The following is a 126,903-nucleotide window of genomic DNA, read 5'->3' on the forward strand; positions in this document are numbered from 1 at the left end:
TCAATTCTGCCTTCGACTCCTCTCATGGTTCTGCTCTGTTACCTACATAGGCACCAGCAGCAGACAATTTTCTACACTCGGGGTCCTAGTGGTGCCCCCCCACAGTCTGGCACCTGAGGCGGCCGCCTCAGTTTGCCTCATGGTAAGGCCAGCCCTGGAGTGAACCCGAGGAGTACTGTGGCACCTCAGAGACTAGCAGAGTTATTAGGGCACAAGCTTTCATGGGTAAAACCCACTTCATCAGATGAATGGGAGTTACAGAAACAGGGGTATATAAATATCTATACCCCACTGTCTGTCCAAGATATGTTCTCAAAAACATGGCTGGAGAGCGAAACGACAGAAAGCCGGGAATTTTTCCCCCTGACTTCCGTTTGCCCCAATTGGTCTCTTTTTTTTGTTTTGCGCGCATGACGTAAGCGTGGGGAACGGGAGGACTTATAACGCCAACCGTTCCTAGGGCAGAACCGACGTATACCAAGGCGACAGAAAGCGGGGACGCCCTGGATGGCGTTAATGAGGCTAATCAAGCTAGGCTGCAAGTGGCTCATTCCCAGCATTTGGAGAGGAGATGTGACTATCAAGCCAGGGGAAATTGCCTGCGTAGTGTTGTTATTCAGTCCTAAGCAGATGGTATTGAATTTGCAAACACCCTCCATTCGATGCGGTATCCATGTGCCCTAAGAGGAGGTGCAGGAGTCAGCTAATCATTTACGCCTGGAGTATATTGAGAAGCGCAAGAGGGAAGGCTATGCACAGAGTCCCACTAGCCTGTCTGTGCAAACCCTGGAGCGGCTTGTTGCTACTTAGAGTCCGGCTCCTTCAGCAAATGCTATTTTTGCATTTCAAAGAAAAAAATGTTTTAAAACAAGCAAGCTTCAGTCTGCTAAGAAACACCCTGCCCAGGGGAAGGGAAAGTAGCAGGGAAAAGAAAAAAGGGAAACACTGCGGTGGAAGTAGGTGAGGCTGACCAGGACGGATATTCTCTTGTCCTCCCTCCCCTCTCTGTAACAACAGCATGATGTAATGCATGATGCAAAGGCATTTCCCTCTGCTGGCAAAGGCCAAACATGCATTACTGGAAGCTGGGGGGGCGTGGTGGTGACATCATAAAGATGACCCAGTGACATCATGGCTTGTGACAATGCACGTGCCCACTTGGACTCTGAGAAATAAGGTCTTTAGTTTGGATCACGTCACACACTGGCTGATATCAGTGATGCCTGGTTCCTCTAACAGAGCTTTGAAAACAGCATTTTTAAAAAGTAAATAATCAGTAGAATCAGACTGGCTTGTCTAGTCCAATCCCTGGTACGTAGGACCATCTGTCAGCCGGTCTCCTGTCTCATTCCTCCTGTACCCTTGTAAAGAGTTCCCTGGGATCTTGAACACTGATGAATGGCTGTGACCAATGTTTCCTCTAATCTTTACCATCCAGGTGTGAATTTTTCCATATGTGCAGAATAAATTTTGTTATGTGCACCAATGCAGATGTGAATGTGCACCACAACTAGAAACAAAACCTAGCTGTGGGCACTCTACTAATCAGCAGGCAGTACTGAAATCTCTCCTGAGTGGCCGTACAAAGCCCAGCTAACAGGGAACATTGGTTGTGACACAGCTGGTGGTGGGGTGGTTGGAGATTTCATTAACTTGCATGCATCAGACAAATTATACTTAACCAAAGGTGATCTCACCAAGAAAGTAGGCTTGCATGTAGTGTACCATTCCTCAGCCTTCCTGTACCTGGCTTGGCACCACATCTCTCTTCCTCTCCTGTGCCCCCCAAAACACTATCTAGTGACACCTGAAACTTTTCTAGCTCCAAATGTTTCTAATTTTGAAACAAACAAACAAACAAACAAACAAACAAAACCCCCACAAGTTTTGGGAGAGAGTTTGCAGTATTTTCCCAGGTTTTTGATCCACTATAAAGCCACTTCCAAACTTTCACAGTTCAACATCCCAATGAAATGTCTACTTTTCAAACTTAAAGGGAAACATCTTTAGCCTCCCCCCGCAAATGTCACGCACCCCTCTCCCCCCACATGCTCCCTTTTCTTATCAGAATGCAGAATTGAGACCCATACGCTTTGGAGTAGTTCAGGATGAAATCGACTCCCTTCTCACTGTCAAACTGGATGTCCCGAGGCAAGTCATGGTGACAATTTGCATCGATGCTTAGCGGAAAGCCGGGGTGCCATTCCTTCCACCTGGGACAGAGGAGGGAAGACAGAAAAACCACGTCAACAGCACAGTATCTTTAATATTATTAGGAATGATTTCAATTACCATTAGGATAACCACGGTCCATCTCTCCCAGTATCCTATTTCTGTCCTGGCCAGCACTGTAGAAGAATTACCCAGAACATGGCGATCAGGGAGTTAATTATCCATGGAGCGCTCTTCTTTCAGCTTCTGGTATTCAGGGATGTACGGACAATGGGAGCATGGGGTTAGCTAATAGCATTGGATCGACTTATCCTCCATGGGCTGATCCAGGTCTTTTTGGAAGCCACCTACACGTCTCATGGCATCAGGCTGCACAGGTGTCTGCTGGGAAAACGTCCTTGTTTGCATGAAACCTGCTCATTGTGCTCAGATGGCTCCTGGGTTTTCCACTGTGGGAAAGAGCAAATCACACGTCCCTGCTCACGTTTTTACACCGGTTGCGATTTTAGAGCCTGCTATTATGTTCCGCCGAGTTGTCTATTTTCTTAGCAGACTGGCCCTAGTCTTTTCAGACGTTCTTCCTACGGGAACTGCCCTCATGGCAGGACCCAGCACTGTCTAGACCATCCCTGATAGACATTTATCTAACCTGCTCTTCAATATCTCCAGAGATGGAGATTCTACAACCTCCCTGGGCAATTTATTCCAGTGTTTGTCTACCCTGACAGTTAGGAACTTTTTCCTAATGTCCAACCTAAACCTCCCTTGCTGCAGTTTAAGCCCATTGCTTCTTGTTCTATCCTCAGAGGCCAAGATGAACAAATTTTCTCCCTCCTCCTTATGACACCCTTTTAGATACCATGTTCAGAGTTGGAACGATCCATTTCTAGGGTGCATTGCTTTGTATCCATCACCACTGAATTTCATCTGCTGTTCTGTGACCCACTCATCCCGTGAGGAGAGAGTCACAAGAGGGATCCCACAGGGTCGGATTTCCTATTGCCAGGTTCGGCATTTACGCCTGTGCAAAGTGGTCTAAACACACTCTTCTGTTCAGCGCATCCCATGCCCACTGCACACTGAGCTCAACAATTACCCAGGGGGGCAAAGCTGTGAAAAATCGGGCCCACAGCATGCAGGCAGCCAGACCCCAAGAGGCGCAGAAATGCCCAAAAAGTGCTTTTGCGGAAAAGCGTCCGTGCCAATCTAGACGCTCTTTTCCGCAAATGCTTTTAAGGGAAAACTTTTCCGTTAAAAGCATTTGTGGAAAATCATGCCAGTCTAGACGTAGCCTCTGAGTTTGATTTAACGAGTCTTAACTAGACTCGCTAAATCAAACACCGGAAGATCGATCACAGCAGCGATGATCTTCTGTGTAGTGAAGATAAGCCGCAAAGAAGGGACAATGCCAGGGGAACAGTCCACTCTATGAATGTCCTTACACGGTACCCATTCAGTTGGCATAGGAGCGGGTAATTTGTCTTTCAGAACAAAGCAAGGTTGTTTGCAAAGAAGGAAGAACGCGCGAAAGCCTGTCAGATTGCCAGCCAGATGTGGACTGAGTTGTTAATCTTCCATCTCGATAGAGCTGCCATTTCTACCTCTGAACTGTAAACAGCCCTTTCCCTCCAATTCCAAAAGACGTTGCCTTTTGCGTGTGTCAAGTGGGACTTAGCGAGCTCTCTTCCTTGCAGGCTGTCCCGTTAGTGGCTCTTTGTGTTCTGTTTCCCATCATTTTTCAGGCAGTTCCTGTCTTGTTCAACAACATCAAGGCCGCGTGTTCAGAATGCCAAGCCCTCGGGTTTGACAAGCCTCTCTCTTCCGACCTCCTCTGGGGAGGTGAATGCTCACTGCCGTCCGTGGCTGCAGGGTGGTAATTCCGAGGATCCAGACAACCCTTTTTCTGTTCAGACAGGCTCGGTTTCCAGGCAAACTCTCCTCTATAACTGAGCAGAAGAGGGGATGGCAGCTGATCCGCTCTAGCAGGGAGCAGGAGAGCCCAGACGAAGAGAGACACTCGCAGCTGCTACGCCCCGGGACCCCCCGGAGGACCGGACAGTGAAGAGGACAGAAAATCTACCTTTCGTCCTTCCAGGTGAAATTCAGCTCCATGCAAGATGCCCCCACGAGACTGTGAATTCCCCCTTAAACCTTCAAGGTGGGGTTTATCTGGGACTGACGTGGTTTCTAGCCAGTGCTGCCCCTCTGCATGGGGGTGAATTCAGCCTTGGTGAAATGTACCATCTCGGTACCAGCCTGCAGGTTGCTCAGGGTTAACCCCGGCAGGCCGCTGCTGCTAGATTTACCTGCACCTTTGCAGGGATGGGCGATTGCTGCTCCCATTGGTCACGGATCGCCATTCCCAGCCAATGGGAGCAGCAATTGTCCGTATCAGTGGAGGTGCAGGTAAATACAACGGCAGCAGCTCACCGGGGCTAACCCTGGGCAGCCGCTGTTTTCTTGCCCACCCCAATCTAGAGAATCATAGACTCCTAGAACACTAGAACTGGAAGGGGCCTCGAGAGGTCAACAAGGCCAGTTCCCGCAGCCACGGCAGGACCCAGCACCGTCTAGAGCATCCCTGACAGGGGTCTAACCAACTTGTTCTGAAATATCCAGTGATGGAGATTCCACAACCCCCCTGGGCAATTTATTCCAGTGCGTAACCACCGTGACAGGTAGGAAGTTTTTCCTAATGTCCAACCTAAACCTCCCTTGCTGCAGTTTAAGCCCATTGCTGCTTGTCCTGTCCACAGAGGCCAAGAAGAACAAATTTTCTCTCTCTTCCTCTTCCCTTTTAGGTATTTGAAAGCTGCTCTCATGTCCCCTCTCAGTCTTCTCGTTTCTAAACTAAACAAACCCAATTCCTTCAGTCTTCCCTCCTAGCTCATGTTTTCTAGATCTTCACTGCTCTTCTCTGGACTTGCTCCAATTTCTCCGCATCTTTCCTGAAATGCGATGCCCAGAGCTGGACACAGGACTCCAGCTGAGACCTAATCAGTGCAGAGCAGAAGGGAAAAATGACTTCCCATGTCTCGCGTGTCAATAGGGGGTGAGTGCAGGGTTTTGTCTGCTCCTGGAACCGGCACGACATTTGCAGTATCAAGCCAAGCCTGACAGTCCTGTCCGGCCAGCAGGTTTTTAACTCCAAGCTGCAGAGACTCCGTCAGGAGCAAGAGGGACGTTCTGTCTCCATCCAGTGCCCAGCCGCCCCGCGGAAGCTGCCAGCGTGTAACTTCTCCCCAGAGCAGTGGGCAGCAACTAGGACCGGGTTCAACAGCTGGGGATTCCCCTTAACAATGCAGAATGGGTCTGGCTTGAGCCCCCACCCAGTAATCTGGGAACCCAGCACCCGACCCCAGCGCCACTAAGGAGCGACACTTCTCCCCTTGCAAACACGGAGCCCGTGCATTAAAAGGGAAACAATTAAAAGGGGAAGTGGACACTGGGTTAATCTGGGAGAACACCACAATCGCCTTTCAACGCATGTAACCGTAAGCAGACCCCCTCCCCAGTATGCTGGACAGCGCCTTTGCCTCAGTTTCCCACACTGTGGCATGAAAGTCCAGCGCACGAATGTCCCTTTAACAAGCCACGCTCCTTCCTGCCCACTGCTCTGCACTCTCCGCGGATTGTCTTTGGCCTACGATGCCCCAGAGTTCAGAGGTGCCTGCCCATGGGGACCTCCTGCCCCTGGAAGGAGGGGAGCATTGAGCAATAACTCCGCTGCTCCAGCTGTTCTCCGTGGCACCGCCACACCCCGCTGCTGCCACTACCTCTGCTGCCGCAAGCCGCTTGCTGTCCCTGCTGCTGCTCAGCTCCACTTCTGCACAGCCACATGCTGCGGTTCCACCCCTTAGCGGCTTTCCTGCCTGGCGTGGAACCTCAGTACTGCTGCCTTTCCCTTGTCTTTTACTGCCATGCTCTCCCCATGCCAGATCTACAGCTTGGCCCCTACTGGTGCACCTCAGTGATCTCCCTCCTCCGAATCGCAGAGTCCACTCACCCCTGGCTTTAACCCACCCCTGGAAAGTAAAACAATACCAGAATCCCTCACGAGAGGCCAACAACACCTGCCCCCAGCCCTCTGGTGCACATTGGGATTTGGCACCGCTACCCTCTCCGCAAGTCAGGTTTAGGTTAGAGTGACTTCTGAGACAGGGCAGGCTAAGCCCTGCTCTGTGGCCCTGGACTCATACGATAAAGGTATCAACGTTTTGTTACCCCCAAACCAGCCACAAATGATCCCTTTGGCAAAGAAGCGCTGTCTACTGGACACCTGGGCAGAGGGGGCGTGTCTATGCAAATAGCATCTGCTCCTTAAGTCTCCTCCCACCCCATTAACCCTGGCTTATTCAGCCCCTGGTTACAAACAGGCGCCGGTCACCATGGTGGTTGTGTGCCAGGGACACTCATTGGCTAGGAACAGAACCACGCCTCCCTGGGCAGCTGCCTCCACAAAGCCGGAAACTCACCGATACATTTTTTGCCGTTCTTCAAGCTCTTTGCGTCTGTGCTGCTTGAGGATCTGAATCTTGTCATCCCGGGGCAGCTTTGCTGTATAAAAAGGAAGACACGGGGCTGTGAGGTTACCCTTTCCTGTCCAACCTGCCGGGGGGCGCGGGATCGCAGGCTTCGCAGCCCCTCCCCAAGTGAAAAACAACGGGTCTGAAAAGCAAGGTGGCTGCTTTCAGCCTCAGAATCACCGCCCTGCTATGGATAACACCTACAGTGGGACATGCATCCTCTGACTTATGGAGCCAAGCCTCAGGCCCCCTCAAGCCAAAGAGGAGATGGTTGGTTAAGGCTGAGTAGCAGCAAGGAAGAAGTGATTACGTCTAGACAATCGGGTTACGTCTAGACTGGCATGATTTTCCGCAAATGCTTTTAATGGAAAAGTTTTCCGTTAAAAGCATTTGCGGAAAAGAGCGTCCAGATTGGCACGGACGCTTTCCCGCAAAATCTAGATGCGCTTTTGTGCAAGAAAGCCCCGATCGCCATTTTAGCCATCGGGGCTTTTTTGCGCAAAACAGTACCGTGCTGTCTACACTGGCCCTCTTGCGCAAATGATTTGCGCAACAGGGCTTTTGCCGGAACGGGAGCAGCATAGTATTTCCGCAAGAAGCCCTGATTTCTTACTTGAGTTCGTCAGTGTTCTTGCGGAAATTCAAGCGGCCAGTGTAGACAGCTGGCAAGTTTTTCCGCAAAAGCAGCTGATTTTGTGCAAAAACTGGCCAGTCTAGACACAGCCTCGGGGCTTGGCTGGCAGGATGGAGTCAGCTCCTAGCAGGAGCTGGGTAACGTTCCTTTGTCCTTCGCCAGCTGAACGCCACTCACCGCCTTCCTTTCTTGAAAGCCAGGGCTGACATACGGCCCAGGCAAGCGGTGGGGATTCCCTCGCCTGTGCCCCTGAATATCCCACACGCAGGGTGTGGCAGTCCGGGAGGAAGCCAGATGCTCCCAGAGTTGCCACCACAACTATTAAGGGCCCTAAAACCCTGACAAGCAAACTCCGTAGGCAGCTGGTGACCCGAATGCGGCAAGCTTGGTTAAACCCGCCCGCCCCCCACATCTGCGGGTGCCAGGTCAGCCTTTTCCGTGGGGCCCACTAGAGCATAACGCCCAGCCAAGGTGCACGAGGCAGAGCTGCAAGTCCCGTACCCCGCGCAGGAAGCGCCTGTCTTGGGCCAGGGAACTGGATCGGCAGAGGGTAGCCATGACAGTGAAAACGCAGAGCAGCCCCCATGCTTTTCTCAGCTCAGCACCAACCGCTACCGCCAGCACATTGCACCCCATCCGCCTGCTCCTCCTGGCCCCCGCCGGACGAAACAGGCGGCGGAAGTCTACGTCCCAGCAGCCCTCCTGCTCCGAGGGCTGCAATTTCCTTGCAGGCTGGACCCTGGCCTGTTTCGGAGCGCGCCGTAGACAACGGGACGGTTTCCAGGGAGAGAGCACTTGGAAGGCGGCTCGGTTCTCAGGCAGTCAGCGGATGCTCGTCCGAGGACTAGCCAGGGCTTCCCGCGACGGAGAAGTGCATCCGCTGGAAATCGCACCTGGAGGCCAGCCTGCAAGTTAGCCTAGCCCAGTGTGCGAGCCAGCCCCGCTGGCTATTGGGGTCCCCACCTCAAAGGAACCCCACATCTCTCCCTGTGTCAGAGCCAGTAACCAGCTCATAAACCGGCCCGGAGGTCAGAGCAGCCAGGAGCATTGGCCCCACAGTGTCAGGCCGGCAGCTGGGGAGGTCTGGGATTCTAGGATTCTATTCTATGAGGGGCTTGGCTGCCTCTGGGAGGAGAAAGTGTGTGTGTGTGGGTGGGGGACTGCTCATTGCTATCTTAGGGGCATGCACTGGGGGGCTCAAGGGGCATGGATCCCCCATAATCAGTGGGGGGCAGAGGTCAAGCCGCTCCACAAGCAGTGAAATGGAAATTCTGCCGAGGGGCGAGTCGCTCTCTCGGGCTCACCTCTGCCGTCTCGCAGGACAATCTCTTTCTCTCCCGTAATCCAGCGGTAACACGGGAATTCCAGGTAGTCCCCGACGGGCGTCTTCACGGTGATGTACTTGAGGTACCAGTCATCGTGCACCCAGTACTTTCGCTTCTCGATTTTCAGCAGCTGGATCTCTCCCAGGTCTTCTGCCACCGTCACGTCGTAGGAGTCGATCTGCGGAGAAGAAATACGGCTCGTCACCGGCTCGGCCCCCACCCAGCGCCATATGGCCCCTAGCCACGTGCCCTCCTGTCACACAGCTCGGATTACGAGGGGACTTCCTTGCTGGCAAAAGAGGAGCCAACGAAGGGCTATTTTCAGACTCCAAATGCACAGACCGAAGGGCGGGAGGGAATCGAAGAGCACGCCAGGCACAGGCGCCCTAGGAATATGGAAAGGGGGGACATTCCTGGCTGGGGACTGGATATCTCCCTGAGGTATTTGTGATTTCGGAACAAACCTGTGGCCAGTAAAACCGTTTCGGACGACTCCAAGCACATCCCAGCACCGCACATTCCCGGGTAGCATGATGGGAAATAGCCCCTCCCCTTCCCGGCTTTATAAATGTTTCCGTGGATCCGAGAGGCCAGTTAGCACAGCTGGCTGCACCTGGAGGGTGGGCCAGGCCCAGTGAAGGATGGAGAGGAGCTGGGTGGTTACTAGAAAGGCACGGAAGCTTGGAGCAGAGATGGGGGCAGTCACTCTCCGGGATGAGTGAGGGGCGAGCGGAGGAAAAAGCCCAGGGGAAGGGCTGGACCTGAGACGCTCTCCTGGATAGAGGGGTCCAGCATGGACGCTAGGAAACACGCAGAGCAGACACGGGGTAGAGGGAGCAGCTCCAGCGTCAGGAACCCTGACACGAGTGGAGGATGCGGACGTCCTAGAGAGCGTCCATCTGAGGAACGGGGCTGAGGAGTCGCGAGACAGAAGGGTCAAGACGGAGGAGGGCAGAAGCTGGTCGAGGGTGCTGGGGTTTTGTCGGGGGATTCCAGGGCCAGTCCCAGCCCTGAGAGAAGGGCCCCATAAGAGGAAGGCTCTTTCCGGATGAGGAGAAAGGCCAGGAAAAGGCTTGGTTGGTAGGAAGACGCCCAGGGAGGTGCCACCAAGGAGACGCGCGGAGTCATCCGACTGTCTGTCCGGGCGGGGGCCGAGGGCCGAGGGCCGAGGGCAGGCCGTCAGGCGTTGCCAAGGTGGCGGCAAGTCCCTGAGGAGGTGATATGGGCTCCTGGAAGCCCCACATGGCTCACTGGGCCCAGAAACAAGATGGCGGCCCAAACAGAGGGACCGGAGGCTTGTTCTTGTTGGGCTTTCGGCTGCCCAGGGAGCGGCAGGAGTAACTGCTGGGCTGGCAGGCTGAGACACGAGACAAGGCGTCTGCCGCAGCAGCCGTCAGCAAGGGACTCTAGAGAGGAGACTGCGCCCAGCCACGCGGGGCGCCCCAGCCGCGAGTCCACCGTTCTGCACCTCCTCATGCGAACGGAGAGAACGGCTGGTTTGGGCATTAAGGCACCGGACTAGAAATCAGGTTCAGGTTCATTGCCCAGCTCTGTGTAGAGGTCCTTGGAGAAGCCACTTATTGTTCCTGTGCCTCAGGGCTCCATGTGTAAAATGGGGATAACACCGGCGTTCCCTGTAAGTGAAGCGCAGAGACTCAAATGCCACTTACCTGATTAGCAGAGCACCCACGGCCGGCAACTTGTGTTTCTACAGGTGGTGCACATATTTGGTGCACATAACAAAATTTATTCCACACGTGGACCAAAAAAAAAATAGAGGGAGCATTGACTAACGCTACCTCCTTTCTCCCACTCCTTCTCTGCCTCATCTATTATAGAAGGTAAGGTCTTTAGGCTGAGGACTGTCTCTTCTATGAACAGCCAACACATTGGGGTGCTGATCTCTGACTCGCTAAGCTCTGCTGGCATGCCAATAATTAAAAATAGCTCTGTTTGCCTCTAAAGCACAGCTTGGATACACGGTGGCGCTCGTGTGTGTGGCAAGCCAGACCAGCAGAATCTAACGCTCCCTTTGCAGCAGGGGCAGGCTCCGGGGCTAGGAGCGGCTCTGGCTAGGGGCAGCATGTGCCTAGAAGCAGGCACCCGACTTGCCCCCATGACAGCCTTAGGAGGAGCTGGGCTCTCGCGAAGACAGAGCACTGCCAGAAAGGCACGGCGGCGGCAGAAACCGTTTGCCCGTTTTGGAATCGCGCTTAGTTTGGTTTTAAATACCCTGCTTGATGTGGCCAAAAAATGGAACTCCCCTGGTTTGTGGTTTTGAACATTTTTGGCATTCTTAGAAACCAACGCCAACGCTTCCTCCGCCCCCTCCCCTGGGTTTAGTCCTGTCTGCCGTGCTGCTGCACATACGTGACCTCGCATTTTGGCCGCCCCCGTGTTTGTTCTCGTGAGGTATTTTTTTGTTACTCAGCCTTCCTGTCAAGACGAGGTCAATTGACTCAAACCCTCCCGTTATTTCATGGGTGAAGGCTAAATCACAAAAGCCGAGTAGAAATGTGAAGCAAATGTGGGCAAACGCCCATCCGAACGGGAGAGAGGGGAAGGGGCCACATTGAAAACATCGCCAGATGTTCCAAACCAACCCTGTGCGATCCTAGCACCTTGCCACCTTGCTTTGTTCCCCCCCTCTTGAGGTGGTGGGGCTCAGACAGGCTCAGCTTTGGTCCCTCCCCTCCTGGGGTTGTGTAGTAATTTTTTTGGTCAGAAGTGGGCTGCAGAGCAAGGAAGTTTGAGAGCTCGTGGGATATAGAAATTATCCTCTGGCTAGGGCTGTCATTCTCAGCCAGTTTGTACTGGGGACAATTTCAAGAAATGGAAAGGAAGGTGTCTGGTCGAAGGGACAGTAATACCGCAGAATGCCCACAGGGGGCAGCAACTGTCCTGGTCGCCTTCTCCGGCCAGAGACGGGGACCGGGACAGTTCTGCGCTTTCATTCTGAGGCTCTGTAAGGCTCTGTGCTGGATACTTTCTTCGGATCTATAAGACACGGCTGAAAACAGACTTGAAATTAAGCACCTGAAGTATCCGATCCAAGGAGCTAGCTCTCCAGCCGAAGCCGGAATGCGTTGCCAGGTGGTGGGGGGTTGTAATTCTCTGCTCCGCATTAGGGAGAGAAATCTTTCCAGGGCACGAAGAAGGACACAGATAAACCCTCCCCAGCTACACATTTAGGATCGAACCGCTGGGTGTCCTCTCTGGACGCACTGACAAGCGGGTTGGGTTTTTTCAACAGCCACAAACAGACAGACAGATCTGAAATGGGAAATGGGAAGAAAATGGGGAACTGCGAAGCCCTGTGCAACACTCGCGGCGCCAACAGGAACTTACTCAAAACCAGCTTGGTAGCAACCAGTTTCTACATAGCGTGTGCCCAGCAGAACGGCAGAGTCAGGGGTTCATGGTCCACGTCCCTTCCTGCTTTCCATGTCCTTTGACATGCAAAACTCTTCCCCACAACGGGCCCAACCCTTCATCCACTGCACCTAACAATAACCACGATTTGAATGAATTCAGAGGAAGCAAGGATCGGGAAACAGTCCATCTGGCCTGCCTCTGGAAAAGGGGTTGTAAAAGGAGGGAAAACCTCCTGCCTTATCGAACTCTACCGTGGGGAACACAATGGGTTGTCTTTTGCAGGCAGGGGTTCGAGTGAGGATTGTGTTGGGGTGAAAAATGACTTTGGGGAAACCAAGGCGGGGAGGAGGGGGGAGCCACTGGGGCCGGGCTGGTGTCACCAGCTGCAAGGAAAAGCAGAACACCCAGAGAGACCACATGTCACTTCAGCTTTGTTTGTAGCCAAGCAGGCGAACGGCAGATTGGGGTGCGTTAAGAGGAGCGTTGCCAGCAGATCGAGGGAAGTGATTATCCCCCTTGGTGAGGCCACATCTGGAGTACTGTGTCCAGTTCTGGGCCCCCCGTTTCAGAAAGGAGGTGGACGCATTGGAGAGAGTCCAGCGGAAAGCAACACAGATGATGAGGGAGCTGGAGCACATGACCTATGAGGTGAGGCTGAGGGATTTGGGTTTGTTCAGTCTGCAGAAGAGAAGAGCGAGGGGGGATTTGAGAGCAGCTTTCAACTGCCTGAAGGGAGGTTCCCGAGAGGATGGAGAGAGGCTGTTCTCAGTGGGGGCAGATGGCAGAACAAGGAGCAATGGGCTCAAGTTGCAGTGGGGGAGGTCTAGGTTGGATAGTAGGAAAACTCTTTCCCTAGGAGGGTGGGGAAGTGCTGGAATGGGTTCCCTAGGAAGAGGGTGGAATCTCCATCCCTAGAGATGTTTAAGTCTTGGTTTGACCAAGCCCTGGCTGGGTTGATTGAGTTGGGTTGATCTGCTTTGGGCCGGGGGCTGAACGTGACGCCTCCTGAGATCTCTGCCCTCCCTGGGATTCTGTGTTTCTTTTTGTTGGTTTGTTTTTTTAATTTCCTCTGCGAGTGACGGGTCGAATAAGTGGGGCAGCCGCTGTGGCAGAGTGTGTCATGCCTAACAGCATGTGCCGAAACAGCTATACAGCGTTCAGCATGAAAATGCCGATGGTAACCACAAACCACGAGCGCGTTATACGGCAGAGAGCTCACCATTGAGTTGCCTCTAGGTTTTTATTTCCTAGGCTGCACAGTAAACACAGGCTGCAAAAGTGGCGACAGACCGATTGTGTCCCATGAATCCCATAAAGCTGTTTGGGGTAGAGGGTTCGCATGGAAACAACGTTATTTATCTGTATTTCTGTCGTACCACAGAGGCCTGATCAGGGAGCAGCCGTGCTGGATACTAAACAGCCAGGCAGCGAAGAGACAGCCTCTGCCCCCAAAACGTATGACCTACGGAAACGTGTAGGTGGTGTAAAATCTTACTGTATCATTTAGAACTGTGCGTCTGTCTGTCTGTCGGTCCGTCCCTGAGTCCGTTTGCTCAAGAACGCCCTAAACGGTAAGAGCGAGGACCACCAAATTCGGCCGGCAGCTTCCTCTTCTCCCAGCGTAAAGCAATGCCAGCGGTTGTGCCAGGGAAATAGGATGTACCTGGAATCTGACTGTTTCTTAAGAAATGGAAAGGGAGGGGTCTGGTAGGAGGGAGTTATGCTGCAGAATGATCACAAGGGGGCAGCATGGGGCCAAGAGATGGGGACTGGGACAGCTGTAACCCCATGGGGTCAGCAAAGGGCAGGGGTGGAGAAAGGGAGAGCTCTCTCTTATATATTTCAGAGAGTGTGTCTGCTTTTGTGTCTGTTTGTCTGTGTGCGTCTGTCTGTCACACATGCACCCCTCCCCCGGCTGTGCAGCCAGACAGGTGCGTCTCACCTGACCCCAAGCTGCTGAGGTGAGAGAGGGATGAGGTTGTCTTCACTACCTGGGGCAGCCTACGTCCTGTACTCCACCCCAGAACAATGATTTCAATGAAGAAAAACAAAACTTCTCGGAGTTAAAGACCCGAGCACGGCTGGGGTAAATTGTCTCGTACCAGATAAAACTGCAATTTTCTGACCTGCCTCCGTCTCATTTTAAAATTTAGGGGCCCACCCATTTAGGGGCTTAGATCTTGCTGGAAGTCTACAGGACTTAGGCTACTGAGGGCAACGTTGTCCAAAGCATCCAAGCGCCGTTCATCTTCTAGGAGCCTGGGGCTGCTGAAAAGAACGTGCCTTATGCCCCGAAATCACTTGAGGTACAATTTTCAAAAGTGCCCAACGCCAGGTCGATGCTAAAAAGTTCACCGACCCGGCTACATCATGTGGGGGTGTGGCCATTTCTGCCTGTCGGGGAGCCTGCTTTGGCAATAACTGGTGACGTCTGCCTTGTCCAAAGCGTGGATTTCTGGCCTGTCTCAAGTCTGGTGTAATAAAGCACACAGGCAAGGCTGGGGTTAAGAAAGAAAGCTGTGAGAGTCAGGAATTGTTCTGCATAACAATGCAGATTAAACATGGTACCTGAGACCCGTCAAGAACACACAGAACAAGCAGCTTTGTGCTGGTACTTGTTTCTGATAAGCAAAAAGTACCGATGCAGCCATGAAACTGTCAACTGCGCACAGGATGTAACCCAAATAGGAGCATGGGGCATTTGATGTATCTATCCTACACAATACGAAATCAGTTGGAAAATATTAGTAGAACAACCAAGTCTCACTTTGCTATAAATTGGGTTTAGTAAGAACAGTTGCTGGGAGGGAACGGACAGGAATGAGTCGATGTAACTCACTGGTTCCCGAACCTTTTGGCATCAAGCCCCCTTTTTGATTTTTGAAAAACTCTCACGCCACCCCCCCCCCCCCAATAGCAAAACTTGTTGAGCAAAAAAAAAAAAAAAAAAAAAAAAAATTAACTGGGGCAGAAAAACTTGATATGGGGGGGGGGCTGGGTTGCCTCAGCCCCCCCCCCCAGGAATTTCTTCACCCGCCCCCAGTTTGGGAACCCATGATGTAACTAGAAGTGATTAGGCCCTTCACACCGGCTACATCAGTAGTGGCGTTCCTATGGGTGGGAAAAGACGGAGCCACGACCTCCTGCCTGGCACTGTAGGTAGCATATGGGTGAAGTGTAAGTGAACCAGGCTTTATTATTGTCTATAGTAGATCGTTTAGTAATTGCTTTTGCATTGCTTTGCGCTGTGTGAATTGCTTTAGAAGGTAAGGTTTAAAGTATAGGCATTGCTGTTGAGGCTTGTAAACTTAAACAACTGTATTAACTGCTTAAAGCTTGCAATAAATAAGAAAGTGGTTACGTAGCCCTGAAGTGTCCGGCTTTGCCTTGGATCTAAAATACATCGAACCACACGACACTGCCCTGTTCTCCTCGCTCCACGGAAGGGTCCAAACATCTCCCTTGGCACGGTCTGGAGGCTTGAGAGCTATTGACCGTGGCTTGTCTCTCTGAACACCACTCAAGAGAGGTACCCGGCTGTGTCTGCCACTGCCAGCATCATTCCAACAGTAATCAAGGGATTATTTAATTGGCTGCCCAATGCAGATGCTAATTCCATAGCTGTGTGGGGCCAAACCACACATTTATACCTGCTGAGCTGCTCCATTCCCAGCGTAAATAACACGCAGCCAGAGAACGGTTTTTTGGAGAACCATGTAAAATCTGCGCAAGTCACGCTCATGGCCTCGCACCGGGGATGCCTGTTCCAAATGGGAAGGTACGACCGCCACGGAGGCCCTCAAAGCATGTTGCAAATCTTAAGGAGTCGGTCCCCCCCGTATGCCAGTGAGGCATTACGACACCTTTTACAGACTGGGGAAACTGAGGCAGGGCACCTCGCATCAAGTCCTGCCTAGAGCCGAAAGCCGAAGAGGGAATAGGATGTGTGAATGTGCGTCCGGCCAGCCCCGCGTTCCCAGCCAGCCCCAGCTGATGTACAGCAAGACCTTGCCCCCACATGCTGGCACCCCGGATCCCAACCCAGAGACCCCTCTGGCTCGGTCTGAGCCCAGCCTGGCTGCAGACGGGGGTGCTGCTGCCGTCCCTGCTCTAGTGCACAGGGGTGGGAAGAGCGCATGGGAACTGGGGGGATGGGGTGTCAGGCTGGGGCAGGGCTCCCCTTCCCCCACAGTGTCCCAGACCCCTGGCTGCCCAGAGCCCCAGGACAAGGGGAGATGCTGGGCACCGCCTGGTTCTACCAAAGTGGGTAACAATGGGGAAGGATAAAAGGATGGGGGTGCACGTGCCTGAACCCCCTTTCCCCTGGCAGCAGGGGGTGGGAGAGCGAGCCAGGCTGCGGAGGTTCCTGAGCCTGCATTCCGCAGGCCACGCACCCAGGCCACGCACCCAGGCCAGGGCAGTGCCAAGGGGTGGGGGGTGCAGTCCTGGAGCTGGGCTGGGGGAAAGGAAAGGAGGTGCAGGGGGTGTGTGAGGAAGGGGCCCAGGCGCAGGAACGGGGTGCCCCCGTGGGGCAGGGGCTGACTGGGGACAAGGGGGCCGGAGGGGGCAGGGCTGGCTGAGGAAAGTGGGTGCAGGGCAGGCGATGTGCACAGAGGGCACAGTCGCGGGATGTGCGCAGGGCGAGAGGGGGACGCAGAGGGGCAGGGGGCGCAGCACTGGAGCCGGAACCTGGGCTGGCCGGAGAGGGAGCGCAGCGCAGCGCTGGGGACTGGGGGCGCAGCGCAGGGACAGGAGCCTGGAGGGGGCGCAGCGCGGGGGCCGGGGCGGGCAGGGGGCGCAGCGCGGGGGCCGGGGCGGGCAGGGGCCGCAGCGCAGGGACAGGAGCCTGGAGGGGCGCAGCGCGGGGGCCGGGGCGGGCAGGGGGCGCAGCGCGGGGGCCGGGGCGGGCAGGGGGCGCAGCGCAGGGACAGGAGCCTGGAGTGGGCGCAGCGCAGGGGGCGCAGGGGGCGCAGCGCGGGGGGGGGCGGGCAGGGGGCGCAGGGCAGGGACAGGAGCCTGGAGGGGCGCAGCGCAGGGGGCGCAGGGGCCGGGCGCGCACTCACCGCGCCGCGCTCGAAGTCGTTGTAGAAGGGCTTGTCCAGCAGGTGCCTCTCGCTGCAGCCCGCCGTGCCCTCCAGGATCAGGTAGATGTAGTCGTCGGTGCCCGCGAACCACTGGCTGCCGGTGGACACGGTGACGGTGTAGGACGGCATGGCCCGGCCGCGCAGCCACCCCCAGTCTGAGCCGGGACTGAGCGCAGCCCGGCCGCGGCAGCACCGCCCCTGCACAGCCCCTCCCCGCCCGGCCGCGCCCTTCCGTGCACCTCCCCGGCCCCCCCACCCCCCCTGTGCCCCAGCTACAGCTCTCCCCGCAGCTTGCTGCGCTCCTCCTGTTCACAGCCCCCAGGTGTTGCTCCCCGCATTCGGAGCTACACCCTCCCTATGCACAACCCCTCCTTACTGGAGCTACCTCCCTCCCCCTCACAGCCCTTGCCCGCACCCCCGCGACACCCTTCCTCCCTAGGTACCTCTGCTTGTCTCCTGCACTACACCTCTCCCTCCTGCAGCCCTTCCCTCAGCCTCCAGCTACACCCCTCCCAGTGCACAACTGTTCCTTGCACCCCTATCTACACCCCTCCTGGACACAGCCCCTTACTACACCAGCCCACACCCTGAGCTACACTCCTCTGGTTTCACAGCCACTAATTACACCCCCGAGGTGCACCCTTCCTGACGCACAACCCCTCCTTGCACACAAACTCTGTGTTTATTATCCCTTACACAGCCGTGCACCCTACAGCTCTACACATCCCTGCACACACACCTATGCCCACTGTTTCCCTTTGCACACAGCCCCTCACACCCCTGCACAGACAACACCCCTTTATTCACAGCCCTGCACATGCAGTTGTACCCATCACACCCCTTCATAGTCCTACACAAAGCTTTAACACTGTACCCCTTCCCACACAGCCCTCCACACCCCAACCACCCCTACTCCTGTAGTTCTGCACACACTTATACATACACCCGACAGCCCTCCACACCGAAACCAACCACCCCTACTGCTACCCCCATAGTTCTGCGTGCACACAGCCCTATATACACCTTCACCACCACCTCAGCTCTGCATACCCTTAACCACCACCTACCCACATAGCTCTACACAGGCCACAGTGATACACAACCCTGTAGGCTGTCACCACCATCCCCCTCTGCACCCAGCTCTCTGCACTCGTTGTAGTTTTCGACAAAATGTCAGCAGGTGCATCGCAGAGCCCTAAGTTTATGTCATCAGGACTACAACTTTTCTCAGCCAAACCTGTAAACTCAGCAATGAAAGCTATGTTGGAGAAAATCTGTTTTCCTTACATCCATTTTGCTCGGTATTAATTATACTACCCTTCTCATATTCTTTGAATCAACCTCTCCATTATTTTGCACGGATTATCATCAGGCTGGTAAACCTATAATTTCCTAGGTCATGCTGGCAACCCTTTTTGGCACTTTAATTAGCCTTTCTTCACATCATTAGGGACTTCTCCAGTGTTCCAGGTCTCCCCGAGAATCAACAGGAATGCTCCTTCATCTTCTCATTTGGAAAATCCCCGGGAGTAAATTATTCAGATCTGCTTAATAGGCTGCTATTTAACATACTCTCCAGTGACTCTTGGGATGGAAAGTAATTCATTCATTGGCTTTCTCCTCAAAACAGAACAGAAATATTTACTGACCCCTTCTGCCTTTTCTGTATTATGACTGGCAATTTTATCGTTTCCATATAAGAACAGATTTAAGATTTTTAAGATTGTTAAAATTAGATTTCTTTTGTCCCGAATATACTTAATACATTTTTTGATTATTCTCAGCTTGGCTGGCCATAGCTTTCTCCTTGTATCCCTTTGCTTCCCTTATCGATTTTCTACAATTCCTAGCTTCTCATTTATATACCTTACTATTGCTTCTGAGCTTCCAGTGACTTGAAAACAAGTGGGGCTATTTTTGATGCAGAATACCACTCCCCCTCCCATCTGGATTCTTCCTAAATAGATAGACAGGATGCTTGAGACTTTAAAGTACTGGTCACCAACCAACAGATCGGAGTCTACTGGTAGATCTTGGAGCCTCTGACATGTGATTCTGACAGGTTTGGCTGGGAGGCTGTCAAGCGCTGGTGTAACCCACACACCTAGTGTGGTTACTGAGCAATGCAAGTGGTACCTAGACCACAGCAACAGCTAAGATCGAGAGACCTCTACAACAGGGGCTGGGAGGCAGCTGGCTTTTAGCGCAGAGGGGAGAGGCTCCTATACTCTGCTTCAGAGATCCCAGGTTCAAATCCACCCGGTGGTGATTACACTGGCACTTCATTTGCCCCTCTCAGCACTGCCTTGGAGTGGCCCCTCATCCCCAGGAGCCTCTTGCTTGCTGTGCAGGGCACAGGAAGAAGAAGGGGGGTGCTCATGTCACAGTGCCCCTCCCCCCACCCTGTACCCCATCTCCACAGAGTTGGGGGAAAGGATGGAGGGAGTTTGCTGGCTGCTTTTGGGAATGGTGCAGGGCCAGGGGAGGGGTGAGCCTGCATTAGCCCCCTGCACCCCCACTTGTGCCCAGCTGCAGCCCACATTCCAAACTCTGGACCCAGACCCAAACCCCCCTCAAGCCCCTGCCCTATTTCTGAGCCCCCTTGCACCCAAACTCCCTCCCAGAGCCAGCACCCTGAACCCCCCTCCTGCACCTCAACTCCCTGCCCCAGTCTCTGCTGAGAACCCCTCCCACACTTCAAATCCTTTAGCCCAAGATCGGAGTCTGCATCCCCCTCCCCCGCTCTCTGCCCTCAGCGTGATAGAAGTGAGTGAGGATGGAGAAAGGAGGGAGGATGGAGTGAGCGGGGGCGGGGCCTCGGGGAAGGAGGCGGGGCCAGGGTGTTTGGGTTTGAGGTAGATCCTAAATTACACTTAAGTGATCTCGTGCTTAAAAAGGTTGGAGACCCTGGCCTGAAAGGATCACCAGAACTCGGCATCTAGTCCTCTCAGGTGTGGGGAGGGGAGAGAGGTGTGGGGAGGGGAGGAAGGAGTTAACGACCGGCCAGGAGAAGGAAGGGGTGTCACCACAGTGAAACAAACCTTCCTGAAACTGCTGATTCATGTGGAGCCAGCACTGACGGGTCTGACACCTCCCACACCCCACCGCATTAGCCTAGCTGACTGATCTAGCTGTATGTTATCAGCGATCCCTTCCACCTGCCGGCTACAAAATTCAAATGGGGCTCCACCACCCACCTGCTTGGCAAGGCCCTTCCGACAAGGGACATTTGAATGTCTCACACAAGGGATCTGAGCTACAAATCCCACAGGTGTGATAAGGAAGACGACATGTAAATAGGGATCTGCCTCACCTAGGGGGAACACATGTGAAATAGACGAGGCCGATTCTGACATGAGGTGGGGGGGGGGGACTTGCTTTTGTTTCATCTTCCGCGGGTGATTTATCATCTAACCTGGCATCCGAAACACCAAAGGAACTCTCCCGAAATCAACAGGCAACACTCGACACCGCTCAGGAAGGAAGCAAAGAAGAATGCGGCATACAATTGCAAATCCAGGGGAAATTTCAGATAAGCAGAACATCAGTAGCCAAATGAGAATTGCTCCAGAGGGATGGGTTTAACCCCCCCCTTTCCAAGACCCTGCAGTGGACTTAGTAGTCCTTGTCCAAAGGAGACTCTCTTGCTGCAGTACGGTGGCCCTTCCCACCATGCTGGGGTGCTCGCTCCGGGCTCAGAGGAAAAGATTCTGTGTGCGGAATTGCTCCCACCACTTCTGCCAGTTTGATAGAGGTTTGGTGTCCATGTCCCAGCTGCAGACGGGCCCAGCCTGATTTGGCTTAATTGGAGAAATCTTTGAAGTCTTCCACATTTGGAAAATCAAAGCATGTTCGTGATCCCCAAGCTCCCCACCCCTCCACGTGCTACATCCCAACTTTTTCAACCTGGGGGCTTCAAGTGAAACCCCTAACTCTGTGTTTAGGCACCCAAGTAAAAGGGGCCTGATTTTCAGAAGGGCTGAGCACCGGCAAACTCCTGACATCCCTGAGATGCACGTGCTTTGACAAACCAGGCCACTTGTATGTGGGTGCCTACAGGTGAACTTACAAATGTAACTAAGTGTCCAGGTTGGCCTGTTCATATTACTGATAATACTGATAATACCCTGTAAGCGGAGCAGGTGGGCAGCCACTGAGGGTGTCCACAGCTGGCAGTGTGTGTTTCTACTGGTGGTGCACATCTGCACATGCATTGGTATAAAAATTATTCCGCACATGGACGGAAGACATTAGAGGGCACATCGGTACTTTATAAACACAAATTAGGTAGACCACTCAGTTAGACCTGTGCAGTAGCTAAGTCCCATTATGGTGTGGTTAGGTGAGGAGAGGTACAAAGAAATGCTTTCATTTGCTCAAGGCCGTCCGGTCAGTGAGTCTGGAAAAGATTTGGGGATACTGGTGCAGAATCAACTGAACATGAGCTACCAGCAGTTCAACACTGTGGCCAAAACAGCGAGTATGATGCTGGGATGCAGACACAGGGGAGTCTGCGTAGTACAAAAGAGATTATTCTGAGATCATGTCTTCACTGTGAAGAAGATGGAGGCTGCTGCGATCAATCACCCGGAATTCAATTTAGTGGGTTTAGAGAAGACCTGCTAAATCGAGCTCAGAGGGCGCCCCTATTGGCTATCGGCTACTCTTTCTCCTGGTGAGGAGTAAGGGAAGCCAAAGGGCATGTTTGCTCCTGTAGACCTCCTGCTGGGGAGACAGCACGGAAACTCGAATTAAGGTACCTCAACTCCAGCTACTTAATTAACCCTGCTGGAGTTGCGTATCTTAATTTGACCTTCCCGCGCCGTGAAGAACTGGCCTAACTATAAATCTGGCATTGGCGAGACCCACCTTCAGAACCCGGTGTCTGGTCGTGGTGCCCATAATTCGAAGAGGAAGTTGAGCAAGCGGAGCGCCATCAGACAGGAGCTCCAAGAACGATGGAAGGATTAGAAACCTGCCAGGTAGTCTCCAGCTGACCAGAGAGAGGGCTTTCACAATCAGATGGCTGGACGCTGACGCCAGCCACGTTCCGACTAGAAAGAAGATGTCCTTGTTTAACCCAGAGCGCAATTAACCATTAGACCACCTTGCCGAGGACGGGGGTGGATTTTCCATCACGAGCATTTTCCCCCAACGTCTGCTCTCGAATTCCCGTGGGCAGCTCTGCTGGCATCCGACATGGTGATCACAGTGGTTCCTTCTGGTCTTGGACCGAAGCCCATGGTGGACCCGGGGAAACTAACTCTCCTGTCTAGGTTCTGAGCAATAGACCCCTTTACATGCTGGGGCTGGAGTAGCTGTTCAATAATACTAGACCACCGTTGTCTTTATTGCCAGAGGGAAGGAAAGCCTACGTCATCTCAAAGAACTGAAACTCCTGCCTGAATGTGGCTAGGAGTGCATTGTGGGTGCTAAGCTAACCCTCAGCAGGGGTAGGTGGGATGTGGAGGCTGAAAGATTTGTCATTGCCACCTACCTGCTGGTGGGGATCTGACATAGGAGGGCGCTCTCCAATGCTAAGACGAAATGAATTGTTCTGAAAGAAATCGGATGCCGCTGTCGTTTCAGCTCAGTCTGCCTTGGGAAACCCCCGGCAGCAACTGGAGCTGGTGTTCGGAAGGAAGAAATGGCCGAGGACAGCTCTTGTTGTGCGGTGCGGAGATTAGCCCAGATAACTTTGAACGTAACGTAGTGAGTGAGCCTGTCGGGAGAGGGGCTTTCTGCCCACGACAGGTGGGTTCTTCCCTGTCTACTTCGATCCGGGGCTTGGAGTTGCTCTTCGGGTGAGCAAAGAATCCAGTGGCCAAGGCCCATTCAACGCTTGTCCTTTTCGTGTGGCGTCTGCGCCAAGGGATTCTTCTGAATACAGGCTGTGATGGTGTTGATGACGTTGTTGACCACGGGCCACCGGCTGTTCTGTGTGTGCAAGTCTGACTGTTCAGCCCAGGGCAAGGCAAAGAGGGAGCGGAAGGGGGAGCTGTTTGATGATACAATGGACAAACCGGGCCAGACCCCAGCTAATGTAAACAGACATAGTGTGATTGAAGTCAGTGGAGCTGTACTGAATTACACCCACTCCGGCTCTCTCTCTGGTCTCTTCCCTTTACAGACACAGCTGTTCGCTTTGATCTCTTCCTCCCCGGCACCCTTCTAACCAGGGCCGTCCTTACCCATCGCAGCTGCGTAGGGCACCCGAAAATCTGGGGCAGCTTGGGTCTTACTGTCCACCCGCCCGCCTCTCCCTCTCCCTGCTCGGTGGCCCTGCTTCCTCCGGAGAGGATCTAGCTAGCTTAACAGTGACAAGGCCTGAAGAGCTGTTAGCAGGCCACTGAGCTGGGAAAGAGCCGCCCGGGGGGGTCGCAACACCATTTCACAGGCAGGTTTCTAGCGTCAGTTTCTGAGTTTCCTGTGCCAGACAACAGGGCCTGAGTCTAGAACTGGCTGTAAAACCATTTCATTAGCGTGTGGCTGAAGGCTGTAAAATCACGTCTCTAAAAGATCGGTGTGCCCCCTGCACGTGCCATCGGGCACAGGGGCACCAGCTGATGCCTAGGGCCCCTACATCCGAAGGACGGCCCCGCTGCTTATTTGAGCTTCTGCTTTTGGCTTGTGCTTCTTGGAGGCTCTTAGCCGATGGTTCCTCAGACCACTAGAGGGCCCTCTGTACCCGCTGGAAGTACATCTCCCGGCTCCCTGCGGCTAGTTCGCTCTCAGCACATCCCCAGCATGCGCAGACCCCCAGCGATGCTGGGGAGCGGAACTCCTACGATCCCTGTCGCAGCTGCGTGATCAGCACGGCCCGCACCAGGCCCTGCGATGCTTCCGTGCCAGAGGAGATCCTGGTGAGTCCACGTGCTAAGGCAGGACTGGGAAGTGCACGGCGCACGCCTGCCACGAAGGGCCGGCGTCTCCCTACCTGCTCCTCGGCGTGGGCGCTGGTGTAAGATGCACGCTTAGTGTGAAAGGCGGGGAAGTGTGGCGGGGAAAGGGACGGAGCGAGGGATCTGCCCTCCCTGGCCACACTCTTCTCGCTTGCGCTCCCGCCTCGTGCTCTGGGCTCTGCTAGCAGCCAGTGTTGGCGTAGAAGGTGCTGGGCCAGAAGGTCTTACGGGGACACGTGTCCCGCAGACGGTGCTGTAAATCTGCAAGTGGCTCACTGCAGCCAGTGCTGCTCAGCCACGACTAGCCACCCTGGCTTGCTTAAGAACATCAGAACGGCCGGACTGGGTCAGACCAAAGGTCCATCCAACCCCCTTGTCCTGCCTGCCCACAGTGGCCAAAGCCAGGTGTCCCGGAGGGAGTGAACAGAACAGGGAATCCATCCCGTGAACCCCTCCTCCGTCACCCATTCCCAGACCCTGACAAACAGAGGCTAGAGACACCATCTCCACCCATCCTGGCTAACCTCCATGGGTGTGTCTAGACTACAGGGTTTTTTCAAAAAAACTTCCCCTGCGTCTAGACTGCTGCCACGTTCTTTGAAAGTAATTTGAAAGAAAGCGGCATTTTTTTCGACCGCCGAAAACCTCGTTTTACGAGGAAGAATGCCTTTTTTCGAAAGTGCTCTTTTGAAAAAAGGTGCTCTGTAATGCAAACTGTGCTTTTTCGAAAGAGCATCCAGACTGCCTGCGTGCTCTCTTTCAAAAAAGCGGCTCGCTTTTTCGAAAGTACTCGTTGTAGTCTAGATGCTCTTTTTCGAAAGTGGCTTTTTTGAAAGTATCTAGACGTAGCATGTCCCCAGCCAGTCCCTTTCACCTGCTTGGTGATTCTGCCTCTCTTCTGGATGGTTTTCTGGGAAGCAATCAATTCCATTCCAGGCACCTCCCATTGTCCTGGTACAACCCAGCCTGACCTGGCATCCCCTTGCTGTTCCTCTGTGGGCATTATACGGCATAACTGTCCCTGTTTTCCATCCCCTATCTCCGGCTGCCCTTGTGTGGTTGTCATAGAGCAGGGCCCTGCCTTTGCATTGTATGAGAAGCAATCCCATTCCAGGAACATCTCTTTGTTCTGGCCCCATCGAACCCTGACCTTGCTGTACATTATGACAGGAGGAAGCTGTCTACCGAATTTGGTGGTCCTAGCTCTTACTGTTAGGAGTTCTTAAACAGACAAACTCAAATATATAGTAGATCTCTTGCACGCTTTAGCCAGTAGATGGCTCCCGACACCACAAAACACGATCCCGGTAATACGTGCTTTTGCCAGTCGTCCCCCCGGGGGCTGGGAGTGCTGCCCCACAGCAGGGGGCAGCACAGGGACTGGCAGTGATCTTCGGCAGATTCCCTGGTTCAGGACCAGTCAAGTCCCGAGGGTGCCGGACCAGGGAGGTCCAACCTGTAGCTAGAAAGTTTGCCTAACACCTAACTTCAATCTCCTTGCTGTATATTTAGCCCACTACTTCCTGTCCTACCCTCAGCAGATGTAGAAAACAATTGGTGTTGGTCCTCTCCATAACAGCCCTTAACATCTCCAAAGACAGTCGTCAGAGTCTTGACACTTAGTCTTCAAGGCTAAACGTGCGCAGTTTTTGCAACTTGTCCTCACAGGCCAGGTTTTCTAACCCATTTTTAATCGTTTTTCCAGCTCTGTCATGCCTGGAATCCAGTTCTGGGTGCCACATTTTAAGGAGGCTATGTACAAATTAGCGTTTCCGGTCAAGAGCTTCCACAGATCTCAACGGAGTGGCTTGGCTCCCAGACAAGCAGGCCCCCAACCATCTAGGGCTTTGGGGAGCAAAGCCAGCTATTTGTTTGACTTCCCCGTGGAAACTAGATGCATCCCCCTTTGGATGCACATGTGTGGGGTTGGTTGGGAAGGGAGCAAGACTGGAAGAGCAAACACAGAGGCTGTGTCTAGACTGGCCAATTTTTCCTGAAAAATCAGCTGCTTTTCCGGAAAAACTTGCCAGCTCTCTACACTGGCTGCTTGAATTTCCGCAAAAGCACTGACTTCCTACTGTCTGAAATCAGTGCTTCTTGCGGAAATCCTATGCTGCTCCCGTTCGGGCAAAAGTCCCTTTTGCGCAAAAGGGCCAGTGTAGACAGCTCAAATTTGTTTTCCGCAAAAAAGCCCCAATGGCGAAAATGGTGATTGGGGCTTTTTTGCGGAAAAGCGCGTCTAGATTGGTCACAGATGCTGCCTGGGGCTTAGCATTCCCCCTGCTTCTTCCCTTGTTCCCTAATTATTCACAGGGCTGAAACAGCCTTTCACATTGGTTTTGGTTGCCTCTGCAAAATCCCGCTCTGCTTTGCTGTTGGCAGCTCTCGCTTCATCCCTCCAGGGTCTCTCTCCATGGAGGCTTTCTGTTCTCTCTCAATCACCTCTGTCACGGTACTGGATTTTAGGGGAGCAGCCAGGTCACTGCTGCGCTGATGCGGGGGTGTTTGCCCAAAAGTTGGTACAAAGGGGGCCATGTGACGTGTCAAACTAAAGCTTATTGTCTATGGATTCTGTATATGCTCTTCATATACCTGTATAATGTCTGGGTGTGAAGTTAGAAATTTGGACTCTGTGTTGATGCTGAAGGATTCTCTGTCCGAGGCGGAGCAATGGGCCAGGAATGTTTGTCCATGGACATGCTAATGAGAAAGTCTCCAGGGACTGGCCACTGGCCACGGGACTCCCTCCAGCTTGGAAGAAGCCAGGAGGGGATATACATATGACATGTGGCCGACTCCATCTTGGTGCTCAGCTCAGCTCTTCATCCCAGAGGCACAAGTGCAGGGATCGAGGAGCCGGAAAGAACTGTGGACCCATCCTGGCATGGGATGTACACCAAAGCCTTTTAAGCCAGCAGTTATAACATCTCTGCCGAGAGCCTGCATTGAGAACTGGGAGACTCAATGCATGTAATGTATGATCCTTTAACAACCTCACTCTCAGGCTTTTCTTTCTGGTAGTAATAAACCTTTAGATGTTAGATTCTAAAGGATTGGCTCAGCGTGATCTTGTGGGTAAGATCCAGGTGTAAATTGACCAGGGATCTGTGGCTGGTTTCTTGGAACTGGACAGAACTTGTTTGGGGAAGGTGAGATTGTGTTCTATAACCCCTCTCCTGTGTATGAGGCTCGGGGCCATCTGGGGCACGGATATTGCTGGGGTGTTGGAGGGGTTTTGTTCGAGAGGCTTCCGGCTGAGCAGGCAGGCAGCTGAAGCGCTCTGTGGGACTGGTTTGTGGCCTATTTAGGAAGGTCTCCAGTGTGGGGGCTATAGAGAGCCTTGAATTTGAGCAATTTGCCCTGAGCAGACGCCCTCATCTGTGCCCAGACCCGGCCCGGTCGGGCACAGTGGCGTGGTCGGCAGGATCCGAACTGTGACTCTCTCTCCTTCTCTTTTTTCTTTTCTCCCCCTCTCGCCTCTCACTCTGTGTTTCTCTTCTCCTTCTCCTGCTGCGTCTCTCTCCCTCTCTCTCGCTGTCCTCCACCTCCTCCGTTCTCCTCTCTGTCTCCTCCGCGTCCGCGCCACTTTCCTCCTTTTGAATCCGTCGCCCTTTCCTGACGTCAGAGACGCACGCTCGTCCAGGCCCCGACCCCCTCTGGTTGGCGCTGCTGCCTCCCACCAAGGCGCTCGGCTGACGTCCGCGTTCCTCAGCCAGGCCACCGCGCAGGAGCAAGCGGCCATTTGGGCCCCGCACTCTTCGTGCTGCATGGGGAGCACGGACCCCAAATGGCCGCTTGTGCCTCTTGCTCCCACGCTGCGGCCCGGCTGAGCGGCGGCAAAGTCAGCCAAGCGCCATGGCTGGAGACAACAGCGCTGCCTAGAAGGAACAGCCAGTGTTCCAGCATTACAGAGTCACAGACACTGGGCAACTCTATATATGATTTCAGGTTTAATAAGGCCACGGTCTAGGGACCTCTAGTTAAATATACACTTCTTTGCTTTCAGGTTTAATAAGTAAGAGACAGAATCTAGTTTTGTGTCTATGTTACTAAGATGCGAGGAATGTTGACGGCCCGGGCCACAGGGCAGCATGACCCAGGACAGGATGACCCAGGGGTGTTGGGGAATGTTAACATCCAAAGATAACACCAGTTAAGGAGTAACCGGTCACAAACTGACACAGCAAATTCCATAGGGTATGTCTACACTACAATGTCAATTCGAACCAACAGCCATTAGTCCTATGACAACTAAAGCTTAATTCGAATTAAGTAGTTCGAATTAAGGGCTGAGTAGCCACTTAATTCGAACTACTGGGAGACTAGCCCTCCCCAGCTTGCCCTGGTGGCCACTCTGGGCACAGCCAGGGAAATTCTTCTGCCCCCCTCCCGGCCCCAGAGCCCTTAAACGGCCACGGTCTGGCTACGCTGCTTGTGCCAGTTGCAAGCCTGCCAGCACCCAGCCAGCAGACCCTGCACCTGGCACAAGATGAGCCAGCCACCCGCTGCCACCCAGCCCTCCGCCTCTTCCTAGGACCAGGCTGGCGGCTCCCAGGAGCTTGCCCAGGGCTGCAAGAGGTGGGCGCCCGCCGGGTCTAGTGCGGAGATCGTGGACCTCATTGAGGTTTGGGGGGAGGCCTCCAACGTCCATGATCTCCGCACTAGCCACAGGAACACGGCCGTCTACAGCTGCATGGCTGCCAGCCTGGCCACCAGAGGCCACATGCGAACCCAGGAGCAGGTTTGCATGAAAATCAAGTTGGTCCAGTGAGACCCCCGACCTTGAGCCCTGAGCTTACAACATAAGAACATAGGAATGGCCGTACTGGGTCAGACCAAAGGTCCATCTAGCCCAGTAGCCTGTCTGCTGACAGCGGACAAAACCAGGTACCCCGGAGGGGATGGACCGAAGACAATGACCAAGCGATTTGTCTCGTGCCATCCATCTCCAGCCTCTGACAAACAGAGGCCAGGGACACCGTTCCTACCCTCTGGCTAATAGCACTCCATGGACCCAACCTCCATGAATTCATCTAACTTCTCTTTAAACTCTGTTATAGTTATAGCCTTCACATTCTCCCATGGCAAGGAGTTCCACAGGTTGACTATGTGCTGTGTGAAGAAGAACTTTCGCTTATTAGTTCTAAACCTGCTACCCATTAATTTCATTTGGTGTCCTCTAGTCCTTCTATTATGGTAACTAATGAAGAACTTTTCTTTATTCACCCTTTCCATACCACTCATGATTTTATAGACCTCTATCATATCCCCCCTCAGTCTCCTCTTTCCTAAGCTGAAAAGTCCCAGTCTCTTTAGCCTCTCTTCATATGGGACCTGTTCCAAACCCCTCATCATTTTAGTTGCCCTTTTCTGAACCCTTTCCAAGGCCAAAATATCTGTTTTGAGTTGAGACCACATCTGTAGACTGTACTGAAGATATGGCATACCATATCTTTATACTTCCCCTCCTCCTTATTCCCCTGGCTTCTTCCTTCCAGCTCCCTCCTCCCAGGTTTCCCCCTCCCCTCTCCCACCCTCTCTCTTCCCCTCTCCCACCTCCTTTTCCCAGTCTCCCCACAGGTTAATCTCTTCCCCCCCCCCCCAGTTTTGTTAAATAAAGAGAGTTTCTTTATTTGAACACACGTGTCCTTTATTTTATACATCAGTAAGGGGGGCTAGAGAGGGGTAAATGGAAGGGGGTGAGGGAGGAATGGGGCACGAGTCCCTGATGGGGAGGACTGGGGTGGCCCTGCGGGCTCCTTGGAGTGGAAGCTCTCCTGCAGGGCCACAGCGTGGGAGCAGTGGAGAGGGGAGGCCGGGTCCATCCGAGGCCACAGAAATGCTGAGGAAAAGGACGGAAAGGACGTGGGGTGGGGCAGAGCTGGGCCGGGAACAGAGGGGGTGGGGCCGAGCTCTTAGGGGAAGAGGTGGAGTCAGGGCTCGTGTGAGGACGGAATAGGGACGCAGCAGGGAGTTGAGCACCCCTGAGAGCGAGGGGCAGCTGGCGCTGAGGTGACCTTTCACTGGCGCTCTCGGGGCAGGGCACAGAGCTGGAACGGTTTGGGTGCATTTGACAGCAAACTGGACACTGGAGTAATATCGACGTCGGTGGGGTCCACGACAGGCTTCAGGGTGAAATGCTGCAAGATGGCGGTCAGCACCAAAAAGAACTTCATCCGAGCCAGCCCCTCTCCCACACAAATCCGCTTCCCTGCTCGGAAAAAGGAACTTTGAGCTGACCGCGGATGCCTTCCTGCACAACACATGTTAAACATGGTTATTGTGGAAGCAAAATCTCCGGGTTGAAGGGATGCACCCAGGAACCGAGGGCAAGTGGACGGAGGATGCTGGCCCCCTCCCAGAGCTCAGAGAGGTCCGGAAGCGAACGGGGACTTCAGGAGCCACTTGGGTCACCTGAAGAAACTTTACAAACAGCGAATAGTCCTGCAGCGCCTAAGAAAAAATGGCGATGGGGTCATGAGCTTTCGTGGGCACAACCCATTTCTGCAGATGCAGGGTGTGCAGGGGTCCAGACTGCACTGAAGTAGCAGAGAAAGAGAAGGGATGGGGTGGGAAAGGGAAGGGGGAGAATGGAGAAAACACGCTGTCAGTGAGTGTCTGTGCTAAGGAAGGCAAATAGAGCAGGCTATGAGTATTCTCGGTGCACCCCATCCTCTGCTATGTATTTGCGTCCTGGACCCCTGTCCTCCAGTCACCTGAAGAAGTGGGTTGTGCCCACGGAAGTGCATGCCACCATCCACATGGCTTGCTAGGCTCTAAGGTGCTGCAAGGTCATTTGCTGTCTGTTATGTTTTTTCAGCTCCAGACTAACACGGCTCCGCTGAAAGATTTTTGAATGTGCAAGGTCCTTTGAAGACCTGAGTCCCTTCGATTGCCATCAGAAAGGCTGTTAGAGGCGCAGGGTGGGAAGCGGGGGAGGATGATGTGGGATTTGAGGAATAGATTAGCCACGTTGCAGACGCACTGAACACTTTTCTGGGAGGTGTCCTGAGTAGCAGGTGAGAGGAAGACGGCTCCAGAACACCGCGAGCAGTGTGGCCGGGCGGGTCTGTTGTTTGGACTCAACGAGGGAAGTTAAGTTGTCCCGCCCTGAGGACACCAAGAAGGCTTTAACTTCTGTCTTCGCTGGAAAGGTGACGGGTGGCCAGATGCCCCACATGATGTAATGGGAACAAAACAGGAGTAGAACGGCGTCCCGGGGCATGCCGTTAGCTTTAGGAAAACATGCTATGAACAAGCATGTGGCCCAGGGGGAATATGTGCTTGGCAAAATGCCTCTTGTGAAGTATCACTGGGAAGCATGTCGTACATGGAATGGGATGACCCCATTTGTAGGCAGGTGATCCTTCAAAACTGGGAGTATCGAGCTACCTTGTGAATGGAGTCATGCTCAGTAAGGGGGCATGTATGGTATGGCCCTGTTTTGATGGCCCATTGGCAAGGAAACCATAGCCTGGAAATGAACTTTTTTCTCCTGGAAGCCTGGGAGGAGGGGCGATGGTTGGTCCTCCCAAGACTTATGGCCATGTCACCTCATGCTGAGACCCATCATGGAGTCTGTACTTTAAGTTTAAATTGAACACCGAGGATTCCCTCCTTGGGCAAAATCGACATCAAGGTGGGAAGCCAAACAAGAGGGGCGGCTGCCAGACATCAGGCCCCTCCCGCAGACCACCCAAGGCGCCTACTGGAAACAAGAGAAGCTGGACGGGGGAAAGGTCTGAGCCCAGACTGGACAATGCCTGGACATGCCCAGGTCTGGATCCTTCCCTCAGCATGACCGGCCCTGCAGGGTCTTCCAAAGCTCAGGCCTCGGGCCGATTGGACTTTCTCCTACTGCCCCTTCTGACCGCAGCAGAGCCCTGCCATGGCAGCACTGCCAGGCCCTGCAAGGGGAGCAAAAAGTCATCCAAGCACAGGCTGGGGCAGTGGCTGGTTCTTACCAGATCACCGTGCCAACCCTTCCCTGTCCTCTTCCACCTCTGTGAGCCACCAGAAAACACAGCACACAAACCAGTCTGAGAGCGACCAGGCAGAGCTGGGAGACAGGCTGTGATCTGACATTTAAACAGCTTCTTTTACCTGCAGAGAAGGGCATGAAGAAGTCACTCTTCTTAAAGGCACCATTGTCGTCCAGGAAGTGTCCCGGGTTGAATTGCTCTGGGTTTGGAAATTCCCTGCTGTCATGTAGAACTGACTTCAGTACAGGGTATATCGTGGTGCCCTGAATGAGCAAATGCCAAGAAAAAGGGGTAAATGGGTACTGTCTGTCAGAGAGAAATCTCCAGCCTTTGCTGACCTGGACTGGGGGATGCATCTGTGTCTCATTTCCTTGAAATTCATGATTAGTTCCATAAAATCTGCTCCATTATCTTGCCTAGGATCAATGTCCAGCTGATCAGTGAGTGATTAACCAGCTTATGCCATTAATCCTTTTTTAAAAATTGGCACATTCATTTTCTACGGTCTTCTGGAATTTCCTCACTGCCTCATGACCCATCAGCATTAATGGTCCTGTGAGAGCCTCGGCCAGCTCTTTCAAAACTCTCGGATGAAAATTATTTAGACCTGCTGATTTCAACATTTCTAACGTCAGTGGCTTCTGCTTAACATCCCCCAAAGACACCAGGGGACTTAAATACAAGGCCAGAAGGGATGATGTTTATCTGGCCAGACAATTTCCCCCAAATAGTTTATTTCGTGCAGCTTCTCTGTCACTGGCAGGAGAATTTTCCTGTCTGAGATGCTGCTCAATACTTATCTCCAGTGTCTCACAGCACTTTGCAAAGAGGAAGGTGCAGCGCGATTCCAAATTTACAGAGGCAGTAACAAGGGCTCTGAGGTGAAATGTGACTTGCCCAAAGTCGCTCCGTGTATCCCATCCCTGTCAGTGGGCGGGTAAAGGCTGGATTGCAGCTTTGTGGGACTAGCTGGGCTTCTGGTTGAAACCACGAAGTTCAAGGAAAGGAGGCAGAAATGCATCCCCCAGTCCAGGTCAGTTAAATCACTGGTAAATCAGCAAAACCACCCGTCACCCAAATCTAGTTCAAGCATTTCTCTTGTAAGGAATTCAACCTTCAAAAGAGGAGGAGAACAAACTTGACCTCTCACATGCACATTGAGCACTGACCTTGGGAATCACAAACTGCTTGAGATGAACTTCTCTAGTCACAGCCCGGGGGGTACCTAACGGGATCAGGGTAATGAATCTCTGGATTTCATGTATCACGGCATCTGTGTAGGGCATCCGGCTTCGATCCACCATGCTGGGGCTTCGGCTTTGCCCAATCACAAGGTCAATCTCTTCCTGAACTTTTTCTGTCATCGGATGAGACAGGTTTAACTATAATGGGGAGTAGCAGGGTTCCCACGGATTTGCCCATCACTGCATCACCCCATTTGTATATTGGGATTCGAACCAACCTGGTCAGTTTGGTGTATCGGAAGCTACACCAACACTGGGCCACCAAGACTCGTGAGTGGGCTGCATGAGGGGTCCTTATCTCAGTGGCTGCATGAGTGAAATCCAGGATGGGCCCCACACAGCACCTGACTGGCAAGCAACGGGAGGTGGCTACCGAGCTACATAAATGCCTCTTTTTCTTCTTGTTCGCTCTCCTCAGTGTCCTGGCCCGATCCCTCGAAGGAAAGCCTTGGATGCTTGAAAGCCCTCTGGGTTATGTCCCGTACTCCACACAGCCGTGCGTCACTGGCTTCTTCAGGTGTGCCACTTACTGGATCCTACCACTAGTAATTCACTCCACTTAACTCTAGTACCTGCTTTCCCCAGAGGACTCACATGACTGCCCAGTGCAGGGGTAGTTACTAATTTTTACTCACTTAGTAATTAGAAGGGCTAGGAGGGATGGTGCCCCAAGTGCCCCACTTTTACTCACTCATCAATCATTCACTCTGGCTTCTGCATGAGCTAGGGCCGGCTCTAGGGTTTTTGCTGCCCCAAGCAAAAAATTTTTTGGCCGCCCCCGCTTCTTTTTTGTCTGAGGAGGGTACACGTGCAAATGCAGGTTGCACGACTTGCTGGGGGGTGAGGTGTACACTCCAGGGGGAGCCCAAACCCCGGGGCATTTTCATCCTCTCACAGAGAGCCAGGGACTCCCCACGTGAGGGCAATGGGAGGGCAAGCTCATCCACAGCAAGTCAATTAAAGTGTTCCAAAGCATGTAGCTATTCACATCCCCTAGTGCTGGAGTCCCAGTCCCACTCCTCACTCTGCAAAGGGATTTTAGTATTAGCCTTATAATCACTCAGACTCCAACCCTAACACATAAGCTGTCCAATTCTTGGTATCCATGGACAAGAATCAGCCTCACTATACGAGACAGTTCAAAGGGATTAAGAGAACTTTTGTTTCAACTCCCTAGCTCAACTGTCCAGAGCAAGACAGGCGCCAGACAACAAAACCCCACTAGCCTAGGACCTATTCCATGAGCGCAGCCCTGTGCTTTTTCCTTCAGGGATGTACCAAACAGCCTCTGAAGCAGGGTGGATTGATTTAAATAGCTTTGATTTAAATATCTAATTTTAATCATGATTTAAGCTGGCAAGCAGACAACCTAGGTTTAAATGAGCAATTAATCATTTTAATTATACTTTAAAAATATTTTCCTAAAGGATGGTTGAGTCTTATTGATTAGCAACCTTTAAAACATGTTGATTTACACCTAAATATAACCTTTAGCCAAATTTGGTGCTTCTGTTTACTACCCAGGAGAATACACTCAGTACAGCTACCAACTAAATAAATGCCCAAATAATTGTGTAACTTACATGTATTCAGTTTCTTAATTTTTACATTTTTATTCTATTACAAAATGGTGTGTAATAGAAACACTTAAGAGACAGGTTTTACCCCATTTATTATTTGCTAAGTGGTGGTTACTTTTTTAAAAACATATGATTTGCATCTACTTCTGTCTGGATGGAAATTCTATTTAAAATAAACAAAACCAGCATTTAATTTTTGTATGAAATAAAACTACTGTACCTTAAATGTGCAGGACACATAACAAAAAAGTATCCAAACACATTTTGCATCTAAAATTCCTTTATTAAACAAAGGAACTATCCATAGTGAATTTAACAGATCACATCTAGTCATCATGTTCTTCAAGATGTTAGAACGCTCTCATAACCAGTTTTTTACTGAGAGACGAGGAAAACAATTTTTTCTGGTTCATCAACTCTCGGTTTTGCAACAGTGAATGAACTAATCATTGAATTGAACTAGCTGAATAAACCAAAGCAATAAAAACATTCTCTCTTCACCTGCAGAAGAAGCTACTGCTGATGTAAACACTGGTTCTGGGTACTTACACTGGTGACCTGGTAGAATTTTGTTAAAAGTTGACAGGAGACATGTTCTATTTAATTTAATTCATAAGTTATTGAAATAGGTTATGATAAATTTAGGCCATAACAATTTTTAATTTAATTGTAAAGATATATTATTTAAAACAAAGCCTATTTAAATGGGATCACAATTCCAATTTTAATAAAGCTCTCCTGCCCCAGACAAGAAGGGACTTGGGGACACGAGCACTGAGAACTCCAGAGTTCCCCTTCCTCAGACAAAGGGAGAGGGAGAATCACCTGGGTCCCAGGCAAGGGTGAGGTTGTCAGGACACAGAACAAGGGGGCTGGGTTCCTGGGCAGGTGTGTGTGTGGGTGTGGAGGAGGGTTCAGGGCCCAGAGAGTAGGGGGAGGGAGGATTGTTTAGAGAGCTGGACAGGAGATGGGGATCCAGGTGGGAGGTGGTGGGGGAAGGGAGAGGGGGAGAAGAGGAGATGGGGTCCCCGCTTGCTCCTTCTCAGGCCAGAATGCCGCCCCTGGCAATGTGCCACCCCAAGCACCTGCTTGTTTTGCTGGTGCCTAGAGCTGGCCCTGTGCGTGCCCTTCTGCTGCGAGGTGATGACCAGGTCAGCTTGTGCTCAAGGCTGGACCTTCACCCATGCCCTAGGTACTTCTCAAAGGGTCCAAATCGCCCGACCAATCAGCCCAGTATCGGTGGCCAGAAATCCTTGCCAGCTTCACTCATCAGGTTCACTGCAGTTCACTGCTGCTTGATGAGAACCTGCTCCCAGAATCCTCTCTTATTTGGCCATGTTTAAGTCACGTCAAGATACCGCCACATCATTCAATCGGCATGGTCACACCAATTTGGCACTAACATCACTCAAGTCCTAGCTCTGTGTGTGTGTGTGTGTGTGTCTGTGTGTGCGCACACATGTGTGTGTGTCTGTGACAGACAGACAGACAGACAGACAGAGTTACCTTGTATTTCGGGGTATTTCAGAAAAATCAGGAGCCCATATTTTAGAGTAGTGCTGGTTGTCCCTGTTCCAGCGATAAATAACTCTATTGTTGTTTGTAACAAACTTTTCGCATTGAAGTCTGACTGGACATTCATTTGTTCCTGAAATACAGATTTGGAGAAGATCTTTTTTGATGGAAAAACTCTACGAGATATTCATACAGGCCAAAAAACTGTCATCTGCTACCCCAGAGGTAACCCAGTCTAACCATCATAAATATCCGACACAAAATAGCCAAGAGGACGGAGAAGATAGCACCATTGCTGCAGTGCCGTGGGCCATTTCTGTGCAATAAGATGATTTTTTTATAATATATTGGAGGAGAGCAGAGTTTGACCTGCATGTCTCTTGGGCACACACCGTGTCTCCCTGTCAGGCCTTCCCCAAAGCCCAGGCTGATGTTATTGCTTAAGAAATTCATCCCCACGAGATGTAAAACCCTCTGCACAGAAAAGGGAAACGGCTCCTGCCCTCACACACCTCGTCCATTTTGATGAGGAAAGCATCGATAAAGTCTCGAGGGCAGTTGGGATCCAGAGACTCTCTGTGCATCTTCACTCTCTCCTGAACAAATCTTCTGAACTTCCGGGTATTTTTAAAGAACTTGTAGTGAGGCCCAGGGATGTAATCCATGAGAGTTGGGAAAAAAGTATATAGCTAAGAAGGATGAAAGAAAAGCACAGCTTGACATATCTGGACATGTATCGACATATTTTAGAAATATGCATTTGTCTGTCTGTCTGTTCAAGAACACCTCCTAAATGGTAAGAGCAAGGGCCACCAATTTTGGTAGGCAGTTTCCTCTTCTCCTAACTTAAAGCAAGGTCAGGATCTGACTGTGCCAGGAAAACAGGTGTGGGGGAATGGGACTGTTTTCCAGAACATGGAAAAGGAGGGGGCAGAGAGAGGAGGGATGCAATACTCACACTCACCAGTGGGGGCAACGGGCACATGGGAGTGTCATCATGCACTGTGACCACGGGGGAGAGCCCCACCAAGTGAGTGGCCAGCTGGGACTGTGGCTTGCCATCTTACCTGCCACCAGACTGGGTACATGGGGCTCCTCTTCCAGGGAGACAGCCCCCACTTACCCCCTCCTGGATCGAGGGGGGAAGGGAGTCCCTTGGCAACCCCACCTGCACCCACCAAACTCCCAGCCTCCTGCCCTGAGTCCTCCGAATTCTCCCTACCCCGACTCCTGCACCCCCCACACCACCAAGCTCTTGCCCTGAAGTACCTGGACGACACTGGTTACGTTTTCTAGTAGCAGATAATCACTCAAATGACTCCACCCTGGCTTGGACACTGGACTTCTGGCCAGCTGGCCCGTACTGCCAGCACCACTGCTCTGCCAGCCCCAGCAAGCTTCCTCACTGCCATGCGCCAGGTTCCCAGCCCCACAGCCAGCTCTCTGCTGGCCTACAGGACTCACACCCACCAGCCCTCCACCAGGACGGGCCACAGACGGGGCCGGAGCAGAGTGTCCCAGTTTGGAGAGGCTCAGCCTTTACTGAGAGAAACCTCTGTCCCCTCCCGCAGTGCCCAGGAGAGCGTAAAAGAAATCCCCGAACATACCCCTGCCCAGGGCGACTGCTGGAATTTGCCATTATCCACAATGAGACCAACTAAAGTAGCAAACTTCTGATCTGCATAGTCAAACCGGTCCCCGAAGACGATGGAGCAGATGACGTTGGCGACGGCGTGGGTGAGGAATTGGGAGGGGTCAAAGGGCCGCCCTGGAGCAAAACAACACTAGAGAGAGTCAGTTTGAATTCGCTGGCTTCACCCTCCCCATCCGTCACTGAGTCACTGGGGCTCCGACCTCACAGGGCCAGGCGGGCTCGCAACAATATGGCCTGGGGAGGAGGGGGGGGGGTTAGGTCTGCCCATCCCCACACTTTCCTCTCACACGCTGCATGAAACAAGCACTTCACATCATTTTCTCAGAAATCCGGACTGTGAGCCCTCTGCCTGGCCCGTTCTGGTCTGACCAGGGGCCATCAGTCCCTCTCTGAGGGTATGTCTACGCTGCCACCCTAGTTCGAACTAGGGTGGCTAATGTAGGCATTCGAACTTGCAAATGAAGCCCGGGATTTAAATATCCCGGGTTTTATTTGCATCTTCCCGGGTGCCACCATTTTTAAATGCCCGGTAGTTCGAACTACCAGCCCGCGGCTACACGCAGCACAGACTAGGTAGTTCAAATTAAGGCTCCTAATTCGAACTACCGCTACTCCTCATTGTAGGTTCGAATGCCTGCATTAGCCACCCTAGTCCGAACTGGACAGGGGAAAAAATGTGAGCAACACACAGCCAGAAACGGCCATCTCTGGGGTGTTTCACACAGCCTGTCCCTCTGCACCAGAACGGGCTGTTACAGGAGCAGCTACTGGACACCGGAACCAAACAATCCACATCGTGTAAAACAGAAAGACAAGACTCTTCGACTGCTCCGTTTTCAGTGTATGTAAGAAAATCCCCACCGTGCGTGTTTCTGAGTCTTTCCACCAGAAAACGGGTTTCCTCCTGGACCCGCTCCTCAACGCTTTTCTTTCCCATCCCAAAGTTTCTCAGGGTGGTGAGGGTAAATCGCCGGAGCTGCCTCCACCGCTCCCCGTTGGTGAAAGCGATACCTGGAAACAGGGAGAGAACAGGCTTGAAAGGAGGGAGGCCAGACGCTGTCTGTCTGCCTGGCCAACACCCAAACACGGCTGAGCCAAAGGTTCAACTTAACAGCTACTATGTCTGTGGTCTCCCAGGGAGATGGCATTCCAGAGACATTGCAATACTGTTTGCAGTAGCGCTGTGCTGTGCTGGACCCTGGACCTGACGTAGACAAGAGAGGGGAGTTTGGATCTTGGATTAGACCAACCTTATGTTGGTGGGAGGGGCCTGATTTCAAGAGCTCTGTGTCGTTTCTCTTCTCAGTCGTGCTCCCCTCTCGATGTGGAAATTGCACGAAAGGTACCTGTTCCATTGGCAATTTTGTCGAATAGGGGCATGCGTCCTCGGGCACCGAACTCCTCCCTGCGGTCGATCAGAGCCTCCTTCACAACCTCGTATCCATGCAGCACCACAACCCGCTCGGAGCCCAAGTAGATGGTGAAAATCGGGCCGTACGTTCTACTGAGCTGTAAAAGTTTCACAGGCGAGGCCAGTAAGCTTTAGCTTTGATCCATTTCATTACAAATTTGTGTGGAGATGACATTACAGACTGCTGGGGCAGCGCTTTCCTGCCACGGAGCTAACACTTTGGAAGTGTTACTAGTGAGAACCGTCCCGATTTGGTCATTTCAGCCCCGCTCCTCCTAGGGACAGTAGTGAGAAGCCAGACTCCACTGATTCATTGAGATTTAGGCACCCACACACCTTGGAGCTCTGGGCCTCCCGGACATTTCAATGCATCATGTTGTTAAACTCCTGCATTTTAAACCCTTTCCCCATCGATGTGTCTGTCTGTGTGTTCCTAGCACACTTCTGTGCTGTACAATTCCCTGGTTATAAGAGCATCTGATGAAGTGGGTCTTTGCCCACGAAAGCTTATGTTCCAACACTTCTGTTAGTCTATAAGGTGCCACAGGACTCCTCGTCGCTCTCGTTATAAGAGCAGCCTGCATTAATATAGGGACACTCAATGGTGATCTTGATCCTTCTAACTGCACAGAAAGGGGCCTGCTTCTCTTCAGTCACGCCGGCCGATTTTGCAATGAGAAGAGTTTCCCTTCACTTTACTCCTCTCTGCCCTCTGGAGCCAAAGAGGGTGAAAAGTGAGATCCTGTTTCCCCATTTACATCCCCTACAGAATTACTGTCCAATTTCCAACTGATCACACCTGTGGAAATCAGTAGACAAGTACATGTGTATCTCAGGGCATGGTGAGCAGAGCGAGAATGGAGTGGAACAGCTGCTATGAGGTTGCAGAATTTGTCCTGTGTACTCCTCATTATTTGTGTGGATTCACAGGAAGGGGAGAATCCAACCTGTCTGTACAATCCCAAATTCTGTGTGCAGAGCTTGCTAAAATGCATCATTTCTCCCGTCCTGAGCTGCAATTTCTGCTTTACAATCCTTTTGTGATGCAGGCAAATACATTAGAGCAGTTTTATAGACGGGATGTGAAGACAGAGAGAGGTGACATGACGTGCACAAGGGCACAGCTGGAGTCTGTGTCAGAGGTGGGAACAGAACTAAAAGCTTGTCTGTCCCATTTCCTTACATAACCCACTAGGCCACTCTCCCCAGCCTCTGATAGCTTGTAGCTATGGCAGTGCTGCTATAGGGGCTCTGGGATAGGTGCGGACAAGCAGTGTCTCCTCCCAAATCATTTCCATCTAGCATCCAAGACTGATTGTTTGGTGGAACAGTAAGTCAGAAATTTGAGCCGACATGGCACTGCCAGCAGGCCAGGCTGAGCTAAATGCCTACTAAGAACACAGCAACAGGCACCCAGAAAACTCCCTTACCTGCTCTAATTGCTGGGGCATGTTGTTTGAATTCAGCTGCAGCATGTTCCCAATCAGGGGAAAAGCAACAGGCCCTGGGGGCAGCTTCCCTCTTCCAGGAGTCTTTCTCCACGCGGAGAGGAAGAGAAGGCAAGAGACGCAAATGACCAGGAATACCGTGGTTGCTCCCAGCGGTTCCATTGTTGCGAGTAGAAATTCCTCTGGATTCTGGCTGCATCAAGCAAAGGAAAAACAAATTCCCACTTTTTTATACTGCACACACCCAGAGTGGGGCCAGGCAATTAGCCAATAGGAGCTCTCAGTTTCTCTGCATTAATGAGATAAACTCTGAGCTGACAAATGTGACTGGAGCTTTTATTTCTGTCTTATCTGTGTTTGCCCTTTGGCACTGAGTGATAGAGCATGACAATTACGCATTCCCTGAACCTCTGCAAAGCTGTTCAGCCGATCTTGTTCTTCTCTTCTCTTCCTACGCGTCTGGTCAAACATTCCGCACATCCCATGGGCTATGTCTAGACTGGCATGATTTTCCGCAAATGCTTTTAACGGAAAAGTTTTCTGTTAAAAGCATTTGCGGAAAAGCGCGTCTGGATTGGCAGGGATGCTTTTCCACAAAAGCACTTTTTGCGGAAAAGTGTCCGTGCCAATCTAGACGCGCTTTTGCACAAAAAAGTCCCGATCGCCGTTTTCACGATTGGGGCTTTTTTGCGCAAAACAAATCTGAGCTGTCTACACTGGCCCTTTTGTGCAAAAGCTTTGCACAAAAGGACTTTTGCCTGAACGGGAGCAGCATAATATTTCCGCAAGAACACTGACAATCTTACACGAAATCGTCAGTGTTCTTGAGGAAATTCAAACAGCCAGTGTAGACAGCTGGCAAGTTTTTCCAGAAAAGCGGCTGATTTTTTGAAAAAACTGGCCCGTCTAGACACAGCCGTGATGTTTCCTTTTAGTGTCTCCTGTTCATGTTGCTCTCCAGGGTTTTGCCGATGGACAGCTGCCGAGCAAAGCCTAGATCATCTTCATTTTCTACATGCTGCCTGGGGCTTAGCATTCCTCCTATTTCTTCCCTTGTTTCCTAATTATGCACAGGGCTGAAACAGCCTTTCACATTGGTTTTGGTTGCCTCTGCAAAATCCCGCTCTGCTTTGCTGTAGGCAGCTCTCGCTTCATCCCTCCATGGTCTCTCGGTGGAGGCTTTCTGCTCTCTCTCAATCACCTCTGACACGGTACTGGATTTTAGGGGAGCAGCCAGGTCACTGCTGTGCCCATGAGGGGTGTTTGCCCAAAAGTTGGTACAAAGGGGGCCATGTGACGTGTCAAACTAAAGCTTATTGTCTATGGATTCTGTATATGGTTTTCATATACCCGTATAATGTCTGGGTGTGAAGTTAGAAATTTGGACTCTGTGCTGCTGCTGAAGGATTCTTTGTCTGAGGTGGAGCAATGGGCCGGGAATGTTTGCCCAGGGACAAGCTAATGAGCAAAGCTCCAGGGAACAATGGACCTCTGGAGGCCAAAGGCACAGCTGGCCACTGGCCATGTGACTATCCCCAGGTTGGAAGAAGCCAGGAGGGGATATACATATGACATGTGGCCGACTCCATCTTGGTGCTCAGCTCAGCTCTTCATCCCAGAGGCACAAGTGCAGGGATCGAGGAGCCGGAAAGAACTGTGGACCCATCCTGGCATGGGATGTACACCAAAGCCTTTTAAGCCAGCAGTTATAACATCTCTGCCGAGAGCCTGCATTGAGAACTGGGAGACTCAATGCATGTAATGTATGATCCTTTTACAACCTCACTCTCAGGCTTTTCTTTCTGGTAGTAATAAACCTTTAGATGTTAGATTCTAAAGGATTGGCTCAGCGTGATCTTGTGGGTAAGATCCAGGTGTAAATTGACCAGGGATCTGTGGCTGGTTTCTTGGAACTGGACAGAACTTGTTCGGGGAAGGTGAGATTGTGTTCTATAACCCCTCTTCTGTGTATGAGGCTCGGGGCCATCTGGGGCACGGATATTGCTGGGGTGTTGGAGGGGTTTTGTTCGAGAGGCTTCTGGCTGAGCAGGCAGGCAGCTGAAGCGCTCTGTGGGACTGGTTTGTGGCCTATTTAGGAAGGTCTCCAGTGTGGGGGCTATAGAGAGCCTTGAATTTGAGCAATTTGCCCTGAGCAGACGCCCTCATCTGTGCCCAGACATGACCCGGTCGGTCACAGTGGCGTGGTCGGCAGGATCCGAACTGTGACTCTCTCTCCTTCTCTTTTTTCTTTTCTCCCCCTCTCGCCTCTCACTCTGCGTTTCTCTTCTCCTTCTCCTGCTGCGTCTCTCTCACTCCTCTCGCTGTCCTGCACCTCCTCCGTTCTCCTCTCTGTCTCCTCCGCCTCCGCGCCGCTTTCCTCCTTTTGAATCCGTCGCCCTTTCCTGACGTCAGAGACGCACGCTCGTCCAGGCCCCGACCCCCTCTGGTTGGCGCTGCAGCCTCCCACCAAGGCGCTCGGCTGACGTCTGCGTTCCTCAGCCAGGCCACCGCGCAGGAGCAAGCGGCCATTTGGGCCCCACACTCTTCGTGCTGCATGGGGAGCACGGACCCCAAATGGCCACTTATGCCTCTTGCTCCCACGCTGCGGCCCGGCTGAGCGGCGGCAAAGTCAGCCAAGCGCCATGGCTGGAGACAACAGCGCTGCCTAGAGGGAACAGCCAGCGTTCCAGCATTACAGAGTCACAGACACTGGGCTACTCTATATATGATTTCAGGTTTAATAAGGCCATACTCTAGGGACCTCTAGTTAAATATACACTTCTTTGCTTTCAGGTTTAATAAGTAAGAGACAGGATCTTGTTTTGTGTCTATGTTAATAAGATTAGAGGAATGTTGACGGCCCGGGCCACAGGGCAGCATGACCCAGAGGTGTTGGGGAATGTTAACATCCAAAGATAACACCAGTTAAGGAGTAACCGGTCACAAACTGACACAGCAAATTCCATAGGGTATGTCTACACTACAATGTCAATTCGAACCAACAGCCGTTAGTCCTATGACAACTAAAGCTTAGTTCGAATTAAGTAGTTCGAATTAAGGGCTGAGTAGCCACTTAATTCGAACTAGTGGGAGACTAGCCCTCCCCAGCTTGCCCTGGTGGCCACTCTGGGCACAGCCAGGGAAATTCTTCTGCCCCCCTCCTGGCCCCGGAGCCCTTAAACGGCCACGGTCTGGCTACGCTGCTTGTGCCAGTTGCAAGCCTGCCAGCACCCAGCCAGCAGACCCTGCACCTGGCACAAGATGAGCCAGCCACCTGCTGCCACCCAGCCCTCCGCCTCTTCCTAGGACCAGGCTGGCGGCTCCCAGGAGCTTGCCCAGGGCTGCAAGAGGCGGGCACCCGCCGGGTCTAGTGCGGAGATCGTGGACCTCATTGAGGTTTGGGGGGAGGCCTCCAACGTCCACGATCTCCGCACTAGCCACAGGAACACGGCCGTCTACAGCCGCATGGCTGCCTGCCTGGCCACCAGAGGCCACATGCGAACCCAGGAGCAGGTTTGCATGAAAATCAAGTTGGTCCAGTGAGACCCCCGACCTTGAGCCCTGAGCTTACAACATAAGAACATAGGAATGGCCGTACTGGGTCAGATCAACAGTCCATCTAGCCCAGTAGCCTGTCTGCTGACAGCGGACAAAACCAGGTACTCCGGAGGGGATGGACCGAAGACAATGACCAAGCGATTTGTCTCATGCCATCCATCTCCAGCCTTTGACAAAGAGAGGCCAGGGACACCGTTCCTACCCTCTGGCTAATAGCACTCCATGGACCCAACCTCCATGAATTCATCTAACTTCTCTTTAAACTCTATTATAGTTCTAGCCTTCACAGTCTCCTGTGGCAAGGAGTTCCACAGGTTGACTATGTGCTGTGTGAAGAAGAACTTTCTCTTATTAGTTCTAAACCTGCTGCCCATTAATTTCATTTGGTGTCCCCTAGTCCTTATATTATGGTAACTAATGAAGAACTTTTCTTTATTCACCCTCTTCACACCACTCATGGTTTTATAGAACTCTATCATCTCCCCCCTCAGTCGCCTCTTTTCTAAGCTGAAAAGTCCCAGTCTCTTTAGCCTCTCTTCATATGGGACCTGTTCCAAACCCCTCATCATTTTAGTTGCCCTTTTCTGAACCCTTTCCAAGGCCAAAATATCTGTTTTGAGTTGAGGAGACCACATCTGTCCACAGTACTGAAGATATGGCCCTCTCCCACCTCCTTTTCCTAGTCTCCCCAGAGGTTAATCTCCCCCCCCCCAGTTTTGTTAAATAAAGAGAGTTTCTATTTTTGAACACACGTGTCCTTTATTTTTTACATCAGGAAGGGGGGCTAGGGAGGGGTAAGTGGAAGGGAGTGAGGGAGGAATGGGGCCCGAGTCCCTGATGGGGAGGACTGGGGTGTGCTGAAGTACCAAGAGAGTGATCAGCTGATGCCAGGGCTCACCATCTTGCTGGCCACCAGACCAGGTAAGTTGCCCCCCCCATCCCAAACATTTCCCTCACCTTTGGCTGCAGCACCAGAGCGGGAGGGAAGGAGGTAAGCCCCACAGGACTGGGAGGGAAGGGGAACAGTCCCACCAGACCTGGGGACAAGCTGGATCACAGCCCCATGCCTCAGGGACAAGCTGGTGGGCGGGAGGTGCGGTCCCTGCTGTCTCAGGTCGCCTTGGGTAGAAGTCGGCTGCTACCCCCCATCCACTGCCATAACCCCCCCCGCTCTCTGAGCTCCCCCTCCTCTCAACCCCCTGCCCAGATTCCTGCACCCCCACCCTGTGCTCTGAGCCCCTTCTCACTGCCAACCCTCACTCACCCACCTCACCTTTCTGTCCTGAGCCCCTCCACAAGCCCCCACCCCGACTCCTGCAACCCCAGGCTTCCGCCTCCTGGCCTGAGACCCCACTTCCCTAAGGTCCTGCCATGACTCCTGCACCCCACACACTGCCAGCCCCCTGCCCGCAAGGGCCCAGGCAACGGCGGGGAATTCTGCTGGGATGTAAATAAACACATGTGGGTTGGGAATGTACCGAGGAGCAGCTGAATGAACAGGGCGTTTCATTGACACAGCGTGGGAGCAGCGGAGAGGGAAGGCCGGGTCCGTCCGAGGCCACAGAAACGCTGCCTCTCAAAGCAGGATCTTGCCACACGCAGGGCATCGTCGCCATTCATGCCCATTGGCTGGGCAGAGCTCTAGGGCCGCACATGGTCACCAACTCCTGGGACGAGCCCCCACGGTCATGCCCCTGCTCCGGGCACTGAACCCTCGCAGCGCCTACCGGAGAACGCCAGCACCCGGCTCCGCCCTCTCCCCCCGGCCTCTCGTGCATGGAGGGGCCTGGCCGACCTCTCCCTCCCCGGCCCTGCCAGTGCTGGTGTGCGGCATTCAGGCAGTTCTGGGAGGCCGAGCAAGGGGCAGGGAGGAGACAGGCTCGGGGCAGGACGTGGGATGGGGGAGGGACGGGAAGAGCAAGGTGGGGGGTGCACCTGGTTAAAGGGAGGGAAAGGAGGTGGGGTGGGGCAGAGCTGGGCCGGGAACAGAGGGGGTGGGGCCGAGGTCTTAGGGGAAGAGGTGGAGTCAGGGCTGGTGTGAGGACGGAATAGGGACGCAGCAGGGGGTTGAGCACCCTGAGAGCGAGGGGCAGATGGCGCTGAGGTGACCTTTCACTGGCGCTCTCGGGGCAGGGCACAGAGCTGGAACGGTTTGTGTTCATTGGACACAAAACTGGACACTGGAGTAATATCGAGGTCGTTAGGGTCCACGACGGGCTTCAGCGTGAAGTGCTGCAAGATGGCGGTCAGCACCAAAAAGAGCTCCATCCGAGCCAGCCCCTCTCCCAGGCAAACCCGCTTCCCTGCATGGAAAAAGGAACTTTAAGCTGACCCTGGACACCTCCCTGCACAGCACATTTTACACACTGCTTGTTCGGAAGCAAAACCTCCGGGTTAAACGGACGCGCCCAGTAACCGAGGACAAGTGGGGCACTGGAAAACACTGCGCACAAACCAGTCTGAGCGCGACCAGGCAGAGCTGGGAGACAGGCCGGGATCTGAAACAAAAGCAGCTTCTTTTACCTGCAGAGAAGGGCATGAAGAAGTCACTCTTCTTAAAGGCACCCTTGGCGTCCAGGAAGTGTCCCGGGTTGAATTGCTCTGGGTTTGGAAATTCCCTGCTGTCATGTAGAACTGATCTCAGTACAGGGTATATTGTGGTGCCCTGGATTAGCAAATGCAGAGAAAACATGGTGAAAGGGTACCCACTGCCAGAGAGATCCCCAGCCTTTGCTGAGCTGGACTGGAGGATGCATCTGGGTCTCGTTTCCTTGAACTTGGTGCTTTCATTCCGTGGGGGAAAAGGGGAAACCAACGTGATCGCTCTCAGGCAGATTGGGAACTGACCTTGGGAATGAGAAACTGCCTGAGATGAACATCTCTAGTCACAGCTCGGGAGGCACCTAAAGGGATCAGGGTAATGAATCTATGGATTTCATGTATTACGGCATCTGTGTAGGGCATCCGGCTTCGATCCGCCATGCTGGGGCTTCGGCTTTGCCCAATCACCCGGTCAATCTCTTCCTGAACTTTCTCTGTAACCAGGTGAGAGAGGTTTAATGATAATGGGGAGGAGCAGGGTTCCCACAGATTTGCCCACCATGCGTCACCTCGTCTACAATTTGGGACTATAACAAACCTGGCCAGTTTGGTGTTACGGAAGTTATTCCCGCGATGGGCCACTAAGACTCGTGAGAGGGGCTGCTTGATTGAAATCCAGCGATGTGCAGCCTATGCCCTGCCGTCCACTGGGACGCCACTTGCTGCCAACACAGCACCCCTATCCCCTTTCCTCACGCCTCTCCTGCAGTGGGGAACCGGAGCCCCACGCTTCCTACTCCTCGCCTTCCCTCCCAGAGATGGATCGGCCACAAACAGCTGATTCGTGGTGTCCCAGCTCTGGGACGAAGGGCGGGGAAGCCGGGACAGAGAACAAATCAGGCGATTCAGGGCTCTTCTGAAAGCTCTGGGAGAGGGGGGGAGGAGTAGCTGAAAGGGTAACAAGAAGACATTCTACAAGAGAAATTCAATCGCTATGGTCCATTCGGACTTTGGACTCTCTGCTCAGACCACGAATCCAGGAACAAGTAATGCCAGTTGCAATGGGGCGTTTTTGCAGGCCAGGCATGATGGGATGACCCAGGGGGACACGATCTGTCTGCCTTTATTAGTCTATGCATTCCTCACATCTACCGATTGGACATTTGGCGAGTTTTGGGTCTGTCCCTGCTCCTTCTCTATCCCGCTCGTCCCTTCGCGCTTCTCAGTTTCCTGGTCTGGTCAGTACCAAGCATTGTGTGTGTGTGTGTGTGTGTGTGTGTGTGTGCGCGCGTGTGACAGACAGACAGACACACACCTTGTATTTCAGGGTATTTCAGAAGAATCAGGAGTCCATAGTTTAGAGTAGTGCTGGTTGTCCCTGTTCCAGCCATAAATAACTCTACCGCGCACTGACACAAAGTTCCCATCTTGAAGTGTGACTGGCTATTCATTCGCTCCTGAAAAATAGATTTGGAGAAGATCTTTTTTTGATGGTAAAACTCGAGGAGATATTCACACAGGCCCCAAATCTGTCATCTGCTACCCCAGAGGTAACCCAGTCTAACCATCATAAATATCCGACATAAATAGCCAAGAGGCCGGAGAAGAGAGCAGCATTACTGCAGTGCCGTGGGCCGTTTCTGTGCAATAAGATGATTTTTTTTTATAATATGTCGGAGGAGAGCAGAGTTTGACCCGCATGTTCCTTAGGCACCCACCGTGTCTCCCCTCACCCAAAGCCATGCCTGATGATGTTGTTTAACAAATTCATCCCCATGAGATGTAAAACCCTCTGCACAGGAAAGGGAAACGGCTCCTGCCCTCACACACCTCGTCCATTTTGATGAGGAAAGCATCGATAAAGTCTCGAGGGCAGTTGGGATCCAGAGACTCTCTGTGCATCTTCACTCTCTCCTGAACAAATCTTCTGAGCTTCAAGACATTTTGAAAGATCTTCTGGTGAGGCCCAGGAACGTAATCCATGAGAGTTGGGAAAAAAGTATATAGCTAAGAAGGATGAAAGAAAAGCACAGCTTGACATGTCTGGACATGTAGCTACATAGGTTAGAAATGTACGTCTGCCTGCCTGTCTGTTTCTTCAAGACGATAAGAGCAAAGGCACCAATTTTGGAAGGCAGTTACATCTTCTCCTAACTTAAAGCAAGGTCAGGGTCTGGCTGTGCCAGGAAAATGGGAAGTGTGGAGAATGGGACTGTTTTCCAGAACATGGAAAGGGAGAGGAGGGATGGGATATTTACACTCACCACTGGGGGCAGCGATTCCAGCAGAGAACTCTGCTCCCCCGGTCCTGGAAGGGGAGAGGGAGAAGGCCTCCCAACAGAGCTGGGGAGGTAGCTCCCTGGCTATCCCTCCAGCACCAACCATACCCCCATCCTCCTGTCCTGAGCCCCCCAAATCTCCCAGGCTCTCCCTGACTCCTGCACCCCCCACACCACCACGCCCCTGCCGTGAAGGATCTGGGCAACACCAGATAAGTCTTCTAGTACCAGATAATTATAGTGTCCAATCAAATGACTCAGCTCTGGCCTGGCCTCCTGGACAGCTCCCCCTGCCACTAGGCCCACTGCCCTCCCAGCCCCACTGGTTTTCCCGCAGCCGTGTGCTGGGTCCTTGCTCCATCGGGCAGCCCTGCAGCCGGTAGACTGCTTCCTTACTGGCCCACTCTCTGATCCTGGGACATCCGTGGTCCTCACAGGCCACAGAGATTGCCAGACCAGAGTGTCCCAGTTTGGAGAGGTGCAGCCTTTAATGAGAGAAATCTTTGTCCCCTCCCCCAGTGCCCATGAGAGCGTAAAACAAAGCTCCCAACATACCACTGCCCAGAGAGATTGAGGGAGTTTGCCGTTTTCCAATATGAGACTAATCAAAGTAACGAAGTTCTCATCTTCATAGTCAAACCGGTCCCCGAAGACGATGGCGCAGATGATGTTGGCGACGACATGAATGAGGAGGAGGCTGGTGTCGTAGGGCCGCCCTGGAGCAAACCAAAATGAAAAGGAGTCAGTTTTACAGGAGTGACTTCACACCAGAGTCACCGGCGCACTGGGCCATTGGGGGACTCTCCATACAAGGCTAGGTGGGCTCACTGCAGTATGCCCTGGGCAGGGGGGTTAAGGCTGCGTATCCCCCTCATGTCTGTGGTGCTACTCTTAGGTCTGTGTTGCAAGGACGGAAGGCCCTGGGGAAGGCCCCGTGTCCCACATAGAGTACAGAGGAAAAGACACAGGAGAATGACCATCATCTAAGGACCCCATGAGGCTGGGCAGCTTCCCTGAGACCCAGAGCCTGCAGGGCTGACAGAGACCCGGATCCACTTGGGGGCCCTGCAATCTTGCCACGTGCCTGCCCCACATCCCAGCCAGGAGCAGCAGCCCCCAAACCCTCTGCACCCCACCGTGCCAGGCAGTGGACAGCCTGGACCCTCTGCTGGGCAGCTGGGAAACCGGGGGTGTTGCAGAGGGATGACCTTTCAACACATAGCTGAACCGGGCTGCAACATGGCCTGACTGGGCTGCATGAGGCCGCAGGCCGGGGGCCGAGCGCTGCTGCCATGGGAGGCAGGTACGAGACATTCTCTGGCAGCTGTTCCCAAGGGAAAGGCACCGAGCAGGAAAACAATGAGAACTAGCAAACTACAGGCACAGGTGGTTGTCTGCCCTGCCCACTGGAACTCACCCGCCCTAACACGGCTCATTGTGTGAGCACCTGCAGGCTCCAGCCCAACGTCTCCCATTCGCTCGTTGGCCTCACGGAGGAGGGGAGAAAACGTGAGAAACACACAGCCAGAAACGGCCATCTCTGGGGTGTTTCACACAGCCTGTCCCTCTGCAGCAGAACGGGCTGTTACAGGAGCAGCCAATGGACACTGGAGCCAAACAATCCGCATCGTGTAAAACAGAAAGACAAGAAAAACATAGAGAGCAACAAAGAGTCGAGTAGCACTTTAAAGACGAACACGTCATATGGATGACGTGCCACTCGACTCTTTGTTGTTTTCTATGTTTTTCCTGTTGCAGACTGACTCGGCTACCCCTCTGAAGAAAGATGAGAGTCTTCGACTGCTCCGTTTTCAGTGTATGTAACAAAATCCCCACCTTGTGTGTTTCTGAGTCTTTCCACCAGAAAATGGGTTTCCTCCTGGATCCGCTCCTCAACGCTTTTCTTCCCCATCCCATAGTTTCTCAGGGTTGTGAGGGCAAATCGCCGGAGCTTCTTCCACTGCTCCCCGTTGGTCAAAGTGATACCTGGAGATGGGGAGAGAACAGGCCTGAAAGGAGGGAGGCCCGATGCTGTCTGTCTGTCTGGCCAACACCCAAACATGCCTGAGCCAAAGGTTCCACTTCAACCTCACTGTATCTGTGCTCTCCTAAAGAGACAACCTTACAGTGACCTTCAAGAACGGTCTGCAGCAGTGCTATCCGCGTCCAGCCTGGGCCATGAAATAGACAAGGGAGTGGAGTTTGTATCTTGGATTAGACCAACTTTATGTTGGTGGGAGGGGGAGGATTTCAAGTTGCACCCGCTATTGCTCAGGAAGGAGAGTGCCCACAGTGGGCCCGACTGCACAACAGGGTTACGCTGAGCCATGGCTCTGTAAGGCCGCATGCAGCTCTTTAGCAGACACCTGGCCCAGCTCTGCAGGCAGCGCCACTGCCAGCAGCAGCAAAGGAACAAGGGTAGCAACCCCGCCGCTCCCTCCCCATCCCATCCTGCAGGGGTTCCCCTCCCCGCGCCCCGGTTACAAGCCTTGGTCCAGAAAACGCCCTGGAGAGGAAAGGAGTGCCACGTGGCCCTGCAGGGGCATTCCACTGCTGCCCTGGGAAGACCGGACCCTTTGGGGGAGGTGAAAGCCGGCACTGAACTTCGGTACCCTGACATCCGGGCACCACAGGCCCGTCCAGCTCACCGACTCTGGTTTTTCCCTGACCTTGCAGCGCTAACGAACGCCGCTACAAACTCAGCTGATTTTGCGCGCCGTGAGACTCGGTTTTCAGCCGGCAGCGGCTCAGCACACACGCTGTCTGAGTGCTGCGCGGTCAAGTTCTGGAGCACACGCGGGAATGTCACATTCTGGGGCCCCAGTGGTGGAAGAGGGAAGGCGACCCATTTGGGGAAGCGGGTTTTATCCCCAAAAGCTCATGATTCTCTCTCGTTATTTGTGTTCGTCTACACAGAAAAGCAATTTAGAAATAACCAGCGTCTACACAGCCAAACCGCTATTTCGAAATTAAATTGAAATAGTGGAGGGCTTATTTCGAAATTCACACAAATGAAATATTTAGCTTCTGTAAATTTGCACACCAACCATAAAAGTGGTTTGGCCAGAGAGAATAAGAAATCTATGAGAAACAACACGGGCAAGCGGGACATCAGCATATTTAAGTAAAGATGCCCACAACAACGAGGAAACTAGTAACCTCACCATTGCAATAACAGCTACTTGCTCTGCTACTCATTGGTGCCTGATGCCTTAAAAGGCCTCAAGAATTATGGAATTGCATGGGTTATCAATTAAACATCTGTGAACCATGCTTGGTCCTATAAGAGAAACAGTGACTCTAGTCAACGTACTCTCCTTCAAGTCACATACATAGAACAAATACACACTAATAGCAATGGGGAATACACGGCCTTGGGCCTCCCCTCATTCACACATAATTATTTTATTTATTGTAACAACATGAACACTACGAGGACAAAGAATCCACAGTCCTCTGAGTTAAAGTTTGTATGGAATATTGTGGGAAAGAAGCTAAACACTATCAAGCCACTGAAGTTGGACCTACTGACTCCCACTGGGGCTTACCACTTAAAGCCCAGACAAAGGTAACCCCTGAGGCATGGCTGTCATTTGTTAAACAATGGCCATTGCTAACTTGCCCTCATTTGGGTATTATTAACCAGGTCCTTAAGGACAAAATAAAGCCTCCCAATTGTGCAGCATGCCCTGAACAGACCCCTGTCCCAGAACCAGGACAACTGTCACTGGTCCTTACCTTGATGATGTTCCACACTGGTATAGACCAGCTCTGTGCTAGACTGGCTAATGGAATTGGCAAGCGCCTGATTAGGCAACAATGGGGCTTAGCAGATACCATCGCAGATTGGTTTGGGCCTGGAAACTCTGTTAGCAACACATGTCATAGCCCAGAAATTGTATAGAATCCAGGCTGGTAGATGCAGTAATATCCAGTGCCCGTGAAGGCCTAAACACCAGCCAAACCAACCGATTGATCCTGGATAGTTTGAAGGATCTGTCCAGCTCTGTGTCCACTTCACTAGACCTAACAAGATATTTAGACCAGAGACTAATTGGATTGTTAATTAATGGAACTAAATTAAAGGTATTAGAAGAGCAATGTTGGAGGATAGCTTTGACCACCCAGCCCTTATGGTGGTAAGTCCCATCTCCCCTGTGCCTATCCATGGGAGTGAGGAAGTAGAGAATCCATGAGGACCCAAAGGCCCACCTGGACAGGCCATAGTATGACCGTTTGTTTTTGGCCCCTCTGGGGATTCCTCACTCACAGTGATCAGAATGGTAACCACCCTGCCTGTACCAAAGCAGGGGCATATAGATAGATCGAGGGTATCGCTTATTCTGAAGGGGTGGGAGCCTCCCTGTACCCAGGGATTGTTGCACCCACTTTGATAAGGAAATTTTATGTACCTGCCCATTTAACATCATGACGAATCTGACTAGGTTTGATGTGATTGTCTCAGAGAAACAAAAACATCGAGCTGGTCCAAATGAACGGTACCTACTGGTGTTTGACTACCCAGACAGATCACTCCATCCTGCCCTCTACATATCCGTCTGTGTGCATAACAGCCCCTCGCCGGATGATCCTGACCGTTAATGGAATGTGGCTCTATTGCACTTCAGCAATAATGGGTAACCCAACATGAGATCCTGAGTGGCACAGTGGAAGTAAAGTACCTAGAGGAGGGTTTACTGGCCCTGCAGGCAAAGATCGAGGAGTTGGTGGCCAATGCCCAAAGATATGTCGGGGCTGGCCGTCTGAGGTATGCACAGATGGGGAAACACCGTGGACAAACACCTACCTCTGAGGAACTCGACCAGGCAGTAGAGGTCAAACCTATAATCATGGGTAGCGCCAGTAAGGCGATGAGATATCTCGGGGATGGATTTGAATAGTGTTTTCCAAATTATGTGGGGAGTTTTGATTTTAACATTTATAATAGTGCTGGTGCTGTACTCGTACTTCCAGAGGAAATTAAAAAACCCTGAAATTGTTGTATTTAATCTGGTTAAGGAGAACCCCAAAGTCAAGAGAAAGGAACTATAGGAGTATATTGAGGCCTGTCTGAACCAGTTTTTCCCTTGCTGCAGCTAGTAATAAAACTGCCTCTGGCTACTTGTTGCTTACAAGCTCAGAGTGAGGACAATGTTTTCTTCCACACCTCATTCCACAAGGAATAGCGACAATTTTGAAATTGCTATTTTGAAATAAGCGCTGTGTAGATGCTTATTTTGAAATAGGGGGCCCCCAGCCCTTCCCAGGGTGCCCTGGTGGCCACTCTTGGGCACAACCAAGAAAACTCCTTTCTCTCCCCCCATCCCAGAGCCCTTAAAGAGGAGGAGTCTCACCTCAGTTTCTTCCCCCTCCCCTACTTTTGTTTAATAAAGTGGGTTTGTTGTAATGAACACCTGTGTCTTTCATTGTACAGCAGGAAGGGGTGTTAGGGAGGGGTAAGTGGAAGGACGTGAGGGAGGAATGAGGCACAAGCCCCCAGTGGGGCACACCAGGGAGACTGCTACTGCCTGCAGAACAGCTGCCAGGCTCACAGCAACACGCCCAGGAGAAGCCCCAGAGTGCCCAGGGGCGGCTCTGGCTCCATGCTGCAGAGTGCTGTGGTGTCCTGAGTGAGGGCAACCAGAGCACGCAGAGAAAAAAATACTTTGCTGTCCCTCAGCGAGGTAGGCAAGCAAGCAGGGACACCTTTGAACCAGCAGTCCGGGGGGGGGGGGGGGGAGGGAGAGAGTGTTTCCCTCTAAGAACAAGTCTCAGATAGCCTCAGGCAGCAGCCACACAAGGTAACTCCTGACCTGATGCCCCACCAGAACTGGTTCCGACCAGCCTTAAGTGCAATTCAGCATCCTATTAGTGTGGACACGCTATTTCAAAATAGCAAAAGGATTTTTCGAAATGCATTTTTTCTCTAGACGTGTTATTTCGAAATAAGCTATTTCAAAATAACTTTTTTGAAATGAGATATTTTGAAATAACGCTGTAGTGTAGACATACCCAAAAGGGACACAGCACCACTTGTCGCTTTTAAAGTTTCAGACTCAGAGGGCGACACTCTGAATACTGAATGAATGAAACTGCAGCTCTACCACTTTTCTCTTCCTAGTTGTGTACCTGTTCCCTTGCCAGTTTTGTCGAATAGTGGAATGCTTCCTCGGGCACCGAACGCCTCCGCCAGGTCGACCAGAGCCTCCTTCACAGCCTCGTATCCATGCAGCACCACAACCCGCTCGGAGCCCAAGTAGATGGTGAAAATCGGGCCGTACGTTCTACTGAGCTGTAAAAGTTTCACACGCGAGGCCAGTAAGCTTTAGCTTTGATCCATTTCATTACAAATTTGTGCGGAGATCACATTACAGACTGCTGGGGCAGCGCTTTCCTGACACGGAGCTAACACTTTGGAAGTGTTACTAGTGAGAACCGTCCCGATTTGGTCATTTCAGCCCCGCTCCTCCAAGGGACAGTAGTGAGAAGCCAGACTCCACTGATTCATTGAGATTTAGGCACCCACACACCTGGGAGCTCTGGGCCTCCCGGACATTTCAATGCATCATGCTGTTAAACTCCTGCTTTTTAAACCCTTTACCCATCGATGTGTCTGTCTGTGTGTTCCTAGCACACTTTTGTGCTGTACAATTCCCTGGTTATAAGAGCAGCCTGCATTAATATGGAGCCACTCCGTGGTGATATTGACCCTTCTAACTGCACAGAAAGGGGCCTGCGTCTCTTCAGTCACGCTGGCCGATTTTGACGTGAGAAGAGTTTCCCTTCACTTTACTCCTCTCGGCCCTCTGGATCCAAACACGGAGAAAAGTGAGATTCTGTTTCCCCATTTACATCCCCTGCAGAATTCCTGTCCACTTTCCAGCTGATCACACCTGTGCAAATCAATAGACAAGCTTCAATCTGGTTTCAAGATTAAACTAGATGGGTTTGTGAAGGGGATGGTTTGATGAGATAACATGATCTTGGTAACTAATTGACCATTCATTATCAGTGGGAAATAGGTCAATGGAGGGATGCTAGGAGTTACTATAGAGAACTTTCTGGGTGTCTGGCTGATGAGTCTTGCCCACATGCTCAGGGTTTAGCTGATCGCCATATTTGGGGTCGGGAAGGAATTTTCCTCCAGGGTAGATTGGCAGAGGCCCTGGAGGTTTTTTGCCTTCCTCTGTAGCATGGGGTACAGATCACAGCTGGAGGATTCTCTGCATCTTGGGGTCTTCAAAGTATTTGAAGGCTTCAATATCTGAGATCTAGGTGAGAGGATTATTCTAAGAGGGGTGGGCGAGATTCTGTGGCCTGCGCTGTGCAGGGGGTCAGACTGGGTGATCGTAGTGGTCCCTTCTGACCTTGAGGTCTATGAGTCTGTGTGCGTCTCAGGGCATGGTGAGCAGAGAATGGAGGGGAAGAGCGGTTACGGGGCTGCAGAATTTGTCCTGGGCACCCCGCATTATTTGTGTGGATTCACAGTGTAGAGCAGGGGTCTCCAAACTTTTCAGCCCGAGGGCCGCATTAACTATCAAACAGCAGTTCAGGGGCCGCTTTCACGACGGGGAATTTCAGTTGCCTATTGCGCCTTCTGTCGCAGCGCGGCCGGTACTCTGACCATGCACTCCCTCCAGTGCTGAAGGGGAGGGAAAGGGGGGCCCGGGCCCACCCTCACTCACGGGCCCCAGCCCAGGGCCCTAAGGACACAGAACCAGCTGGCTCCGGTCCGGCTGACGGGGCTCCTGCCGTAACTCGTCAGCCCGCCAACTCTAACGAGTTCTGCCCTGGGCTGCTTCCTTTCCCTCCTCGTGTGACCCTCTACCTCCCCCCACCGTGGGGCGGTCACCTTTGATTCGTCCGTCAGGCTGACGGTCGTATATCCAGACGCCCACCCCTCCCGCCGGGGCTGGTCCTGCCGTCTGGGTGGCCGTCGGGTCTGGACTCCTGAGAAGGGGGGGGGCTTTTCCCCCGCTCTCCCCTTCCTCTGCACGCTGTCCTCCCCTCCTGCTTGCCACCGCTCACTCCTTCCCACCCCCCCCGGGCGGAAGGGGTCACCTTTTTAAAGTTCCCGCCGGGGTTCACGTTCCCCCGCACGTCGCCGGGCGGGCGTTACCACCACCGCCCATCCTGCCCCCTGATTGGCCGGCTGCCCTGTCAGTCTGGGCGGGGGAACGCCGCCCGTGCTAACCCCCGCCCCCTGCGCCGTTTGCCGCCGCGCGGCCGCTTGTCAGCGGAGCGGCCCGCTTCTCCTGCCCCGGCGCGGCGTGAATACACGCCGCACACCCCTGACAGGGCCCCCCTCCCCGCGGCAAGAAGGGCCCGTTCGGCGGCGCCCCAGGGACGGGCGGGGGTCGCCTCGTCACACCGGCACGCGGAAGGCGGGGCCAGACAAAAAGGTCTCCACGGGCTGGATGAGAGGGCCTCGCGGGCCGCATCCGGCCCGCGGGCCGTAGTTTGGAGACCCCTGGTGTAGAGGGACTGTTAGCTCCTTAGTAAAACTCAGTGGGAGTTTTTGGTTGTCCAGCTCCCAGTATCAAAAGGGGAAGGGTCCATGAGAAATCAGGGCCCTGAGATTGACAGACCCCAGGGACACTGGAAAGAGGCCAACACTCTAGCACAGCCTGATTGACAGGTTGGAGAGGCCAATGAGGAAATTAGGAGACCAGGTCCCGTCCTCCATGTGAGCTGGGATTTTCTGGGTCTCTCTGAGAAAAGGAGCGAGCTAAGAAGAGCAGCAAGAAGAGCAAGCTGCGCTGAGGGGCAGACCTGCAGTGTCAGAGCCAGGCGCACACAGCCCACGGAGTGCAAACCCTGTGCTGAGCAGCAGACTTGCAGTGACCCGAGAGCCAAAGGGGACAGAGAAGCCACACAAGGAGCTGGAGGCTGGCAAAGCAGCACAGTCTGCAGCTGGGTGCGGTGAGACTGCTGTTTGTGCTGTCCCCGTGCTGCAGAGCGGGGCTGTGTGTTCTCTTTTAACCTTTCTCGTTATTCCTTATTCTTTTCTTTTTACTCAGTTGCTGTTTAATAAATTGTATTTGCTTTGAACTGTATGAGATGATCACTGGGCCAAGAAAGCCTGCAGTGTGCAGAGAGCAACCCGGAGTGGGGACACCCTAGCCCCTGCCCAAAGTGACTACAAGGTTGGGGATTAAGTCCCAGAAAAACTGGGCCCAGCCTTGTTGGGATTTCGAGGACACTGCTACTCAGGAGAGTGGCAGGGGAGCCCTCAAGGTAAAGGAGGCCATTGGGTAAAGGAAGTGGGAGCGGGGACTCAGACCCTTTCGCTGGTCCATTTCACCGGGGTGGTGTAGAAGCCAGGAAAGTTCCCCACAATAGCGGGACCATTCCCCCGCTTACAAAAGGAAGGGGAGAATCAAACCTGTCTGTGCAATCCCAGGTTGTTTGCAGAGCTGGCTAAAATACCAGAAGACGCAGCGTGTAGCATCATTTCTCCCACGCTGAGCTGCAATTTCTGCCTTCCCATCCTTTTGTGATGCAGGCAAATGTCATTAGAGCAGTTTTATGGACGGGAAATGGAGGCAGAGAGAGGTGACGTGACATGCCCAAGGGTACAGCTGGAGTCTGTATCAGAGGTGGGAACAGACCTGAAAGTTTTTCTGTCCCATTTCCTTACATAACCCATTAGGATACTGTCCCCAGGCTGGGATAGCTTGTAGCTATGGCAGTGCCGCTGTGGGGGCTCTGGGTTATGTGAGGATAAGACACCCCCAACACAAGCAGTGTCTCATCCCATATCATTTCCATCTAGCATCCAAGACTGATTGTTTGGTGGAACAGTGAGTCAGAAATTTGAGCCGACATGGCAGTGCCAGCAGGCCAGGCTGAGCTAAATGCCTGCTAAGAACACAGCAACGGGCACCCAGAAGACTCCCTTACCTGTTCTAATTCCTGGGGCATGTTCTTTGCATTCAGCTGCAGCATGTTCCCAATGAGGGGAAAAGCAACAGGCCCTGGGGGCAGCTTCCCTCTTCCAGGCGTCTTTCTCCTTGCGGAGAGGAAGAGAAGGCAAGAGACACAAATGACCAGGAGCACCGTGGTTGCTCCCAGCGGTTCCATTGTCGTGAGTAGCAACAGCTCTGGATTCCGGGGAGATTAAGCGAAGGAAAAACATATTCCCAGTTTTTTATACTGCGCTCACCAAGAGCGGGGCCAGGCAGTTAGCCAATAGGAGCTCTCCATTTCTCTGCATTAGCAAGATAAACTCTGGGCTAACAAAAGTGACTGGAGCTGTGAGAGCCCTTTGAGTTTTATTCCTGTCTTATCTCTCTTTGCCCTTTGGCACTGGGTGATGGAGCATGACAATTAATCATTCACTGAACCTCTGCAAAGCTGCCCAAACGATCTCGTTCTTCTCTTCTCTTCCTACCCAACTGGTCAAACATTCTGCACTTCCGGTGATGTTCCCTTTTAGTGTCTCCTGTTCATGTTGCTCTCCAGGGTTTCGCCGATGGACAGCTGTTGAGCAAAGCCTAGATCATCTTCACTCTCCAGCCACTGCCCGGGGCTTAGCATTCCCCCTGTTTCTTCCCTTGTTTCCTTATTATTGACGGGGCTGAAACAGCCTTTCACATTGGTTTTCGTTACTTCTGCAAAATCCCGCTCTGCTTCGCTGTTGGCAGCTCTCGCTTCATTCCGACACGGTTTCTCTCTGTGGAGACTTTCTGCCCTCTCTCAATCACCTCTCTGAGATCTTTGCTCTCCCTCGCTTCGTCTGGAGCCCTTCCCAATTGATTTCCTTTCCCCTCCCTCACTCAAGGTGCTGTGTTCAGTGAATTCCTGCAGCTTTGACCTAAACCTCCACCACCAGTTTTCCCACGAGGTCCACAGCACCCTCCAATACCAAAGCTAAAAGAGCATCACATCCTGTGGGTTCTGAGCATCTTTGAGGATGGAATCATCACCTCCCAGCACAGTCCCGTCCCAGACTTTGTATCACAAAACGACACCCACCCCTCTGTATATGTTAGAAACGTGCAATGGTCCGTCTTTCTGTCCGTCCATCGGTGAGTCCGATTGGTCAAGAACTCCTCCTAAACAGTAAGAGCTTGGACCACCAAATTCGGTGGGCAGCTTCTTCTTCTCCTCACTTAAAGCAAGGCCAGGGCTGGGTTGTGCCAGGAAAAGAGGATCTGCCTGGAATGGGATTGTTCTCCATAATATGGAAAGGGAAGGAGGGGGCTGATTGCAGGGACAGCTGCACTGCAGAGTGACCACAGGGGGGTGCTGAAGTACCAAGAGAGTGGCCAGCTGATGCCAGGGCTCACCATCTTGCTGGCCACCAGACCAAGTAAGTGGCCTCCCTCAGCCCCAAACACTTCCCCCACCTTTGGCCACAGCACCAGAGTGGGGGGAGGAGGAGGTAAGCCCCACAGGACTGGGAGGGAAGGGGAACAGTCCCACCATATCTGGGGACAAGCTGGATCACAGCCCCATGCCTCAGGGACAAGCTGGTGGGCGGGAGGTGCGGTCCCTGCTGTCTCAGGACGCCTTGGGTAGAAGTCGGCTGCTACCCCCCATCCACTGCCATAACCTCCACCCCGCTCTCTGAGCTCCCCCTCCTCTCAACCCCCTGCCCAGATTCCTGCACCCCCACCCTGTGCTCTGAGCCCCTTCTCACTGCTAACCCTCACTCTCCCACCTCACCTTTCTGGAGCGGGGAGAAGACAGGCTCGGGGCAGGAGGTGGGATGGGGGAGGGACGGGAAGAGCAAGGTGAGGGGTGCACCTGGTTAAAGGGAGGGAAAGGACGTGGGGTGGGGCAGAGCTGGGCCGGGAACAGAGGGGGTGGGGCCGAGCTCTTAGGCGAAGAGGTGGAGTCAGGGCTGGTGTGAGGATGGAATAGGGACACAGCAGGGGGTTGAGCACCCCTGAGAGCAAGGGGTAGTTGGCGCTGAGGTGACCTTTCACTGGCGTTCTCGGGGTAGGGCACAGAGCTGGAACGGTTTGTGTACATGTGTCATCAAACTGGACACTGGAGTAATATCGACGTCGGTGGGGTCCATGACGGGCTTCAGGGTGAAGTGCTGCAAGATGGTGGTCAGCACCAAAAAGAGCTCCATCCGAGCCAGCCCCTCTCCCAGGCAAATCCGCTTCCCTGCACGGAAAAAGGAACTTTGAACTGACCGCGGACACCTCCCTGCACAGCACATTTTACACACTGCTTGTTCGGAAGCAAAACCTCCGGGTTAAACGGACGCGCCCAGTAACCGAGGGCAAGTGGTCGGAGGAGGTCGGCCGTCTCCTCAGAGCTCAGGGAGGTCCGGATGCGAACGGGGACTTCAGAAGCCACGCTGAAGTAGAAACTCTGAAGGGCTGAGTTCCCTACATTGCCATTGGAAAGGCTTTTTGTGTGAAGGGGGGAGATGTGGGGGTGGCAGAGGAACAGCTCATCTCCTCTCCAGAGGCGCTGGACACGCTTCTGAGGAAGCGACTTGGTGGTGCCGAGGCCGAAGGGGGAAGTAAGAGGAGCAGGAGTAGCAGGTGAGAGGAGGAAGCCTCGACTGCACCATTCGCAGGGAGCTCGGTTGTTTGGGCTCCTCTGGAGAAGTGAAGTTCCCCGCACGGATGACATCAGGAAGGCTGAAGTCAAGGCCTTGGACAGGTGGGAAGGGGCTCTTTGCCCTTTCTGGCTCCAGTGGAGCCCTACCGCAGCGGCACTGCCAGTCCCAGCCAGCAGGCCACCCACAGCGGGGAGCAAAGAGTCATCCATGCGCAGCCCGGGCACGTGGCTGGTTCTTACCAAACACCACACCAGCCCCACCCACCCACTCCCACCTCTGTGGGGCCCCGGAAAACACCGCGCACAAACCAGTCTGGGAGCAACCAGGCAGAGCTGGGAGACAAACAAAACCAACTTCTTTTACCTGCAGAGAAGGGCATGAAGAAGTCACTCTTCTTAAAGGCACCATTGGCATCCAGGAAGTGTCCCGGGTTGAATTGCTCTGGGTTTGGAAATTCCCTGCTGTCATATAGAACTGACTTCAGTACAGGGAATATCGTGGTGCCCTGAATGAGCAAATGGAGAAAAAACACAGGGAATGGGTATCCTCCGCCAGAGAGATCCCCAGCCTTTGCTGAGCTGGACTGGGGGAGATCATGCAAGATTATGGAGCAGATTTTACGGGACTAAGTTAATAAAGCATTAAAGGACACTAATGTAACTAATGCAAATCACCATGGGCTTATGAAACGTAGAATCTGTGAAACTAACTTAGGATCCTTTTTGACAAGATTGCCAAAGTGTTTGATAAGGGCAGTGACAGCATAATACCCGTAGACCTCAGTAAGCCATGACTTGGTATCACACGAGATTTTGATTTAAGAAACAGAATCTAGAATTCTGATGGCCAACATGCAATGAGTTGAAACCAGCTATCTAATGATGCTCAACATTTAATTGGTACTGTCAGTGAGCGGGTTTGTTCTCAGCGGGGTCCCACAGGGGCTGGTTTTTGGCTTTTAATGTCTTTAATTAATGACCTGAAAGGAAAAATAAATTCACCGCAGATGGAGTTTGCTAATGACACAAAGCTAGGAGTGTGGTAAATAGTGAAGGGGACAGACAATAGATTCCGAGTTTACTAGGTAACGTGGGTGCCTCCCTCTCACTCCTATGGGGATGGAGCTGGAGGGGTGTGTCTTCTATTTCTGAGTTGGGGGTCACATCTCTGAGGGGTTCATTTTCTACTTCTCACTTAGGGGACAAGGTCAGTGAGGGGTTTTTTTTGGTTTCTCACTTGGGTGTTGGCCCCAACTGATTTTTTTCTGTGGGTCAGTGGCCCCTGTTCCTTGTCTAAGTGCCACGGCTAGGATCTGAAACCCTGTTTTGGATGAAAAATCCAACTTCAGATGGAAATTCTATGCTTCTATGAATTGCTCTTCTGCTGCATGTAGGGCCTTGTAGGGCTTCAATACCAATTGGTACTTCACTGGCAAATCAGCAAAACCACCTCCCACCCAAATCTAGTTCGGGCATTTTTCTGGTGAGGAATTCAACGTTCCGTGGGGGAAAAGAGTAAACCACAGGCAGACTGGGAACTGACCTTGGGAATGAGAAACTGCCTGAGATGAACATCTCTAGTCACAGCACGCGGGGCACCTATAGACGCAAGTGCAAGGGATCTCTGGATTTCATGTATCACGGCATCTGTGTAGGGCATCCGGCTTCGATCCGCCATGCCGGGGCTTCGGCTCCGCCCAATCACCCGGTCAATCTCTTCATGAACTTTCTCTGTAACCAGGTGAGAGGTCTAACGATAATGGGGTGTAGGAGGGTTCCCACAGATTTGCCCACCACTGCGTCACCCTGTCTGCTTGTTGGGATTCCAGCCAACCTGGTGAGTTGGTGTATCGGAAGCTACACCGGCACTGGGCCACCAGGACTGATGAGTGGGTGAGATGAGGGGTCCTTGCCTCAGTGGCCACGAGACCCTTTTGTAAGCAGGGGAATGGTCCCGCTATTGTGGGGAACTTTCCTGGCTTCTACACCACCCCGGTGAAATGGACCAGCGAAAGGGTCTGAGTCCCCGCTCCCACTTCCTTTACCCCATGGCCTCCCTCACTCTGAGGGCTCCCCTGCCACTCTCCTGAGTAGCAGAGTCCTCGACATGCCAACAAGGCTGGGCCCAGGTTTTCTGGGGCTTAATCCCCGACCTTGTAGTCACTTAGGGCAGGGGCAGGGTGTCCCCTCTCCGGGTTGCTCTCTGCACACTGCTGGCTTTCTTGGCCCAGTGAGCATTTTGTACCATTCAAAGCAAATACAATTTATTAAACAGCAACTGAGTAAAAAGAAAAGAATAAGGAAAAATGCGAGAGGTTAAATGAGAACACACAGCCTCACTCTGTAGCACGGGGACAGCACAAACAGCCGTCTGCAGAGTGTAAGGACTGTTCACAGTCTGTTCCTTATAGGTCCCATGGCTCTCTCTCAGGCCCTGGCTGTGCTGCAGGGGGGCTGCAGGGTGGACACGCTTGCTCTGGCAGTGACCACACGGCCTCAGGCTCTGGGTGGCAGGACCCCTCTCCTAGTCTGGCCTGCAGGGCCTCTTGGCTGGTGGTGTCTCCCTGCCCAGAGCCTCTCCCCTCACTTTGCTGGTCTTAGCTGCTCACCACACCCAGCTGCAGACTGTGCTGCTTTACCAGCCCCCAGCTCCTTGTGTGGCTTCTCTGTCCCCTTTGGCGCTCTGGTCACTGCAGGTCTGCTGCTCAGCACAGGGTCTGCGCTCCGTGGGCTGTGTGCGCCTGGCTCTGTCACTGCAGGATTGCCCCCAGCACAGGGTCTGCGCTCCTTGGGCTCTGGCACTGCAGGTCTGTCTCTCCACACACCTTGCTCTTCTTAGCTCTCTCTGCTTTCTCTCAGAGCGACCCAGAAGATCCCAGCTCACACTGGCCCCTTAACTTTCTCACTGGCCTGTCCATCCTGTCCATCATTCTGAGCTGGAGTGTTGGCTGCTTTCCATTGTCTCTGGGGTCTGGGCTGTCTCATGGCCCTGATTTCTCATGGACCTTCCCCTTTTGGTACTGGGAGCTGGCCAATCAAAAACTCCCACTGAGTTTTAGTAAGGGGGTAACAGTCCCCAAGGGCCCCGCTCTTCCTCTCTCATCAGTCATTCACTCTGGCTTCTGCCTGTCCTTCTGCGTCACCTTCTGCGAGGTGATGACCAGGTCAGCTTGTGCTGCAGGCTGGACCTTCACCCATGCGCTAGGTACTTCTCAAAGAGTCCATATCGCCCGACCAATCAGCCAGTATCGGTGGCCAGAAATCCTTGCCAGCTTCACTCATCAGGTTCACTGCAGTTCACTGCTGCTTGATGAGAACCTGCTCCCAGAATCCTCTCTTATTCGGCCTTGTTTAAATCACGTCAAGACACCGCCACATCATTCATTCGGCACGGTCACACCAATTTGGCACCAACATCACTCAAGTCCTAGCTGTGTGTGTGTGTGTCTGTGTGCGCGCACACATGTGTGTGTGTCTGTGACAGACAGACAGAAAGACAGGCAGGTAGACAGACAGTTACCTTGTATTTCGGGGTATTTCAGAAAGATCAGGAGTCCATATTTTAGAGTAGTGCTGGTTGTCCCTGTTCCACCGATAAATAACTCTCTGGCACATTCTGCCAAAGATATCTCATTGAAGTGTGACTGGCCATTTATTTGCTCCTGGAATGTAGATTTGGAGAAGATCTTTTTTTTGATGGAAAAACTCTATGAGATATTCATACAGGCCGAAAAAACTGTCATCTGCGACCCCAGAAATAACCCAATCTCGTCATTATAAATATCCAACATAAATAGCCAAAAGGATCTGAGCTCACAGCAGCATTGATGCAGTACCGTGGGCCGTTTCTGTGCAATAGAGTGATTTTTTTTTGTAATTTGAAGGAGAAGAGCAGAGTTGACCTGCATGTCTCTTGGGCACACACCGTGTCTCCTGTCGGGCCTCCCCCAAAGCCCAGGCTGATGTTATTGCTTAAGACATTCATCCCCACGAGATGTAAAACCCTCTGCACGGGAAAGGGAACCGGCTCCTGCCCTCACACACCTCGTCCATTTTGATGAGGAAAGCATCTATAAAGTCTCGAGGGCAGTTGGGATCCAGAGACTCTCTGTGCATTTTCACTCTTTCCTGAACAAATCTTCTGAACTTCCAGACATTTTTAAAGAACTTGTGGTGAGGCCCAGGGATGTAATCCATGAGAGTTGGGAAAAAAGTATACAGCTAAGAAGGATGAAAGAAAAGCACAGCTTGACATACCTGGACATGTAACTACATAGTTTAGAAATATGCATTTGTCTGTTCAAGAACGCCTCCTAAACGGTAAGAGCTAATGGCACCAATTTTGGAAGGCAGTTTCCCCTTCTCCTAACTTAAAGCAAGGTCAGGGTGTGGCTGTACCAGGAAAATGGGAAGAGTGGGGAATGGGACTGTTTTCCACAATATGAGAAGGGAGAGGGCAGAGAGAGGAGGGATGCAATACTCACACTCACCACTTGGGGCAGCAAGCCCTGGGGAGAGCCAAAATGCACCGTGACCACCGGTATGAGCCCCACCGAGTGAGTGGCCAGCTGGGACTGGGGCTTGCCAGCTTACCTGTCACCAGACTGGGTAAGTGGGGCCCCTCTGCCAGGGAGACAGCCCCCACTTACCCCCAGCCCTGGGAAAGGGAGCCCCCTGGCTGCCGCTCCTGCACCCACCACACCCCCAGCCTCCTGCCCTCAGCCCCCCCAAATACCCAAGGCTCTCCCTGACTCCTGCACCCCCCTTACTCCCAGCCGCCTGCTGTCAGCCCCCCCAAATACCCAAGGCTCTCCCTGACTCCTGCACCCCCCCACACCACCAAGCCCCTGCCCTTAAGGAGCTGGCAATGCCAGATAAGTCTTCTAGTACCAGATAACGATAGTGTTCACTCAAATGACTCAGGTCTGGCCTTCTGGCAGCTCAGCCTGTCGCTAGCACCACTGCCCTCCCACAGCCAGGAGCTGGGTTCCGAGCCCCACCAGGTAGCCCCACAGCCTGCTGCTCCGCCGGCCTACAGGACTCTCACCCACCAGCCCTCCAGAAGGACTCTGGTCCTGGAAGAGCCGTGGTCCTGATGATGCCACAGATGGTGCCGGAGCAGAGTGTCCCAGTTTGGAGAGGCTTAGCCTTTACTGAGAGAAACCTCTGTCCCCTCCCCCAGTGCCCAGGAGAGCGTAAATGAAACCCCCGAACATACCCTTGCCCAGGGCGACTGCTGGAGTTTGCCGTTTTCCACAATGAGACCAACTAAAGTAGAAAATTTCTGATCTGCATAGTCAAACCGGTCCCCGAAGACGATGGAGCAGATGACGTTGGCGACGGAGTGGGTGAGGAATTGGGAGGGGTCAAAGGGCCGCCCTGGAGCAAAACAACGCTACAGAGAGTCAGTTTTAAGTCGCTGGCTTCACCCTCCCCACCCGTCACTGAGTCATTGGGGCTCCGTCCCCACAGGGCCAGGCGGGCTCGCGGCAATATGCCCTGGGGCGGTGGGGTAACGGCTGCCCATCCCCACACTCTGCTCTCACACGCTGCATGAAACAAGCACTTCCCACCTTTTCCTTGGCAATCCGGCTGCAGTGTGTTTGCTGTGCGGCTCCCAGCCCGGCCCCCTCTGGCCTGACCAGGGGCCATCCGACCCTGTGTGACTGACACCCGCCTGTCTGATCTGGGGCCCATTTCACAGAGCCCAGCCCTTTTGTAACAGGATCCCATTCAGGAAGCCCTACCTGTGCCAGTACGTGTGTTGCTGTAGTGTTGTCACTAGGGCCCTCACAAATTCATGGCCCTCACTGCTCGATTTCACCTTGGAGGGGGGAGGGGGGTTGGCTACTCTTAGGTCTGTGCTACCTGGGATACTGGGGACAGGCGCCCGAGCAGCTGCCTCCCGGAGCCGACCATGGACCTGAACTGCTGCTGTGTGGAGCCGAGTGGCTGCCTGCGTTGGCCCCTAGCCCGCCTCATAGAGCAGTCGGCTGGACCTGCACCCAGTCCCCATGCGGCTGGACCCTCTGCTGGGCAGCCGGGAACCCAGGAGTGTAGCGGGGGGACGACCTTTCAACACTCAGCTGAACCAGGCTGCAACATGGCCTGACTGGGCTGCATGAGGCCGCAGGCCGGGGGCTGAGCGCCGCTGCCATGGGAGGCAGGTACCAGACCTTCTCTGGCAACTGTTCCCAAGGGAAAGACACCGAGCAGGAAAACAATGAGAACTAGCAAACTACAGGCACAGGTGGTTGTCTGCCTGGCCCACTGGAACTCACCCGCCCTAACACGGCTCATTGTGTGAGCACCTGCAGCCTCCAGCCCGTCTCCCATTTGCTCGTTGGCCTCACGGGGAAGGGGAGAAAATGTGAGCAACACACAGCCAGAAACAGCCATCTCTCGGGTGTTTCACACAGCCTGTCCCTCTGCAGCAGAACGGGCTGTTACAGGAGCAGCCAATGGACACTGGAGCCAAACAATCCGCATTGTGTAAAACAGAAAGACAAGAAAAACACAGAGACCAACAAAGAGTCGAGTAGCACTTTAAAGACGAACAAGACATGTGGATGACGTGCAACTCGACTCTGTTGTTTTCTGTTTTTCCTGTTGCAGACTGACTCGGCTACCCCTCTGAAGAAAGACGAGAGTCTTCGACTGCTCCGTTTTCAGTGTATGTAACAAAATCCCCACCTTGTGTGTTTCTGAGTCTTTCCACCAGAAAACGGGTTTCCTCCTGGATCCGCTCCTCAACGCTTTTCTTCCCCATCCCAAAGGTTCTCAGGGTTGTGAGGGCAAATCGCCGGAGCTGTTTCCACCGCTCCCCATTGGTCAAAGCGATACCTGGAAACAGGGAGAGAACAGGCTTGAAAGGAGGGAGGCCCGACGCTGTCTGCCTAACACCCAAACATGGCTGAGCCAAAGGTTCAACTTAACAGCTACTATGTCTGTGGTCTCCCAGGGAGATGGCATTCCAGAGACATTGCAATACTGTTTGCAGTAGCGCTGTGCTGTGCTGGACCCTGAACCTGACATAGACAAGAGAGGGGAGTTTGGATCTTGGATTAGACCAACTTTATGTTGGTAGAAGGGACCCGATTTCAAGAGCTCTGTGTCGTTTCTCTTCTCAGTCGTGCTCCCCTCTCGATGCAGAAATTGCACGAAAGGTACCTGTTCCCTTGCCAGTTTTCTCGAATAGGGGCATGCTTCCTCTTCCGCTGAACTCCTCCCCGAGGTCGATCAGAGCCTCCTTCACAGCCTCGTATCCATGCAGCACCACAACCCGCTCGGAGCCCAAGTAGATGGTGAAAATCGGGCCGTACGTTCTACTGAGCTGTAAAAGTTTCACACGCGAGGCCTGTAAGCTTTAGCTTTGATCCATTTCATTACAAATTTGTGTGGAGATCACATTACAGACTGCTGGGGCAGCGCTTTCCTGCCACGGAGCTAACACTTTGGAAGTGTAACTAGTGAGAACCGTCCCGATTTGGCCATTTCAGCCCCGCTCCTCCTAGGAACAGTAGTGAGAAGCCAGACTCCACTGATTCATTGAGATTTAGGCACCCACACACCTTGGAGCTCTGGGCCTCCTGGACATTTCAATGCATCAGGCTGTTAAACTCCTGCGTTTTAAACCCTTTCCCCATCGATGTGTCTGTCTGTGCGTTCCTAGCACACTTCTATGCTGTACAATTCCCTGGTTATAAGAACATGGCACTGCCAGCAGGCCAGGCTGAGCTAAATGCCTGCTAAGAACACAGCAACGGGCACCCAGAAAACTCCCTTACCTGCTCTATTTGCTGGGGCATGTTCTTTGGATTCAGCTGCAGCATGTTCCCAATGAGGGGAAAAGCAACAGGCCCGGGCGGCAGATTCCCCCCTCCAGGCGACTTTCTCTGCATGGAGAGGAAGAGAAGGCAAGAGACACAAATGACCAGGAACACCGTGGTTGCTCCCAGCGGTTCCATTGCTGCGTGTAGCAGTGACTCTTGATTCTAGTAAGATCAAGAGAAGAAAACACAAATTTCCACTTTTTATACTGTGCATGCCGGGGCGGGGGGGGGTGTCAAGCAATTAGCCAATAGGAGCTTTCAGTTTTTCTGCCTTAATGAGATAAACTGGGGTAACAAATGTAATGGAAATGTAACACTCCTTTGAGTTTTATTGATGTTTCATTTCTATTTGCCCTTTTGTACCTGTTGATGGGATATGTCCATTAATCATAAACTGAATCCCTGTAAAAATGCCCTTTCTCCCCTCATTTCTGTGGTTAAACATTCCCCTTAGACCTTTGTCTCAGCTGGAACATTACAGATGTACAATGATGTTTCTTTTTCACGTGGCTTTTTAGGATTTTGCTAATGGACAGATGCTCAGCCGGTTCTTAAGAAAAGCACCAAGCTGAATGTTTGATACAAATTCAAATCGAATCCTGAACTTTTCTGGAGATTTCTCAACGTCTGGTTAACCTTTAAAACATGTTGTGGTCTCCCTTTCCTTGATGCTGACCATGTACAACTCTGGGTTTCAAACTGAGACTCTGAGATGCAAGAGTTGAGGTGTACCGGTAGTTCGGAATAGGAATCCTAGTCCGAACTACCTAGTTTGAGTCCCATGTAGCCGCGCTACACGGGGTTCAAACCAGCGGGGTTTTAAAAATGGCGGCTCCCCGCTTATGCAAATGAAGCCCGGGAAATTCAAATCCCGGGCTTCATTTGCAAGTGCGGTATGCCTACATTACCCTCCTAGTTCGAACTAGGATGGTAGTGTAGACATACCCTGAGAGCTGAAATCACTGGTTTGGCTGAGAGCCAGATCAAGTGCAGCCAGTGAAGTGGCGACAACCAGCAGAGTGGCCGGTGGGAATCACTGGCTGGTGGTGTAACATGGCCGGTAGGAGCGGTGACCAGCCGCGTGGTGCGGAGCAGCAGCAGGCGAGGAGAGGTGACCAGCGGCATGGTGCGGCGCGGCAGCAGGCGAGGAGCGGCAACCAGCGGCTTGGTGCAGAGCAGCGGCAGGCGAGGAGCGGCAACCAGCGGCTTGGTGCGGAGCGGTGGCAGGTGTGGAGTGGCGACCAGCGGCGTGGTGCGGCGTGGCAGCAGGCGTGGAGCGGCGACCAGCGGCGTGGTGTGGCGCGGCAGCAGGCGAGGAGCGGCGACCAGCGGTGTGGTGCGGCACGGCAGCAGGCATAGAACGGCGACCAGTGGCGTGGTGCGGCGTGGCGGCAGGCGAGGAGCGGTGAACAGTGGCATGGCGTGGCGCGGTGCGGCAGTAGGCGTGGAGCGGCGACCAGCAGCGTGGTGCGGCGTGGCAGCAGGTGAGGAGCGGTGACCAGTGGCATGGCGTGGCGCGGTGCGGTGCGGCAGCAGGCGAGGAGCGGCGACCAGCGGTGTGGTGCGGCGGCAGGCGAGGAACGGCGACCAGCGGCGTGGCGGCAGGCGAGGAGCGGTGAACAGTGGCATGGCGTGGCGCGGTGCGGCAGTAGGCGTGGAGCGGCGACCAGCAGCGTGGTGCGGCGTGGCAGCAGGTGAGGAGCGGTGACCAGTGGCATGGCGTGGCGCGGTGCGGTGCGGCAGTAGGCGAGGAGCGGCGACCAGCGGCTTGGTGCGGCGCAGCAGCAGGCGAGGAGCGGTGACCAGCAGCGTGGTGCGGCGCGGCAGCAGGCGAGGAGCGGCGACCAGCGGCGTGGTGCGGAGCAGCGGCAGGCGAGGAGCGGCGACCAGTGGCTTGGTGCGGCGCAGCAGCAGGCGAGGAGCGGTGACCAGCAGCGTGGTGCGGTGCGGCAGCAGGCGAGGAGCGGTGACCAGCAGCGTGGTGCGGTGCGGCAGCAGGCGAGGAGCGGTGACCAGCAGCGTGGTGCGGTGCGGCCGCAGGCGAGGAGCGGCGACCAGCGGCGTGGTGCGGAGCGGCAGCAGGTGACGAGCGGTGTCCAGCGGCGTGGTGCGGAGCGGCAGCAGGTGAGGAGAGGTGACCAGCGGCGTGGTGCAGAGCGGCAGCAGGCGAGGAGCGGTGACCAGTGGTGTGGTGCGGAGCGGCAGCAGGTGAGGAGCGGTGACCAGCGGCGTGGTGCGGAGCGGCAGTAGACGAGGAGCAGTGACCAGCGGCGTGGTGTGGCGCGGCAGCAGGTGAGGAGCGGTAACCAGTGGCGTGGTGCGGCAGTAGGCGAGAAGCGGTGACCAGCGGCAGCAGGTGAGGAGCGGTGACCAGAAGCGTGGCAGCAGGCAAGAAGCGGCGACCAGTGGCGTGGCGCGGAGCGGCAGTAGGCGAGGAGCGGTGACCAGAAGCGCGGCAGCAGGTGAGGAGCGGTGACCAGCGGCGTGGTGCGGAGCGGCAGCAGGCGAGGAGCAGCGACCAGCAGCGTGGTGTGGAGCGGCAGCAGGCGTGGAGCGGCGACCAGCGGCATGGTGCGGAGCGGCAGCACGTGAGGAGCGGTGACCAGCGGCGTGGTGTGGAGTGGCAGCAGGTGAGGAGCGGTGACCAGCGGCGTGGTGCGGAGCGGCAGCAGGTGAGGAGCGGTGACCAGCGGCGTGGTGTGGCACGGCAGCAGGTGAGGAGCGGTGACCAGCGGCGTGGCAGTAGGCGAGGAGGGGTGACCAGCGGCGTGGTGCGGCGTGGCAGCAGGTGAGGAGCGGTGACCAGCAGCATGGTGCGGCATGGCAGTAGGCGAGGAGGGGTGACCAGCGGCGTGGTGCGGCGCGGCCGCAGGCGAGGAGCGGCAACCAGTGGCGTGGAGCGGCATTAGGCGAGGAGCGGCGACCAGTGGCGTGGAGCAGAGCGGCGGCAGGTGACCAGTGGAGCGTCTGGTGACATGGGATGAGATAGCTGGTGGAGCATGGCAGAGTGTCATAAGGTGCCCCCTCTTTATATCCCCACCCCCATTTCTACCCAGGTTGGGAGGTGAAACCCTGTGGGTGAACTTTGGGACTCTGGGTGGCACAGACCAGGGACAGAGACTTTTGGGGTGTCGGACTCTTTGGACTTCAGGTGATTCTTGTCTGGGGGTAGGGGGCTTAGCTCATGTTTGGGTTATGAACTCTGTTTGTGGTGTTTTCCCCAAGTAATGCTGTATGACTTCTCTCTGTTTCATTAACTGTTTCTTTCCTACACTCAGACTCAGTGCTTGAGTGGGGAAGCATTGGCTCTCAGAGGCACCCAGGGGTGTGTGAATTTCCCAGATTACTGGGTGGGGGCTTGAGCCAGTTCTGTGTAAGATGGACCCCAAGATATTGAACCCAGCTCTGGTTACTGCCAGGCCTACCCAGCAGAAGGGTTACATATATAATGGGAAGAGATCTTCCGCAAAAAGTTCTTGTGCAAGACCGAGTCTACACTGCCATGGGCTCTCTTGCACAAGGAAGCATCTGTGTCCTTCCACACATGCCTTTTTGCGTAAGAGTTCTTGCGCAAAGAGGCTTATTCCTTGTAGAAAGAGGAATAACTCTTGTGCAGAAAGATCCGCTCTCTTCTGAGGATCTCCTGTGCTATTTCTTGTGCAAAAACACGCTTGTAGTGTGGACACTCCGTGAGTTTTTGCGCAAAAATGGCTGCTTTTGTGCAAATACGCTGCAGTGTAGACATAGGCTACGTCTAGACTGGCATAATTTCCGCAAATGCTTTTAACTCAGCATGAGGAACCTGATACGAATCTGGCCCTTCATAAACCACATCACGTAGCCGTTCAGTTTCCTTTTCATTAAAATCAGCAGAGACAACTCCAGAACCCTTTAGCTGTAACCTGTGGTTATCACTGTATATAAAGAAACGCGGTAGGAGTTTATCTTTTAATCAGATTTAGAAATTGTACTCTAATGGTTTACTGGAAAACGACTGCATGGTGACGCGGTTTGTAAAAGGAAAACCACCAAGCTTGCTTCAAACGTGTTTCAGCCCATCCAGACCCGTTTGTCTTGTTGCGAGTTTAAAGAGGCGCATTAATAAAACGCTAAAATAAAGTTGAATTGTGGTTAAGTGTCTTATTTTACACCGTTAACGACGCAATTTTCCGATTTTTAGTAGAGGGCTGGTTAAAAGAGCAGCCGCTACTTACAGCCTTGGCCAGCTCTAGCCCCGATTTTAAATGTTCTAAATATTCTTTACTGATAACATGACCCACAATGGATGTTGGAGCGTTTAGCTTCACCAAGGCTTTGGGCATGTCTAAATATCGAAAGAGGGCTGTAGTTTAGACACAACCTTACCTACAAGCCTGCCACTCTCTAGGAGCGGAAGAATGAGAGCCTGTAACTCCCCTAATTTGAGTATGTGAGACACAAAGCTTCTGTCAGTGATCCAAGAGGCAACATCTTTATACTGTTTGAGTTTATGTAACAATATTTCAGCTTTTTTTGTGTGGCGAGGATTAACGCCCTGCAACGCATCCCGAACCACAATGTCCGTTGGGCTCCATGAGGCTTTGGGGGATGGTTTTCCTTGGGCGCTTCTCTTGCGTGCTCAAGGAGAAAGAGACTTATTTTAGTCTTTTCCGCTGCCCCCTGCTTGTCCAACATCAGGTATCTTTGCAGGACCCTTTCGTAAAGTTTCGCCTTCTCGAAGTCGGCTAAGCCGGTTCTTTGAAGAATGTCTTTCATTGCCAAATGCAGCCGCTGAGTGGTTGTGGTTCTAATGCTTTCTTCCGCTCCAGAGGCACCTTCCAGCTGATGGCTAGGCACCAGATACATTTTTTTCAGTGTGTCCCATTCTCAATTCCTGCCGGTAGAGGGGGTGCGAAGCTCAACAAAGCCCCCAAGTGCTGTTTTACTATTAGCTTTTATCTGTTAGTTAACAGACCTGACAGTAGAGGGAGGGCAAAGCTCGAGAAGGGGTTGATAAAACCTCCAGACTGATTTACAATTAGCTTCTTTTTGAGGGACAGTCTTTTATTGCTCAGTTTTTTGATCGCCCCCGGCTTTTTTTTAAGCATGCTTATTTGGCACAATTTCAGGGGGATGTTGCCCTTTAAAGTGTTGAGCGCTATGTCTGAGATGGCCGCTACCAGGTCATTGGAGGCCGGGCAGAGAATCGTTCAAATCCATAAAGTTCTTCAGTCCAGACTGCTTTCCTGGCTCATTTGCGCTGGAATGTAAGGGCCCTATTTGCAGATCTATTTTTATGTTTCCACCCATTTAGTTTAAACTGAATTAGCTTGTGGTCTCTCAAACCAAGGTTGCATCCTTACACCCATTTTTTTTCTATGAGGTCCTCACTACGCACCGATGCCAAATCTAAAATGGCATCGCTTCTTGTTGATTCAGTGAGTATCTGGTGAAGGGATCTGCAGCTCCTGCCTTGGTCCCAGCCCTGGAATATGTATCACAAAAAACTACATAAATGGAAGTGTTGAGGCGAGTAGGAAAATTAATGAGAAGCAACTTTATTAACACTGTAGTCAGTTTAAATCTGAAAAAAGCAGGAGAATCATAGAATCACAGAACACTAGAACTGGAAGGGACCTCGAGAGGTCATTGAGTCCAGGTCTCTGCCTTCACAGCAGGACCAAGCACTGTCGAGATCATACCTGACAGGTGTCTGTCCAACCTGCTCTGAAATATCTCCAGAGATGGAGATTCCACAACCTCCCTAGGCAACTTATTCCAGTGTTTATACCCCCTGACAGGCAGGAAGTTTTTCCTAATGTCCAACCTAAACCTCCGTTGCTGCAGTTTAAGCCCATTGCTTCTTGTCCTATCATCAGAGGCCAAGGAGAACAATTTTTCTCCCTCTTCCTTGTGACACCCTTGAAACCACTATCATGTCCCCTCTCAGTCTTCTCCTTTCCAAACTAAACAAGCCGAGTTCTTTCAGTTTTCCTTCGTAGCTCATGTTCTCTAGACCTTTCATCATTCTTGTTGCTCTTTTCTGGACCTTCTCCAATTTTTCCACATCTTTCCTGAAATGTGCTGCCCAACACCGGACACAATACTCCAATTGAGGCCTAGTCAGCGCAGAGCAGAGCAAAAGAATGACTTCTTGTGTCTTGCTCACAACACTCTTGTTAATGTATCCCCAAATCATGTTTGATTCTAAGAAGGATTCTGAGAACTCTCCTTCCACAGAAACTCTGCCTATCAAAGAAGGATGTTGAGTCAAAAGCATGACATCATCACAATTTATTCTCATTGATTGGTCAGAGTGGAAGGCCTAAACACTGTTACTAACCCCTTGTCAACAAAGGAGCCATATAGCTGCCTAATGAATTTTCCATAGATTTTCAGCAACTCCACAAATGAAAGAAATACATCTCCAGCATCTGTTCACACATCAGCGTGTCTGAGAACACGACAGAGTTATTGTATGTGACTAACTGAGTCAGTTGAATGGTTAATTTTTGATATGACACATCATTTTGTTAAATCCAAATTACATACAAGACTAGTGATTTGTGTTTCAATTCATGAGTCCAGAAGCAAAGAGAATCAAATTGACGCACAGGTTCGGATAGTGAGGTAACCATTATCGAGGAAGAACACAGAGCTGGTATGACTTTGGTCCATTTGATACAAAAGTCGTTACTGGAGTAATATCAATGTCTTTGAGGTCAACAACGGGTTTCAAGGTGAAGTTCTGCAAGATCACGGTCAGTATCAAAAAGAGCTCCATCCGAGCCAGGCCTTCTCCCACACAAATCCGTTTCCCTGAAACGAAAAGGGAATTTTGCATTGGTGCTGGTTGGAGATCTTCCTTTGCAGCACATCTTAAATATAGTTATTACTGAAGCAAACTCTCTGGTTAAAGTTAGACGCACAGAGTAATTGAGGGGAGGTACACGCAGGATAATGGCGGTTTCCTCAGAGTTCAGGAAGGAACGGCAGCATACTGGGCTTTAAGAAGCCATTCCCAGAGAATCTGAAAGTGTGAGTTCCTTATATTGCTATTTTGAACACAGTGTGGGGTGCAGGGTGGGAAGATGGGGAGGCAGGAAGATGTGAGGTTTGAGGAATAGATTATCCACTTTCCAAAGGAGCGGAACAGTTCTCTGCGGGAGTGACACGGTGAGGAATTAGGTGAAGGAGAGAAGGAACCAGCAGAGAGATGTAGGCATCCAAATAGCATAGTGGAAGATGGCTCAGAGGTATTATTAACAGACTGACCGTGGGACTCTGTATCTTGGCGTGAACCAGAGAAGTTAAGTTGTTCCTCACTGATGACATGAAGGCGGCTGAGGTACATAATGAGGTTACCTGCTACTCATCACAATTAGTATTAACAAGGGGGAAGGAACACACTCCAAAATAGGGGCAGAACAGGTCACAGACGACTGAAATAAATTAGATTTATTCAAGCCAGCGGGGCCCAGTGAACCGAAGGAACTAAGTCAGGCAATGTCAGAACTGGTAGCAATTATCTTCAAGGATGAGTGAGGTCCCAGGTGACTGGAAATGGAAAGACACAGCTCCTGTCTTTAGCAAAGAGGACCCAGGGAAACTGTCATCCAGTCAGCCCAGAAAGGTATGGGAACAAATTATTAAGCAGTCGGTTTGTAAGAAAGTAACAGAGTTATGAGGAATAGCCTGCAAGGATCTGTCAAGAGCAAATCATGCCAACTGAATCGGTTTCCTTCTTCAGTGGCCTAGAAAACAGAGGGGAAACAGCAGCAGCATAGACAGAAGGGCTCATTTGGGTGTGCCCCAATTTCAGGTGGGTGGGCAATGGCGGGGGAGGGGTGGTGAGCTCCCACATCACAGGGTCAGCCCCCCACGCCCTGGTCCCACTCACCACCCAGAGAACCAGTGGCGTGGGGTCAGCCCCTGCACGCCAGCCCTGCTCCCCGGCTGGAGTACGAGGCACAGTGAAGTTAGCTCCCACGTCCAGCCTGGGCCTGGATGAAAAGTGGCTGGGTTATGGCTTACACAGGCCACCTGTTGCTATACCATTTGAAATCAGTAGGTGTGATAGAGCTTGGTTTTAATAAGGCTTTGGACACAGATCTTCATTATATCTTCATGAGCAAACGAGGGAAATGTGTCCATCTTGAATCTCATACTTTCCCCAACGGGCTGGAGAGACTGAAAAAAGGGTTCCCACCCTGGGGGAAAGTCTATTTAAGGAATGAAAAGCTGTGAGGTCTTTGTCTTCAGCTGGCCTTTGAAACTGCCTCATGCACCCTAAGAGGAAATGCACAAAAGAAGTCGGAAAATGAAACTCTAAAGAACTCTGGAAAGCTGTAGAGCCAGGCCTGAATAAAGATCAACTCTGACCTGAAGCATTTTACCTGAGGTAAGAACAACTGTTTAGGGTAAGAATTTGCATGTAACAAGTTTCTTCATGTATTAGAATTAGCTGGTGCCTTTTGTTTATTTTACTTTAGTAACTTACTTTGATCTGTCTGTTTTTACTTGCATCTATTTAAATCCTACATTTTATACTTAATAAAACACTTCAGGTGATTAGCAAGCCCAGTATAAATAATTGTTACGGGGGCAATCACTGTGCATATCTCTCTTTCATTGATAAAGGGGGCAAACACCTTTATGCATTGGTGAGCCTCAGCTGGCGTACCGTGGTTTAGGAAAGATGTGGCTGCATTGGAGAGAATCCTAAGGAAAACAACCAAAACTGTCAAAAGTTTAGAAAATCTGAGCTTTGGGGCAAGGTTAACAAAACCGGGCATGTTTAATCTCGAGAAAGATAATTTAGGGAAGGAGGGATGTGATGTAGCAGTCTTCAGATCATCTGAGGAAGTGGCTCTTACCCACCAAAGCTACGTATACATTTCTATTGGTCTCTAAGGTGCCACAGGACTACTTGTTTTTAAAGTTACAGACTAACACGGCTATCCTCTGAGTCTTCAAATCTGTTCATGGCTGTTATAAAGAGGGCAAAAATCCACTCTTCTCCTGGTCCACTGCAGGTGGGACAAGCAATGGACTTAATCTGCAGCCAGGGAGATTTAGGTTGCATATTAGCAAAAACTTTCTAACTATAATGATAGTTAAACTCTGGAAAAGACTTGTAAAGGAATTTGTGGAATCCCCATCGCTGGAAGGTTTTAAGAACAAGCTGGACAAACACGTGTCAGGGATGGTCAAGATATATGTGGCCCTGCATAAGTGCAGGATGCTGGACATGATGACCTCTCAAGGTCCCTACCTGCCCTGCATTTCTATGCTCTCTCTTCCGCAAAGAGAGGGTTATTTTAGTCAAAAAACTCACGTCAGATCAATGAGCGGTAAGTGACTCTCTCTAAAGTCTGATGCGTGCTTTGCTAGTGTGAGTGGCTCTACTTCATGGGACGCCTGAGAACACTAAGTACGGAAACGGTATGAGAGCCACTAGGCAGTTCAAGGCAAAGCTAGACGTCTGGGATGTGGAATTAAAAGGGGTTCTTTACCTGCAGAAAAAGGCACGAAGTAGTCACTCTTCTTAAAGGCACCGTTTTCATCCAAGAAGTGTTCCGGTTTGAACTGCTCCGGATTTGGAAATTCCTTGCTGTCATATAGAACCGAATTCAATGCAGGGAATATGGTGGTGTCCTGAATTAGCAAATGAAAAATAAAAAGTGTGACAGTGGCTACCACTCAGCAGAGCAAAATCATCAAAATTCACTGAGCTGGATGGTGCGGCGGCTCTTCGTTTTAATTCATTTCCTTGCATCCCCTGACCTTCAGGCTTTCAAGCAGAAGCAACAATATTAAAATATCCTGAGCGGAGTCAATCCCACTGAACTGCGATCCACCCTTCGTAGCACTCCTTGGCAGAGATAGGCTCCAGAGAGCAACTTTGGGCAAGCCACATCTGTTCTCAGAGCCCTTCTTACTGCGTCTCTCCACTGGGGGCAGTGACGCCTCCTCTTTGTAAAGTGCAGTGAGATACAGGAGCGAAAACTTGCTATTTTTCAGTGCATCAGACCTAGCAATATACCCCTGCATGTGAGAGAGAAGTTGCATCAGAGGAGTTATTTTGGGGAAGTCCTCTGGCCTGTGTTACACAGGAGGTTAGATTAAATGATCAAAATGGTCTCTTCTAGCCTTGTATCCCTATCCACTGGTATCTTCGGAGCATGTTAAGCAGGTCCAGATAACTTGCATTCAAGAGTATTTAAAGAGTTGGCTGAGGAACTGTCATGCAGATTTTAAGTAAGTTTGAGAGCAGCAGGCAAGTTCCAGGTGACTGGACAAAAACAAATGTGCCAATTTGTTAAAAAGACCAGTGGGATGAGCTGATTAATCACTGGCTTATCAACCTCACATGGATCCCAAGAAAGACAACAGTGAAGGTATTATGGGGTTAGAGCAACACAGAAATAGAGGATAATGCAACTAATGCAAATCAACGTGGGTATTTGGAAAACAGGTTGTGTGACCATAACTTGATGTCCTTTTTCGATGAGATTACGAGGGCGGTTGATGAAAACCAGACCAATATAACTTGAATATGGCACATTAAAAACTGGCTAACTGATAGGTCTCAAAATGTAATTGCCGGTAGGACCCCTTTTCAGAGGGGTCCTGAAGGGATTGGTTCTTGGTTCTATGCTACTTAATGTTTTTACCAATGGTCTGAAGGAAAATCCAAAATCATCAATGATACAATTTGCAGAGGATCCAAATCTTAGGAGGAGTGATATATAATGAAGAAGAGAGGTCACCAGGGTGCGTCTACACAGCAAAGTTATTTTGGAATAATTTCAAAGTGACATTTGGCTTAATCCGACTTCTGGAAACCTCATTCTATGAAGAATAATGCTTATTCTGAAATAGCTCTGTCGAAATAAGGCATGTGTGGACGCTCTACTGCTGCTATTTCGAAATAGCCCCTCCCTAGGGCCATTCTAAGTTATTCCTCCCCAGTGCCTCCTGGGGCTCTATATCGAGGTAGCAAGTCTACATTCAGGAAACCTGCCTCGGACTCATTTTGAGGCTTCCCTGCAGTGGAGACGTGCTATTTCGAAATAACTATTCCGGAATAGCTTAGTCCGAAATAACTGTGCAGCGTAGACGCACCCTGAGTCACAGCAATCAAGCTTTCTTGGCAAAACGGGCACAAGCAAACAGTATACATTTTAATACCGCTACATGGAAATGCGTTTCCTAGCAATGACTCCTCGGAAGATTTGGGGGCTGTGGTGGACAACCAGCTAAGCATCCAAGAGCAGCAAGGGACAACCAGCTAAACATCCAAGGGAAACCTAAGCTAGGGAGTAGGCTGCATGAGCACCCTCTTTCATCTCAGCGGGCTGCAAGATTGTTGTAACCAGGACAGTCTCCGGGAGAGGGCAGTTTTGCTCCCTATGCTTGCGCAGCTAGAATTTGCAAGGTGTATCAGCTGAACCAGAGCAGCCCTTGGCAGAGGGAGCACACAATTAATATTGAGGACAGTCAGCACGCACCTCACCTAACATGCCCTCTCTTTGGCAACAAAACAAAAGAATTTTTGCAGACGCTAGTTTGACACAGCTGAGTACACTGCTAAATATATTCTCTATTCCACATCTACAACCTGAGACTGTCTTGGATATAAAGTCCAGCACGCAGATTGCCAACTGCTGTTCGCCTTCATGCCGGGGCGTGGAGGGATTTCATAGTCATCATCGGTATATTATTAGGAAATCAACCAAACCACCTGCCACACAGAATCTAGTTCATGCATTTCTTTTGCGAATCATTCAACATGAAAAAGTGAAAAGGTGAAAGACCTTGATCTGCCACAGACGTATTGAGCACTGACCTTGGGAATAAGATACTGTCTGATATGAACATCTCTAGTCACAGCATGTGGCAAACTTAATGGGACAAGATTGATGTATCTCTGGATTTCATGTATCACGGCATCTGTGTAGGGCATCTGGCTTCGATCCGCCATGCAGGGGCTTCGGCTTCGCCCAATCACCCGGTCAATCTCTTTGTGAACTTTCTCTGTCATCAGATGAGTGAGGTTTAATCAGAATGGTAAAGAGCAGGATTAGAATCATAGAACCATAGAGCTGGAAGAGACCTTAGAAGGCCATCAAGTCCAGCCCCCTGACCTAGGCAGGACCAATCCCAACTAAATCAATCCAGCCAGGGCTTTGTCAAGCCGGGATTTAAACACCTCCAGGGATGGAGATTCCACTACTTCCCTAGGTAACCCATTCCAGTGCAGATTCCCACAGATTTTCCCACCATTCTGTCACACTGCAACTTGCGATAATAACAAACCTTGTCAATTAGGTGTTACCAAGGGACTGATCCGAGCAGCTAGGAGAAAGTATAATTCCAAGGCAGCGATTGTACTCACGCCCAGTTATGATACCCGCTAGGCATTATGGGACATTACCACCAATCCATATAGCAAACTGCTCAGCCACAAAGTGTTCCTAAAACTTTCCCCACTGAAGTGTGTCTGTTGTGCAGGTGGAAGAAACCCATGAGGGGTGAATTTTTTTCCTGCATCTGTCTGCGCTGGGCATAGTCTCTAGCACTGGCCGAGCTTAGATGTAGAACCTTGCGCAGTCCTGGCAACAGCAAGCTGAAGATGCAATGACGTTGCCATTTCACACCCCTGGAGCAGGAAGGTGTCTGTGACTCTCAGAGCAAGCACAGCCTGGCCAGTGTCAAGCCGAGGTTCCAAGCCATTAATTCCTTCCCCCTGTCTGGGGAACTCAACACCCATCTGGATTGAGAGAGGAATTCAATCACAAGGTCCCATTCAGCGTTTGGACCCTTTGCTCGGATTCTCAATACAGGCAGAACTCCTGCCTGCCGGGAAGTGGAGCAGGAAACTCCTCTGACATTTCTCCAACTCACTTCACTTAAACCAATGAACCACCACCATGTGGTACCAACATGGGTCACTGCCAGGCCAGGCCAGATGTGATCTGGTGAGTCACAATGGGGACTCACAAAGGGGACACGGGGGCTAAGTTTTTCCATTAAAAGCATTTGCGGAAAAGAGCATCTAGATTGGTACAGACGCTTTTCCACAAAAGCACTTTTTGCGAAAAAGTGTCCGTGCCAATCTAGACGCACTTTTGTGCAGAAAAGCCCCGATTGCCATTTTCGCGATCGGGGCTTTTTTGCGCAAAACAAATCTGAGCTGTCTACACTGGCCCTTTTGCGCAAAAGGACTTTTGCCCGAACGGGAGCAGCATAGTATTTCCGCAAGAAGCACTGATTTCTTACATGAGATTGTCAGTTTCTTGTGGAGATTCAAGCGGCCAGTGTAGACAGCTGGCAAGTTTTTCCGTAAAAGCAGCTGCTTTTGCGGAAAATTTTGCCAGTCTAGACACATGAGTATCATTGGTCCATGCATTCCTCACATCTCTCCAGGCCTAACCTTGTGTGTGCGTGTGTGACCGTTACCTTCTATTTCTGGGTATTTCAGAAGAATCAGGAGCCCAAAGAGTAGAGTGACGCTGGTTGTCCCTGTTCCGGCGCTAAAGAGCTCTACTGTGCTTCGTAGTAAACTTCCCATGCTGAAGTTGGACTGGTCATTCTTTTGCTCCTGCAGAAAGATTTGGTGAAGACCCCTGAGAGGAAAACTGTAGGATATATTCAGAGAGTCACAGATAGATGCTTCAGCCCGGCAGGTGGGTCACCTGCCGTCATAATTAAAATCCCACACAAAGGGCCCAAAGCATCTGAGAGTTAAGCAGCATCACTGGTGTGCTTTGCATCTTGTCCAAGAAAGAAGGGGATTGTTTTCTTCTTCAGATGAAAGGAGAGAACAGAGCTTGACTGTACTAATGTACGTTCTTTGGGAACAGGTCATGTCTCCCCTATGATCTTCTCCACAGCCATGTCCTATGTTATTACTGAACAAATTAATCCCAATGAGATGCACAGCCCCCACCACAGAAATGGGGTAGAGCTGCTGCCCTCACTTACCTCTTGCATTTTGATGAGGAAAGCGTCAATGAAGTCTCGAGGGCAATTGGGATCCAGGGACGGTTTATGCATATTCACCCTCTCCAGAACAAACTTTCTGAACTTCTCAGCATTTTTAAACAGCTTGTGGTGAGGCCCAGGGACGTAATCCATGACAGTCGGGAAAAAATTATACAGCTATAAAGGTTAAAGGAGAAACACAGCTGGACTCTCTGAACACAACAGATAATCATGGTGGTCACGCAAATGGCTTGGCTCCATCAGTCCAATACAATTCTTCTGTGACACCTTCTTACCAAAATAGAGTCAATTGGACATTGCAAGCTCTACTCAGATTACCCAACATTCATAAATTCCTCACAAAATCCACAGTGGCACTCTGAACCCTGAAGCAACCCCCTGGTATCCCGTAGTCACCACCCTCGTTCAGTTAGGAGATGTTTCGTACAAAGCATGCCCTGTAAGATATATGAAGGGTCACAATCGGCTAAAACCGACTGTTCTGTCCAAATGTGTATATCCTCAGTGTGGATGTTGCGGCGTGGTTGTTACTGAAATATATGCTATGTTTGCTAGGGGCACACAAAGGAAGCAAACTACTCACGGAAGGATAGCTGACGACAGAGCGCACTCAATGAATATTAACAAGCAGGGGACAAACAAGCAAGGACACTCACACAAGCAGGACACAATAGGGGCTGCTGGACACCGTGACACCATTGCACAAGATCACACCAGAGGGACTGCTCAGCCGAGGGACTTCAGGAGGCTCTGCAGGACATGCCGAAACAAGGGTCTTCTAGACCGGTGGTTCCAGCCTGTGATCTGCAGACCTCTGGGGGTCCACAACGGTACTGTAGGGGGTCCGTGGAAAGTTTAGAAAAGGAAAGGAAAAGTAAGGAGACTGGGACTTTCCGCCAGGCAATTCTTGCCCAGGGTTCACCGTTTGCGACCAGCGGCAGGCACACTGCCCTTGGGATGGAATCGTGATATTCCATAAAGCACCATTCCTCCTCCTGCCACCAGCTGTGCTGCCGTTTATGCTCCAGCCCTCTCCCAGTCCTGGGGTGGGCCCAATCCTTACTTTCTTTTCCTTTTCTATTTTTTCTCCCCCAGGGCTCCGTGCCTGGCCAAGGGCAGAGTGCCAAGGCAGGAGCTGCCTTTGGTCACGAGAGCCCCCTCGCCATATGCTCCGTGAATGGGCAGGAGCTGGAGCTGAGGAAGCAGCGTGGGCCAAGGGACATGCTGGCCGCCGCTTCCTGCCACTCCCCGTGGGCGGCCTGTAACATTTTAACATGCTCGAAAAGGTTGGGAACCTCTGTTCCAGACACAGTGTCTAAGGATATAAAAGAGGGAACAGTGACCACACATTCTGTCCTCTCTCCTCCCACAAGCCCAGCATCTGGAAACACATCTGGAGGACAAAGCCTTTGAAGCGGGGAGGTGGTCCTGGGCAAGGGAAGATGGTCTAATGAAGCTCTGTAGCCTACTTTTATTGGTCAGCCTGGTAGATTCAAATCCCATTATAGCTTTGGGTATGTCTACACTAGCCACCCTAGTTCAAAATAGGGAGGCTAATGTCATCATTCGAACTTGCAAATGAAGCCCAGGATTTAAATATTTAACTATCTTGGGCTTTATTTTCATGTTCCTGGGTGCCGCCATTTTTAAATGCCCCGTAGGTCAAACTACCTGCCCGCGGCTACACACGGCACGGGCTAGGTAGTTCGAATTAAAGCTCCTAATTCAAACTACCGTCACTCCTCATTGCACCTGGGAACATGCAAATAAAGCCCAGGATATTTAAATCCCAGGCTTCATTTGCAAGTTCAAATGCCTACATTAGCCAACCTAGTTTGAACTACAGTGGCAGTATAGACATACCCTTAGGCTGTGTCTAGACTGGCCAGTTTTTCCAGAAAATCAGCAACTTTTCCGGAAAAGCTTGCCAGCTGTCTACACTGGCCGCTTGAATTTCCGCAAAAGCACTGACGATCTCATGTAAGATTGTCAGTGTTTTTGCGGAAATACTATGCTGCTCCCGTTCGGGCAAAAGGGCCAGTGTAGACAGCTCAAATTTGTTTTCCACAAAAAAGCCCCTATCGCGAAAATAGTGAGTGGGCTTTTTTGCGGAAAAGCGCGTCTAGATTGGCACGGATGCTTTTCCGCAAAAAGTGCTTTTGTGGAAAAGTGTTCATGCCAATCTAGACGCTCTGTTCCGAAAATGCTTTTAACGGAAAACTTTTCCATTAAAAGCATTTCCGGAAAATCATGCCAGTCTAGACGTAGCCCTAGATTGTGCACTTTTTTGGTAACTCCATCTCTAGCCATTATGCCTACCACTTATAATCACTTAAACTCTAATTTTTTGTAGTCAATACATCTGTCCTATATTTTACCTAAAACAATGTGTTTAGGTGGAAAGTGCGTGGGAAATCTGCACAGGAGCAAAAACAGATGCTTGGCCCCTCCACATTGAGGGAGGTGCAGATTGGGTTATAAATGGATATTGGTCAGGCTTCTCACCAGGGCAGGATGGCACAGCCCTCGGGTAAAAGGTGGGGGACTCGGGGATGTGGCTGGAGCCTCTCTCTTGTAAATTCATGAGTGGCTGGGAGAAGCATTCATCGCACGCGGCGGGTGGGCCCCTGGCTGTGGATGTCTGTGTGAGTGCTGCACCCGCCAGAGGTGTACAGCTTGTCACAGCGTCGCATGGTGAGAGGGAGCCCACGATAGAAGGCAGAGGGTTCGGTGGTTCACCAACTCCAGGTTACACCCTGAAGAGCCTGTTGCAAACATTCAGCCCCTTCAGCTAAGATAGGCTTCGTTTTCCCAACACAAACCCATCAGTCCTACACCCATCCTTTTTGTGAAAAATACATTCAAATGCCCAACCTCAGCACTACCACGTATTTTCTTCGGCAGCAATAAATCATCATAGACTTTAAAAGAAAAGTAGATTCTAGAGCCACTTCCTGAGGTGGCAGTGAGTGCGAGTGGTGCAACTCCTTTGATTTAGACTGAGCGATGCCAGCAGGGAGTTTGACCCTTTGTCGTGCAGTTGGTAAAGTTTCCAGGAATGGGTGTGTGTGTGTGTGTGTGTGTGTGTGTGTGTGTTTGGTGGCTGAAATGCTTTGGGGAGAGGGATTAACTCACATTCCTGTATCACATTGCGTAGGCACTGCGGGTGCGGATGGTGATTGGTGTTGGTCTCAGTATTTTTATTGATTATTTCTAATTGTGTTGACAGAGAACGTCCTTGAGCAAACTAAATTCTGAGCTAATGAAATCTTTTGTGAGGGAATTCAAAAAACTTTGAGAAAGAAGTTCGAGGAACAGCTTAGCTGCAGCCTAATGAGGAGCGTAAGATCATTAAGGGAAGCTGAAATAATACTTGTTTAAGGGAAATTAATAGTTAAAGAAATCTCTGTTCCCTCCCCCAGGACAATCAATAGGAATAAAACCAAGTCCTGAACTTACGGCTGTCCAGCGAGAGCGCTGAAGATTGACATTTTCCTCTATGATGTTGATTAAAGTGACAAATTTCTGATCTTCATAGTCAAACCGGTCCCCGAAGATGATGGAGCAGATGATGTTGGACACGGCGTGGGTGAGGAAGAGGGTGGGATCAAAGGGCCGCCCTGGAGCAAATCAAAATGAGAAGGAGTCTGTTTTCATTTCCCACAGGGCAAGAATCAAGATGGGGCTCACTGCAATATGCCCTGGGGAATCGATCAATTTAGGAAGGTCACAGGCATGACATTGAAGAGCTCTGATATTTCCATATCTCGGTGGCCTCTCAGGCACAGAAGATAGAAGACACTGAGGGTATATCTAGACTACAGGGTTTTTTTCAAAAAAAGTGGTTTTAGAAAAAACTATACCTGCGTCTAGACTATCGCTGCGTTTTGTCAACAGTAAATCGACAGAACGCGGTGGTTTTGGCGACAGTGGTAAACCTCATTTTATGAGGAAGAATGCCTTTTTTCGAAAGTGCTCTTTCAAAAAAAAAAAAAAGGCATTCTTGAATGCAAAGAGGGCTTCGAAAGAGAGCATCCAGACCACTGGGTGCTCTCTTTTGAAAAAGCGATTCGCTTTTTCGAAAGAAGTGGTTGCAGTCTAGACGCTCTTTTCTGACAGAGGCTTTTTCAAAAGATACTGTCGAAAAAGCCTCTGTCAAAAAAGGCGGGCAGTCTAGACGTAGCCTGAGACATGAAAGGAAGAAGAGCAAAAGCCAGACATACCCTTGTAACTCTAAAGCCAGTCTGGAGAAATTTTACCCTACCAACTAAACTTCAAATCTTTAGCATCTGTGTCAAATCAGTCTCCCTGAATTGTGCTGAAACTTGGAGACGTATTGAGACCTGCCTGCAAGTTCTCATAAACAACGGCCTTAGACAGATCCACAGCAGCAGATGGGGAGGGAGGGGGGAAACCACAAATGAAAAACCCTGGAGGAAAATGAAACACAAACAGATGGGACCAGAAATCCGGGAATGAAAATGTGGATGGCTAGAACATACCTAAACAAAAAACAACCCCCAAAAAACAACCCCCTTGAATAACAGAGTCAGGCAGGAGTTGGACTGATTCTCCGGAGCAAGCAAGAGGCAATAAGGAAGACCCTAAGTAACACGAACATGCACAATATAAGCAGAATTGTAAGTTGTCAGATTGACACTGGAAGCAGCCAAGTCTCGAGGAGGAGACCAGGGAAGGCCCTGTGTTCCACACACAATAGAGAGGAATAAGATAAAGAGAATGGGTGTCATCTATGAAGTGCTGTACATTTACACAGGGATTTCAAACGTTCCAATGGAACCCTTCACTTGAGAACATAGGTGCCACACATGCGACAGCCACTGAGCAGAGAAGAAAATGAGAATTAGCAAACTGTAGTTATAGGTAGCTTGTTAACCCAGCACACTGGCACTAACCTGGTCTTCTCCTGCTCACTGTGTTAGTGTCTATGCACTCTAGACAAACATTTTTCATTTGCACTTTGGTCACCCATCACAGCGGACAAATGTGACAAAGCAACAACCACAAGGGGTCTTCTCTGGCATACATCACAAATCCTTTCCCATGACATTAGTATAGGTTGTTACAGGTGTGGTCAATGGCTTGAGTTGTAAGATGTTTGAACCAAACAATTAACATCACGAAAAATGGAAAGAGAAGAGTCGTGTTTCTCCTCAGACAAGAAACAATCCCTCACCGTGCGTGTTTCTGAGTCTTTCCATCAGAAAACGGGTTTCCTCAAGGATCCGCTCCTCAATGCTTTTCTTCCCCATCCCAAAATTTCTCAGGCTAGTGAGGATAAATCGCCGGAGCTGCTTCCACCGTTCCCCATTGCTGAAAACAATACCTGGAAAGGGGTAGAGAACAGTCATGAAAGGAGGGAGGGCCAGCCACGATCTGCCTGTCTGGCAAACACCCAAATGTTGCTGAGCCAAAGGTTCTACTTCAACTTAGCAGATACTGTGTCTGTGTTCTCCCAGGGAGACGGCATTACAGCAACATTGCAAGTACTGTTTGCAGCATTGCTGTGCTGGGTTGGACTCTGGATATGACACAGACAAGTTAGGGGAGTCTGAATCTTGTATCAGACCAACTTATGTTGGTGGAAGGGACAAGATTTCAAGCTGCACTGATCTCTTCCTAGGTCTGCAGCTTGTCCAGGCTCAAAGCAAGGTAAGACAGGCTGCAAAAGAGGCTCACACTTACGAGTTGGGCTGTTCTTTGGCCCATCGCAGCTGTTTATAAGACACCCCGGTGACACCCTCTCTCCTTCATTATCCCACTACCTCAGACCTATGACTTGCCCACTTCATGTTTATAGCCTGCTGTATCTTCAGTGGCTTTTCATAACATGCTCAAGTTACAAACCTTGCAAAAAAAAATTCCTATTTCACACAATAGAGACGCCGTAGAATTTAACAGCTAAAATGTCCAAACATTCTATCCTCCCTAGGCATGCACCAGTGCCTCCGTGCCCCTGTGAGCCATCTGTGAGACGAAAACTGTCGGCTGATATCAGTTACTCCCTTGCCTCAGATGTCTGGGCAGTTGCACTGGAAAACTGGAATTCTACATTTCCTAACTGTGCTGTGCGTGCCTTTACAACCTCAGTGCTGAAGGCTGTTTCTACAGACACTTGCATTTTCCATGTAACTGCACTTCAACTTAATACATCCATCCGATAAAGACTTCCTGAAACGGGTTTCGTGGTGCTTCCATATTTATTACTCCTTCCCTCGTTTTTTATTATGAAAGGGTAAAACAACAAAAAAAGCCCTTCCCTGGTCATTGGATATACCTAGTTAGTGGGGACAGGGGAGGAAGAATTCATGGTTTCTTTTGACTCTGTCTGCCAGTCCAGCCCTGCCTTCTGGCTGTATTCTGGGGCTTGTAAGGTAGATTGGCCCAGCTGCTACTCCTCATAAACCTGTAGTGAGAGGCTAGGAACTGTTCATGGCAGAGAACCAGAGGTGCAATGGGGAATGCGCTCCAGGGTCGGCTCACAACATGTTGGCACCTGAGGCAGGGAGCTCAAATGATGCCCCCGTGCGCCCCTCGCTTGGGCCAAAACTTTGAAAGGTCTCAATTCTGCCTTCTTCCCGTTCTACTCCTCTCATGGCACTCCTCCATCTCTGTGCATCTAGCGCAGCGAGAATACATCTGCACCAGCAGCAGACACAATTTTCTATACTCTGGGTCCTAGTGGCGCCCCCTTTCCCCCCAGTCTGGCATCTGAGGCATCTGCCTCAGTTTGCCTCATGGTAAGGCCAGTCCTGATGGGCTCTTGCCTGGATCCAAAAGCATTTATCCAGATTTTACTCCTGTATTAATGAAACTCCTGCTCTTCTTCAGCTCTTCTCTTCTCCACTGGGCTCTCCCCACACAGAGAACAGCAGCTCCGTACATGGAAATTATTTGAAATGTACCTGATTCAGTGGCCATTTTTTCAAATAATGGCATCCGTCCTCTTGCACTGAACTCATCTGCAAGGCCGATCAGAGTTTCCTTCAGAATCTCATATCCATGCAGCACTACAACCCGCTCGGAGCCCAAGTAGATCGTGAAAATTGGGCCGTACGTTCTACTGAGCTGTCAAAATTGAACAAAAAGACCAATGTGTGTTAACTTAGACCCACTTCTGAAAGGGTAAGAATGGGGGGAGTAGATCAAATTATACAAGTACTTTTCTGCCACTCAGCTAATACTGGCCAATTCTGACCACTGATCAATGCCCAGACTTGGCCTTTTCAGCCATGATCCTCCAAGGTATTTAGGAGTTTCACGCCACTGATTTCAGTGAGCGTTAGGCACTGGGACTGCCTGACTTTTCCGTACATCATGGTGTTAAACTCATGAATTTTAAACATTTCTCCCCATCTGTGTGTGTGTGTGTGTGTGTGTGAGTCTGTGTGTTCCCAGGATAATTCTATCACTGTTGTACAATTCCCTCGTTATAACAGCAGCTTGCATTATGGGAACGTTCTATGCTGACCTTGAGCGCTATGTAAAACTGACCCTTCTAACTCCACAGAAAGGGGCCTGCATTTACTCAGTCATGCCAGCTAATTTTGCAATGAGAAGAGTTTCCCTTCACTTTACTCCTCTCGGCCCTGTAGAGCCAAACACAGAGAAAAGTGAGATTCTGTTTCCCCTTTTATATCCCCTGCAGAATTACTGTCCACTTTCCAACTGATCACACCGGTGCAAAACAACAGACACAAGTATCTGAGGGCATGGGGGAGCAGAGAATGAAGGTGAACAGTTATACCAGGCAGTAGAATTTGTCCTGTGCACCCCTCATTATTTGTGACCATTCACAGGATGGAAAGATTCCAACTTGTCTGTAAAATCCCAGGTTGTTTGCAGAGCTGGCTAAAATGCCAGAACATGCGTTTCAGTAGCATCATTTATCCCACGCTGAGCTGCATTTTCTGCCTTACCATCCTTTTGTGATGGAAGCAAATATCATTAGAGCAGTTTTACAGATGGGAAATTAAGGCAGAGAGAGGTTACGCGACATGCCCAAGATCACACCTGGAATCGGTGGCAGAGGTTGGCTGCTAACACCCCAGCAATGGGAACTGAGAAAACTCCCTTACCTCCAGTACATGCTGGGGCAAATTTGTCTTCGTGAGCTGCAGCATGTTCCCAATGATGGGAAAAGCCACAGGGCCGGGCGGCAGCTTCCCCTTTCGAGGCGTCTTTCTCCACGCAGAGAGGAAGAGAAGGCAAGAGACACAAATGACCAGGAACACCGTGGTTGCTCCTAGCGGTTCCATTGTCGGGTGTAGCAATAGCTCTGGATTCTGGCTGGATCAAGCAAAGGAAAAACAAATTCCCTTTTTTTTATACTGCACACACCAAGAGTGGGGCCAGGCAGTTAGCCAATAGGAGCTCTTAGTTTGTCTGCATTAACGAGATAAACTCTGGGCTAACAAAAGTGACCGGAGCTGTGACACTAGGGACAAACTCCTTTGAATTTTATTAATTCCCGCCCCCCCCTTTTGCCCTTGTGAACTCATTCTCGGAGCATGACAATTAATCATAAACTGAATCCCTGCGAAACTACCCAGATTAGCATAACGCCACCCTCTCCTCCCACCCATGTGGTGAAACATGCCTCACAGTGCTGCCCACTGGAACATTATCCATGTACAGCAAGGACTCCTTTTCATGTTTTTCTCCCAGATTTAGCAGACAGATGGACGCTCAGTGAGACACAGTATTCTGTTGCTGGTCTCACCAACACCTTACAGCCAGGCAAATCATACCCCTACTCCTATTCACTACGCCCCTGGAGTACTCTGGAGGCCCACACAAAATCTTAATGCCATAGAGCAGGGGTGGGCAAGAAAATGGCCTCAGTTCATCAGAGGTAGCTCCTGGCGGGCCATCGCCATTATACTGACCTGCATGGCTACAGGTACCAGTGAACACAGCTCCTGTTGTCTGCGAATTGCTGTTCCCAACCAATGGGAGCAGTGGGAACACCTCTTCCCGTGGCTCCCATTGGCTGGGAACAGTAGAACACCTCTTCCCGTGGCTCCCATTGGCTGGGAACAGTAGAACACCTCTTTCTGTGGCTCCCATTGGCTGGGAACAGTAGAACACCTCTTCCCGTGGCTCCCATTGGCTGGGAATGGTGATCAGGGGCCAACAGGAGCTCAGATCGCTGGTACCTGCAGCTTGTAAATACAACAGTGGGGGTCTGCCAGGAGCTAACCCTCAGCGACCAGATCTGGCCTGTGGACTGGTTTTTGCCCATCCCTGCTACAGAGTCACAATGGAGCTTGTAGGGAGTGATTTGGCTACTGTGACCCCTAAATTCTTTAACTGCTTTCCAAGGTACAGTCTCCCATTGAGTAGCTAAGGTCTAACGTCACCCAAATGACCTGAATGCCACCTCCATTGCTTGAGGAGTTTCTCTAAGACCAGGTCTACACTCGACCTGGAAGCTGGGATAAGACACGCAACTCCAGCTTGGTGCCACCTTCACAGAGGTGGGGTGGCATTGCCAGCTCCGAAGCACGTGTGCCCCAGGACGTGGGTGTTCTGCGTGCACCAATTTAGCTACAGCTGCCCCCGCTGGGTGTCAGGCAGGGTGAGCACCCTGCTGGCCTTGTGCAGGGGCCCAGGCGAGGGGAGACCTGGAGCATTTGGGCAGATCGGCTCGAGCCCTTGTGCTGAAAGGAGGCTCTGCAGCCAGCACGGGACCAGTGAGGGATGTGGGAAACCTGTGATACCAGGGCTAGAAATAGCCCCAGGTGAGACAGGCACAGCTGTGCTAGAGGCTGTACATACACCCCTGCCTCAAAGAGCTTACAGTCTAGACAGGCTGGATGAAGGGTGGGAGAAAGGGGGTGTTCTTATCCCCCTTTTACATCGGGAGAGCTGAGCTGATGCCAACCCCTCTGCCCTACCCGTCCCCATTGTGCCCCCACACTACCAGCACCACTGTCCAATCAGGAGTGAGGGTTGAGACAAGAGGCTTGCTCTCAGCAGCCCAGCATGGGGGGAATCCAGCCCAGGGCAAGCAGCAGCCAAGCAGGGCAGAGTCCACCACCAGGAGCTGCAGTGGAGCAATTCCCTCCAGGTTTCCACTCCCATCGTCCTTTTGGGGTGTCCCACGGGGAGACCTCCTTCGCTTTCCAAGTAATCACCCCTGGGGGAGATTAACCCCGTGTCCTGGCCGGGTGTGTAGACCCCGTCGGGGTGGCGCTTCCCTCCCCACACTGCACCCGAGATGTGACGCGAGAGCACCGGCTCCTGCCTGCACGTCACAGAGGCACCCGGGGCTGTTGCTCAACGGCTGGGGAGCAGAGCAGTCAGGTAAACGGCCTTTCGGTGGGTGAGGTGAGTGGCCTTGTCCGTCCATAAACCCATGCCTTGATTACCCAAGGCCAGACCAACATAACGCGCGGAGTGAAGCGGTGCCAGGCACTCATCCGTAGGCGTCTGTTTGTCTGCAACCCGATCGCTCCTCAACGCTGCGTCCAATAGACTCCCACGTTCCAGTGAACGGTGCCAGGCCCCAGTGGGCAGAACCCTACTAACTGGAGGGAAAACTGGAAACCACAAAAGGGCGACATGGGGGGCACACAAAGCCCCTGAGCGTTGATTGGCAAAGCCAAGAGCTTCTGCTACCTCCGTAATATTCCACAGGGCAAGGTACCAGCGGAGGGTCACCATTAGCACCTTCTGGCATCACCCCGCCCTCATTACAGCTCTGCCGATCCCTCGGACGCAGATTTCAGAGGTTGGCGCCCGGAAGAGAAGAAAGGGGCGCGGAAGGAAAAAAAGGAATGTAAGAATGGTGGAGGGAAGGGGATTGGGAAGGCTCAGCTGGCAGGGACAGTAGGGTGCACGCAGAGATTGGCATGAGAGGCAGAAGGGGACAACGGTGTGGTGAAATGGGGGCAGAGAGAGTCAAGTCATGGTTGGGAAGGGTGAAGTGGGGGTGTACAGACCCCCAGAGCGCTCCCGCCTCGAGACTGGGCCCTCGGGACAGGTCGCCATATTGTCCTCCTGTTTCAGCGAGACAAATTCCCCTCAGACAAGATGTTGTGTCAGGCAGCCTCCGGCTCCAACCCCAGAACCAGCCTCACAGTGGCTGGTCAGGGAACCTGGGCCGGCCCGCCAAGCCACGTTCCAGCCCAGCTCTCTGTGACTAGCAAGCTCCAGTTATTGTTTCCTTGCGCTCGTTCCCACCCCATTGCTCCTTCTCTGGCTTCAGCACCAGAGCTTCCTTCATGTCCCGTAGCTGCCTCAACCCCTACAGCCGCTTGCCAGACTCCTCAGCAAGGGCAGAAGTCAGAGATTCCTCCCTGCTGGATTTCCTTCTTGGCCTTGATTTCCAGCCTCTTCATGTTCGCACTGGCTCCACCTGCTCTCTCAGGCCCTGCATCACCTCCACATGCATCATCTAAGATTAATAGGCCCCTACTGCACCATACATCCCCACTCAGAACTAGAGTAGGAAGCCACCCCATGACACCAGATAGAACTGGTTGGAAATTCTCCAATAGAAACGCCGATTGCCCAGCAGTGAAACATTTCACAGGAATGTGTCACTGGTGACATCTCTGCCTCGCTCCCTGCCTGCTCAGCCGCCCACGTCGCTCTCACAACCTGCCAGGGCTCCTAAGATCCCGACTTCGTAGTAACTTGAGTGCCTGGCTTGTCAGCTGTCCAACTTGCAAGGAGCTTGGCAGCCAGGTTTTCCAGCACTACACAGTCCACTTGCAGAAGAGCTGCAGCACCAGGGCTTCTCGGGCCCTCGCTCTATTTTTTCCTGAGACAGCAACATACATCCCTGGGACAGAGGAGCGCATGGCGGAGCAGATGGGCCCACAGGCGGGTTCTGGGTTCCCCCATCATGGGATGCTCTTCTGGGAACATGGTCTGCTGGAAAGAGGTGGCGTCCTCCTGACCGAGAAGGGGAAGGGAATCTCTGCCACCACTAACTACTCCAGCCAGACGGGCTCTCAACTACGCACAAAGGGGCAGGTGACAACGCCCACGGAGAGGCATGAAAAAGGCGACCCTAAGAGAGGGCTAAGAACTAGGGATGAGTTACAACAGCTTATTAGGAGAAACAAGCGGGAACATGGTGGGAGTCTCTACTCGACATCTCAGGTGTCTGCACACAAGTGGCAGGAGAAGTGGGAGGGAAGGGGAGAAGTGGGGGAGTTGCTACAAAATGGAGTAACGCCTTCGCTGGCATCCCAGAGACTTGGTGGGTACATCTTCTGGGTGGAGCACTGGTGAGGAGGGTTGTGAGGTGTGCAGGAAGGACCGGCAGAGTACCCGGGGAGGAGGGGTTGCATTTTACATCCAGAGTGTACACGTGTTCTGAGGTCCGGCAGGGGGGAGAGGCAGTAGAAAATGCCCATTTTTGGGAAGTGAAGCATTTCACAGGAGAGTGTTGATTTCCTGGTGATCTGCCAGAAAAGAAGCTTCCTAGAATTCAAGTGCAAGGACCCCTTTTTCTGTGACCTCAGCCAAAAAGTGAAGCACTTCACAGGAATGTGCTGATTGCAGCACATCTCCTGGTGACTGGCTGAGGACCGGGACCTTCTTAGGCTCCCAGATCCCTGAGCAGCTTTGGCTCCCATGTCACTTGCCACTGGTCATGTCCTTCTGCCACTGCCTTGCTGGCCACTCTTTAACCAGCTGACTGTACATCAGCTTTCCTACCAGCTGCCTTTCTGCTCTGGTCACTGCACATCAGAATAATAAAAAACCTTAAAAAACAACAAATGGTCTTGCAGCATCTCAGGGTACATCTACACAGCAGAGCTAAAGCCGAAAAATGCTACGCAACTTCAGCTATGTCAATTGCGTAACTTAGAAATAGCTTCTTCCGGCCTTTTGCGCAGTCTACACAGCAGCAAGTCTGAGTTAGAGCACCCCTCCTCTGACTTCCCTTACTCCTCGTAAAATGAGGGTTACAGGAGTCAGAATAAGAAGTCCTCCAGCTTGACGTGATTTCGACATTATGTTGAGATAATGGCTTGCTGGGTAGACACGGACGATATCATTTCAGAATAACATCAATTATTCCGAAATAATGATGCTGCGTAGCCATAGCCTTAGAGCCGTGGTCACCAACCAGTAGATCGCGATCTACCGGTAGATCTCAGGGGCTCCAAGAGTAGCTCTTGACCCCTCTCTGAACTGCGCACCTGCGCAGTACATTTACATTAGATTTCCTCATGTAATGTAGGCGGGGCTTCAAGGAAGGGGCGGGGCAGTAGATCTTCGCCTGTTCTGAGACTTAAAAAGTGATCTTGGGTGTAAAAAGGTTGGAGACCACTGCCTTAGAGACTAACCGAAAATCTAGGTCGTGTCATGCACTTTTGCTGGCACAACCCACTTTGTCGGAATCATAGAGATTTCCAGCTCCTTCGCAGTATGGGTTGAACCACCGACTCTTCTCAAGTGATATCAACTATCAGTGATTTTAGCTCTGGGCACAAATGCAGCCCAGCCACACATGGTTTTAGCTCTGAGAAATGAAAAAATAACAAAAGGAGGCTTCACCCGACTGGTATTCAGAGCTGTTCTTTGAACACTGGGGAGAAACAGTTTGAACCATTCTTTCAGCAGACTCTTGAGGTGTGCGCCCTGCTGGATGGGAGACCTGTCCCCCCAGAAGGGTGGTGGAGAGCAGGAAGGAGGCAGCCAGATAGCAGCTATGGGAGTGAGTGAGATTCCTCTTTACCCCCTTGCCCAGGGTGGGAAGTGAATTCTGCAGAGGGACCTCGGAACTCCAGGTCTGCACTGACCGAGGCTGGTGACTGTGAATGGGGGCTGCAGAGAAGGGTTGGGCATGCGAACGGGAGGCTTGAGTCCTCGATTCAGACCCTGCTTCCCTGTGTTAACACTGCGCTTCCTTTAAATGGCATGAATGAGCAGGGCAGGGAGAATTCTAGGTCTAGTCAAGCCACAGAAACTCTGCCAATCAAAGCAAGATGTTGAGCCCGACATCTTAAGCCAGGCATGTCCAAAGTCCGGCCCGCGGGCCAATTGTGGCCCGTGTTCCGGTTTAATACGGCCCCCCAGGTAATTTGGCAATATCTATCTTTTATGGCCCCCAACGAATCCATATGTATTGAGATGAATACATTGTAAAATCTCAGTTAATGTCAGTTGGTCTAAATCAGTTATAAATATATTTGGACACAACATGTATACTTGGTGTTATGTTCCTGTTCATATTTTTTGAACTTAAAAGTTGACAGACAACCTTTATTACCAATAATATGTAATGTACTTTACAATGTTCCTGACATATATTTCAGCTTCCTGGATTTTTTTTTTCATCTGGCCTTCAGATATGAAAGGCAGAGTGATTTAACACCTGTTTAGATTTGTCATCCATGTGACGAAATGAAAAGTATGCCGTTTGCAATAAACTTTGCATAAAATAGTTAATTTGCATTTAATTTTAATGGTTCAAAGAATGTCAGGCAAAATGGTCGGCCCTCACGCATGTTCACTTCATCAAATCTGGCCCTCTTTGAAAAAAGTTTGGACAACCCTGTCTTAAGCCCATACTTCAGTTTGCATTTTTTAAGCAAAGTTTAGTTGTTAATTTTTTAAAAAAAATAAATTTAGTTAAGTTTTAGCTTCTTTAGTTTATTTGATGAATATGATTGAGTATTCAATAAATGTTGGCCTTAAAAAAAAAAAAATCCCCTGTGTGCGCACCTTTCTCCACCCAGTAAAACAAAGTGTCAGGCTTCTCCTCCCCGGGAATTTGCACCCTGAGAGGAAGAAAATGGCTGGAATCTGACTCCCGTTGAGGCCAAATCAGCACAGAGCAGAGCGGAAGAATCACCTCTCATGTCTTGCTCACAACGCTCCTGTTAAGGCCTCCACAAATGTTTCCTTTTTTTTGCAACAGTATCACACTGTTGGCTCGTACCTGAGGTCCACTCTGACCCCTAGATCCCTTTCTGCAGGACTCCATCCTACACAGCCTTCCCCTTCTGTGCGTGTGCAACTGATTGTTCCTTCCTAAGCGGAGCACTTTGCCTTTCTCTTTATTGATCTTTACCTATTTACCTCAGACCATTTCTCCAGTTTGTCCAGATCATTTTGAATTATGACTCTGTCCTCCAGAGCACTTGCAACACCTGCTGGGTTGGGATCATCTGCAAACTTTCCAAGCGTTCTCTCTATGCCATCATGTAAGTGGTTGATGAAGCTATTGATCAGAACCGGTCCCAAAACTGATCCTTCCACAACCCCACTCATTATGCCCTTCCAGCATGGCTGCGAATCATTGATAATGACTCATTCAGAGTGGTTATGCAACCGGTTATTCAATGACCTTATAATAGCCCCCCACTGACACTGTATTGCCCTAGTTTATTATTAAGGTGATCATGCGCGACTGTATTAGGTGCTTTTCTTATGTCTAAGTACAGCACATCTACTGCTTCCCCCTTATCCTCAAGGCTTGTTATTCAGACAATTTAGCTTCCTTAGCAGCTGGGAGGGGTGCCCAGCAGCCATGCAGAGAGAGAGGATTGGTGAGGGGCCCAGTGGCTAGGGAGCTCTGTAGGGAGGAGTGGAAGGAACCTGCAAAGGAAGCAGCACAGCACCTGGGCTCTCCAGAGGGCGGGGTTGGGCGTGTTCCGGCATCTCCTGCTGGAGAAAAGTGCAGCAGCTGGAAGTGACTGAGTGAACTTGAGCTTTTATATTCCATGCAGGTTCTGGGGCACCGCTCCCCAGGTTCACTAGTACGGCTATGGGTAGTCCAAGGCTTTCTTTGATAAGATAACGAGCCTTATGGATAAGGGAGACGCGGTGGATGTCATATACCTAGACTTTAGTAAGGCATTTGATACAGTCTCGCATGATATTCTTATTGATAAACTAGGCAAATATAACTTAGATAGGGCCACGATAAGGTGGGTGCATAATTGGCTGGATAACCGTAGTCAGAGAGTTGTTGTTAACGGTTCTAAATCCTGCTGGAAAGGGATAACAAGTGGAGTTCCTCAAGGGTCTGTTTTGGGACCCATACTGTTCAATATCTTCATCAATGATGTAGATATTGGGATAGAGAGTACGCTTATTAAGTTTGCAGATGATACCAAACTGGGTGGGGTTGCGACTTCTTTGGAGGATAGGGACATAATTCAAAATGACCTTAGCAAGTTAGAGAAATGGTCAGAGATAAACAGGATGAGGTTTAATAAAGAGAAATGCAAAGTGCTCCACTTAGGAAGGAACAATCAGTTCCATACATACAAGATGGGAAGCGACTGTCTAGGAAGGAGCATGGCAGAAAGGGATCTAGGGGTCATAGTGGACCACAAGTTGAATATGAGTCAACAGTGTGACGCTGTTGCAAAAAAAGCAAATATGATTCTAGGTTGTATCAACAGGTGTGTTGTAAGCAAAACTCGTGAAGTCATTCTGCCGCTCTACTCTGCACTAGTTAGGCCTCAGCTGGAGTACTGTGTCCAGTTCTGGGCACCACATTTCAAGAAAGATATGGAGAAATTAGAAAGGGTACAGAGAAGAGCGACAAGAATGATTAAAGGTTTAGAGAACATGACCTATGAAGCCAGGCTTCATGAACTGGGCTTGTTTAGTTTGGAAAAAAGAAGATTAAGGGGGGACATGATAGCGGTTTTCAAATATCTAAAAGGGTGTCACAAGGAGGAAGGAGAAAATTTGTTCCTCTTGGTTTCTGAGGACAGGACAAGGAGTAATGGGCTTAAAGTGCATCAGGGGAGGTTTAGATTGGACATTAGGAAAAAATTCCTAACTGTCAGGGTGGTCAAATATTGGAATAAATTGCCAAGGGAGGTGGTGGAATCTCCCTCTCTGGAGATATTTAAGAACAGGTTAGAGAGACATCTGTCAGGGATGGTGTAGACGGAGCTTGAGCCTGCCTTGAGGGCGGGGGGCTGGACTCGATGACCTCTCGAGGTCCCTTCCAGTCCTATTATTCTATGATTCTAAGGCACTGAGAGAGCCAAAAAGCAGATAAAGCCTTCCCAGCCACCCTGGAACCTGCATGAACCATAGTAAGAATTTCTGCTAGCTTGGGGGGTAGAAAAGGGAAGAGGTGAGGCCAACACAACCCCAGCATTCAGTGGTGCATCTACCTCTGCTGTGTATAGACACTGCATTTCTGTGCCTACCACATGCACTCCCCGTGTACTGAGGTAACCTTTACCGACAAAGAACACGGAGCTCAGATGGTTTTGGATGATTGCCCACAGATGCTGTTGCTGGAATAATATCAATATCTTTGGGTTGAACAACGGATTTCAGAGTGAAGTTCTGTAAAATCGCCGTGAGTATCAAAAAGAGCTCCATGCGAGCCAGGCCCTCTCCCATGCAGTTCCGTTTCCCTGCACAGAAAAGGAATTTTGAGATCACATGGGAGATCTTTCTTTGCAGCACATTTTAAATACAGTTGTTATGGAAGCAACAGCTCAGGATTAAGGTTAGACACACACAGAGATTGAAGATAATAGCCCTCCCCTCATAGATCTTGAAGGTATGAAAGAAGATCAGAGCAATTGTAACCAGTGAGCCTAGAAAGACACCAAAAGTAACTAAATCCAATTCATAGCATGTAGGGGATAAAAGAATGATGAGGAATAGTCAAGCCAGTGTGAATTTGTGAGGAATAAATCAAGTCAATTCAGACCAAAAGACTTCTACAAGAGGATTAGTGGCCTAGCAGAGAGAGGCCCTTACAAACTAGGAGCATGTAGTCTAGATGAAATTACTACAGGCAGTCCCCAAGTTACACGGATCCGACTTATGTTGGATCCGCAGTTACGAACGGGGCTTTCCTCGCCCCGGAGGACGGGAGCGGCGGGACGCCCAGATGCGCCGTGGTCTGCCGCCCCCGTCCTCCGGGGCGAGAAAAGCTGCTCCCCGTCTCCGTGGTCTGCAGGGAGACTGGGAGCAAAGTCTTGGAGCACGCCCGCAGCGGGACAGCCCGGGCGCGCTTGAGCTGTCCCCCTGTGGGCGTGCTCCGCAGCCTTGCCTCCCATCTCCCAACCAGCAGACCAGGGAGACGGGGAGCAAAGCCACGGAGCACGCCCGCAGCGGGACAGCTCAACCGCGCCTGGGCTGTCCCGCTGCAGGCGTGCTCCAAGGCTTTGCTCCCCGTCTCCCTGATCTGCAGGGAGACGAGGAGCAAAGCCTTGGAGCATGCCTGCAGCGGGACAGCCCAGGCGCGCCCGGGCTATCCCGCTGCCCGCGTGCTCTGTGGCTTTGCTCCGCGTCTCCCAGGTCAGCAGACCAGGGAGACGGAGCAAAGCCGTGGAGGACTTGGGCGGTCCCGCCACCCCCGTCTCCCTGGTCTGCTGGGGGGGGGTGCAGCTAGTGCCCCCCCCCAGCAGACCAGGCTTTTCTTGCCTACCCCTGGGGTAGAGCAGCTGGGTGCTGCCGGGTTGGTCCCGCAGCGCCGCTCCGGACCAACCCAGCAGCACCCCAGCTGCTCTGCCCCAGGCGTCCCCAAGTCAGCCGCTGCTGAAACTGACCAGCGGCTGACTACAGGATGCCTGAGGCAGAGTGGCTCTGCCCCAGGCTTCCTGGAATCAGCTGCTGATCAGTTTGAGCAGCAGCTGACTTGGGGACGCCTGGGTTTCTTAAGTTGAATCTGTATGTAAGTCAGAACTGGCGTCCAGATTCAGCCGCGGTTGAAACTGATCAGTTTCAGCAGCGGCTGATGCCAGTTCTGACTTACATACAGATTCAACTTAAGAACAAACCTACAGTCCCTATCTTGTACGTAACCCGGGGACTGCCTGTATTAGATGGCTGGACAAGAATTAATGGGTTTATTCTGCAATCGGGGATATTTAGGTTAGAGACTAGAGAGGAAAATTAAAAATAGGGCTAGACAACCTCTAGAACAGGCTTGCCATAGAGGCTGACAAACGCCAGTGAGGGATGGTTGATATTAACATGGTCCCACATGACTATGCAACTGGCTACTATAGATTTGGTATTCCTTTCGATGTTAGCTTTGTCTGCTCCTTTCACCACGGCTTAATTTACACCTGACAGACACCACACAAAGCAAGACAGGAAGTTTTCAGGCCACGTGTAGAGAAGGGAGTGTATTTCTATCCCAAACATCCCTTCAGACCAATGAGCGGGAAGAGACAATGGTGCAAAGACTGATAGTTGCTTTGCTAGTGTGACAGATCCTTCCTCATGAGCCACCCGAAACACTGCGCACAAACCAGTCTGAGAACAACCAGGGAAAGTTAGGAGACAGGCTGGGATCTGAAACAAAACCAGCTTCTTTTACCTGCAGAAAACGGCATGAAGAAATTACTTTTCTTAAAGGCACCATTTTCGTCCAGGAAGTGTCCCGGGTTGAATTGCTCTGGGTTTGGAAATTCCCTGCTGTCATATAGAACTGACTTCAGTGAAAGGAATATCGTGGTGCCCTGAATTAGCAAAAGCAGAAAAAAGAGTTAAGGCAGAAACTCGCCAAAAGAGAGAAGCCTCCAAAATTCACACGACTGTGGGACTGATCTTTGTTTTTCTTCATTTTCGTGAATCCCCTCAGCTTCATGCTTTCAACCAAAGCAGAAATAACATCTCATGAGCAGAGCGAATCCCAGTATCCTGTCTTCCGACCACGGCCAATGCCAGGTGCCCCACGGGGAATGAACAAAAGAAGTAATGATGAGGTAATCCCTTTCCTGTCACGCAATCCCAGCATCTGACAGAGGCTGAGGACACCATTCCAACCCATCCTGTCTAATCCCATTGATGGTCCTGATTTCCATGACTGCTGCTGCGCAGAGGGATATTTTCAGAGAACTATCCACAGTGACTCCAAGATCTCTCTCTTGAGTAGTTGTAGCTAGATTAGTTAAATCAGCAACACACCCCACATGTGAGAGAGAAGCAAAGGTATGGAGGGTTCACAGTCTTCGTGCCCACCATTACTAAATTCATTCTCTAGTCCACATTGAGATGTAGGAGCTGGCCTATGAGACCCCCTGGAAGGAAGGCAAAGCCTGAACGCTTCCAACTCCTGTTCTACTCTAGGCACAGACTGAGAGGGACTCAACAACACCTGGACCATGACTGATAAATCAGTAAACACACCCACTGCACCAACCATACTGAAGGAATAATTTGAAATTAAACAGAGAGAAGAGTGAACAAACTTGGCCTTTCACACGCACACGTTCAGAACTGACCTTGGGAATCACGTACTGCCTGAGATGAACATCTCTAGCCTCAGCACGCGGGACACCTATAGGCGCAAGTGCAAGGAATCTCTGGATTTCATGTACCACGGCATTTGTGTAGGGCATCTGGCCTCGATCCGCCAAGCTGGGGCTTCGTCTTCGGCCAATCACCCGGTCAATCTCTTCGTGAACTTTCGCTGTAACCAGATGAGTGAGGTTTAACAGTAACGGTAAATTCCCACAGATTTGCCCTCCGCTGTGTCACCCCCCTCTGCTCTGGGCATAGTCTCGAGCACTGGCCGAGCTTTGAGTTCCACAATCCTGACACCGGCAAGCTGATTACATCTGAGATACGATGACTTTGCCAGTCCACTCCACCTGCAGTGCGTAGGTGCCTGTTACTCTCAGAACAGGCACAGCCTGGCCAGTGTCAGCAGAGGCTGCCTCCACTTTACAGCCCGCCCTTGCCTGGGAGCATCAACTCAGGTCTGGATCTGAGAGAGGAATTCACTCCCAACGGGCCAGTCAGCCCTTGGGCCCTTTGCTCAGATGGTCAATACAGGCACAAGACTGACTGTTGCAATGGGGCTCTTCGGATGAGAACTCCTGCCTGCAGGGGCCTGGGGCAGGAAACCCTCCTTCTCCCCCGGATCCATCTACAGTTCACTTCACTTAAAACAATGAATCATCACCACGTGGTAGCAACATGGGTCTCTGCCAGGCCAGTCAAGAGGTGATCTGGTAGCTCAAGGGGACACACTGTGTATCCATTTACTACTCCAGGCATTCCTCACATCTCCCCCACAAAGCTCAGCAGCTTTCTTTCAATGATTCCCTTTGACATTCCAGTTGATCCTGATGGAACTCTGAGGTCATTATTTTACTGCTTCTCAACCCCAAAGAACATCCTTTCTTCTGTAAATATTGAGTCGCCATTCTTTTGCTCCTGAAAAACAATTTGGGGAAGGCGTTTCAGGTTTGAATGTAAAGCTGTAAGAAATATTCTTATGAGGCCATAAAATAGTTATCTACCCATTAGGCAACCAAACTGCTGTCATTATAAAAACCTCAAATAAATGGCCCATAGCACCACCGATTACAGCAGCATTACTGCAGTACTTGGGCCTTTTCAATATAACAGCTGATTTTTACAAGAGCCGCTGCTCTTGTACATTTCAAAGCAGGAATGCGGAAGTGCCTATCGACTAGTTGAGTAGACGACAGAAATTTCATCCACTACCTGACAAGTCAATTTACCAACATTTAACATCCTTACCACACTGCTGGGAAAGAGCTGCTGCCCTCACTTACCTCTTTGATTTTGATGAGGAGAGCATCGATGAAGTCCCGAGGGCAAGTGGGATCCAGAGACGCTTTATGTGTGTTCACTCTCTCCCCAACAAAGCTTCTGAACTCCTCAAAAATTTCAAATACCCTTTGGTGAGGTCCAGGAACGTAATCCATGAGCGTTGGAAAAAAATCGTACAGCTATAAAGATTGAAAGAAAAACACGGGTTGATTTATCTGGACTCAAGAGACAAGGACAGTCTCACTAGTTACCCCAAAGACACAACTACAGCCATACAATTAAATACTTCTAGGGAGCCTTCCAATCAAAATCAAGATTCAACAGAACGTTGCAAGTTCTAAGTAAGACTGTATAATACAGATAAAAATTCCCCAGAAAAACTGCACCAAGGTTTAGTTATGTCACCTAAGACATACTCCATTTTTTCCAACAAATCACACATTCTTCTCCTGAAGAAAAAACCCATGGAAATGCCTAGCCTTCCCTCCTGCCACAGATTTTCTTAGGTAGCAATCCACCATTAGGAACTCTAAAAGGAAAATATGCATTCAACTTCCTGAAGTGGAAGTTGCAGGGCCAGACTGTCTGTTATTGTATCTTCATTAATTTATCTGAATCACATCAGCAGGACGTTTGGCCTTTCACTGTGCATTTGGGGAGGGTCTCAGAAAAGGGGAGCACGCTTATGGGGTGGGTATGAAATGGAAGCGAAAGGAAGTTGGCTTTGGAGATGGGGAATGCGATTACATTCACATAGCACACTTCAAAAGCGCTAGGGCATGTGAATTAAGACTGGCGTTGGTATCACTGTATTGACTGGAGATTTCCCTGATTTGTCCCAATTGTGTTGTCACAGAACATCCTTGAGCAAATCGAATTCTGGCTAATGACTTGTTTTGTGAGGGAAATTAAACATCCCCGAGAAAGAAGTTGGAAGGTCAGTCTGGTAGTAGCAGCAGCACATTGAGAAGAAAGGGACCATTATGGGGAATGTCATATAACAATTTTTTAGGGAAAATGAATAAAGAAAGAATGCGAAATCCCCTCCCCATTACAGTCAATAAAACCAGAACAAATCCCTCAACATACCGCTGCCCGGGAAGATTGCTGGAGTTTGCTAATCTCCAATATGAGGCCAATCAAAGAAACAAAGTTCTTATCTTCATAGTCAAACCGGTCCCCGAAGACGATGGAGCAGATGACGTTGGAGACGACGTGGGTGAGGAGGAGGCTGGGGTCAAAGGACCGCTCTGGAGGGAACCAAAACTAAAAGGAGTCAGTTTTACAGAAAGGACTTCTCCTTCCACACTAGAGTCAGTGGCAGTACTGGGATACTGGGGGGCTCACAGCAATATGCCCTGGGGAGAGGGACATAGGGGTGTTAGGGCTGCCCGTCCCCACACTTTCCTCTCACACACGCCATGAAACCAGCACTTCCCACCTTTTCCTTGGCAATCCGGCTGCAGTGTGTTTGCTGTGCGGCTCCCTGCCTGGCCCGTTTTGGTCTGACAAAGGGCCATCAGTCCCTGTCTGAGCGATACCTCCTGTCTGGTCTGGAGCCCGTTTCACAGAATGGATCCTGCTCGGTCAGGTGCGCAGACAGATGGGGGCAAAGTGGGCAGCTACCCCAGGGCACAGCGATTTGGAAGAATCCAGGGTGCTCAGACACCACTACAGTGGCAATGGCTGAGGCTGGATCCCAGAGCCTTGAGACCAGCCCTGGAGAGCCAGGTGGGGCGCACCAGGTGGTGTTGAAGAGCTATCTGGGGGATGACAGCATCAGGCCCTTTCGCACGCGGACTGGCGAAGTGCTCAGCTGCCCTGAGACCCATTCACAGCGGGGACTGCCCAGTGGCTAGGTACCATCATCATCAGCTAGCACCAGGTGGAGTCGCTCTCGCTTTACCTTGCTGACACCTGGAGATGTGTGAAGACCCCCCCACCTATTTCCCAAGTTCTCAAACAGCTGCTGGAGATAGATGCTCAGTGTCAGATGGACAGAGAAAACGTCACCAGGGAAAAATCCTAGAGGAAGGGGAAGCAGTCACTGGTGGGCCAGGCATGGAAATAAATTAATGGAGATGCCTATCTCCTAGAACTGAAAGGGACCTCGAAAGGTCATTGAGTCCAGTCCCCTGCCCTCATGGCAGGACCAAGCACCATCCCTGACAAATTTTTGCCTTAAATCGCCAAAATGGCCTCTGCAAGGATTGAACTCACAAGCCTGGGTTTAGCAGGCTAATGCTCAAACCATTGAGCTATCCCTCCCCTTAGTGGCAGATACACCTGGACCAAAGACATGGAATAACACAAGACGGGCACATGAGAACAGCCAACAAGGGAACAAGCGTCCTTTATGAAGCCCTGCCTATGTCCACAGGGGTTTCAAACATTCCCAAGGGGCCCTTCACTCTAGAAATTTGGTGCCAAGCGTGTGTCAGACGTGGAGCAGGGAAGAAAACGAGAATTAGCAAACAATAGGAATAGGTGGCTTCTGAACCCAGCACACTGGAACTAACCCGCTCTAATGCAGCTCACTGTGTCAGTGTCTACACACTCTAGACAAGCATCATGCCTTTGCGCTTTGGTCACACATCACTGGGGACAAATGTGACAAAGAAGCAACCACAAGGGGTCATCTCTGAAACCTTTCACCCATCCTTTCCTATGACGTCACTACAGCCTGCTGTCGGGGCAGCTCATGGCTTCCGTTATGTTAGAACCAAACTAATAACGTCATGAAAAGCAAACACAAGAGTTGTCTTTCTGCTCAGTGTTCAGTGGACAAAGAACAATCCCCACCGTGCGTGTTTCTGAGTCTTTCCACCAGAAAACGGGTTTCCTCCTGGATCCGCTCCTCAATGCTTTTCTTCCCCATCCCAAAGTCTTTCAGGGTCATAAGGGCAAATCGCCGGAGCTGCTTCCACTGCTCCCCGTTGGCGAAAGCGATACCTGGAAACAGGGAGAGAACAGGCCTGAAAGGAGGGAGGCACGACGCTATCTGCCTGTTTCGCAAACATGCAAACGTGGCTGAGCCAAAGGTTCAACTTCACCGATACTGTGTCTGTGCTCTCCCATTTTTACTACTTATTAACAAAACTCTGGCACGTTCCCCTCTCTTTTCTTAGCTGTGTTCTCACCATACAAAGAATATCAGTTCTACGTGTGGACGTTCTTCCCAATGTACCTGTTCCCTTGGTAGCTTTCTCAAATAGCGGCATTCTTCCTCTTCTGCTGAACTCCTCCCCGAGATCGACCAGAGCCTCCTTCACAATCTCATATCCATGCAGCACCACAACCGGCTCGGAGCCCAAGTAGATTGTGAAAATCGAGCCGTACGTTCTACTGAGCTGTAACAATGGAACAAAAAGGCCAACATGTGTTGACTTAGACCCACTTCTGAAAGGGTAAGAATGCGGGGGGAGTAGATGAAATTATACAAGACCTTTCCTGCCACTCAGCTAATACTAGCCAATTCTGACCACTGGCCAAAATTTGGCCGTTTCAGCCACGATCCTCCAGGGTATTTAGGAGTTTCACTTCACTGATTTCAATGAGAGTTAGGCACCCACATGCCTTGGAGGTTTGGGACTCCCTGACATTTCAGTGCATCATGTTGCTTAACTAATGTATTTTAAAGACGGTTTCCCCATCGATATGTGTTTGTGTCTGTGTGATCCCAGGATAATTCTGTCTGTGTTACAATTATAAGAGCCCCTTGCATTAATATAGGAACTTTTAATAGTGATCTTGAGCGCTATGTAAAAATGACCCTTCAAACTCCACAGAAATGCTGTCTGCATTTATTCAGTCATGTCAGCTGGTTCTATGCTGAGCTGCAGTCTCTGCCTAACCTTCCTATTGTGATCCAGGCAAATGTCAATAGAGCAATTTCACAGATGGGAAACAACGGCAGAGAGGTTATGTGACTTGCCCAAGGGCACACCTGGAGTCTGTGGCAGAGGTAGAGACAGAACTGAAGGCCCACGAATGCCAGTTCCTTACTTAACACTCTAGACCTCTGAGCCCAGCCTACGATAACTTGTAAATAGGGCAGCGCCGCTGTGGAGGCACTCTGGGTTACCCCTGACTAAGACACTCTCCTCTCTCACAAGCAGTGGATTATCCCAAACCATTTATATCTGCAATCCAAGACTGATTTCAAATTTGAGCCGACATGGCACTGCCACCAGGCTAGGCTTGAGTTAGGCTGAGCTAAATGTCTGCTACCAATCCAGCAACGGATACCAAAAGAACACCCTTACCTCTTCTATATGCTGGGGCAAACTTTTCTTACTCAGCTGCAGCATGTTCCCAATGAGGGGAAAAGCAACGGGGCCGGGTGGCAGGTTCCCACTTCCAGGCGTCTTTCTCCACGTGAAGAGGAAGAGAAGGCAAGAGACACAAATGACCAGGAACACCGTGGTTGCTCCCAGCGGTTCCATTGTCGGGTGTAGCAATGGTTCTGGGGGCTAACCGATTATTTGTATTTCAGACGTCTCCCTTTTTATATTCTGCACAGCAAAGGTGGGTGCAAGGAATTGGCCAATAGGCGCACTCAGTTCTACGCTGGTAACGAGATAAGCGCCAGACTAACAAAGATGACCAGAGTTGTGCAACTAGGAACGAAGTCCTAACTAGGAATAGTTAAGGGGGCTAACACAGATTACTTTGTAGTTGAAACCACTCCCTTTTTATATTCTACACAGCAAAGGTGGGTGTAAGGAAATGTCCAATAGGCACTCTCAGTTCTACCGTGCTAACAAGATAAGCGCCAGACTAACAAAGATGACCAGAGTTGTGCAATTAGGAACGAAGTCCTAACTAGGAATGGTTAAGGGGGCTAACAAAGATTACTTTGTATTTCAAACGTCTCCCTTTTTATATTCTATGCAGACCAAGTGGATGCAACCAATTAGCCAATAGGAGCTCTTTGTACCTCTGCTTTAAAGAGATAAGTTCTAGATGAACAAAGGTGACTTGAGTATGATACTAGGAATGAAGTCCTTTGAACCTTTAATAATATCTCATCTCCCTTTCCCCTTCTGTACTGATTGATGGGGCATGACATTTAATCCTATACAGAATCACTGCACAGTTGCCTAAACTATCATGAAATGACTCGCTCTCACCACCCATGTGGTTAAATATTTCTCAGAGGTGTGGGTGCCAGCTGGAACATGAAATGTGCGGGATGAAGATTCCTTTTCATCTTGTGCTCCAAGATTTAGTCTATGGATAATGGAGCAAGTAATTAAGGAATTCATCTGCAAACACTTGGAAGATAACAAGGTGATAGGGAACAGCCAGCATGGATGTGTAAAGAACAAATCATGTCAAACCAATCTGATAGCTTTCTTTAATAGGATAACAAGTCTTGTGCATAAGGGAGAAGAGGTGGATGTGGTATATCTAGGGTTTAGTACAGCATTTGATACAGTCTCACATGATATTCTTATCAATAAACTAGGCAAATATAACTTACCTGGGGCTACTATAGGGTGAGTGCATAACTGGCTGGATAACCAGTCTCAGAGAGTAGTTATTAACAGTTCACAAACCCGCTGGAAAGGAACAACAAGTGGGGTTCTGCAGGGGTCTGTTTTGGGACCAGCTCTGTTCAATATCTTTTTCAATTGTTTAGATATCGGCATAGAGAGTACGCTTAGAAAGTTTGCAGATGATACCAAGCTGGGAGGGGTTGCAACTGCTTTGGAGGATAGGGTCATAATTCAAAATGATCTGGACAAATTGGAGGTAAACAGGATGAAGTTTAATAAGGACAAATGCAAAGTGCTCCACTTAGGAAGGAATAATCAGTTTCACACATACAGAATGGGAAGCGACTGTCTGGGAAGGAGTAAGGCAGAAAGGGATCTAGGGGTTATAGCGGACCACAAACTAAATATGCGTCGACAGTGTGACGCTGTTGCAAAAAAAAAAAAGCAAACATGATTCTGGGATGCATTAACAGGCGTGTTGTGAGCAAGACACGAGAAGTCATTCTTCCGCTCTACTCTGCACTAATTAGGCCTCAGTTGGAGTACGGTGTGCAGTTCTGGGCACCACATTTCAAGAAAGAGGTGGAGAAATTGGAGAAGGTCCAGAGAAGAGCAACAAGAATGATTAAAGGTCTAGAGAACATGACCTACGAAGGAAAACTCAAAGAATTGGGCTTGTTTAGTTTGGAAAAGAGAAGATTGAGAGGTGACATGATAGTGGTTTTCAGGTATCTAAAAGGGTGTCACAAGGAGGAGGGAGAAAAATTGTTCTTCCTGACTTCTGAGGATAGAAGCAGCAGCAATGGGCTTAAACTGCAGCAAGGGAGGTTTAGTTTGGACATTGGGAAAAAGTTCCTGTCAGGCTGGTCAAACATGGGAGTAAATTGCCTATGGAAGTGGTGGAATCTCCATCTCTGGAGATATTTAAGAGTAGGTTAGATTGACATCTATCAGGGATGGTGTAAATAGTACTGGGTCCTGCCATGAGGGCAGGGGACTGGTCTCAATGACCTCTCAAGGTGCTTTCCAGTCCTACTATTCTATGATGATGATAAGCTGACACTTGAGAAAAACTTGACACAACAAGCTAAGGTCATTTCTAATATGGTCAATTTCTTACCATCCAATTGTGTAAAGTTGAAAGCCCATGTCCTCATAGTGGGGATAAATCAAATGTAGTTGGAAGTAGCAAATCCATGTAGGAAGCCTACCATCCACTCAGAGAGCAATGCACCATGGGTAGCTTTGCATGCTGGGCTATGCTCATAGTGCCCGCTGTGACCAAAGCTGTGCGGAGGCTGGCTATTGGCTCATGCCTCCAGCATCCCATAATACACTCACCTCGTCCCTCTGCCCCGCAGTGTGATAAAAGGGAGGCAGTGTGTTCATGCTTTTAGGGGGTCTCCTTGTCTTCACAGTCGTCAGGAAGACGAGCCTGGAGCCCGGTTTGCCACAGCCATCGTGAGGCTGATGTGTGCATTGTGGGACTTTGAAGGATGCGGTGCTTGGACAGCATACGCCAGGCCATCTAAAAGGAAGAGGATTAGGAGAAAGCTGAGGGTGGCATGGAGGACCTGCACAGCCACCATTCAATCCTCTGGACACAGTGCAATGCCAGTCCTGGCGCCGTGAAACCCACTCTGGCTATGGAGAAGCGTGTGGCAATTACCCCTTGGAAGCGTGCAGCGCCAGACAGCTTCCGATCAGCGGCCAATCAGTTCGGAGCAAGGAAATCTACAGTGGGGCCTGCTGATGCACAAGTAGCCCAGGTGATCGATGCCCTTGTGCTACAGAGGGTTGGGATTCTGGGAACTGTGGACACCATAGTGCGCGGCTTTGCTGTGGTGGGGCTCCCTAACTGCCGTGGGACCCTACGTGGAGTGCACCTCCCCATCTTCACCCTTGAGCACCTTGCCCATGGCTCTTGAACCTCTACACGGGCGGCCCAGACACCAGCCTGGAGGAGTTCAACAACAGGCTGAGTGAGGGCAGGATGGTGGTCGAACGTGCATTTGGACGTTTAAAGGGAAGGCTCAGGAGTCTCCTGATTCGGCCTTGATTTCAGCAAAGGCAACATGTCCCTTGTGGTGGCAGGGTGTTGTACGCTCCATAATCTCTGCGACAGCCAGGGGAAAATTTATCTGTCAGTGTATGGGGCTGAGGCAGAGCGCCTCACCAGAGAATTTGAGCAGGCAGACAACAGCTCGGTAAGAAGAGCACAGCGAAGGGTAGGGAAAATCAGAGAGGCTTTGAAGCCAGTATTTTGAGCCTCTTCCACGTGGCTCTCCACAAGTTGCCTCTGCATTCCTTGTGTTTGCCTTTCATCCCCCACCCAGCCCTGCAGTTCAACCAATAAAGAGACCATTGTTCAAAGAACGGGAGGTTTTATTTGGGGGCAGCAGCAGGGGAAGGAAAGAATTGGGAACCAGAACGGGGAGGAGGGCTCAGGAACGTGAATGCCCCAAACTAATCCATCTTTCTCTAAGTAACAAATTTACACAAAGAAAGTTCAAAGGACGTTTGGCCACTTTCTCAATGAAAGAGAGAATATGCGCACCAATTGCACCCACAGGTAATAATTATTTACACTGGGCTTGACAAAAGTAGTACAAATAGTAGACAAAAGTGACCGGATTAAGTAAAACCATAGGATTTAAGTGTTTGCAAGTGAAAACAGACAGATCAAAGGAAGCTACCGAATAAAAATAAAAAGACACTCACAGCTAATTCTAATGCATCATAGCGCACTGCAAACTGACCCTGGCTGCCAAATGAGAGTGGGGGGCTGCAGAGAAGGGTTGGGCATGCGAACAGTTTTGGTTCTTCATTCAGACCCTGCTTCCCTGTGTTAACACTGCGCTTCCTTTTAATGGCATGAAAGAACAGGGCAGGGAGAACTCTAGTTCTAGCCAAGCCACAGAAAACTCTGCAAGATGTTGAGCCCCAAGTGTTGTATCATCGCGATTGGGTGATTAGCGCTCAAGGGCCAGACACTGTTACCAACTCTTGGTCAATGACAAAGTTTCCATAATTGTCAACTGCACCAAAGCTGACCTGAGAACTCATGCGGCGTCTGTTCCCACATGTGCCTGTCTGAGGACACCCCACGATCACGGCACGTGGCTTTGCGAGTCAATGGACGGTTAGTTTTGATATTATACTTTATTTTTTAAATCACCGTTATATAAAAATCCAGCAATTATCTGGTTCAAGACAACGAGCTCATTTCTGTCACCGAGGACTTGAATCCAGAATCAACGACAGTCAGATTCATGCCCAAGCCCAGGTCGTTTAGCATGGGCAGTGGGCGAAGCTGCCACCTGTGGAGCCTGGCTAACGCCGCAGCAGGTGTTTTCTGCACATGGCCCCACCCAGACTCCACCCTTGCTTCTGTGTGTGTGCAACTGACTGTTCCTTCCTAAGTGGAGCACTTTGCATTTCTCTTTATTGATCTTTACCTATTTACCTCAGACCATTTCTCCAGTTTGTCCAGATCATTTTGATTATGACCCTGTCTTCTAGAGCACTTGCAAGCTCCCTGGGTTGGGATCATCTGCAAACTGTCTAAGCGTTCTCTCTATGCTATCACCTAAGTGGTTGATGAAGCTATTGATCAGAACCAGTTCCAAAACTGATCCTTGCACAACCCCACTCATTATGCCCTTCCAGCATGGCTGCGAATCATTGATAACGACTCACTAAGAGTGGTTATCCAACCGGTTAAGCAACCACCTTATGGTACCCCCATTGACACTGTATTGCCCTAGTTTATTATTAAGAAGATCATGCGCGACTGTATTAGGTGCTTTTCTTATGTCTAAGTACAGAACATCTACTGCTTCCCCCTTATCCTCAAGGCTTGTTATTCAGACAATTTAGCTTCCTTAGCAGCTGGGAGGGGTGCCCAGCAGCCATGCAGAGAGAGAGGATCGGTGAGGGGCCCAGTGGCTAGGGAGCTCTGTAGGGAGGAGTGGAAGGAACCTGCAAAGGAAGCAGCACAGCACCTGGGCTCTCCAGAGGGCGGGGTTGGGCGTGTTCCGGCATCTCCTGCTGGAGAAAAGTGCAGCAGCTGGAAGTGACTGAGTGAACTTGAGCTTTTATATTCCATGCAGGTTCTGGGGCTCCCCACATTCACTGGTACGGCTACGGGACGTCCAAGGCACCGAGGGAGCCAAAAAACCAGATAAAGCCTTCCCAGCCACCCTGGAACCTGCATGAACTATAATACAAATTTCTGCAAGCGTGGAGGATGGGGAAGGGAAGAGGTGAGGCCAACATGACCTCAGCATTCAGTGGTGCATCTACCTCTGCTGTGAACAGACACTGCATTTCTGTGTCTTCCAGATGCACTCACCGTGTACTGAGGTAACCTTTACCGACAAAGTACACGGAGCTGATATGGTTTTGGATGATTGCCCACAGATGATGATGCTGGAATAATATCAATATCTTTGGGTTCAACAACGGGTTTCAGGGTGAAGTTCTGTAAAATCGCCGTGAGTATCAAAAAGAACTCCATGCGAGCCAGGCCCTCTCCCAAGCAAATCCGTTTCCCTGCAAGGAAACGAAATTTTGAGTTGAGGCCGGAGATCTTTCTTTGCAGCACATTTTAAATACAGTTGTTATGGAAGCAACAGCTCCGGGTTAAGGTTAGATGCACACAGAGATTGAAGATACTGGCCGTTCCCTCAGAGATCTTGAAGGTTTGAAAGAAGATCAGAGCAACTGTAACCAGTCAGCCTAGAAAGATACCAAAACTAACTAAATCCAATTCAAGGTATGTAGGTGATAAAAGATTGATGAGGAAAAGCCAAGCCGGTGTGGATTTGTGAAGAACAAATCAAGCCAATTCAGACCAAAGGACTTCTACAACAGGGTTAGCAGCCTAGCGGAGAGAGGCCCCTACAAACTAGGGGAATGTGGTCTAGATGAAGTTACTATTCGATGGTTGACCTTTCAGTTGTTGAAAAAGTAGCTATCTATAGTTTGTTGCAGAGTGGTTGATATTTTCATGAATGACTCGGTTAATAGAATTCAGTGTGAGTCTCATATTTGTACAACTATTCCATGAGCTGTAGCGGCAAAGCAGTGGTACTGCTGAAAGGGATTAAGGGGTGGATCACACATTAAATAGACATAAAGCGTGTGATTTAGTTGCAGAAAAGGCTAAAAACATTCTGGGATGTATTAGAGGGCGTGGGTTATGCAAGGCACGGCAGGGCATTCTCCTGCTCTGCTCAGCACTGGTGAGGTCTCCACTGGAGCAGCCTGTCCCATTCTGAGCTCCTCGCTATAGGAATCGTGGATACATTGGAGAGATTTCAGAGTAACAACAAAATGAATCATGCTCGAAGGTTTACAAAAGCTGATCCCCGGACCAGTGTGGTCATCAGACACGATGACAGACCAGAGATACAGTAAGGAGACTTCAGATAGCCTAAGGGCTGTTATAAGAGGACGGGAATTAATTGTTCTCCTTTTCCCCCTGATGGTAGGACAAGAATTAATGGGTTTACTCTGCAATTGGGGAGATTTAGGTTAGAGATTAGAGAGGAAAATTAAAAATAGGGCTAGACAACCTCTAGAACAGGCTTGCCAAGGAGGCTGTGGAATTCCCGTCACTGGAAGGCTTTACGAAGAGGCTGACAAACACCAGTGAGGGATGGTCGATATTTACATGGTCCCACATGACTACAAAACTGGCTACTCTAGATTTGGTATTCCCTTCGATGTTAGCTTTGTCTGCACCTTTCACCACGGATTAATTTACACCAGACAGACAGCACACAAAGAAAGACTAGAAGTTTTCAGGTGACGTTAAGCGAAGGGAGTGTATGCCTAGTACAAACACTCCCTTCAGACCAATAAGCAGGAAGAGACAGTGGTGCAAAGACTGATAGCTGCTTTGCTAGTGTGACAGATCCTTCCTCATGAGCCACCCAAAACGCTGCGCACAAACCAGTCTGAGAACAACCAGGGAAAGTTAGGAGACAGGCTGGGATCTGAAACAAAAGCAGCTTCTTTTACCTGCAGAAAACGGCATGAAGAAATTACTTTTCTTAAAGGCACCATTTTCATCCAGGAAGTGTCCCGGGTTGAATTGCTCTGGGTTTGGAAATTCCCTGCTGTCATATAGAACTGACTTCAGGACAGGGAATATCGTGGTGCCCTGAATTAGCAAAAGCAGAAAAAAAGACTTAAGGTGGAAACTCGCCAAAAGAGAGAAGCCTCCAAAACTGACTCGACTGTGGGACTGATCTTCATGCTTTCAACCAAAGCAGAAATAACATCTCATGAGCAGAGCGAATTCCACTGAAGTGCAGTCCACCTTGACACTACTCACTGACAGAGATGGGATACACGGGGTGACTTTGGACAGGTCATTTTCAGTCTCAGATCCCTTGTTACTGCGTTTGTAAATTGGGGATGGCGATAGTACAGTCTCTGTGTAAAGTGCCGTAAGATAGAGGAGATAATTTTCTCCTATTACTCAGTGTATCTGACCTAAGAACATAAGAACAGCCACACTGAGCCAGACAAAAGGTTCATCTAGCCCAGTATCTGTCTTCCGACCATGGCCAATGCCAGGTGCCCCACGGGGAATGAACAGAAGGAGGAATGATCAAGAAATCCCTTTCCTGTCACCCATTCCCACCTGGTCTAAATGCACTGATGGTCCTGATTTCCATGAATCTATCTAGTTCTTTTTTGAACCCTGTTAAACTCCTGGTCTTCACAACATCCCCTAGCAACTTGTTCTTCAGGTTGACTGTGCGCTGTGTGTTTGTTTTCAACCTGCTACCAATTAATTTCATTTGGTGAGCCCTAGTACTTATGCTGTGGGACTAGGTAAATAACTTTTCCTTATTCTCTTTTTCCACACTACTCATAATTGTATAGACCTCTATCATATTCTGCCTTAGTCAACTCTTTACTAAACTGGAAAGTCCCAGTCTTTTTAATCTCTTCATACGGGACCCATTCCAAACCCCTCATCATGTTACCTTTTTAAAAACATTTTCCAAAGTCAATATATTCTGTTTAGATGAGGCGGCTACATCTAAATGCAGTATTCAAGATGTCGGCGCACTATGGTAACATACAGAGGCAATAAGATATTCTCTGTCTTAGTCTCTATCCCTTAGTTAATGATTCCTGACATTCTGTTTGCTTATTGACTGCTGCTGCGCAGAGGGATATTTTCAGAGAACTATCCACAATGACTCCAAGATCTCTCTTGAGTAGTTGTAGCTAGATTAGTTAAATCAGCAACATACCCCACAAATGAGAGAGAAGCTGCATTAAAGGAATTAGTCTGAGGAAGGTCTATGAGCCTTCCTTCCTACAAAGGAAATCAAAATAGATGATCACATTGGAGAGTTTGGGAGGGTTTTTTGTTGTTGCTTGCTTTGGAAAACCTGAACACTTCCAACTTCTGTTCTTCTTTAGGTAGAGACTGAGAGAGACTCAACAATACCTGGACCATGACTGATAAATCAGTAAACACACCCACCGCACCAATCACGTTGAAGGAATAATTTGAAATTAAACAGAGAGAAGAGTAAACAAACTTGACCTTTAACACGCACGCATTCGGAACTGACCTTGGGAATCACGTACTGCCTGAGATGAACATCTCTAGCCACAGCATGTGGGAAACCTATAGGCGCAAGTGCAAGGAATCTCTGGATTTCATGTATCACGGCATCTGTGTAGGGCATCTGGCTTCGATCTGCCATGCTGGGGCTTCGGCTTCGGCCAATCACACTGTCAATCTCTTTGTGAACTTTCGCTGTAACCAGATGAGTGAGGTTTAACAGTAACAGTAAATTCCTACAGATTTTCCCACCGTTGTGTCACCCCCCCTCTGCTCTGGGCATAGTCTCGAGCACTGGCCGAGCTTTGAGTTCCACAATCCTGACACCGGCAAGCTGATAACTTCGGAAGATGCGATGACTTTGCCAGTCCACTCCACCTGCAGCTTGCCTGTTACTCTCAGATCTGGCACAGCCTGGCCAGTGTCAGCCGAGACTGCCTCCACTTCACGGCCCGCCCCTGCCTGGGAGCATCAACTCTGGTCTGGATCTGAGAGAGGAATTCACTCCCAACGGCTCATTCAGCCCTGGGGCCCTTTGCTCAGATGGTCAATACAGGCACAAGACTGCCCGTTGCAATGGGGCTATTCCAATGAGAACTCCTGCCTGCGGGGGTCCGGGGCAGGACCCATCTTCTACTCACTTCCCTTAACCAATGAACTACCACCATGTGATAGCAACATGGCTCACTGCCAGGTGATCTGGTGGCTGAAGGGGACACACTGTGTATCCATTTCTTGCTCCAGGCATTTCTCACGTCTCCCCCACAAAGCTCAGCGGCTTTCTTTCAGTGATTCCCTTTGACATTCCGGTTGCTCCCAATGGAAAGCTGAGGTCGTTATTTTACTGCTTCTCAACCCCAAAATTATAATGTGTTCTTTCCTAAATAAATCTATTGACACCTGAGACTTTTTTCCCCAATTCCCAGAGTGACGTGATTTGGCCAGATTGCTACTCTTAGAACAGGACTCTTTGCTCACTTCTTTCGTATTTGAGAATGCCCTTGAAAAAGACCGTGTTTGGAGGGCAATTTAAGATGTATAGTGTTATGTTATATTGTCAATATAGATCTTATTGTTGTAAACAGGGCCATTGTACTATAAAACAAAACAGTTCCGAGGGGCAAAAAAAGGCTTTGAGATCAGTCATCTGTAAATGCAAATTGTGTTGTTAAAATTGTTTAGTGTTTTGAAACGTTACATATTTACTATCTTGAACTGAAGTGTGTTTTCTCTTGTTATATAGAAATATAAAGGCACCGTATAAAGAAATAACAATGGTCAAGAATTTATTTCCAATGGCTGATTAACTTACCAGGAAAAGAAACACACCTGGCATTGAAAAATGGTGGTAACATTTCTATCTACTGTAAAGGTAGGAAAACTATGATAGCCAATTTATTATAATATTTTCTAATTATCACTGATTATTTTCAGGAATAACGGCATTGTGCAAGAGGGTTTTTCTTGTGCAAGAAGGGGCAGTGTAGACAGCTCCTTTTTGCTCAAGAGCCTCTTCCGCAAAATTCCGGCTCATTATATATGCAAATGAGGCTCGGCAATATTCCACTTTTAGCCTCATTTGCATAGCTCTAGCGCAAGATTACGCCAGTGTAGACATAGCCTCAGAGTTCTCATGTGCCGAAATAGCTGTTGAGATCATGGTTAAAGCTGCTCCCTCCCAAACATATCGCAAATGTTCTCTGGATCTGCAACTGAGATCACGTGTGTGTTGTTACCTTCTATTTCTGGGAATTTCAGAAGAACCAGGAGTCCAAAGCATAGGGTGTGGCTGACGCTTCCTGTTCCACCGAAAAATAACCCAACTGTACTTTGTAGCATACTTTCTTCTGTAAATATTGTGTCGCCATTCTTTTGCCCCTGAAAAACAATTTGGGGAAGGTGTTTCAGGTTTGACTGTAAAGCTATAAGAAATATTCTTATCAGGCCATAAAATAATCATCTTCTACCCAACAGGAGACCAAACTGCTGTCATTATAAAAACCTCAAATAAATGGCCCATGGCACCACAGATTACAGCGGCATTACTGCAGTACTTGGGCCTTTTCAATATAACAGCTGATTTTTTTTTTACTTCATAGGAAGCAGGAGAACAGAGCAGAATAGCGTACTTTCCTTCAGTACAAACCGTTTCTTCCCTTTGGGCGTCTCAACACCCATGCCCCAGGTCAATATTAAACAAATGTATCCCCGGGAGATGTTCAGCCCCCACCAAGTGTACGGATGTTATCGGATAGCCCAGTCGATAGAGCCAGCAAAGGAGGAGGGGGGAAGAGGGTACTTCAAAGTGGCGCTGTGGAACCCGGGCATCTGCTGAAATGCTGCGGAGAGACCGGGATCCGCTGGGGAGTCACCAGCAGAACCTTGCTCTGTGCTGCATTTCAAATTGGCAGTGGGGCAGGGAGGCCAGTGTCAGAGGGCGACTCTTGTATATTTCAAAGCAGGCACACTCTCATGCCAGCCCGGAGTCAGCTGGCTCTGGGCTGCACACAGAGTACCGAATTCCTCCTTTGAAATGTAAAAGATCCCCAGCAGCGGCTCTTGTACATTTCAAAGCAGGAATGCGGAAGTGCCTATCGACTAGTTGAGTAGACGACGGAAATTTCATCCACTACCTGATGAGTCAATTTACCAACATTTAACATCCTTACCACAGTGCTGGGAAAGAGCTGCTGCCCTCACTTACCTCTTCGATTTTTATGAGGAAAGCATCGATGAAGTCCCGAGGGCAATTGGGATCCAGAGACGCTTTATGTGTGTTCACTCTCTCCCCAACAAAGCTTCTGAACTCATCAAATAATTTAAATAGCCTTTGGTGAGGTCCAGGAACGTAATCCATGAGTGTTGGGAAAAAATTGTACAGCTATAAAGATTGAAAAAAAAAAACATGGGCTGATTTATCTGGACTCAAGAGACAAAGACAGTCTCACTTGTCACCCCAAAGACACAACTACAGCCATACAATTAAATACTTTTAGGGAGCCTTCTAATCAAAATCAAAATTCAACAGAACGTTGCAAGTTCGAAGTAAGACTGTATCATACAGACACAAATTCCCCAGAAAAACTGCACCAAGGTTTAGTTATGTCACCTAAGACATACTCCATTTTTTCCAACAAATCACACATTCTTCTCCTGAAGAAAAAACCCACGGAAATGCCTAGCCTTCCCTCCTGCCACAGATTTTCTTAGGTAGCAATCCACCATTATGAACTCTAAAAGGAAAATATGCATTCAAGTTTCTGAAGCGGAAGTTGCAGGGCCAGACTGTCTGTTAATGTATCTTCATTAATTTTATCTGAATCACATCAGCAGAACGTTTGGCCTTTCACCGTGCATTTGGGGAGGCTCTCAGAAAAGGGGAGCGCGCTTACGGGGTGGTATGAAATGGAAGTGAAAGGAAGTTGGCTTTGGAGATGGGGAATGCGATTACATTCACATAGCACATTTCAAAAGCGCTAGGGCATGTGAATTAAGACTGGCATTGGTATCACTGTATTGACTGGAGATTTCCCTGATTTGTCCCAATTGTGTTGTCACAGAACATCCTTGAGCAAATCGAATTCTGGCTAATGACTTGCTTTGTGAGGGAAATTAAACATCCCCGAGGAAGAAATGGGAAGGTCAGTCTGGCAGTAGCAGCAGCCCAATGAGAAGAACGGGACCATTATGGGGAATGTGATATAACAATTTTTAGGGAAAATTACTAAAGAAAGAATGCGAAATCCCCTCCCCATTACAGTCAATAAAACCAGAACAAATCCCTCAACATACCGCTGCCCGGGAAGATTGCTGGAGTTTGCTAATCTCCAATATGTAGCTAATCAAAGTAACAAAGTTCTTATCTTCATAGTCAAACCGGTCCCCGAAGACGATGGAGCAGATGACATTGGAGACGACGTGGGCGAGGAGGAGGCTGGGGTCAAAGGACCGCTCTGGAGGGAACCAAAACTAAAAGGAGTCAGTTTTACAGCAAGGACTTCTCCCTCCACACTAGAGTTAGAGGCAGCACTGGGATACTGGGGGTCTCACAGCAATATGCCCTGGGTAGGGGGACTTATAGGGGTTAGGGCTGCCCGTCTCACACACGCCACGAAACAAGCACTTCCTATCTTTTCCTTGGCAATCCAGCTGCAGTGTGTTTGCTGTGCGGCTCCCTGCCTGGCCCATTTTGGCCCTGCATATGTCCACAGGAGTTTCAAACATTCCCATAGGGCCCTTCGCTCTAGAAATTTCTATAATCAAGCATGTGTCAGACTTGGAGCAGGGAAGAAAATGAGAATTAGCAAACCATAGGAATAGGTGGCTTGTGAACCCAGCACACTGGAACTAACCCTCTATATTACAGATAACTGTGTACACACTCTAGACAAGCATCATCCATTTGATCATTTGTCACACACCACAGGGGACAAATGTGAAAAAGCAACAACCGGAAAGGGTCATCTCTGGCACATTTCACCCATCCTTTTACTTGACATCACTACCGGCCTCTGTCTGGGCAGCTCACGGCTTCAGTTATGAGATGGTTGAACCAAACTAACAACATCATGAAAAGCAAAGACAAGAGTTGTCTTTCTGCTCAGTGTTCAGTGGACAAGAAACAATCCCCACCGTGCGTGTTTCTGAGTCTTTCCACCAGAAAACGGGTTTCCTCCTGGATCCGCTCCTCAATGCTTTTCTTCCCCATCCCAAAGTCTCTCAGGGTCATAAGGGCAAATCGCCGGAGCTGCTTCCACGGCTCCCCATTGGTGAAACCAATACCTGGAAAAGAGTAGAGAACAGGCCTGAAAGGAGGGAAGCCCAACTGTCTGTCTGTCTGTTTGGCAAACAACCAAACATGCCTGAGCCAAAGGTTCAGCTTCAACTTCAGCGTCACAGATTTTGTGTCTATGCTCTCCGACTTTTATTATTATTAACAAAACTCTGGCACTTTACTCGCCAAACAAATAATATCAGTCCTATATGCAGATGTTATTCCATCCACACGTACCCGTTCCCTTGGTAGCTTTTTCAAATAGTGGTATTTTTCCTCTTCTGCTGAACTCGTCCCCAAGATCGACCAGAGCTTCCTTCACTGCCTCATACCCATGCAGCACCACAACCCGCTCGGAGCCCAAGTAGATCGTGAAAATCGAGCCGTACGTTCTACTGAGCTGTAAGAATTGAACAAAAAGGCCAATGTGTGTTAACTTAGACCCACTTCTTAAAGGGTAAGAATGGGGGGGAGAAGATCAAATGACACAAACACTTTCCTGTCACTCAGCTAATACTACCCAATTCTGACCACTGATCACTGCCCAGACTTGGCCATTTCAGCCACAATTCTCCAGGGTATTTAGGAGCTTCACTTCACTGTTTTCAAGGAGAGTTTGGCACCGACATACCTTGGAGGTCTGGGACTGCCTGACATCTCAGTGCATCATGTTATTATACAGGTTTCCCCTATCAATGTATGTGTCCCTCTCTGCCTGATCCCATGATAATTCTGTCTGTTCCAATTGGAAGAGCCACCTGCATTATTATAGGGCTCTTAATAGAGATTTTGAGCGCTTTGTAGAAATGACACTTCAAACTCCACAGAAATGCTGTCTGCATTTAATCAGTCTTGTGAGCTGATTCTATGCTGAGCTGCAGTCTCTGCCTAACCTTCCTATTGTGATCCAGGCAAATGTCAATAGAGCAATTTCACAGATGGGAAACAACGGCAGAGTGGTTATGTGACATGCCCAAGGGCACACCTAGAGTCTGTGGAAGAGGTAGGACCAGAATTGAAGCCTTGTGTCTGCCATTTCCTTACATAACACGCTAGACCACTGAGCCCAGCCAGCGACAACTTGTACCCAGGGCAGTGCCGCTGTTGAGGCACTCTGGGTTACCTCTGAATAACACACTCACCTGTAACACAAGCAGTGGATTATCCCAAACCATTTACATCTGCAGTCCAAGGCTGATTGTTTTGTGAAGCAGTAACTCGGGCATTTCAGTGAACATGGCACTGCCACCAGGCTGGGCTTGAGCTAGGCTGTGCTAAATGCCTGCTACCCACCCAGCAAGAGAACACCCTTACCTCGTCTAGATGCTGGGACAAGCTCTTCTCTCTCAGCTGCAGCATGTTTCCAATGAGGGGTAAAGCAACAGGCCCAGGTGGCAGCTTCCCACTTCCAGGCGTCTTTCTCCACGTGAAGAGAAAGAGAAGGCAAGAGACACAAATGACCAGGAACAGAGTGGTTGTTCCCAGCGGGTCCATTGTCGGGTGTAGCAATGGTTCAGGGATTATTTGTATTTCAGACATCTCCCTTTTTATATTCTGCACAGCAAAGGTGGGTGCAAGGAGTTGGCCAATAGGAGCGCTCAGTGGTAACGACTATGAAAGATGATCAGAGTTATGAAACTAGGAACAAAGTCCTTTGAACTTTTAATAATAGCTCATCTCCCCTTCTCCTGTGTACTCATTGATGGAGATTGATATTTAACCCTATACAGAATTACTGTAAAGTAGCCCATACTGCCATGAAACGACCCGCTCTCTCCAGCCGTGTGGTTAAACATTTCTCAGATGCGTGGTGCCAGCTGGAACATGTGTAGGATAAGGATTCCTTTTCATGTTGTGCTCCAAGATTTAGTCTATGGATAAAGGATCAGCTGACACTTGAGAAAAACTGGATCTTGAAATTTGTTACAAATTGAGACCGAATCCTGATTGTTTCCAGAGATTTCACAAAATCTTTAAAATCTCTTGTGGTCGACCTTCCTGGATGCCATCTCTGTACGACTCTTGGTGTCAAACTGAAACATTAAGACTCTGAGGGTGCGACTATACTCCAAGTCAAGGCTGATTTCTTACCACCCAATATTGCAAAGTCCATGTCCACACCACGGGGTAAATCAAATGTAGTCTGAAGCAGCGCATCCCGTGTAGGCAACCTACCATCGACTCAGAGAGCAATGCACCATGGGTAGCTTTGCATGATGGGCTATGCTCATAGTGTCCGCTGTGACAAAAGCCGTGCGGAGGCTGGCTATTGGCTCATGCCTCCAGCATCCCATATTACACTCACCTCGTCCCTCTGCCCTGCAGTGTGATAAAGGGGAAGAAGTGCGCTCGCACCTTTAGGGGCTCTCCTTGTCTTCACAGTCGTCAGGAAGATGAGCCCAGAGCCCGGTTTGCCACTGCCATTGTGATGCTGATGTGTGTGTCGTGGGACGTTCAATGCTGCAGCACTTGGACAGTGCACGCCAGGCCCACTAAAAGGAAGAGGATTAGGAGAAAGCTGGGGGTGGCATGGAGGACCTGCACAGCCACCATTCAATCCTCTGGATACAGTGCAATGCCGGTCCTGGCGCCGTGAAACCCACTCTGGCTATGGAGAAGCGTGTGGCAATTGCCCCTTGGAAGTGTGCAGCGCCAGACAGCTTCCGATCAGCGGCCAATCAGTTCGGAGCAAGGAAATCTACAGTGGGGCCTGCTGTTGCACAAGTAGCCCAGGTGATCGATGCCCTTGTGCTACAGAGGGTTGGGATTCTGGGAACTGTGGACACCATAGTGCGCGGCTTTGCTGTGGTGGGGCTCCCTAACTGCCGTGGGACCCTACGTGGAGCGCACCTCCCCATCTTGACCCTTGAGCACCTTGCCCATGGCTCTTGAACCTGTACACGGGCGGCCCAGACACCAGCCTGGAGGAGTTCAACAACAGGCTGAGTGAGGGCAGGATGGTGGTCGAACGTGCATTTGGACGTTTAAAGGGAAGGCTCAGGAGTCTCCTGATTCGGCCTTGATTTCAGCAAAGGCAACATGTCCCTTGTGGTGGCAGGGTGTTGTACGCTCCATAATCTCTGCGAGAGCCAGGGGAAAATTTATCTGTCAGCGTATGGGGCTGAGGCAGAGCGCCTCACCAGAGAACTTGAGCAGGCAGACACCAGCTCGGTAAGAAGAGCACAGCGAAGGGTAGGGAAAATCAGAGAGGCTTTGAAGCCAGTATTTTGAGCCTCTTCCACGTGGCTCTCCACAAGTTGCCCCTGCATTCCTTGTGTTTGCCTTTCATCCCCCACCCAGCCCTGCAGTTCAACCAATAAAGAGACCATTGTTCAAAGAACGGGAGGTTTTATTTGGGGGCAGCAGCAGGGGAAGGAAAGAATTAGGAACCAGAAGGGGGAGGAGGGCTCAGGAACGTGAATGGGACTGCCTTCTGCCTCCCCAGCGCTGGCAATAGACACACTGGACCTGTTCAGCTCTGGGAGAAGGCAGCTCTAGGACACAGCACCCAGGAACCCACCTCTCAAAAAGGATCGAAGCCCCAAACTATCCGTCTTTCTCTAAGTAACAAATTTACACAAAGAAAGTTCAAAGGACGTTTGGCCACTTACTCAATGAAAGAGAGAATATGCGCACCAATTGCACCCACAGGTAATAATTATTTACACTGGGCTTGATAGTACACAAAAGTGACCGTATTAAGTAAAACCATAGGATTTAAGTGTTTGCAAGTGAAAACAGACAGATCAAAGGAAGCTACAGAATTAAAATAAAAACATAGGCATCATTAGTTCTAATGCATCATAGCGTACTGCAAACTCACCCTGGCTGCCAAATGAGAGTGGGGGGCTGCAGAGAAGGGTTGGGCATGCGAACGGGAGGTTTGGGTCCTCCATTCAGACCCTGTGTTAACACTGCACTTCCTTTAAATGGCATGAATGAGCCAGG

At 50.7% G+C, this 126,903-nt stretch overlaps 7 protein-coding genes across 8 annotated transcripts in view; all 7 read right to left on the bottom strand.

Annotated features, from left to right (window-relative positions):
• Positions 1-17,297, bottom strand: part of ALOX5 (arachidonate 5-lipoxygenase) — a 42,361-nt gene extending 25,064 nt beyond the window's left edge. Inside the window, exons 1-4 of the mRNA XM_075934522.2 lie at positions 17,096-17,297; positions 8,637-8,835; positions 6,648-6,729; positions 2,091-2,213 (exon numbers count right to left, since the gene is read on the bottom strand). Coding sequence (XP_075790637.1) covers positions 2,091-2,213; positions 6,648-6,729; positions 8,637-8,835; positions 17,096-17,245 — 554 coding nt within the window. The 5' untranslated portion in view covers positions 17,246-17,297. The remainder of the gene's footprint in view (positions 1-2,090; positions 2,214-6,647; positions 6,730-8,636; positions 8,836-17,095) is intronic.
• Positions 17,298-29,642: 12,345 nt separating this feature from the next.
• On the bottom strand, positions 29,643-47,059 carry LOC102460248 (cytochrome P450 2H2-like). The gene is made up of 10 exons (XM_075934518.2): positions 46,934-47,059; positions 40,835-41,045; positions 39,340-39,502; positions 38,855-39,004; positions 37,947-38,107; positions 36,852-37,028; positions 36,331-36,472; positions 33,170-33,357; positions 32,122-32,263; positions 29,643-30,229 (listed from the first exon to the last, which is right to left on the bottom strand). Exons 2-10 carry the CDS (start codon positions 41,012-41,014, stop codon positions 30,039-30,041), a joined length of 1,494 nt encoding a protein of 497 aa, XP_075790633.2. The 5' UTR covers positions 41,015-41,045; positions 46,934-47,059; the 3' UTR covers positions 29,643-30,038.
• On the bottom strand, positions 46,355-59,330 carry LOC106731503 (cytochrome P450 2H2-like). The gene is made up of 9 exons (XM_014570063.4): positions 59,134-59,330; positions 55,360-55,522; positions 51,067-51,216; positions 49,786-49,946; positions 48,782-48,958; positions 48,267-48,408; positions 47,258-47,445; positions 46,934-47,075; positions 46,355-46,713 (listed from the first exon to the last, which is right to left on the bottom strand). Exons 1-9 carry the CDS (start codon positions 59,311-59,313, stop codon positions 46,523-46,525), a joined length of 1,494 nt encoding a protein of 497 aa, XP_014425549.3. The 5' UTR covers positions 59,314-59,330; the 3' UTR covers positions 46,355-46,522.
• A 145-nt stretch (positions 59,331-59,475) lies between these two features.
• Positions 59,476-69,776, bottom strand: LOC102461998 (cytochrome P450 2H2-like). The gene is made up of 9 exons (XM_075934517.2): positions 69,543-69,776; positions 68,926-69,088; positions 68,449-68,598; positions 66,974-67,134; positions 65,800-65,976; positions 65,276-65,417; positions 63,299-63,486; positions 62,120-62,261; positions 59,476-61,350 (listed from the first exon to the last, which is right to left on the bottom strand). Exons 1-9 carry the CDS (start codon positions 69,720-69,722, stop codon positions 61,160-61,162), a joined length of 1,494 nt encoding a protein of 497 aa, XP_075790632.2. The 5' UTR covers positions 69,723-69,776; the 3' UTR covers positions 59,476-61,159.
• Positions 69,777-75,103: 5,327 nt separating this feature from the next.
• Positions 75,104-91,982, bottom strand: LOC102459847 (cytochrome P450 2H2-like). The gene is made up of 9 exons (XM_006116209.5): positions 91,676-91,982; positions 90,503-90,665; positions 88,774-88,923; positions 87,036-87,196; positions 83,556-83,732; positions 83,031-83,172; positions 81,418-81,605; positions 79,082-79,223; positions 75,104-76,385 (listed from the first exon to the last, which is right to left on the bottom strand). The coding sequence occupies exons 1-9, from the start codon at positions 91,853-91,855 to the stop codon at positions 76,204-76,206; spliced, it is 1,485 nt and encodes a 494-aa protein (XP_006116271.1). The 5' UTR covers positions 91,856-91,982; the 3' UTR covers positions 75,104-76,203.
• An 8,214-nt stretch (positions 91,983-100,196) lies between these two features.
• LOC102446389 (cytochrome P450 2H2-like) lies at positions 100,197-111,919 on the bottom strand. Its single transcript, XM_089780330.1, has 10 exons — positions 109,349-111,919; positions 108,271-108,433; positions 107,886-108,035; positions 106,173-106,333; positions 105,086-105,262; positions 104,659-104,720; positions 104,243-104,268; positions 103,784-103,971; positions 102,877-103,018; positions 100,197-100,954 (listed from the first exon to the last, which is right to left on the bottom strand). The coding sequence occupies exons 1-10, from the start codon at positions 109,526-109,528 to the stop codon at positions 100,773-100,775; spliced, it is 1,431 nt and encodes a 476-aa protein (XP_089636456.1). The 5' UTR covers positions 109,529-111,919; the 3' UTR covers positions 100,197-100,772.
• On the bottom strand, positions 109,371-125,181 carry LOC102463663 (cytochrome P450 2H2-like). 2 transcript variants are annotated; one of them, XR_016350134.1, is made up of 10 exons: positions 124,270-125,181; positions 123,193-123,355; positions 122,814-122,963; positions 121,974-122,134; positions 120,886-121,062; positions 119,918-120,059; positions 118,189-118,376; positions 116,612-116,753; positions 111,926-112,112; positions 109,371-109,450 (listed from the first exon to the last, which is right to left on the bottom strand). XR_016350134.1 is itself a non-coding variant. In XM_075916759.2 (9 exons), exons 1-9 carry the CDS (start codon positions 124,492-124,494, stop codon positions 114,957-114,959), a joined length of 1,530 nt encoding a protein of 509 aa, XP_075772874.2. In that variant the 5' UTR covers positions 124,495-125,166; the 3' UTR covers positions 113,521-114,956. The 2 variants fall into 2 exon arrangements, 1 of the variants encoding a protein (XP_075772874.2); XM_075916759.2 differs by lacking the exons at positions 109,371-109,450; positions 111,926-112,112 and adding an exon at positions 113,521-115,138 and having other exon boundaries at positions 124,270-125,166.
• Positions 125,182-126,903: the final 1,722 nt, after the last annotated feature.

This window comes from Pelodiscus sinensis, chromosome 8 (genome assembly GCF_052426305.1).
Source record: "Pelodiscus sinensis isolate ZL-2025 chromosome 8, ASM5242630v1, whole genome shotgun sequence".
Taxonomy (NCBI): domain Eukaryota; kingdom Metazoa; phylum Chordata; order Testudines; family Trionychidae; genus Pelodiscus; species Pelodiscus sinensis.

Coding starts and splice junctions, on each gene's coding strand:
- LOC102460248 (XM_075934518.2), bottom strand. CDS start 41,014: ATGGAACCGCTGGGAGCAACCACGGTATTCCTGGTCATTTGCGTCTCT. Junction 39,005..39,339: donor CAAAATTGCCAATGGAACAG/GTACCTTTCGTG, acceptor CCCTGTTTCCAG/GTATCGCTTTCACCAACGGG. Junction 30,230..32,121: donor CTTCATGCCCTTCTCTGCAG/GTAAAAGAAGCT, acceptor TTTTCCGAGCAG/GGAAGCGGATTTGTGTGGGA.
- LOC106731503 (XM_014570063.4), bottom strand. CDS start 59,313: ATGGAACCGCTGGGAGCAACCACGGTGCTCCTGGTCATTTGTGTCTCT. Junction 55,523..59,133: donor TGCCCCAGGAATTAGAACAG/GTAAGGGAGTCT, acceptor AAACTTTTACAG/CTCAGTAGAACGTACGGCCC. Junction 48,959..49,785: donor CTCAATCTCTCTGGGCAGTG/GTATGTTGGGAG, acceptor CATCCTTCTTAG/CTATATACTTTTTTCCCAAC.
- LOC102461998 (XM_075934517.2), bottom strand. CDS start 69,722: ATGGAACCGCTGGGAGCAACCACGGTGTTCCTGGTCATTTGTGTCTCT. Junction 68,599..68,925: donor GAAAACTGGCAAGGGAACAG/GTACCTTTCGTG, acceptor CCCTGTTTCCAG/GTATCGCTTTGACCAATGGG. Junction 67,135..68,448: donor AAGACTCAGAAACACACAAG/GTGGGGATTTTG, acceptor GTTTTGCTCCAG/GGCGGCCCTTTGACCCCTCC.
- LOC102459847 (XM_006116209.5), bottom strand. CDS start 91,855: ATGGAACCGCTAGGAGCAACCACGGTGTTCCTGGTCATTTGTGTCTCT. Junction 90,666..91,675: donor TGCCCCAGCATGTACTGGAG/GTAAGGGAGTTT, acceptor CAATTTTGACAG/CTCAGTAGAACGTACGGCCC. Junction 76,386..79,081: donor CTTCGTGCCTTTTTCTGCAG/GTAAAGAACCCC, acceptor TTTTCGTTTCAG/GGAAACGGATTTGTGTGGGA.
- LOC102446389 (XM_089780330.1), bottom strand. CDS start 109,528: ATGGAACCGCTGGGAGCAACCACGGTGTTCCTGGTCATTTGTGTCTCT. Junction 106,334..107,885: donor AAGACTCAGAAACACGCACG/GTGGGGATTGTT, acceptor GGTTCCCTCCAG/AGCGGTCCTTTGACCCCAGC. Junction 100,955..102,876: donor CTTCATGCCGTTTTCTGCAG/GTAAAAGAAGCT, acceptor TTTTCTGTGCAG/GGAAACGGAACTGCATGGGA.
- LOC102463663 (XM_075916759.2), bottom strand. CDS start 124,494: ATGTCTGAAATACAAATAATCCCTGAACCATTGCTACACCCGACAATG. Junction 120,060..120,885: donor TCCTCATAAAAATCGAAGAG/GTAAGTGAGGGC, acceptor ATTGTTTTTCAG/GGGCAAAAGAATGGCGACAC. Junction 115,139..116,611: donor CTTCATGCCGTTTTCTGCAG/GTAAAAGAAGCT, acceptor GTTTCCTTGCAG/GGAAACGGATTTGCTTGGGA.